Genomic DNA, 142426 nt, shown 5'->3' with positions numbered 1-142426 from the left:
TCTATCGCCGTTGGTTGCAGGAGAAACATCCAGAAAGCACGATGACTGTTTGGGTTTGAACCGGATGCACGCTGCCGAGGTGCCTTCAAAGAGAGCAAATTGGACTTGCTAGCCCATCAATGGGTGCGTGTTCCATGTAGTTGTGTTTTCAGGAAGCAGTAGCCTGTTGTAGCATGTTTGAGGCTTTTTTCCAGTCTTACCTATTTTATATAAGCAACGCACTGTCATGCCATTTATGCTGGATTTTGAACAGAAAATATTTGTTGGCAATCCAGAGACAAATATACTGAGAAGCAGAGCTGGGCGTTCTCTCTATCTGGCGGACCGCTCCGTTTAGCCGTCACTGACCGACGCTCGTTTTGCTGACGGTTGACGGATTTTTTTTTACAAATAGACGGACTAAGCATCCGCGGAAAGCCCTTTATTTAGTCTGCCATCCGGCTGCAGTCCGTCATTAGTCTATTTTTCGCGGCGAGGCTTCGACGAGGAAAATGGTGAGTTGTTGTTGCTTGGTTGGGGGACAGATTTGAGTGAGGCACCAGGCTGTCGAAGCAAGCAGGCAGGCTTTCAAAGCGCAGTGAGTCACTATTTCTGCTCAAATATCGTCCAGCCGGGGAGGCGCGAGCGAAAGTCTAGTTGGACTCGCCGACGGACGCCCCTTTGAAAATAGAGGCGGACCGGCCCATAGGCGGACGACGGAAGGGTACCGACGCTGCAGATGGATGACGAATAACGGACGCTCACTTTGTAGTAAAATGCCCAGCTCTGCTGAGAAGTGCACTGAACTGGTTAAATGCTTTGTATGTTTAGAGATATTTTATATTAGCAATGCACGTGTACCAGACATGCCATGCATTGCTCTTTTGTATTGGACTGCAACTGTCCTCCGGGGGATGTTTTTTAAGCAAATATTTCGCTATTCAAGAATATGAGACTATATTTTATTAAAAGGAGTAATGGGTTTCTTCACCAACATATAGTCTTGGATTTTGTCCGTGTGTGTGTGTGTGTGCGCGTTCAGTTTTTATTACAGGTTAAGAATGTGAAGCATGCCAGGCTCTTGCGTTATAAAGCCAGACAAGATGAAAGCCTGATGAAAAACAGACAGGACTACTTCACCACAATTTCCGGATAGTTAAGTCTCGGCAAATAAATAAACAATGCGATGTATGACAGTTTTAGCAAGGCGATTTATTGAGAAGGCCGCCCACCTCATCACTCTGCTGCCTTCTAGTGGTCAAAAGAAATGTGTCCTAGCACAGCTTGCAACCTTGACCTACTCAAACTGCATCAAACCAGGACAAAAAAAAAAAAGACCAAAATCTAATTATGTTCCCGCTTGATGTAAGATAGCCAAGTTATTTTTTTTCAGTGCATATTTTAAAGAGGCCTCTAGACACTGTACCCTGTGGATTTCCCCTTTAAGCTCAAGGAGCGTTTCACTAATTGGCAGGAAGTAGACCACTCCTATTAGAGGATGGTACACAAGGTTCTGGCCAACTATTTACAAGCCAGATTCTACAGGGAGCCCTGCTAACATGCATGCCACCGGCAGCCCTACATTTGAAAAAAAAAAAAAAACACTACATAAAAAAACATTGGTCACGTGTTTGATCGGCCTCACTTTTCTCTCCCTAGGAAGAACGGTCACAATAGACAAGTGAAGTTAAATACCAGTCAAATCAAATCCAGATTACAATTTGAACAAGCTACTCAACTTGGCTTTATTTGTACAAGCACTTTTACACAAGTCTCGTAAACATAAGAATCCAAATGCAAAACATAATCAAAAAGTTACAAGCTGAATAGGTTAAAACAATGGCAACACAAAATTAAAAAAAAAGAATGTGTCAAATCAATTAGGTCACACACCTCACCATTAGTCTTTTTGTTGTTGAGACCTGAAGCTTGACTCCATCCAGTCGCCACAAAGTGAAAGAACAAGAAGCTCAGCCTTCTCGCCGAAGGGCCACGGTGCAGCGTTCGCAGAAACAAATCACGTTATCACACATTAAAAAGAAACCTTAACTTGTATGACTCATCCCTCAATAATCATAATCGCATAATACAATATGGCCGATAGAGCTCAGAGCGACAAGTGAACTCATTTTAGTGCATTTCTAGTGTTCTTTGAGTGATCCTGACTGTCTTATCTTCTATCGCCTTCAACTTTATTCCAAGAATAGAAAATCAGAGCTCAACATTCCGTGCCAGGGACGGAACGGTCAGTCCGACCGGACTTGGGACGTTAACTCTTTTATAAAGACGGACTAAGCGAGGACGGAGGTACTTTGCGACGACTTTGAAAAATGCTCTTGGAGTGCCTTGAAGCAAGAAAGCTGCTCTAAAAATCAACACAATGGAATGGAACACGTTAAAGTTCCCGCAACAGGTGCTGGAAAAGGCAGAAAGGCAATCCCGAGGGCTTGGAAAGCTTAACATTTGCTCACAGCAATACATTCAAACGATAAATGAAAATGATGCTACCCAGCCGCTTGTGGGACACTACATTGTCAATGGACGACGGAAACAGACACGTGCCCTATACAAGTTTCAAATATTTCAGCTCAGCTTTTAATAAAATATGTTTGAAATGACTAAGCATGTTTTGAACACAATTCATTGGGGAATATGTTGCCTGTCAAAACCCAACTTTGTACACATTACAACGATAACTTTCAATACATGTAGGGCGTTGCAGTACTGAAGAATGCGTTGGATTTTGTAGATTCCATGCATTTGCGTAGAAGTCAACCCAAGGAACAACTCATGCGGCAGTCAATATTTCACGTCGTTATTCGCTACAAGACTGCTTCCAACCTGCTGAAACATGTTACACAAAACACGTCATCGATAGGCTCATTTATTACCATTTTCTAAAACTCCATTTTTTGTATATATATATTTTTTTTCATATAGGCTCGACTTTTAATGGCTTCCCCAAAAAAACATTTTGACTCAAATGAATGGTGAGCGAATGTGTGGCCAACAGCAAGTTGCGCTCTCGAAAATACACCTATGGTCAATACACATGTCAAATATAAAAAAGTTTGAGAAATAATTCATGCATTACAATTATTACTATCACTTACACCAGGGGTATCGTTAAGGGCGTCATGATAACATTACGGCGTGCTGGATGAGAAAGACAAAGAGGTAAGTAACGCCCTTGTGCTTTCTGGCCCCCCAGCGCCATGATGTAGAAAAGGGGAAAAAAACACCAGCAACAAGACATTGGCAATCATATTAGTCCTTGGAGTGTCACAGCACTTTAGCACGTTTGCGCTACTAAGCCTTCCGGATATTCTTTGCTCACATGAGCACATTCTGGCATTATGAGCGAAAAAAGAACTCAGTTGCTTCTCTTTTGTCTATGGGCTGGTCAATTTAACGGTACTTCTGTATATATAGTATACAGCATGCATAATTATGCAGTAATAATGGTATTTGATAGTAGTTCATGCATTTGACTGTAAACTGGATTGCTGTGGAACTGCCAAAGTCCAGGGGCCCTAAAGTTTCCAGGAAAAAACAAATAACTTCAGCTTTGGGAGCCTCTACTGCAGCATGTAACACACAAGTGACATGAAATCAGTGCATATGATGGGCAATTGTCGTTGAGATAGAGCTGGAATCCAAGAGGCTGAAATGTGCACCATCAACAAAGCTGTCTTTGTCATTTACACTCATTCTAATCTTATGTAAGAACATTAAACGGCAGTTCATTTCTTTTAGTATTTGTATGCACGGTCGAATGTAAAACGTTGCTTAATCATCACCTGTACAGTTACTTGTGCTTTTATGATGGCGCCACTTTGACACTTTGAAGTTACAGTCACAGCTTATGTGGAAAAAGAGCACATTGCGTTTGGCTTTTGGAGGCTCCTTTCAAAACGTAACACTGATGTATGTATAGCTCATGAGCCACAAATATCAACCACAAGGTGGCGCAATAGCCAGCGGTTGAGTGCGGCAGGAGCATCCTGTGGACCCCTGGTCAGTAACCAGAGAGAGACAAACAGGACATCAATTCTATCAACTACCAACATGATGCGACATGCCCCCCCCCCCCCCCCCCCCCACACACACACACAAAAAAAAAAACAACAACATGATTTGGCTGGGATAAAAAATAAATACAAAATTTGTCAAATGGCTATTGGCATCAAAAGGGAGAGCAGGCTTGATTAATGCTTGCTCATGCATTTGAACCTGTTTGAGAAGTAAAAGGTTTCATCGTGAATGTCATGTTCGTCATCGTATCGGAATCTTTTATAGGCCTTTTCGGATTTGGATCCACTCCATGGCAGTTTGATCTTTGACGCGTGGCTTATAACGACGTCACTGCACGAGCCAACGTGGAGAGAGCCCAGCCCGTCAATGAAGAATTCTGTGGGCAGCGAAAGAACATTCGGCTGTGGGAAATGTTCTTTCCCACCAGTTTTCAATCCTGAAGCCATTTTGTCATTAACTACCCAACATGTCAACTAACACTCTCACCCAATCACAAATCTTAACAGCATTGCTGGATTGGAAATCGGATCCTCTCCCGCTGACTGAGCGGATAGACGACCAGAGGTGGCGACTCACACCAAACGTGCTGTTTGTTTATTCAAAATAAAGCACAGGAAGTCCTCAAATTACGACGTAAGCGACCTACGACGTTTCCACTTTACGACGCCCGTGCCTCCTCCTCCATTTTGTCCCCGGCACCAGAGTGACGACGTTTACGTGCAGTCAATATTCGGCTTGAAGTCAAACTTCTGAAACATTCTGGATCTCCCGTTTCCACGATTGAGCGCACAGAGTTGCGCCGGCATTTGAATAGGCCGCTGTGTACGGCGGCGTGACTCAAATGGACGTCATTTCCGCGTGTTACTTTCAACTTTCAATAAAACACTTGATATTCACGTCACTCACCACAGGAATGAAGCAGTCGCTTTGCTCCTGGCTCCCTCCAAAAGATGCTTTTGTGCTGCTTCTCGGAGCTCGTTTACCTCTGCTTGTGTATCGGCGACGGGTTTGGCGCCAAACGGCGCACCTCCGCATTCAAGCACTTCCTGTACTACAAAGACCAGCATTCCTTGCGGCTGCGCAATGAGCATGCGCAGAGTGTCTCGATCGTGTCCCTGCACACCGGCAGTATCCTTGCCTTTTTCGCCTTCCTCTCCTCCGTCTCCATCTACTTCTGAGCAGTCATCCTAAGTACAGCATCTTATGCTTTTTATTTGAATGTATTTTCATTTTTTTAGACAAAGTATTTTGACGTAAATTTCGACTTTAACGGTGAAATCCGACATATGCCAACATTCGTGTTACATCGCCAGTGTAGGAACGGAACTCGTTTGTAAAATGAGGACTTCCTGTATAATTATTTTCTTATGAACTCATTCAGTGCCAAAAACGTTTTCATATGTCTTTTCACAGTCCAGCCATTCAACCCCAGCAACTTATTTATATTTTTTTCATTTTTCTCAAAGAGGGTAAAAGAGGCTCTGAAAATGTCTGGCACTGAACGAGTTAAAAGCACATTAGAAAAAGTTTTGTTTTTGTGGGAAGCTCGAACGGATTCGTAGCATTTCCAATCATTTCACTGGGGAAAGGTGATTTGAGATGCAAATGTTTTCAATTACAAATGTGCTCACTGAACGAGTTGCACCCCTATCTCAAGGCAGCGCTGTCTTTGTTGCCGACATTTAGCTGCAGCGCAAGCACTCTTGGGTGCAGGCTCTACTCACCCAGATGGCCACGGCGGGCCAGGCGGGGGTTGAAGCCCACCTGCTGCACCTTGTCAGTTCTCCCCATGAAGAAGTTGATGACACCATCAGCCACCACACAATTGGGAAATCCCTCCACGGCATGATGATAGCCACGCCGAATATGTATACAGTCACCATCTTCTCCCCCCGATTCCACTGAAATGGTGTGACGGAAGGTTGAAGTCCAGCCCGTCGCCTCTCGAACCGCGCCCCCTACCTGGAGCGTGGACGACGGCAAACAATGTGAAGGAACAACGCCCAAAAAAGAGGAGTGAAATTATGAAGTTGACCAAAGGGAACCAGACGCCAATGTCTTTAGCATAATAGCATCATTGCCAAACACATTCAACAAACACGAGTTCAGTTGCCTTTACGGATTACCATGCTCTGGATGACCTAAGATCAACAAAGGGGAAACCCCCCCCACAATTTTTAGCAAGTACATTACTATTTTTTTGGATTGATGTGATAGTGACCAAATAAAGAAGTGCAGCCGATGTTGTAATTAAGTCCAGGTTGCTCATGTACTGGCTGCATCCCATATAGGGGTAATGTATCATCCCAAAAATGTTTTCATGAATATACTTGATACTCTATACCAGGGGTGTCCAAACTCGGTCCTCAAGGGCCGTTGTCCTGTCTCTTTTCCAGCTCTCCTTGCTGCAACGCACCTGATGATGGTTAGCAAGCTCTGAAGAAGCTCTGAAGAAGCTTGCAAACCATCATCAGGTGCGTTGCAGCAAGGAGAGCTGGAAAAGAGGCAGGAAAGCGGCCCTTGAGGACCGGAGCTGGACACCCCTGCTCGATACGGTGAAACTACATTGTGAATTACAGGGAAAACACAACAGCTTGAGGAATTTGGTATCAATAAAAAAACATTTCAACAAACTGCAGTTGCCGTGCCTGCTCCGCAGGGCCACTGCGACATCTGGTGGCATCGGTCACAGCCTGCAGAAAGCCTTCGCTATTAGCACGGCACATGCACCAAGGCCGGCCGGCCGGAGAAAAAAAGACTTCAGTCATTTACCCCCCAAAATGTTTATAATTGCCAACGCGGAACTACACTATGATGCTCAAAAAGTTGAATGTCATCTAGAATTATTCTTAACTCATGACCTTTCAAAATACAGACTTTGAAAGGTAATGAGTTACTGAAAGTACTGTACAGGTTTACCTGCCAACGTAAGGCTCTCTGTCCTTTCCGTAAGATCCCAGGCTGAGGTTAGCTCCTCTTGACATACAAAGCTTGCCCCCAAGTCGAGATGTATCACTCAAACATACTTTTGACCTGTTTTCTGTAGCTGAGCCGTGATTGGTCGGTACCTGGGCAACCGCGATGTTATTTTTAGTTGACATCAAGTGACCAAATGGCCGCCACCTGAGATGGCTAAAATCGGTTGGATTTGACTCTTTAACACGTATTCCTCAAACGCAATATTAATCATATTAGCGTGTGTAGATGAGTGGAGGCGCAGAGAACATCTTCTTGTCAAGGAATGTTTTGGGTCGACTCCCACTTGAAGTCTCTAATGTGCCAAATGGTAGCAAAGTGTGTGAAAACAAGTTGAAATACATCCATCTATGGATTTCTGTATTTGCCCTTGTTCTAGTGATAGTCTCTCGTATCACCGCACTAGCAAAATAAATGGATTCATTTGGCCTTTAGCTTGGATTCCGGTTGATTTTACCGTTGTCACGTTCAAGAGTCTTGCTTGCTTGCAAAAAAAGAAAAGAAGTTTCAAAACTGTGTTTGCCTCGTGCTGTCACTCCTTTTCCCACTCTTATGTCCATGCATCTTACCAGATCCAGACTGGTCCTCTCCAGAATGTCCACCATCTTCTCCAACTTGGTGTCTGCTTTGAAGATGAAATCATCATCCACCCAAAGCACATATTTGGTGGTCACCTGAGACACTGCCAAATTTCGCCCAGCAAACCAACCCTGATGATCAAATAGGCAGCGGTAATTGTCGAGGTTCACTCATCATGACGCGCGATGCGATAGTTGGATCAATATCGACCTTTCCGAATGGCATAATGAATTGCTCAATATGAGGTCCGGTCACTCGCTGAGGGTGCTCGTTGTCATCCGCTATCACGATGGTGATGGTTGGGTAATATTGCCGTATGCTGTCGATGAGATCTTTGAGTTTGTCGTAACGTAGAAAGGTCTTTGTCACGATGGTAACAAGAGCGCTCATGTTGGTCTCTTGCGAGGAAACACAAAAGCACTGGTTAACTTTCTGAAGATGACTTGGAAAAAAAGAATACATAAAACTATGCGGTAGAAAAGGTTCAAAAACCTTTTGGGTAGCCTGAGTTGTAAAGTCTTGGGACGGCGGAATGTCCAATTTTTATGGTGAAAAATGAGCGGTGACCTTTAGTTGCAAACTGAACTGTGGAGAAAAATACAGCTGAAATGTAACCCGCCATCAGATTTTGCTTTCCGCACAATTCCTATTCTTTGAATAGGAAAAAGCTCCCTTGTCCTTCCTCATTGCCACCATGTTGACTGTTTGCAAAGCCACAGTCAATGCGTGTGGGCACGCGGCGCGCCGACGTCCAGAGACGTGTTTGAAGTTGGACCTATTTGCCATCAAATCGCCGGCAAGGCGTAGCAGCAGCCCAGCGTGGGAGTGCAGAAGCCAGTCCACTGACAAGCATCTAACCCTTATTGGGCCAAGGCACATATTGGAAAATCGGAAAAATCTCACGGCACAACACCCCAAAGAAGAAATAGACAGTAGCGGCAAACGTACCGACTGGGTCTAACATCTCTGCCCCATTCGTTGAACCCAAAGCCATTGTTGTGTCGTATGAATTGAATCGGGTGGATTCGCGGGTAATTGTACCTTCTGCTGGCCAGTGGAAGAGCGCTTCGTTGTTGCGCTTGCCACAGTTGTCCCTGGCATACATCCTGGAGATTGGAAACAAAAAGTCTACCAACCCCTATTCAATTGCCATGTTTTGGAGTAGTACAAAAATGTTTTCTTCTCAGTCCCACGGGCTTTACTAGAGCCACCGTAGCTGATTGGGGATATCGAACTTCCCATGGGATTATAATAACTTGGCCCCTATTGAACAATACGCTCAATAGCCTTTGCGTTGTTATTTGTTCAGGTGCTGATGTATATTCCCGCCCGGGTGATAATGTACACTCCCGACATATACGCTCCACGACCAAATTTGGATTTGGATTTTTTCAATATATCTGCCCGGTGGTTGGGGACCACTTCTCCTAAATGCTCGTGACTATCTGATGGCACTATCTTTGCATCCATCCCTCTGTGGTTTTGCGGCCAAGGTTCAACCAGACTTGAAGAGGGCCAAAGTCCTTTTATTGCCTTTCTGATAGGTTCCCATGAGAGCAGGGGTGCTTGCGGTCGCTCGCTGTTGTGTCAGACCGCGTCGTCAGTCCAAAGGCTGATCATTAACTACAGTATATAGCCCCGAGTTGAACAACGCCTCTGAGAGTCACAATGTCCCTTCCCTTCTCTTTCTTCTCTGCCTATCCTCTCTGGGGCAGTGCAAACACCAAAGATGTAAATTTCTGTCAAAACTAATCTGCATAGCAATGTGACCAACGGGCTTGGTTTGGATTTGCTTAGAAAGTCTCTTTCATAGCATTATATGACATTGTTCCCATGTGAGCCAACGGCACCTGTGTCTGATGTCCTGGGATGGAACACTGTGTTTGTATAGGTGATAAACTGCAACTGCCTGTTCAGGGCGGAGAGAAAAGCACTTGAGAGGATCATGTGGGTCTTTCCTTCTCCTTTAACCGAGACCCTCTCCACTGTAGCAGCGACATCAAAAGTCCCCAGTGTGGCGCTCAAATACACCTGCGACATCATTTCAGCAAAGGGGGGGGGGATTCATGGATCATTTTTAAGCTTATTTACACTATGAATCACCAACTTTTGTTGTGCATAAAAGGATGCGGACTGGGGGCGGGGGTGGAGGCTGAACTTACCGTATGGTTTGACGTTGCTTCTTCAATAAGACCCAAACCTAAAGTACAAACAAACTTGGTGTTTACCAGAGGCGGGCGTGTCAGTAAATTTTGCCGGTCCGTCATTCGCCAGCGTCAGTCCATCACTCCTTCATCGTTCTTTTAACCGCCATTCTGTCTCTGCTGAATTACAGTTCATCAGCGCTATTTTAGAACCGTCAGCCAGGCCAACAGTGTCAGTCGTCATCGTTGTTTTAACCACGCCTCCATCATCGCTAAATCACAGTTCTTTTTGTTCGTGTCGGCAACAGCCAATCGGCGTTGAGAACGTACTTACAACATCACACGCTCACGCAGGACAAGCACACACACACACATGCGCACCCCCACACACACACACACCCGCCCACCCCCACACCCGCACACACGCACACACACAGCGTGGTATGATAAAAACTGTGTGGTACAATATCATTGCGGTCTTTCGAACTGAACGGTATACAGCACAGTCAGCTTCCTTGACCGGCCGGGACCGAGACAAAAAAGGAGCGAGCGGACTTGGAGTTGAAGTTGAAGTATCTGGTGAGCAGATTGACTAGTTTACTGCTGTTGAACTGTCAACCATTTTTTTCTTGTCGGAGGAGCCCCTCTTTCTCTCTGATCAAAAAACCCACGCACAAACTCACTCGAGACGCGTGTTTCCATCAGTCTTCAGCAAATCGGAAATCCGTCAGTGACGGACTGGGAAGGTCTGTCGGTACTGACCCGGTTAGTGACGATTCCGGTGACGGATGAAAACCCGCTTCCGTCGGTGCTTAGTCTGTCTCTTTTTTTTTTTTTTTTTTAAGTTTGAAGTTATTCGCCAGCAAAACGAGCGGTCGCCAATGACAGACTTTCCGTCAGTACTGACGGGATGCCCCCCTCTGGTGCTTACAGCAATTATGTCATGCACGATAGATCGTGAGGAAAATGAATCACAATACATGACACGAGTTCTGGAACTGAACTTTTTGCACAGTAAGCATGTAGAATGATAAAAGTAGCAAAGTGTGCATAAAAATATATTTGTCCATATAGACATCAATGTACTTCAAAGTTCACTGGCGGATTTACTCTATTTCAGCTTTGCGTGCATCACTCAGACTCAATTTGCAAAATTCAATATTGAGTGTCAAACTATGCAAAACATCTGAACTTGAAGGTTTATTTGGAACCAAATAGTGAAAAAAGGATGAAACAAACAATGTAAATGTGTATTTATGACCCATTACTGCCAATACGCTTTTAATCCCCCCCCCCCCCCCACACACACACACACACACGCACACCCCACACGCACCCACGCACGCACACACACCCTGTGCCGTGCACCACATTTTGGGAGTCTCAGCGTTACCTGGTATGATGATTGTTTTGAGGGGCCGCACTGCCACACCTTGCGAGGGAAACTGAAGAGGACTGTTAGCCTCATTTACAATCAGCACATCTGCGGGACTGGAGGACCTTCAAACACACAGTAGTGTGTCTTAGTCATTGAAAAAAAGGAACAGATAAAGAAGCATCAGTGGCCAATGAACACGACGACGCGTGTCGGTGCGTGACTTGACCATACGTTTACGGCACGTTTCAAAGTACTAAACAAAAGACAATAAGTGGCCATTCGTAAACTCAAGGAAAGCGGGAACGCTTCAAAGAAACGGCTGCTGTGCCATTTCCTAACAGGGCCCAACACTTGCTGCGGGTGCTGGTTTGCTACAAAAAATCTGACTTTTACGTGCCTGACCACAACATCAAACAAGGGCCCATTATAGAATAACCTATTAACAATAATGGGATAAAAGATATCCGAAAAAGATATCATTCAGTCTGTAGTGCTGTGCTCCCATGTAGATAGTGTTGCCAAGGGCTCAAATATCCTAGGCTTCAACTGAAACGTACACTTTCCATGACAGGTTTTGCCATGAAATTGTGCAAATATTCAGGTGTCTACCGTCCATGAGAATTTATGATCATTAACATATTCACTGCTGTGCAGAGTTAGGGCCAACAGGGCGCTGGCCTTGGGGGGGATCCACAAACCCCTTCTGTTAAATTGAATATAACATGACAAGAATTTGCAAAGGTTTGTATTCATATTTTACACATCATCCCAACCTCACTGGAATTGGAGCTTGTACATCTCACCTGAAATATGACATGTATCCTAATTCGCAGAGGTGGGCATTCCATCCGTGGCGGACTGACGGACACCCGGCACCCGTTTTGCTAACGAAAGACGAGAAACTCCCAAAAGGGAAGCACCAAGCAATGACGGATGTAAGTCTAATCATCGCTAACTGGGCCAAGAACCGAGGGACCTCTCAGTCCATCACTGACAGACGGCCATTTCGCTGACGACTGACCGAAACACACCCCTCCTGTCTCACGTTTGCTCACGGGGGCGAATACAGCGGCCTCGGTTGACTAGACTGCATCGAGTGTATTTGGGAAAAACGATGGTGGCGGTATGCACCAAAGAGCTGTAATCTGCCAAGAAACTAAGAGAGGAAGAAGGAGAAGATGGAGAGGTAAGAAGAAGACGAAGATCGCGTTGGGTCTGACAGATGGTGGATAGATCGGATTGGATTCTAACCTTGGCTACAATACGGTGTGGGATCCCAGTAAGCCATTTGAAACTTGAAATGAATATATTTGGCGTTTTTCGAGTTAAAGCAGCTGCAGGCAGCCACCAGCGTGCTCTCTCGCTTTGTAAAGCTCTTTGGGCACACACCGTATGATGTAGATACGCTGATATGCAGTGCACTCCATTTACCATTCTAATCAAATTGGATCTTTCATCTGTTGGACTATGATGTGTTGCTGTTGTTGTTTTTTTGAAAGACTGACCATTGACGGACTGGCGGACCGCTGAAATCGGCCGACAGAAGCGACGACGGAAACGCTGTTGGGAACCCGCGGTGGACTGACCGTTACGGTTTGGTCGGGCTTGAAATAATGACGGACTGACAATGAAGGACGGGTGCCCGGGCCGCTGACGAATGACGGACCGTCATGATTGAGTAAATTGCCCAACTCTGCTAATTTGAAGTTTGCCACCAAAGAAATGGTCATCTCATGAATGTAGCGTAAGAGGTTACCCAAAGGTAAGCTGCATCATGACAACTCTTTTTCGACAGCCGCCCGATGCGGTGAACTCAACTAGGACATTACCTCATTTGAACACCGCTGTATTCTCGGGCTCGGCGATGCTTCGCACCCTCAGGGTCGGGCTGGGATTGTAAAAATGTCAGGCCCAAGTCGTGGGCCTTTACGCGCGGGAAGAGCAGGTTGGAGAAGGGCAGCTGAAAAGTCTCCTTATCGGCCACACAAACACACGTATTTCTCGCCAATCGACTGTATTGGAAAAGAAATGTGTGTGATGACCAGGATCAAGTATTGCAGAACAACATTGACTTACTCAAACCCACCATGCTACATCCTCTTTGACATGATAGGAAATGTCATTATGGTCATTGAAGAGGTTTTGAATTTGCTCCACGATGGCAGTCTCCATTTCATTGATCCTTCCAGGCCGTAGGTCAACTCCGCCGCGGCTTCCTGGGCTGAGCTGGCCTGTGTTTAACAGCACGACCAGCAGCAAACCACTCGTCACAAGCAGTCCAAGGCCCTTCTTGTAGGAGACGCGCATCTGGAAGGAAGATCACAGCATACCGGAGGTTGTCAAAGTGCATCATATCGAATCCAGAAGAAAATGGTTTCAAAAATGCCGCCTTGCTTGAGTTAGCAAACAACGCGTGGTTTGCGATGGCATTATACCCGAGATACGGCCATCGTACACTGTTGCGTGCTAACATCGACAGAACCCCAGCCCGACGCGCCGGCTTCTCCAACTGCTCATTCGATGTGTTCCCTTGTCATTGGCTAAAATGCAAAGGACACATCACCAGGACGTCGCACGCCGCTCTGTTCGCTAACTCTCAAGCTGCTTCGCACATGCCATCCCAAACATCCAGGCACTTCTCCTCTTTGTCTCTTCACAACGGCTTACTCCCTTTTCTAAAGCTGCAATTCTACCGCCTTGTTAGTTTGTGGCCTGTCTGTATGTTCGTGAATTCACTCATTCGCTCATTCTCTTCTGCTTATTTGAAGTCGGGACGTGGGGGCAGCAACGCGGACCTCCCTCTCCCCGACCACTTCCTCCAGCTCTTCCGGGGGAATGCCGAGGCGTTCCCAAGCCAGCCGGGAGACATTGCCTCTCCGATGTGTCCTTTTCTTTCCGTCAGAGTTTCACCATTATGTTAGTGTTCAGTCTCATTGGGCTCTTTTCAATGTTCTCCAAATAAAATGTACGATTATTATTATTACTATTCATATTAATAGTGAGGACAGGTGGTTTGGATAATGGATGGATGGATTATTACTCTTATTATTAAATGAGACAACTGCCCCAAAAAATAACAGGAGAGCGGCAACAATGTAGCCACTTTAGATGTGCTTGAGGCTGTCACTTATCAACTGTGTTTTATTAGAAAGTCCTTCAAAACACTCTTTTACTCGTTTCATCGCAGGAGCAGTTCATGAATCTATCAGGCAACTTTGAGAGTCAATTTGAGAAGTGATTGTATCATTTCCCCTGCTAACTTCCCCTGTACGATTTATGTTAAAAATTAACAATGCAGCGCCCCCGACGTTAAAAAAAAAAAAAAAAAAAAAAAAGTTAGGGTTAGGGTTAGTGTGGTCTCTGGGTACACTTGCCTTCTCTCGATGAATACACCACTGACAAAGGAAGCGAAACCAGACAACGTGTTCTTGGGTGCGCATGAAGGTCATTCATAAAACAAGTCTTTCATCTGGACCTCAGTGCTGTAATATTAGCAATACATTTAAGACGTGTTTCAAAGGACTAAACAATAGACAATGAGCGGCCATTGGTAAGCTTTCAGCTCCAGAGTCTCCGCACGGGGGGCCTCCGGGTTGAGAGGTGTGGCCGGCCTTCCCACGGGTGGCCGGTGGATGTGGCGTCCTCCCGGCGGCTCCCTTGGCCCGGGGGGCCACCGCACCGCGTGTAGGGGCTACCTCGGTCAATCTGAGCCGGGGGTCTCTGTGACGGCGGCGCCCCCTGCATGTGGCCGCGGGCTGCCTTTCCTCTCAGCGCGGACGAGCGCCCCTTGGGCACCGATACTTTTTCCTCACGTGGTCTCTCTGTGCCTTGCCCTGCCTTCTTGAACGTAGTTTATCAGGTTGTGTGTATGCGTGTGTTTTACGCGAGTGTGAGTGCAAGCGTGCTTGTCGAAGCGTGCCTTTGTGTATGTTAGGAGGGAGGGGACGGGTCTTCTCTTTCAATGCTTTTATTGCACAGCACTTTGAGTCGCATTTTTATGTATGAAAAATGCTACATGAATAAAATGTGATCGATTGAGTGATAGAAAACACCGGATAGTCTAAAGAGCACTGTTCAAATGCCAGGATTTTTTGGTCTCAAGGGTTGGATCAAGATAAATCATTTCAAGCCTTTATCCACCATTAATGCAGTTGCTGTGGCCATTTTATGACGTCACATTATTATTCTGTCATATAGGCTCAGTGTCCAGGATAAGCTGGAGCTTCCCAGTGGCACGTTGTCAGTCCATCGCGCTCTCTTCCAGCCAGAATGTCAGCTTTCTCCTCCCATGTCCTCTGCATGCAGCCCTGCTCTTTGTAGTTGCATTGTATTTTTGTTATTTTGTTGATCAAAGACTTTGACTTTTCAACTTCCGTGTCATGTCTGCTTTTGGGTCCAAATTCCGCTCCTCACCTGACACCCTGATCAACCCCAAATCAAGCTTGGCTTTTCTGACATGCCTTACGAGCAGGGTAGTGAGTCGTGCATGACGCGGCGAAACAAGATAACATCTTGCTAAAGCAAAGGGCAATCGTATGCTTTCTGTTGGAAGAAAGCTTCATGAATATGAGTGTGAGTAGAAGCATTTCTTAAGCAAACATCTACCGTACTTGTTTTCTCACATCAATCAAAATAAGGAAAAACAGTGCATTGAGTTTCTCTCAAAAGATACGATGTCATGCTCTCACAAAACATAGTATTTACTTTGACGTAGGGCGTGCAAATGTACATTTATTTTCCATGCCTCTAGAGGTTTGATAAACTGACTTCTGAACAGATGAATAGTCAGACAAAATGGGCACAGGAGTCAAAAGAAAAACAGCAGCCGGCAATTGGACATTCTGGTTTCTCTTTCTCGCAACAACAAATTCCCTGCACAGATTTGAAAAACATTCTGTACAGCGACGTAATGAAATCAAACACGCCCAGGCCGATTGGCCGCGAAAATAGACGATGAAAAAAATGGGCTTCCGACTACGCTTAGTCCGACTCGTTTTTATGTTGCCCGTCTATCGGTTATGGCCTACAAAATGGGCGTCCATCATAGACGGATAGGCGGACCGGCCCGTCACATAAGCGGTATGCCCAGCTCTGAGAACATTGATTAAGCCATTAAGGCCGGGAGCACATAACCGCGTTTCTAACTCGAGAGCCGGGAGCGCTGTTGTGTCTCTCTACTTTTAAAGGCAGGAGAGAGCGGATATGTCTTTTACCTCTTTTAATCCAATTCTCGGTATCTTAGCCAATGAAATGCATCAGAATATACACATGGGATGGTGTCGTGAGACCGCGGGGGATGTCCCGGAATTTTTTCGGACATTAATGGCGGCGCAGATGATTGCGGGAGCTCTGAAACAAGTGACGGCAGTGAAAAAGGCGACGCGTCAGCAGAACGTGATATATGGTTAAGATGTATGTTTGTAAACAATGACGATAGCAATGTCTTTGTAACAGAATTGAAGATGGTGACGATCACCACTTTTTAAAAATTAAAAATAGTGCTTCTCTTGCACTGAAGACTTTATCTTTACACCTTCGATTGAAATAGTTAATAATCATAAATTCGGGCCTGTATGAAAGCCACATGTCTACGATCTCAAATTCTTTTGGAATTATTTTAATTATGTTATCTGCTACAGGGGCAGAGATATCAATTGTTTGGGAGGTGTTGAATTTCTGGGACAGCCTCAGGTTTGAGATGGTGATTCTAACGTCGCCCTTCGGTTTAGGGGAGATGTTGAGCAAGGAGCTTTAGGCCTTAATGGGTTAATAAATGATTTGGCAAATGGTTGGCAAAATGACTTGCTGACAGACGGTTTGGTTTACAGACTTGACTGTCTACCCTCATGTTAATGATTTCGTTGCAGATGGTATATGCACTTTCTTCTTTCATTATTGGTTTAATTAAGAACAGATCTGAAATCTATTGTGTAGGTAAAATGCTGTTAATCCCAATGGATCGTTCTGTGTGTATTAAGTTAAATTGACTGGCGTTTTGAGTTCAAAGAAAGAAAAATGAAGTTTAAATAAAAGACATTCAAAATACTTCATTTTTCATTATTTTTTATTTGACAAAGAAATCGTAATCGCAATCGTAAAATCGGGTTTGAGAGAAAATATTCGGGATTTTCTTGTTAGGCAAAATCGAACAACCCTACTGTACACACAAGTGGTGCAGTGGACGATTCATCTTTGATTGGTAAGGATCAAGCATCGGTTGGGCAGGATCCGCAGAGTAATTGGTGAAAAAAACAAAAAAGGCTAACGTCAAAATAAAGCTTACCAAATAATGCATTGAGTCAGGAATGCCAATGCAATCGCCTTAGTGAACTTTTACTTTGAAGTTGGCCCGCGTGGTGGCGTAACGGCTAACTTGACTCCCGTTTTTGGCGTATCGGCACTTTTAACGCTTGCTACCAACACCAACACAACGCCGTCTCGAAGTCACATTCGGTCGCTAATTTAGGACACGAACAAACCGCAGGTTGATTACGCTGTCATTGTATGATACAACACAAGTCTCCTGCGTTAGTGGCTAGCAGCTGTTATCGTTAGCTGGTAGCTCAACAGCTGCTCCTTAATGGCTTACTTTGTTTTTTTTAATCTTCTTTTTTTATATTGTGGCCCTAGATGTAATGTGCTGTCCACTTTTTAAGAAATGCGCCTTAAATTGCACTTTGAGTCTTTTTCATTATGAAAATAAATAAGTAAGTAAGTAAGTAAGTAAGTAAGTAAATAAATAAATAAAACTCTGTCTTCATTTAATTTCTAACATGTTTGCCTAATAATTCTAAGAAAACATTCTGCTCAAATGTCAGGCAGGATACTTTGAAATGTATACACTGTACCACTTACAAAATTGCGTGAAATTGTGTTCCTAAATCCTAAATGGCCATATTAGACACTAGGAGTTGATTTTTTGTTTTTTATGGGCAAAAGCGTTTTATAAAATAAATGAAGACAAAGTTCTATTTATCTATTCATTATCTATAATATATCATTTATATACTTTTTTTACCATACAAAAAACGATCCGATCTTACGTGGTCGCAAAGTGCACAGTCAAAGCTGTTGTAAACAAGCTACATAAATAAAGACGAGTTGAGTTATATTTCAACAACTTGTGCTCTGGCTGTCCTTAGTCGAGCCTTTCACGTTTGCGTTGAGCAACATTTGCGCGTCGAGTCGTGTGTCTTACCTTGCGCAGCCGCTGGATCACTTCGTCCGGTCTTGTGGTCCAACTTGAGAGCGCAGAGGCGTGTGCATGGAGCAGCTCCCCCAAAGTGCTCCATGCAAACTTGTCGCTGCTTGTGGGCGGGGCTCGTCGCCGCGGCTTTAAGTTCCACTCGGTCCGCGCTCATCTCGAGGCACTGCGGAAGTCATTTCGTTGGCGCGAGCTTGATGTAGGCAGCTCGGGCGTTTCTTGCTACAACCCGAGCTCTTCATAAACGAAACAAAACAAAAAACACAACCAGGGAGAATCGGCGATATCTCTTGTTAAATATGAGTAATCACTTCATATCCAAGACTAAAAGCAAACTTCACGGACATTGTCTTTAAAAAATCCAAATGGGCAACATTAAAAACGAGGACATTTTGAAAACTATTCAAATTGCTGTGTTCCCCCTCAAAATTGTGATTTGGTTTTTCCAGGTCCTCTTCTTGCTAACTTGCTCGTTGCAAATTCCCTTTGCTTTGAATGGTGAGATGAACAACTTCGTTTTTGAGGGAGTTGTCAACATTTGCGCGCAAGCGAGGCATGCACGCGCCTGCAGGCATGACCCACTCGTGCCTGTAACCAGCGAGAGCTGTTATGTCACCCTGCTGCATGCATGGCCACGCCACTGGAAGATTTCTGGCTACACCTCTGGCTGGATGTAAGACAAACGGAAAGGTCTTATATCAAGTGTTGAAAATCATCGTTACGCGCAGAGCTGGCGCAGTGTTGACTTTGTGGCTGTCTGCTGTGTTTCAGCGTGTCCGCCGTGTGATCGACAAGTGATGTTGTGACATTTTCGGACTGGATGCACACACATCACGTGCTGGCCTGCTTTCCGTTCAAAGCCATTAGATGCTTGTAACAACAATTTCGGGGGAGTAAATGTTGCCAATCTTTTTGACTTGGATTGCGATAGAGACCTTGGGTGGAAGGAAACTTCAAAAAAAAGAAACACCTTGGCTTCACTTCCCTGGAAATCCAAGTAACCTCGGTGTCAGCCGCTGTCGCTGTGCAGCTCGGAGCACAGGAAGAGGAAAGAGTGATACTACTGCCAAGTATCTGCCCGTGACTCAGGTTGCGCCATTTGAATTTGCTTGTGGAATTTCCCTCCTAACTTGACATGCCATGTGGGGAAAAAAACATGCTAGGTTGTGTTCTGGTACGGTAATGATGTGAATAGTGTGAAAAATGCAAGTAATAGACGATGTAAAAACCATGTACCACCTCCTCTCCCCGGACCCCCCCCCGCCCCGACCCCCCCCCCCCCGCCCCGAACCCCCCCCCCCCCCGTCTCATTATCCAAGAAACACAAAACAAGGTGAGTTTTTCATCAAACATCTGAAAGTTAAAGTTCCTCTATCTGTCATGTACAGGCTTGTACATGAAATTGGACCTTTTCTCTGCCCCCTTTTCACTCAGCAACTAACCGCTACAAGATCGGAGGCTGACCACATCCTCGGAGGCGCTGCTATGGAGATTTCGACATTGACGACCATCGGGCCCCTGCTCACTTCGCCGATGTCAACTTCCTGCAGCACTTGATTTGATTGACGTTCACATGATTTGAACAAACGCTGTATAGTGCCATAATGTGTGTTCAATGTTGCCCACTCGGCATCCATTTCAGCCTGATCATCCTAAGGTGCCTGTTGTCTGGCGAGCCATTGTGCCTCCTTCCTTTGAAGAGTCAGCGCAACAGCCTACTGACCCCATCGGCACCCACTCTCCACCGTTAAATCAAGACGACTAATACGACATGGACGTTAGGTCTATCTTAAAATATACTTCACTGTCATTCCACTTTTGGGAGAAATCCTTCTCGGTCGGTCGGTCGGCCATGCCGGGCTGCAGCTGTGGAAGATTCGTTGTGAACTGGTACCTTTTGAAATTTGTGTACATGACTACATTACATCTCATTTCAGTGAATTAATGATGATGATGATGATGGTGATGATGGTGATGATGATGACTCATACAAGCTACGGTAAATGGGCTGTCGCTTGTATAGCGCCCTCTTTTCTATGCGATTGGTTGTTTTTGCAGGCACATGAGAGCAGAGATGGCTAATTCTTCCACAGACTCTTTTCAAATGTAAATGTTCAAGTATTAGTCAACCAAAACCAAATCAAGAGAGCTTAACCATTGACTGTCCACATTTCAGCTGACATGACTCATGTTACCGTTGGGCGTCACCCTGTCGGCGCTTGCCAACCCTTTCATGAATGTTCCTCTGCACTAATAGGAAAGTCATTTATTTGCTTATCAGCAAGGTGGGCCTTTCTAACTGAACTCGTGCTGTAAACTGTACATTAAACGAATTTGCTACAATGGCAATGATGGCAGGTGAAATGAGCACGTAGCTGTCCGATGCATTTCAATTGTGCACCTGACCCGCACCTCACAACTCAGACGTTGAAACAGAGACGAGTTTATTGAAAAGTAGATGATTGCAGCGGACACAAAGCCTTGTCGACAAAGGGATAATTGGTCAGTTTATTGTCGATGCTGCAGCTCAACGCATTTGCAATTCCGATGACACAGATCCATTGCCGATCCTGCCACCCATTGAGTTGCTTGCTTTATTCATCCTGCCAAACCTGAAGAACAGGCCAAAAGACACACATCGTGTTTTTCATGTGGTCGAATTATGAACAATAGGCATACTGTATGCCTATTTGAAATTGTTGTGAAAGACTACTAAATTCACTGCCAGCATTTTGACAGTTTCAAGACCCACGGGATACTGTGGTCAATGTTTATACAAACACCAAACGACCAAATGAAAGAATAGACTCTCGTCCGTTCACCAGGCAAGAAAAACAGTTCCATTGTGCCCTTTCTTTGATAATCATCGAAAGGAAAAAAGGCAGCCCTAAACTGTGCTGATGTCATCTGATCTAAAACGGGGCATCAACGCCATCCACCGGTGTGTGTGCGTCGGTGCAGTTGTTTCTGAATTTGACATTTAGGATTCTGATTTCTAGGTATGTGGATGAAAGACAAGTCTCCGTCCATCTACTCCCTTTATCCTCAAAGGGTCAACCAAAATACTCTTAACTTAATCGACCGGTGGTATATTCATATCAATACGAGTGTCCATCAGTGTGTCGTACAATGCACTGTCGTGCGATGCACGCATTTTAAAATATTTTCTTTGGCACAAGAATAAAAGGAAATGAAATGCTGAAGTAATGTACAACCTAAAACACAAACCTAGCGTATGACACCGCGCCAATCGGTAGCAGGTAGTGGCTAGCTCAAGAAGCTAACGTAGCAGTTTGCCAGTTTACATATTCACGCGGTGATCTACTGCAACAGATGAGCTTCGAGTCACGAAACGTTGACCCGCTGCAGTGGCTGTGATTCCATTCGTCGATATTATGACTTTAAAATCGTATGCTTTAGTGTTTGCCGGCCATTGTGAGAACATGCTGTGTTGGGGGAGTTGGGGTTCAGGGGTGCGTGTGTGTGTGTGTGTGTGTGTGTGCTGCTCTTCCCCGGGAAGCAGAACTCCTGGAAAGCCCGGAGTGCTACGCTACGGTCCCTCCTCCGAGTGTGTCGTCAAGAGGCCCGCTAGCGACGTCATCACGCCGTCACACCATCCGCACAACAGTCACACCTGGACCTCAGCGACTCCGAGAGGTTCCGCCACCGCAACGGCGGCGTGAGCACTAAAGCTGAAAAGGTGACATTTGCGGATGAAGTTTTACAAGTGTCCGCACCCTCGTATGACTGGGGCATGTGGCAATTTTCACAATGAACCGATCTCATTCAAATTCCTGTGAAATGGGATTCGGCACACACAAACTCTTCTTTGTAATCAAGACGTTTTCTGGAGTTTTGCCGAATCCTGTTCGACATCATCGCTTTGAAGGTTGCAATCTTCAGTCAAAGTGGCCAATTGGTGGCACGTGCTATGGCTGGGTGCGCTTGATAGGACGGATGCCACTAAGTCATGGGTGTGATTTCCTGCATTTTAGTGGCACAAGGCATTGAAGCAATCATCTCTCAGAGATCCGATGCGGGCCCAGATCCACAAATGAGTGAAGGATTGCCATCGGATGCCGATTCACGTCATGAGCAATACACGGGACTCCCAAAAAACCGATGTGCCGCATACTGTCAGTTGCAATGAGGTATATGCTTGGAATGTTACTTTCACATTAAAGGTAAAGGCCACCTTGTAAGTATGAGTTTTTCACAACTCATTTCTAAACTGGAAAATGTTTGGATTATGGTGTTTCTCATGAATGTGCCCTAAAATCCACAGCTGGCAAGAAAGGGAAACGCCCATCTCCACTACGTATTTTTCCTTGAGGCACACGGGCTATTTTATGCGAGCGATCACAGTTGGTTATTGAGCATTCATCCTCACAGGAGAAGCATATGTATAAAAGCATGTTTATTTGGAACTTTGAATCAAGAAAGCATGTTCTTTTTCATTGGCCGCTTGGCAGGTTGCGATTCACGTGATTCATGTTCTCCGTCGGGCCACTCCTTCGTTGTGTGGACGTTTGTGCTTTCTGCTCTGTCACAGCCCCTGAAGAAACCTGCAGAAAAACACCCCGGCCGGTTTTAAGATGAGAATTTCTTTTGACTTTGACATTTCACACCAATAGTCACATAAGCGACCGAGCAAGCAGACGCTCTACAAGGTTTTCTCTTTGAGCGGCCCTGGGTGTAGCCCGCATCTAGTAGCCCCCCAAAGTCCGCTGAATTAAGGCTCCAGCTGAACTGCCATCCCGCGAGGACGAGTGCAAAAGAAAAAGCGCGACCGCATGGATGACGAATGGGTTTATTCTTCAGTGAATGATGCTGCACATTCTGTAGGCCCTTTGAAAGAGAAAAGTCCCTCACCTCAGCCTACACTTGTTCACATAAATCCCTCTCCTCTCCGGGTATGCTGTCCTCCAGGGACCGTTGTCTGGATGGAAAGAAAGAAAGAAAGAAAGAAAGAAAGAAAGAAAGAAAGAAAGAAAGTTGCCACACTGGCCACATTAGGCACGCCTGCAAAACTTCAACAATATCTGCCCGTATAACCATGGTGTCTAATTTTCACACTGTCAGAGAGGTTCGTTCATGTTAATTTGTCCTACGCTTCAAATTTGCAGTCAGTGCTGTGTAAATTGAGCAATCCTAACTTTGTAATTGCAGGATTTTGATACATCTTTGGATCCTATTCAAATGAGCAAGTGGAGCCTGTATTGTGTAATTGTTCATTGTCTGATATAATCAGATAAAGTCCGAGGCACACTCACCAGACTCGGAATTTCTTCTTCCCATCAATCCAACAAAGATGTCATGCATTTCCCCTAAAAAGAGCCCAAATGACACATTATCTATCGATACAAACTAAAAATAAAAAATGTTAATCAGCAACAATTACTTACTTTTTTGTGGTTCTTGCACAGCGATTGTATCTAAACAATTATTGTTAGGAAATGTATTGAATTGGAGCAGCAGTTAGACGCACACACACACATATATATATATATACATATAAATATATATATTAAAAAAGACAAAAAAAAAAAAAAAAAAAAAATATATATATATATATATATATATATATATATATATATATATATATATACATATATATATATATATATATATATATATAGACAGTAGTGAATTTTTGTGTTTTTTTTAACTCACCGGCAGCATCTCTTTTGCCCATCAAACCCACAAAACTGTCATAATCCAAATCGCTATACCTCCTCATGAGGTTCCGTTTGGGGTTATTTAAACCCAGACTTCCCTGCTGGAAGGAAAGATCAGTCAATCGACGCAGGGACGTGTCGGGGCAAAAACAAAACAAAACTTACAAGTGAAGTTGGCTTGCGTGACTCGGGATCGTCGCATCTGGACTCACTGCATCGAAGTTTGACGAGGAGGAGCAGAAACACCAATAAAAATCGTCTTCTCATTTTCCCAGCAACACCTGCAAAATAGCACGATCAGATGGCGTTTTTTTTCCGCCATGGAGGTCGATTTACTGCCGATTGATGTTCTTTAATCCCGGAATCAACTGCTCTCGGAGGGCATTTCGTGCGTAAATACGCACGCAATGTTGGCAAACCTCGCCAATGAAGAAAAAATGCTCGGTCTTTTGTAAATATAATGTAACAATTTCACACCATGCCCGCTGTCAATATTCTTACCTGTTGTTTGGAGAGAAGGTGGCCAAGTACCGAGTGCGGTGAGAGCTGCTCCGATAAATGGGGGGGTCTACACTTCGGGGGCAATAAATAACAGCTGGATACCTGCGCAACGCCAATCAGCAAGTGGAACGTAGGTGGAATAGAGGGTCTTATATCACGCTGGGCTGAAGAGCATTGTAGCCTGCTCATTGATGGGTTCTCCCCTCCCCTAGCTGTCACGCGCGCGCGCGCGCGCGCACGCACGCTCGCACACACGTACACAGACGTCATCACAAAGCCCACACACATTTGTGGAAGGATAATTAAGGCACCAGAACATTACAGTCATGAAAAAGTCCATTTTCTTGTCGTCCCTGTCATGTATCCATCTTATTGAGGCGATGCGGGTGTGCTCCCTTTGGTGCCTTTCCACTCCAGCGACCAGTTGACATGGTCACTGTCAAGATCCTAATCTTTTTAGGAAGTCATTACCAAGATAGCAGCTGCCTCTGCATGTCACTATATGCAAGATGGTGATGGATGCGACGAGATGGGCCACACAGCTGCGCGTCGAGCTGACTTGCTGACTTGTGAACTGGAAACCAAATACAGACCCCGATTCCAATGAAGCTGGGACGCAATGAAAACACAACGCAAGCATTTGGCATTCCATTTCAACCTATATTCCATTGAGTACTCAATACGTTTTTTCTTTTCTTTTTGAATTTGCTGCCTGCAACGCATTCCAAAACTGCTGTAACAGGGACATGACAGCACTGTGTTCCATCACCTTTTTTTAACAACACTCAATAAGCCTTTGGGAACACAGGACATTTATGGAGTAAGATCGCTGTCAAATATCCGTGATTAAAGATTCGTATCCGTAATAGTAATCATTTGTGAGTACGAATCGAAATTGCGAGGCTTTGACTTCTTTTCTTGAGAGTATGAATCAAAATTGTGAGGGTTTGAATTTTTTTCGTGAGTACGAATAAAAAGTGTGAGTGCCATTGTTTTGTGAATACAACTCTCGCTTCTACGACTACAATCTTCACTACGCACGGATTGCCGGCTGAGAATACGAATCAGTTTTGCGAAAGCACGAACCTGCACAACATGCAAATTATGATGACGTCACGCAGAACACAGGCAGGTGCCAAGGGGGGCTAATCGATCCGCCATTCCTCTCCCCGCGCATGCGTAGATAAGAAAACAAAGATGGCGAACGCGAGCGGATCGGACGGCGTTTCCGGCGGCTCAGGAGACGCATCTTCACAGCAGGTAAAGTCAGCAACGTGTATATCCAATTTATTCATATGTATTTCATAAAGTCCTTCTGCCTCAAATAATAGCTTCGGACTCAGGCTTACGGCGATAAATATTTTATTGCTGAATGTTAGTGCATTTCAAAAGGGAACCAAAAAAACAATACACTATGCTGAGTTGCACTAATACTATGAAACTACCTATAAATACTAAAGGAAATACCGGATTTGTAAACATATTTCACCCTTCTTCGGCACCAATCATTTTTTCTCCAGCGGGAGATGAGGCATTTTTGGGAAAAATTTGCGCCAAATAATTTCACAGCGGCTATTGTTAACATGGGGCTGCGAATCGATTCTAATTTCTTTCTTTATTTTTTACATCGATGCATATTTTATGCAGTTCAATTTGATTTGAGATGAATCGTTACATACATAGAAAATGTACCAAACAATGTGTAAATTCCTCATGTGTGGTGTCAGAAATCAGATTTCAACTGATTGAAAGTGATGTACATAATACAATTTCACACACAAAAAGTATTGCCTGTTCATAGCGTCCAATGATATTGAATCATGTTATGGCTACAAATAATTTACTCAGTGAAATAATTGATGTCTATTAGACTCTGATGCGTTGCATAATTATGCAATTTAGCACTCATGATTTTCTCAAGTATTTTCATCTCTATCTTGTCATTTTCTCGTGGCTCTGTTTCAATCTCCACATCGTCATTGACATCGTCCCCCAAGTCAGGCGGTCCATCTGAGGGCATGTGTTCATCGTCGATCTAGATTGTCATCAGCGTTTGCCTCCATCGCCAACTCTGCTGTTTTCTCAGCCCACTCCATCTGGATCCCGGCCGTCACCAGTGACTTGCAGTTACACTTCAAGTCAGCATGCAGGGTCAGAGTTGCGACCGTCACCAAAGAGATCGTCCGGGACATGACTGGCTACATTTCTGAAAATATAATTACATAAAAATGTTTATCAGGCAAAGTATACTGTTTGAGATGATGGTAACTTCGATAATATGTCATCAAAATAAATCAAATCAATTATATAATGGGGTGGCATGGCTCAGTGGAAGAATGGTCGTTTCCCAACCCGGCGGTTGCGGGTTCGACCCCCGGCCATGGTGACTATGTCGAAGTATCCTTGAGCGAGATACTGAACCCCCAGTCGCTCCTAATGCTGCGTCATCAGTAGGTAGATGAGATACAGTGTAAAGCGCTTTGAGTACCCAAGGTAGAAAAGCGCTATATATAAGTGACAGCCCATTCAACTAAATGATAACATCGATGAATGTGGCTCTGAATTAAAAATGTATATTGTTGTCGTCGCTGTCATGTGAAAAACACTTATCTCAATTTTTTTCAATTTTCTTATTTTTACGTGAATAGTGTTTCCGCTTTACAGACATTGCATTAACGTGAAAATTTAAAAAAAATTCAAAAATTGGACATAAGTGTTTTTCACGGGACAGAGACGATGTGCTGTATGTTGAAAAGAAAATGAATTAGTGTTACCCTCGTCTTTTTGATCGAATCAATACTGCTGCTGTTCTTCAGGCATGACATGGGCCATCTTGTTGCTACTGCTATAAAAGAAAATAAATTGCATTGAGGCTAATATTTTCAATCAAAATGTGCACAACTTTGTTGGCTCGTGCATGAAACCTTCAAAACAGATATCTTGACAGTCGATAATATTTTAGCAGTACAGCATTGTAAACTGGGATTTTGGGGGAGTGTAACTCAAATTCCATTACATACTTGGTTAATGTGTACTGATATATAATGATTTGCTCTTCTTGTTCATATACAATCAATAATTTGTTCGAATATACAATACAATTTTATGAAATATTTATAAAACCTCACTGCCCTTTCGTGTCACTCCATATCTATTAAAGATAGCTCAAAGACAATCGGACTCAGTGACATGTCTACAAAGTAGAAGCAAATGATGGGACATTTTGCTTAAGTTTTTTTCTTTTACATTAACACACTATAACGTCCTTGTTTTTTGGAGTTCTGTGAGACTACTTAAATTAATCAAATGGAGCGACCGATTTAGCAAGAGTTATTAACAGCATCCGTACAATACATGCATTTTTGTTAACGTGTTGAATTGTGGGTACAAGTGACTAAACTGTGACAGATACGTTGAAAACAGAGCTACATTAGCCAAGTACTAATGCTAACAGTGAAACGCATCATTAGATTGCAATCTATCGCCGTAAGCCTGAGTCCAAAGCTATTATTTGGGACAGAAGGGCTTTATGAAATACATGTGAATAAATTGGGTATACACGTTGCTGACTTTACCTGCTGTGAAGATGCGTCTCCTGAGCCGCCGGAAACGCCGTCCGATCCGCTCGCGTTCGCCATCTTTGTTTTCTTATTTACGCATGCGCGGGGAGAGGAATGGCGGATCGATTGGTTCCCCTTGGCACCTGCCTGTGTTCTGCGTGACGTCATCCTAATTTGCATGTTGTGCAGATTCGTGCTCTCACAAAAGTGATTCATCCTCAGCCGGCAATTCGCGCGCAGTGAAGATTCGTAGTCGTAGAAGCGAGAGTTGTATTCATAAAACAATGGCGCTCACAGTTTTTTTTCGTACTCACAAGAAAAGAAGTCAAACCCTCACAATTTTGATTCGTACTCACGAGAAAAATTCAAACCCTCTCAATTTTGATTCGTACTCTCAAGAAAAGAAGTCAAACCCTCACAATTTTGATTTGTACTCACAAATTACTACTATTACGGATGCGAATGTATAATCACGGATATGCCTTTTACTATTACGGATACGAATCTTTAAATTACGGATATGCCTCTTTGACAGCGATCTTACTCCATAGACATTCACTGTGGAAGATTTGTCAGTGGAATTCTCTCCCATTGTTCCCTGAAATCCAACTTCAGTTGTTCACCAGTCTGGGGTCTGCGTTGTCGCTTCATAATGCGCCACGTGTTTTCAATGGGAGGCAGGTGTGGACTGCTGACAGGCCTGCCTAGTACCCGGAATCTAAGGACGGAAGCGCTTTAAAAGGACCAGGGTGGATGGGGTCGGAGGACGATCATTTTTATGAATAAGGATGGCGGGACGAGGCCACAGACGACAGATGGGAAACTTGAAAAAAATAGTCGAACCAAGTATAGTCGGAAACCCATTTTTCCCGTCGATATAATGGTCTATTTTCGCATCCCCCGCCGCCCGTACGTGGTATGGATGCAAAGCTCCACTTCTCTGCTTTCAGAATCCGCTGGAATTACATTGTTAGCACAAACGGTTCATGAGTTACGGTGATAAGAAAAACATGTCATCTTCGTCACTTTACACTAACGAAACACGGCTTCCCCCCGCCCCGCACATAGAAAATGTCAGCTACCGTAATGTATGTGGTATCGTCAGAAAGCTCCACTTCTCTGCTTTCGGTTGGAATCGCGTTGCTATCTTAAACGGTTCACGAGTTACGGCGATTTCTGGAAGGTGCTAAAAGGAGACAATATTGCCCAGCGATTACATTTTGAATTGTTGTGCTGGCTTACCTTAACTGCATTTTAGCCACGATTATTATTTGTTACGATTACTCACATGGAGACTAAACGGACAGCAGAAGGATACCCCGGCTGTAGGCGGAAGGCAATAAATGGGCCGCAAATTTTTAGTCAAATGCCCAGCTCTGTTAATAAAGGTTAATTGGCTAATGATTTATAATAAACAAAACAATGTACTTTATACATATATACTTATACTCTTACATAGATACATGTGTTTTTCCATGACAATACCAACAACAACAACAACAACAGCAACAACAGCAACAACAACAACAACAACAACAATAATATAGCCAGTGTTGTTACAACTTGTTGTCAAGCCCTTCCTCATCCCTACACTCCTCAAAAATGTTTATTTTGTATTTCTTTTTGAACTGGTGTATGTTTGGACATGGACGTACATCCATGAGTACTTTGTCTTGAAACGATATATTCTCCTCAAACTACAGCCAACCCTCGCTCTCTGAAACCATGTTATATATTGCCCAGCGGTAAATGATGTCTTGCTTTATACTGTACACTCATTGTACAGTTTTAAATTAGACAAGATGAATCAACTTCCACATTTTGCAGTGTAGAAAAAGTGCACTTATGTGGTGAAGGCATCCGACATTATAGTCTGGTTTTACTAGCTCTCGTTTGCAATACAAACAGGAGGTTGTAGTGAATTCTTGTAGGTGTTTCCCCAAACCTCGGAACAATCATTGAAATCTGGTAACCCAAAAACTTTGCATTGATAACAACCCGGACAATCGTGTTCCTCCCTGACCGCCCAACATCCATGATTTCCTAAAAACCGTTGGAAATGTGGACTCATCAGACCACAGCACACGTTTATCTCTGCGGCAGGCCAGCTCAGATGAGATCGTACCCAGAGAAGCCAATGGCATTCCTGGGTGTTGTTATGACATGCTTCATCCACTCATTATGCAAATCCGGTTTCACCATTTCCCCTCTCTGTAGGTGCTTCAAACATTCAGATTTCATGCTAGCACTAAACCCATCGTTTATCTTGCAATTACACAAGCAATTACGCTTCGGTTGTGCCTGTTCAAAATGCAGAACAACATGAATATTTCATCGGACCCAAGTTTGTGATCACAAGTACAAAACAGTGGGCGGGCTCTACAACAGCTGCTTTTGCCCTCTGTATCTGATTATCCTCTGGAAGAGGAGAACAGAAGTGTCGAATCACAAAAGGTTACCTTAGCTACCATTGCCATGTTTTAGTGATGACTTCCACTTGCCACATTTGTCCTGTTGCTGCATGCCGTAGCAAGGGCAAGGCAGCATGGCAGCAGTGCAGGGGTGGGGCTGGAGATCTGACAGAAGCGGGGAAGTCATTAATTGTGCTTTTACATTATTGATGTGTGTTTTTGTCGCCCTTGCTAATCAAAGCGGAATAAGATAAAGCCAGGGGCTGTTTTTCCACAACATGCCAAAGCGGCTTTGCTCGGATGGATCCTGGGCCAAATGGATGTCACAGGCTGTCACATGCAGTACCTTCGGCGATATGACTCGATCCAGTATTTACAGGCAGTTTGTGTGTGGATATTAGCCATCCCTGACACAGCCACTGTATGACCCCTGTAAAAATAACCCCACTGACATTCAACTCCAGCCATGCGGTGGATCTTGGTTTTGTAGTTCTATAGTTTGAGGTGACTCACAAACAAAAGGATACAAGCACAAAGTCTCCTTCTTGTGCTTGGTTTGGTGCTTTTGTAGTCACAGAACATGAACGATCGGTCAACATGCTCGAAAATGGTTGGTTGGCAACCATTGGAGAATTTGGCTTTGAAAAGGGCTGGCAGTAATAATACAATTACCGTATTTTCCAGACTATAAGCCGCTACTTTTTTCCTAGGATTTGAACCATGCGGCTCATACAAAGGTGCAGCTGCTCTGTGGATTGTTCTTTCACCACTAGGGGCGCTCTAACCGGAATTGGAATCAAAACTAAGGGGAAAAAATCAATGCAAAGAATACGCTACTTTTTTTCTTTCGCAGATAGAACACGGACGACAAATTGCAAACAGTTCGTTCTTCTCAAATCCTCACCCCTCCACCATGGAAGTCGGTATGATGCAAGTTTGAAGTCGAAGGCCATCGATGTTGCTATCCAGGAAGGAAAGCACGCAAACTTGGCATCAATGAATCTATGGTGGGACGTTGGAGGTGGCAGCGGGGGGCACCGCATATGGGGGGATCCCATGATTCCTGATGCTTTTCTGCTGCGGGGTGCACAAATCTTCACCCGCTGAGCACGGCGACCCTCATTTGCGTTGCCCCCCCAAAAGGGCATTCCTCGGCCGATTCACAGAGGTTAAAAAAACAAAACAAAACAAAAAAACAGTTGCAAGGGCTCCTTAACGTCCGTAACTTGGGATTTAGAGGGAAAACACCCTTGGAATGTCTGTAAGAATTGGAGCAAAAGTGTCATTTTCATGTGGATGAAAAGTACAAATCCATTTAGGGAAGACAAGGCAAGGCAGCGGTTTTATTTGTATAGCACATTTCCTACACAAGGCAACTCAATGTGTTTCGCACAACAAAAAGCATGAGATCGAAAAAGCATTTTCAGACAAACCGCTGAAGACATTCAAAGGCAAAGCAAGGAAAACAAAGGTAGCTTACTCAGAAATACATGGAAAACATAAATTCAATGCATTTACAAACAAATGACTTAAAGGCCTTTTAAGTAAAGAAACCAAAAGTAGCATTCGCAACTGACTGACTGTGAAATTGATTTGAAATGCTTCAAAGACCTTCATCAAAGGTATGGCTGGGAAAAGAGCAAAGTTTTTCACCTGGATTTAAAAGTATTTACACTTGGGGATGACTTGATTTCTGTTGGCATCTTATTTCACACGGGTGCAGCATAACGGCCAAATGCCACTTCAGCGTGTTTGCTTTGAAAATGGAGTTCCATTAATCGAAATGGAGTCCACAGATCTCAGAGCCCTAACAGTTTGTTTTTTTTATTCCATAAGCATTCATTTCATGTATTCGGGAGCCAAACCATTTAGTGAATTCTAGACCAGTATAGCGTGATTGGAAAGTCTATTCTCCAGCCGAGCGTGAGCCGGTGCGAAAGCCTTTCGGACTGGAATACGGCGGTGATCTCTTTGTTCTATTTCAAAGAAACATGAAGTAGACGCACGTTATTTGCCTTTGAGGGCCAGAAAAAAAAAAAGAAAAAAAAAGATGGGGCGGGCTGGATCCGGCCGCCGTGCCTTTGCGTTTGACACGTGATTTACAGTCTTTCATTATAAGTGACTGTGTCTGTTTGTGGAATGCGCGATGAACCTGGAGTAGCCACTGAAGCACAAGAAGGCCGGAGCTGGGAGTCAGGCCCGTGCGGCAGAGCAGTCAGGCCCACGATGTGCTAAGCATTTGCACACCGTTCTTCTAGATCAGCGCATGATTGATACCTTTTAGTGCACGCCTGAGCTCTTCCCAGAGGTGACTGGATCATTTGTCACGCCATAAAGGCCAGCAGGATGTTCATGCCTGAACCAGAAACAGCGGGAGGGCCCATGGCAGTCGGAACTGAAGAGAACAGAGGGCGGGAGACAAATGTCTCCAACATACTGGGCGCCATGAATATATACTGTAAGCACTTTGAGTGGCATTTTCCTGTATGAAAAGTGCTATATGAATAAAATGCGATCGATTGATATAAATTGCGCAGGAGGACGTGCGAGTCAATGTTTGTGTCTCACTGTCGCTCTTCAAACACACTTTGCTGTCATATTCGGTGGGAAAAAGGCTTTTAAAATGCAATTGCGCCAACATCATTCGGATCTTTCGTTGCCCACTAAGACGACTCGTGCACATTTAATACGCCGCAGAGGACAATGGCTCGTATTCATACAGCGGTGCCTTGAAACGGGAATCATCAAATCATCTTTTTCCGCTGAAATGAATGGAGCCTTCTTTCAGCCTCTTAAAAAACCCAACAAAAAGTTTGTGATGTGCTTTTTAACAGGACAAATAGCACTGTATAATACCGTCCTATGTAAAAGCATACCGTAGTAACGTAAATTCAATGAAATGTAAAGTAATGCAACTGTTTTTGCCACACTTTTTGTGTCAGTGGACATTGGGCTGATCCTTCTGGAGTGTGCACCTTGACCACCAGGGGGCAGATACAAAGCCCCTTAGGACACTGAAAAAAAATGATGGTTGAATTTTTTTTTTTTGTCAAGTGGTTGCACAAAATAAAATCATCTGTATCTAGAGAGATTTTTAGAGTAGACGTATAGTCTGCTCAAAAATCTATAACTGGAATCAACGTCTGCTCTAAAAATCTCTCTAGATACAGATGATTATATTTTGTGCAACCATTTGACGAAATAAAGTGGAGTAAATGATGCACAGCGTTTTTGTTCAGTGTACGTCTGTAATATTAGTATCCATTATTGAAAGGGTTATGACACCTTCTATGAGTGAAGCTAGCTATATGGCGTCGTTTCATGTTTAGTTTGACAGTGAACCTGGAGTGGCAACAAACAGCTGGACGCCTCTTTTTTGAAAAGCCTTGAAATGTCAAAAACGGGCCGAACGACGGCTCGTGTTGCAGAAAAGTGGGGTCACTCATATCTCCAGGCGTCACTGTCCCTCCTGCACGCAAGCGCATCACGTCATGTCGCGTAAGTGGAAGAAAAGCCGGAAAAGGCGAGCAGATGAAACACATGCTGTAGCAGTGGCGGCGGGGTGGCAGTTAGTTCGGGATCAACGTCGACACACGGACGCGCACGCGGCCTTTTGCGCCTTGGACGCTGAGCAGCGGATAAAAGCCGGCGGAGCTTTTCACGCCGTCCGCAGACGGAGCTGCCAATGGTGCGTTTAGTCACGCCGCCGTGGCCCGAGAGGGAGCGTGTCAAGTGAGTTCCAGCCTGGAGTCGACAGACGGGGCAGAGTGACGCCACAGTCGCCATGAAAACCGAGAGAGGCTGCGAAAGCGTGCCGTCTCGCGTGACGTGTGAGTGTGACAAACGGTCCGTTTTCACCGCATTTGTTTGACATTGCACGCACATGTTTGCCGTTGCGATCGAAGTCCAAAGGGGATTTTCCACGTGTGAGGAGGAAAGCAGTTGTTGACACTCCTAGGCCAGGCCAGGCCCGGCCAGGCCATCCCTGCTGTTTGCTCTTGCTTGTGGCGACAAGCAGACTAAAATAAGCAGATTCAAATGATATCAAGCCTCACCAGATCTCAAGATGTACCACCTGTCAATAATTGACTTAATGGGCTGGCATCCTTTCTGGTGGCAAACAACATTGAGCCTCTTCTTGGAGTCATGGCAAAAATAGCGCCGCCGTAGTTTCTGCGCACTTGGCTTTGACTGGCAAGGCCCTCGTGCGTTATTCCCATCTAAATGTTAATTTGAAGGCAGTTTTCTTTTTTTGTCATGTGAAACCGTGAGCCTTGCTGAGCCAAATGACATCTTCTTTTCAGTGTTTTAAAGCAATCCCAAGGGTTGTTCTCTGAACGTCTGCGGGAGAAAATGGGACACTCTGAAACTGCTTGCACTATTGAATCGCTCTCTCTTATATCGCCCTACATTTCCTCGCAAGCGTTTTGGTCTGGCCTGGAGCGGTGCTGCTTACTCTACACCCATCAAGGGACACATTGCCATCAACAGAGGCAATCGCTGACTGTTTCCTCGAAAGGTATCGGTTTGGAAAAATAAAGTTGAGCTGAGTTGCGATGGAGCGAGGTTCAATTCATAATATCTGGGAACGTTTGCCGTTTCCAGCAAACAGATTGTCTGTCGCATATTGTTTTTGAACATACAGTATCATACGAGAAATTGGGCACTAATTGAAAACATTCAAACAAGCAGCAGCTAACCAGTCAGGCGCTGGCTAGCTAGTGGCATCTTTTTCTCGGTGGTCCTTGATCGGCGACCAGTGCAGGTTGTTGTCCAGATAAAATAAGCTCCAGTTCATCTGCAACTCTGAACAGGAAAAAAAAAAAACAGGATATGGATGGATGCCTCCTGCATTTGTTTTGTGCTTTGCTGACATGCCACGGTTCCCCTCACTCCGGATTGATTTCATCCGCTGCCAAATTACCATTCGCGTGCTTTGTGATTGGCGTTCTCTTTGCATATTTTCTGTTAATTGGTGTCTACAGCACCGCCACGGGAGGACTTTCTCATGTCGGGCGCAACGGTTATTTCACAAGGCATCATCAGTAAAGGTGAGGGCTATATTTAATCGAAGAATTATCACAACAATATTGTGAGTGCGGGAGCAAAGCGATGCTTGCTACATAATCAGAGAAACAAATCTAATGTTGAAAGCCCTCGCCGATGAAAGATGGAGCCCGGTTATAGGCCCGGTGAATCGATCACTAAAATAGTAAACAGCACTTGCAGGGATAAACGGAGCCGTTGCAGATACTTTTCATCTTTTCGGGCGAGCAACGTCTCATTAGCGTCATGTGAGGGACAGTGGCAAAGATGGAGGTCCTAACACCCGCATATTACAAACTGACCGAGGCGTGCTCTCGTTGCTGCCGCTCATCATTGCCGCCACCTCGCGTGAGCAAATGGGGTCATCAAATGAGAAGTTCAAGCCGCACCAGGTGTTTTGTTTCACCACTACCGCCATGGTCTGTCTTTTGAGTTAGTTCTTTAACTTGAGTTTCACGTTTTTCCTTTGCGTTTCTTTGTCTGGCTCTCGTTGGGTTATTGAGTCCACCTGTGCTTGGCATCCCGGTCCCCGGTGTTCGCCAATCAGCTCCCTCCTACCCTCTGCGTCTTGCGCAGGCGTTCCTCGTTGTGTCGTCAACTTGTCTGCATTTAGTTGCCGGCTTGCTTTCGGACCTGTTTGGTTTGTTGTCATTTGTCGATGGTCTGTTGTCCAGGTCGAGTCCTAGTGTTTGTTTTCTTGCATTTGCTCCGTGTTGTTTTTGGACTATAGGATTTTTGAACATCCCAGAACCTTGTTTGCCTCTACTTTTAATTAAAAACCTTACATTGCACTTGATTTTTGCCTCCTGCTTTTGAGTCCTCCGCCATGTATTTCACGACAACTAGTGCAGTTTGAAGTACAGTATGCAGTGTGCATTTCCCTCAAAGAGCTTCAGAGTTGGAATCCAGTTGTACTGTCTCCCACTTCTCGTTGGTGAGGATGAGACCCAACAGTCTGCGTCATACAGCACTGGAGACAAAAAACGTTGTGTCCACAGGTTTAACGCCACTGGAGACAAAACCTTGTGTCCACAGGTTTGTCCGTGAAAGGACAATTGACAAAAAAGACGTTACAAATATACTTATTCTCAAGCGCAACAAGGCACATCTCAACAAAGTTGTTCAAATCAATCAAATGTTCTTTTTTGCTTGACTGTACAATGTGTGCTTTGTCTGCTTAACCATGGACTCACACGTCTTCTCAACCTAACAGCATAGCGATTCAATTATGAAATTCTTTCAAAATATTCCTCAATATCCAAGACTAATCACTAACAGTATATCCAAACGATACTTACAGACAATGCTATGTAAAGTGAGGATGTTTGACGAATGAAACGACGTGTGAAAAGAACGATCTCTGCAAGTAAACTTACTTCGGGGTCTTTTTCTAGTCTACCGGGAAATAAAGTCTAGCACTAGATGGCACCAATTTACAAAACATAACAGCAGTCACAATGACAACACAACAGTCATAAATATCCAGGGTGCCTTGAGAGCGCTCTGTGATTGACCTTAAATCCTCCTTCCCCATTGAAATGAATGGGAGTGTCATTATTCCGTTCCAGCCGCCTCCTAAAAGCCCAAATAAAAGTTAGTCATTAGTTTTTAGCGACCAAAAATGGCACTCTCCAACATTGTTAAAACCTACAGGAATGACATAATTGAATAGATTGTAAAGAAACAAATACTTTTGCTCCAATTCAACATACATTGTGCCGCTCCTTCTGGTGAGAGTGCCTTGGCCACCTGGCCAATGCGGTATACGAACAGTATGTACAGTGTACACTGTAGATGGAGACGACTCAGCTCTTCAGTTAGCCACAGGAATGCTAGCCGTTCTTCACAGAGGATGAAGAATATATGCCTGTGGGCATTATATGATCTCTCTGCATTTGTTGGTCCACTGTTGTGTGCTCAATTATCCGTTGCTTAGTGGGTTAGAACAACGTGGCGCCAATGCTATGCATTAGCCCATCAATGGTGTTTCCCATCATGTCTTAGCCTTAGGCTAGTGGACTTTAAGTCATGAAGGTGGAAATACTCCTACTCGGGGTATCGCAAGGCATTACAGTACAGTAGAAAATACCGAATCACCATATTTTACATTTCATACAGTAGTTTAAAAGAAAAAACACAAATCAGTTTGAAGTCTTACTGTAAGGCTTGCTTAAACAAATGTGTTCCAGTGAAGAGGCGGGGAAGTTCAATTAGCAATTTGGGGGCAACAGACTGAAAGGCTTTCACTTTTCGTTTTGGAATGACACAGTTGTCTCCCAGTGGAATGAAATCCTAACCTGGACACACCTTTAATGCCAGAATTTGAAACCAAGTAACAGTTTTGGTTTTCAGGTGTGCAAAGTCAAATATTCACCTGCTAGAAATAACTCACTCCCACAATGATCTGATGTTATTTCCTCAGGGAGCTGCACAAATCGCTTTGTTCAGCAGGTACTAATATGATCAGTAGGTCCAAATGTTAGCTGCATAACAAGGTTTGACGGCATGGTCCGGTACCAATTCCGAAGGAGAATTGGAGGTGAATCTTGCATGAAGGTGAGACAAGACAAATGCTTTGGGGTGACCGCTGGCCTTGCAGCCACGTGTTTGTCTGTGTCCAAAAGAAACCGAGCCAATGAAAGCCATTCTTCATGTTAGCACTCGCCTCGTTTGCCACCTACGTACCTTCAAGTAACGGCTGTTATTGCTTTGCCAGTTTGAAGACTCAGCTCTTGATCGCTTGTGACACCTCCACAGTTCTCCTCTGAACCAAAAGCGGCAGCGGCGGCGGCGGCGGCGGCGGCGGCGGCGGCGGCGGCGGCGGCGGCGGCGGCGGCGGCGGCAGCGGCAGCGGCAGCGGCGGTCGTCTCCCAACCCAGAGGTTGTGGGTTCGATCCCCGGCCGTCGTGACCTTGTCGAAATATCCTTGTGCAAGAAACTGAACCCCCAGTTGCTCCGGATGCAGGGTTATCAGTAGGTCAATGAGGTGCAGCGTGAAGAGATTTGAGTACCCAAGGTTGAAAAGCGCCAGACAAGTGACAGCAGCCCATTTACCACGGAGTACGTGCTCACAACGCTCACGTTAGCAATGTTGCTCTTTGTTTTATTTGCCCAGTCAGGGGCATTGCTGCATAAGGTTGTGACTTTGTATTTATGATGCATGCCTTTGAAATAGTTTTCACTTTGGTTCCATGGATACTACTAGAAAAGTAGTCTGCTCATAATGCAGCTAGCTGCTGACGTTTTCTCCTTTTTTAATTTTTCATATAATTTGATCGATAACGGTAAAGACATACCCCAATGAATTTCGTTTTGAAAATCAATCCACAACTTTCAACTTTATGAAAGGCATTTCTAACCTTTTAAAGAGAAAGACATTGCAAACTTACTTTCAATGTTGCACAGGTACGATGAGATGTGAAATAAATAATAAATTCAGTAAATTGTTATCAAAGTAGGGTACGTTTTTTTTTTTTTTTTTAAGTAATGCTTTTTTTTCGTGGAACTGTTCGGCACAACAGCAAATAAACAAGTAACAAATCAGGTGGGAGCAAAAGCAGCTGTCCGTTAAGGTTTTTAAAGCGCTTAATTGTGGCCAACACACAGGAGCTGCCAAAGTGTGTGACTGCTCCACGGCGGCCATCTTGCCTGTTATCTGTGATTGAGAACATGTTTAAAAATAAGATATTATTATCATTTATTTGTATTTCAAAGACACAAAGTAATTAAAAGGGGGCCTGCTCAATGAATACACCTTTTGTGACGCTGACAGTGTCCTTTGAGAAAACCTCACCAAGTACCTCTGCTGCACCAAGTTTGCACACAGACACAAACACACCGACATGTTCAGATGACCGATGGTCTTGGGCTCCGCTCTGTAAACGACACGTGCCATCCGTAACAGGCCAGCCGGGGCTGGTAAAGTGATTGTGTGCATGGCGTTCGGCGTCGCGGCAAACACAGCTGGCTCCACGTCTGTCACGCTCGACATGAATTGCTTAGTGTGTGTAAAATGATACATTGCGTTTGACCGTTCTTGACATAGACAATACACACACCAACACACACACACACACACACACACACGCGCGCGCGCACACGGACGGGCTTCATCTTTATTTCGCCTCGACTACTGAAGCAACTGTGACCTAGCCGGAGGACGTCAGGGCGGAAAAGGATAATAAAAGCCGATAAGATACCAGGAGGTTCACTAAAGTCTATTGTGAGACATTATAAACTCGTTAGACTTCACTATCTGATCATCACATGCATCATAATTCATTAGAAATCTGCTACGACTTACATCATGAGATCGCTATCTGTCGGCAAGCATTATGTCCTGGTCAGGGTAACGATTTGTTGATCTTGAAGCCGCGTGCCCCGGGCCGATGTGTGTCCAGTAAAATCCTTGCAACTTGATTAGTGTATGAAAATAACAGTTGTGAACAATTTGTCTGAATTGATAGCATGCTGACTTCTGGCAAAACAATTGTTCTGGGACTCAGACAGGTGTTGTAATGTTAATGGTGGAACACTTCCATTCAGTTGGCCTATTACACCTGCAGAATACTTGCGGACTTGTGAGCGGAAAGCTAGCTTAATTGGTATTAGCCACACCGCTTGCTGGGATTTGCTCGCTGTCATTCGAGCACAGGCCTCACAAACGTGGTCAAAGGACACGCGACCTCCAGGACTTTTACACTTCCATATATTTGTTCATTTGCATTCACTTACTTTTAAGTGCTACAAATAGCACTTGGATTGTATTTTTCAGGGAATATCCTGAAAAAAATACTTGAACAAGCAAATGCAATGATGAAACCGGATGAAAAGGAGGTGAGGGTCAAAGGTCATTCAACACAAGGTTGATCATTCTGTCTGCTCGCGGGTAGCCCATTGACAAGTATTTCTTTTACTAATTCGACATGGGGAGAATTTGAGCACATCACAGATGGGACAATAGCCGGGTTTACATGGAGCCATGTGTTCCGATGAGAAAGGATCCGAATGACCAATCGGAATGAAAATGCTCCATGTAAGCACCCCGACCGGAATAAAAAGGCAGAATTTCATTCGGATTCGCAGGGGTGGTATATTCTTTGTGCCGATCCGAACGAGTGTCACGTCAACATTTCAATGGGAACGGCCGAGCTCCATCCGGTCTCTTTCTTGACGTCAATGCGTGCAGTGAGGTCGTCGTATACGCACTTTCAAATGGCAGCGTCTTACCAGAGCTCGTCTGTGACGAGGGAGAACTTGTTTTCAAAGTCATACTAGCTTGTTTTTTAATCAAGGTGCTGCTCTAACCCATTAAGGCCTAAAGCGCCTGGCTCAACATCTCCCCTAAACCTAAGGGCGACTACAGAATCACCCTCTTAAACCTGATGCTGTCTCGGAAATTCAACACCTCCCCAATAACTGATATCTCAGCCCTTGGAGCAGATGCCATCCATCCGGCCATTATCTATAGCGCTTCTCCTCACAAGGGTCGCGGGGCGTGCCGGAGCCTACCCCAGCTGTCTTCGGGCAGTAGGCGGCCGGGGGACACCCTGAATTGGTTGCCAGCCAATCACAGGGCACAAACAACAGACAAACAAACATTCACACCTAGGGGCAATTTAGAGAGTCCAATCATTCTTACCATGCATGTTTTTGGAATGTGGGAGGAAACCGGAGTACCCGCAGAAACGCCACGCAGGCAGGCACGGGGGGAGCATGCAAACTCCGCACAGGGAGGCCGGAGCCGGCATCGAACCCACGACCTCTGAACCGCGAGGCGCACGTGCTAACCAGTCGACCACCGTGCCGCCCCAGCAGATAACGTAATTAACATAATTCCAAAAGAATTTGAGAGCTTAGGCATGTGGCTTTCACACAGGCCCGAGTTTATTCATCTTTACTGTTTCAATCAAAGATGTAAGAATAAAGTGCCAGTGCAAGAGAAGCACGACTTTTGATTCAAAAAAAGAATGGAGTGGCAATTACCATGCTCTTTTCTTTTACACAGATGTCGATATTGTCATTTTCTACAAACATATATCTTAACCATATACTGTATCGCGTCGTCTATATCACTGCCGTTACTCATTTCAGAGCGCCCGCAACCGCAGCGTCCGCCATTGTGGCTCGAAAGATTCCCGGAACATCCTCCGCGGGCTTACGACACCGTCACGTGTATCTTCTGATGCATTTCATTGGTTAAGAGACACAATTACTTCATCAATAGAAAATGACGTATACGCTCTCGCAGCTTTCGGGGTCGAAAGACGCAACGGCGCTCTAGCGGTAGAAAACGCAGTGATGCGCTCACGGCCATAATGGGTTCATAAAAGTGGGAAAACAATTGTGAATACAGTGGTACCTCTACTTAAGAAATGAATTGGTTCTGGAAGAAATTTCTTAAGTAGAACATTTTGTAAGTAGAGACGCATTTTCCATGCAAATGCCTTAATCTGTTCCAAGCCCCCCAATATTCAGACATGAATGTTTTATAAAGCATGAAAATTCATCAAAACATGTAATAAATGCATGTTGCAATTAGATTACTGCACAATAAATGAGAGCTGTGCATCACGTAAAAGAACAAAGAATCGAGTCAAGAAATCAAATGATGGTCGTTTACCTGTCCTCATCGCTTTTTGCCCTCTGTGGTTCATGTTCTCTCTCAGAAGTGTTTTTTGCCTGGCGTTTTGTCGACCAACTGATTTAATGACGTGGCGACTGTCAATACGGTACGGTCACATTCTTTGGCGAGATCAACCAAACGTCTCCCTTTGTCATACTTTTCTATCGTCTCTTGCTTTGTTTGTAGGGACAACAAAAACGGTTTTCTCCTTTTTTTCTTTTCCTCGTTTGTAATTCACGTAAAACTATCGGAACAGCTCATGGCCCGAGGGGCGGATGACGAGGACGCTGCATGGACATATCTATCACATATCTATCTATCCACCTGTCTATCTACACACATCGACACGTAGGGTAGAGGCCCCGCTTAGCCAACGGGATGCCAGGAAGATGCTAGGTAATAGCCAATGGGAGAGCAGCTATGAGTATGTTGCGTTCAGTCAACTCTGGAGCTGCGAGTAGGAGCCCATACTGTATTTTTACCTTTCGTATCCTGAAATTTCTTTTGTAACAAGAGGCAATATTTCCCTGTTGTGGCCTTTCGTAACTTGAAAATTTTGTATAAAGAGACGTTCGTAAGCAGAGGTACCGCCGTACTGTGCGAAATAGATGTATGAGCGCCATCTTGATAGATCACGTCATGTTTACATCGTTCTCCGCGTGTCACGCGGCTGATCCGATTAACGGGGTGAAGCAAGTAAACGGCCGATCGGAATAGATCACATCACATGCAAACAGGTGACCAGAGAGCTGAAATCATTCCGAATGACAAAAAAAGTCCCCATGCAAATTTGGCTAATGTCATATTTATGATTGCAGTTCTCTGATTGATGAATGTGTTGGAGTGAATCTTTTTTTTTCTTTTTTTAAAGTACATTGACCCTTACTGTGTTGTACTGTATAGCCTATGTGTGGTTTTTGTCAAATGAAAAAGCCCAAGACAGCGTCAGCTTTCACAGCACACACATGAGCATGCCATATTTAAATGACAAAAGAAAATACTGAAAGGTGACGATGATGCTTCATTGCAGAGTGTGAAATTGGAAGACAATGTTCAAGAAACGTGGAAACGCTGACGTCAGAGGACAAGTGGCAAGAGGATATCGCTGAATTACATGATTGGTCTCCTTCCATCAGTAACTCGTGATTTAATTAAAGGTGGCAAGCCTTCCTTCGCATTGCATCCATCCAGTGGTTCACCAGCGCCATCATTTCTTGCCAGGCTGCAGGCTTTAAATTGCACTCACTGTGGGGGACTTAAATAGAACCTTCCGGAGAAGACATCTGTGACTCACTCTGCTTTTGGGAAGTCACGTTGAAAGACAACATTGTACAGTACAGACACGACGTCAACTGGGCCAGATTGATATGAACAGTATCCCAACAAGAAGAACCACAAGGTTTACTTTTGTAGCCGGAAGGTGCAATTTTCTAATCTTGGGCTCAATTTATATCTGCAGTAAGGTTGCAATGAGTCAGAAGGGGCATTATTTTTGTGGAGCATAGTGTGTGAAATAGTTTACCATAATTGCACTGTCTGTTGATTTGATAGATTTAGCGCTATTGTGCTAGGGTCGGACCAGCTGAAAACATCGGGTAGCGCTGTGTATCTTGCTTGCTTTTGTTCGCCGTATAATTTACAATCAATCTGGTGATAGTGGTTATTACTGTTCTTACTTGGGCTAATGCTAAATGCTATCACGGTTGACAGTTGAAGAGCTGTAAAGTCAATTCGCTCACCATTATCTAACACTTTTTGGGGCGGCAAGGCTCAGCGCTAGAGTGGTCGTTTCCCAACCCGGAGGTTGTGGGTTAGATCGTGACCATGTCAAAGTATCCCTGAGCAAGATACTGAACCCCCGGTTGCTCCTGATGCTACGTCATCAGTAGGCAGGTGAGGTACAGTGCGAAGCGCTTTGAGTAGCAAAGGTAGAAAAGCGCTGTACAAGTGATTGAACCCCCCATTTTTTTGCTTGGTGTCGGCAGCTATTGGAAGCTGGCTATGTTGTTTCCCTCGTTCTGGTCCGGTCCCGCATTGTGACGTTGGAAATATTTTGCCAGAAAAGCGTTGGGTGTACCGGCCTCCGCAGCGTTGGGCTAGTAGGACTACATTTCCCATTATTCTCACACACAATAGCAGGAAGTAGTTCTAGATCCGGTATGACGAAAACAGATGGCTACGATCAATTGGATGCAATTGAGAATGAGAACGCAAACATGAATGTGAAAGTAAATAGGAAGGAATTGAACTTAACCTGTACTTCTCGGTGCCACGCATCGCAATAATATTATCCCACAATGTAACATTGGAAACACACAGCCAGAAACGCTCACCCGACCGCAGCTTTAGGCTTCCCATGATTCAAAGACACAGAAGCAGGAAGTAGTCCTAGTTCCGACGACGAAAACATAGACGCCTGCTAGCGATTAGATGCGCATGAGAATGACAACGCAATAGGAAGAGATTAAAGACCACGAACTGATAAGCTGACATTCGTCCATACATAGGACGCACCACATCGCAAGGCGCACTGCCAATATTTGAGAAATTTGAAGGATTTTAAGTGCGCCATGTGTGGCTTCACAATTTGAAGCCACACATAGAACATAATTTTATTTCATTTTATCTTATTTCATTCTCCGGCATATCTTCTTTTTTAACTCAAATTAAACATAAATAGGTTCACTGATAGTGTAGTGGTACACACGCCCGAGTTGTGTGCGGGCAGCGTGGGATCGATTCCCGCTCAGTGACGGTGTCTGTGCGTGCCCTGCGACTGGCTGGCGACCAGTTCGGGTGTAGTCTGCCTTCGCCCGTTGACGGCTGGGATAGGCTCCGGCAACTCCCCGCGACGCCTTTACAGGATAAGCGCTTTGGAAGATGACATGATGATGATAAACATAAATATAAATATGTTGCCTTGAAAATCAATCCATAATTTACATTTTCTAAAAACAAACAAATGAAATCACAATAAATAATAAATATGCCTCAGTTAAATATAACTCCTATGACATATACCCCAAATAACTGGAGCTCATTTGAAGACGTCCCCTTTAAACATGCGCTCAAACTTCAATCATCAGGCACAAAACACTTGTCTCCCCGGGGAAACAACTGGTAGCTGACATAGCATTTCATTGACGGGCTTATAAATTACTGAGAGTATTTACTTGTCATCTTAGAAATCAAGTATTAATTATGCTCCCACGTGCCCCGTGCAATGTGCTCGCGTACCGCCGGTTGGGAAACACACGTCTGAACCATGAGCCTTGGGTGTCCTTTTATCTACCGATCGTACAACATTCAATGTGTCTGTGCAATAATCCGCACTACACAGTACTGCTGCTTACACCGCAATTCTATTCATTGTCTCTTTGCATATCCATCCAGCCATTATCTATACAGTACTGCTTCTCCTCACAAGGTTCGCAGGCGTGCTGGAGCCTATCCCAGCCGTCTTCGGGCACTAGGCGGCCGGGGGACACCCTGAACTGGTTGCCAGACAATCGCAGGGCACGCAGAGGCAAACAAACAGCCGCACTCACAATCACACCTAGGAGTGCCCAATTAACCTACCGCGCGTGTTTTTGGAATGTGGGAGGAAAGCGGGGTACCCGGAGAAAACCCACGCGGGCACGGGGGAGAAGACGCAAACCCCGCACAGGAAGGTCGGGGCCGGAATCGGACCCACGACCTCTGAACTGTGAGGCGGACGTGCTAACCAGTCGCCCGTAACCGTGCCGCCCCTCTTGTAAATATGTCTGATTTATTTTATTTTTCATTAATTGACATACACGTTTGCACCGCAAAAGGAGCTACCTTCATTCTCACTGAGCACGTCTCTAGTGATAACAAAGGGCATTCGATTCTAATTCTATTCTATTCTGTACTTCAACTGGGAGAGGCAGCGCGAATCCTCTGTATGCCACCACACAGTGCTCATAAGTGTCTAAAATCGCATTTTTGCTTGCAAGTCAAAGCAAAACAAATGTTCTGAAAAGCAGCCCACTGGTACTTTATATCAAGACTCCACCAACTGTGTGTTATTTGTGCCATACCTAATCCTTTCTGATTGCCCTGCAGCACACCTGATGATCACAACGGTTGCATTGACTCAACTGAAGCAATTTTAGGAGCGACAGTCATGCTAACAGTGTCCAAGCTAATATGATTGTGGCCCACTTGCTGAGCCGGCCTCCGTTCTGGCACTGCCTTCGAAGATTCCTCTCCTGTTGATTACCCCCACACACACCTATCATTTGTTCATGTCAGCATATTTATCAGAGCCCGAAGCAAAGACTCTGTTCAATGTCTCTTGTCGGCCTCAGGGCTTGCGCCTACCTGCTCGGACCGGTGGGATTCGTTCGCTCCATCGGACCGCCATCAATCTGCTGGCTCGCGCGCCATCAGGAGGCCATCGGCTCTGTAAAAAGACACATGTAAATAATCAAATAAATGCCGGCTGAATTCCATTTAGCCGCCAGCGTATTACGCTTGACGCTTCTCGCTCACTCTTATTGGCAACATTAACACAAAGTTGTTTTGTTCGTTATGCCGGGAGGAGTCGCTGGCTATAGGGTGAGGCAATTTGGACTTTTGATGAAAGAGTTCGTATGGCGTTACATTGTGAGGACGACGCAGGTTATCGCAGATACAGGATAGCTCTCGGTTTGTGTCCCCGCCGCTATAGCGGCGCGCTCGCATAGAGGCGAGCGCAGTGCAAACGTGCTGTGCGGGTCGCTGCTACGCCGTCTCGCATCGCCGTGCATGTCACAACGCTATCAGACGGAACCGACCATAGGTCAATACAGCATTGAAAAGCAAATCAAATATCAAGCATGTCCAACTCTGTAAACTATCAATTCAATTCATATCTTGGTGAAAAGCAAAGCATTTCTCCAACTCTCAGTCTATCAAAGGCTTGACACTCGCCTCCCTTGCGCACAGTTAGACCACAGTGAGATCATGGACTGCGCTAGACGTACGCTAAGCACCGATATGGGGGCCCGTAGTCACCCCGGGGTCTCCTGGGGCATCCCCGGGGTGTCCTCGGCTCATGTTGGCCACTTGCATCCGGAGATCTTGGTCTTTTGCTCGTGAGCACGGGGAAGGGTGGGAAGGTAGATTGACAGGTAGAGCGAGAGGATGGCTGAAAAAATAGCAACAAGCATCATCTCAAAATCTCAAGCATTGTTTCCCATGGACATTGTTGTACCGTTTTATCTTCCTAGCGTTGGAAAAGTCTGACTGCAAAGCAGCAAGCAAAAAGTCACAAAAAGTGAGAAAGGAGTTGAAGTTTGTGCTGCCTGTGAGCATGCTGCCAACTCATGCCGTTCATTACAATTGTGAGGCGCGTTGACGATTCGAAGGCGCCTGTGCAGTTGACAGCAGAAAGCGGCACGCCGAGCACATCCCCACCCTGAAGACCTCCAACGTGGCCGTGCGGCAGCCAGGTCAAGGGAAGGTCCGCTTCCGTTTGAAGACAAATGGAATGTGAAGCGCTCGCTGCGCTATAGCACTTCTCTCTAAACGGGCATCTGCGCCTGCATGCGCAAAACAAATGTACTTTGGAGACCCTTGCCAGATTTTTGCGTGTGAGGAGTTTGAGCTTTGTCATGAAAAGCCAAGCGAGAATAAACATGTGCGTTTTAGATCAATGGAGGTGACGGTTGCAGCTCTTCAAACGAGTCCACATACATTTCAATGACAAAAGAACACGCCGTCAACAACCCACATCGAGCAATCGTTATTAGCACACATTGTACAATAGCCCAACGGTTAATCATCTGCGGGCTATTGTTGTAGGTGAGGAACAGGACACCTTGCGATTACAAGCAGAGTGCGGGATGCAAATTCAAGAAAGCAGAGCAAGGAGACCGAGAGGTTGACGTTTTGACGCGGAAAGCGAGTTAACCCTTCACGCCGATCATGAAAACGTGACAACCAAAAGCCGTTCCGTGTTCAGGTCTTGGCGCCAAAGAGCCGACGGCAATCGAATTCCCATTCCACACAGATTGCCGCATCATCAGCACGAAGAGATGTCGGTCTGGGACTCTCGGCTCAAGTTGATTCAGACGTGTGCGCGTGACCTTATGCGGAGCTGTCGTCTGAGAGTCGGGCGAGACAACGCGCGGCGCTACGCTACGCTATTTGCTTTGCCCTTTTGATGCTCATGCGACCGGGAGTGCATTCTCTGACAAGAAGTAGACTGTCGTCATACTTTTAGAGGCACAATCATGTAATGTGCCACAACGGCTCCTTTGCAAAAGGCAGATTTGTACCGTGTATCCCGAAAGCATTGGCAGCATTTCACTTTTGCCACATGCCTTTGCCAGCCTCGTCCCAAACTGGAATACAGCATTTCACTTTTGCCACATGCCTTTGTCAGCCTCGTCCCAAACCGGAATACATGCATTTTCTTAACCCTCAGAATTGTACACGCAACCACCCATAATAAAAATGAATGCACTTTTTTTCTTTTTCCAATTTAAGACAAATCCAAAAAGGTCACAAGCCCTGGCCCAAATACCAAATACTTGTTGATGCGCCGTTGGCTGCAGTAATTAGTAGTGATGATACCTCATGGAGTGTATTGACACAGTACACGAACTGTGTTGACACTGTATTGATACTGCGTTGGTCAGTCAACACTGACCTCTGCCGTGCAGTAAAAATCATTGCAGGTCACATTATGTCAAAAAGGATAAACTTGCATGCCGACCCAACATTAGCTCCTGAAATAATAGGAAATCTTTATTCAATTGCTACTTTTGTACTTAAGATGTGATCTTTGTATATTGTATTTGCTCCATTTGTTTGCTGAGTGAAGTTGTTGATGAGAAGAGTTCAACATCTGCTTGTTTATGTAAAGGCTCAAATGAGCATGTAAAATCTCACAAATTTACCTAATAGAATGTAGAGACAGTTTTGTAACTTGCGTATGGGATTTTGTTAACCAAAGTGTTCAATCTCCATCCAACAAACCCACAACAAGTCGATACAGACAAACACAATTTGACACGGCACAGCCGAACGACACACTTCCTGTATTGGTCACATGATTTTTTTTAATTTTATTTTATTTTTCGGTGAAAGCGATACAAGCACCAATACGGGGTTTCACACTTGAGATCACCAGTTTCACCAGTGTCGCTCGTCCCATCGTTAGTAAGTAGAGCCGCGAGTCTTTTTGACGACGACGCCAGCCCAGCAGCTTGGCACACCCCTCTTTGGGCCGTTTTGCCTTTTCTTCTTAGCGACACCTCTACCGCACCGCACAGCCGCTCTCTCTACCTTGCAGGCCTGATTGGTGGAGTGCCGCAGAGGCGCTTGAACTTCTAGAAGGTTCTCCTGGCTCCACACAGGACCGCTGGCGCTCTGACAGAGTGACCGTCGGCGTCTCGCTTACCTCCCCGACTACGGCCCGTCACCCCCGATTGCTCCGTTTAGACGGGCGGCCCGCTCTAGGAACTCAACTTCTTCCCTTTATGGACCTTGAGACCATTGGAACTTTCAAAGCAGTAGCATTTTTTTTTTTAAATGCGCTTCCCCAGATTTGCGCCTGGGGACAATCTGTCTCGGAGGGCTACAGCTTTGGCTTGTGCACAGACATGCACTATCGCCCGGGGGGCCTTAAATCGGGAGCCGTGTGCCTTTCCAACTCATGTCCAATCAACTGAATTGACCACAGGTGGAGTCCAAGTCAGCTGTATCGAACGCTCAAGGCCGATCGGTGGGAACACGATGCGCCTGAGCTCAAGTTGCAGCTTTGTGAAAAAAAGGCTGCGATTATGTACATTATGACTTCTTAGCTATCAATTCGAAAAAACAAAACAAAAAACATCCACATGTTTCTTTTTCACATTGTCACTATGTGGTGTTATGTGTAAAAGTTTGGGGTTGCTTCCTGGTCTTCCCATGACTAGTATTAAAAGTCTGCAGTCCAAAATGCCGCAGCAAGACTCTTGACAAGGACGAGAAAGTTCGATAATACTACTCCGATATTAGCCCATTTGCATTGGCTCCCAGTCCACTTGAGATGCAATTTCAAGGTTTTGCTACTTACCTACAAACGACTGCACGGCTTAGCACCTTCCTATCTCCACTCGACTTAGTGATACCATACGTTCCGATCCGAAACCTTCGGTCACCAAATTTCTGGCCTTTTAGTGATCCCGAGAGCCAAAAAGAAGTTCGCAGGCTCTAGAGCGTTTTCTATTCGGGCACCGATGCTGTGGAATGCCCTACCCGCGGATGTTAGAGGCGCTACCTCAGTAGAAATGTTTCAAACACGACTTAAGACTTATTTGTATGATTCTGCGTATAGTTGAACTGTTTGTTTTGGCCTCTTTACTGCCGCTTGCATTCTTTTTCTGCCCCCTTTTCCCAGGCTTGGGAATTAAGCGACGACGACCGAATTGGAGGTTGCTTTTTCGATCCAACAGCAACTGACCGCTACAAGAGCGGAGGCTGACCACATCCTCGGAGGCGCTGCTATGGAGATTTCGACATTGACGACCATCGGGCCCCTGCTCACTTCGCCGATGTCATCTTCCTGCAGCACTTGATTTGATTGACTTTCACATGATTTCAACAAACGCTGTATAGTGCCATAATGTGTGTTCAATGTTGCCCACTCTTCATCCATTGCAGCCTGATCATCCTGGAAGGGGGATGGATTCCCCATCAGTGGTCCCTTCTCAAGGTTTCTCACTTTTCCCCAGATGGGGTTTTTGGAGTTTTTCCTTGCCCTCCTGGGGGTCAAGATCAGGGGATGTCGTGTATATGATCTGGTGCGTATGTGAAGCCCTTTGAGACTTTCCCGTGATTAAGGGCTATACAAATACATTTGACTTGACTTTGGTGCCACGCTTCCTGTGTGAGTAAACCGCTTTGTCTCCCGTGCTGGTCGGACGTCAAGGTAAGGTAAGTGTTTGGTGAAGAAGCTTTTCAGTGGGAAGAATCGGAATTGAAATGGTGAGAGGGCAGAAAGACGTAGTGGGCAATCGACAGAATGAAAGGGTTTGCCCTAAAGCGGAGTGCAATTAACAGAAAGAGCAAGCCAGGCGGACTGAGGTCAAATTCAATATTTGAATGACAGACACACGCTTCTCTGCGAAGGCGAGGGTGGCTCTGCCGCCCCCCAATAATATGCCGTCCTCTTTGGGGAAACGAAGTCGCAACCTTGCTCACGACAAACAAGCATCCCACCTGAGCAAATAGCTCCAGTTCCTCCCGGTGATGTCAGCGTAAAGCGTGGGCTTCGTTTAGGTCGTCAACTGTGAGCCAACATGGAGGAAATGTCTGAAATGGCTCCGTCATTTGTGCAGCCGGAGGAGCAGAGGCGGCCGCTTAACTTTTTGGCATGGCGGCAGCCGGAGGCAAGAAGCACAACTGCGGGACGACGGCCGGCAGTGCTGGAGTGGGTGGTCAAGGTTAACACAAGCGGTGACAGCGGGGAACATAATCGACGTTTCCATGCAAGCAGTCAAAGGAATGGCTACGTTCCGATTGCAAATCGCGTTAGAACGGATTGGACCTGCTCCTCTTCCAAAGTCCAGACAAGTCAGAAAGAGGCTTTTCGAATGGTCAACGACGGGAGGCGCGCAGTTCACTTGAAGCGCTGCTGCCACAAATGGAAATGCAACCCATGCTTTTTGCGGTTACAACGCCGTGAAAACATATTTGATCTCTTCTCTTTAGTCGGTCAAATTTCAAGAACTCTATGTGCAAAAGCTCAGCGACGTTTTGAAGACTGAAAACGTACTGATTGGCAGATTTGCGTGGACTCTTGTTGTTAGGCAGTTAGACGTTCAGTAAATTGGTGGGTACATGTGCTCAATTTCCCTGTGACCGTGGAGCCCGTTGGACTCAAGTGAGTCCTCCTCCTCCTCCTCCTCCTCCTCCTCCTCCTCCTCATCATCATCATCACGTACCAGAAAGTAGCTGGAGATGATTTGAACTTGGTAAGAAATGCATTGCATCATCGGCATCCTGATGGAAGTAGCCTCAAGTTCCAGATTGAGCCTTGATTCAGTTGTTGACACCGTCTCAAATGAGGATTCATCAGAGCAAAAAAGATCTTGCAGTGGGTTGAAGCAATTCGACTGAAGTCTCTCTCTCTCTCTCTCTCTCTCTCTCTATATATATATATATATATATATATATATACATATATAGGGTTAGGGTATGAAATAGAACCGACATTAACACTTGTTTGAAACTTCAGGAGATGGTCTCGGCTGTGCCTACAGAGATGAGTATTTTTCATCATAGAATTACTGTAAGACAATAATGCATAATGTAACGTGAGGGATCATCAGATGCGTGGCGGGAAATGATCCCTTTTCACTTCATTGCACTGAAACAAGACTGCTTTGGGTTTTTGTTTACTACAAAAAGGCTCCTCCAGCTATGCCAGTGACGCCGTTCCACTTTCTGAGAGTCTTGTGACTGGGTTTCTTTCTTTCTTTCGTCTTTTTTTGGGGAATAATTCAAAACAATTACGTGACTTGGGTCGACAGACATTATGTAGGTGCAGCAATGAGCCACAGAGTGTGTGGCACAGTCAGTAGAGTATGGCCATCTAATGGCCAGGCCGTGTATTGTTTGCAGGGACCCTGAAAGCTGCACTCAGATGAATGTCAGGAATGCTTGAAGGGAAAGATCGTGAAAGCTTCCCACTCTGGAGAACAAAGCTGCTTCTCATCACAGCGGACAACAGCAAGTCTGTTTCTCAAAGAGGTCACTGAACACTGAAAAGAAAAAAAAATGCTCAAATTTCATTTGCACATGATTAAAATGCGGTCGTTTCTTTTCCTTGAAAATAATCGAATAATATATTTGAGCGGAAGGCACTTTGATTCTGTGCAACCAATGCCCAAGTCCCGATTTACAAGTACAGTTTTTCAGTGTATATCGATAGTCCAAATAAAAATGCGTGTTTCGGGCCACGTATGCATTTTCCCATCGCATGCATGGCCACATGGCTCAGCCATTTCTCGCGCACGCTGCGCCTTTTTAAATCTCGGCAGTGGCGTGTTTCAGGTGAGGGCCATTTCAAACTCAACGAAGAGAGGCCTTTTCCTGCAGAATCAAAGCTAGACGCTTAAATCCCACTCACGTAAACTCTCCCCTCGTTTGAGTAATGATTTATTGACATTTTCTTTCCTCCATCAGGGTTTCTCTTTATAGCAACAGCTTTTTCCATAAAGTGTATTTTTCATGTTTAAATGACATTTATAATGATTTACTCACATACACACATATTATTCAATTTCATCTTATTGCAATAAACAAGAGTAGCCAGAACGAGTCGGATATTGCTACAGTTCGTCATACAAAGTCTTTGTCCATCCCACAATGAAATTCAAAAATAACTTTATTGGCAAGACAAAGTTACATGGTTGCCTCCCTGTCTCTCTTTCTGCCCTTGCGGGAGAGACAGAGGGCAGAATAAGGCTAAGGCTAGTAGCCGAAACACAGCTAACATGAAACGCCTGCTCTGAAAATAAGAATCTAGAAAATAAGAATCTAATCTCTCTCTCTCTCTCTTTTTTTTTTTTTTCTTTCCATTTGTGAACAATGAATAAGAGTCATGACGATTGCTTCAAATGTCTTGTTTACAGGACGCTGGATCAAGTGATGGAACAAATGTGCAGATTTCTTTTTCCACTATTGCGTCAGGCCACTTTCAAACTCCAGTGAGGCGTTCGACGGAAGGAAGCGAGCAGGTGCCGGCGAGCGTGGCGTGACGACACACGCGGTCCAGTCTGCTGCGCACACCGCCAGCAAGGAGAGCGCGGACCCTGGAACGCTTCCTCACTGGCAGAAAGAACTGGGGGGTTTTTGGGGGGTTTTTTTTCCTCGCTTCGGCAACAAAGAGAGCACGACGGTGGAGGTGGACTTCTTGAAGTTGAGCAACGTCAAGCGTTTGACGCTCCGAAAATAACACGACTAAGGACAAAAGCGCTCTGCCAGCGCCGTGAGTCTCGACAGCTTTTGTCTCAAGACCTCTGGTGTTGTACCCTGTCCCCAAAGCGGAGATGACCCGAGCAAAACGACGACGACGACAGCAGCAAAAGGCCCTCGAATATGAGGGTTGACTCCCGAAAGCCAATTCCATCTTTGTTTTTTTGCCCTCTCTCCGTCCGGTTTAGGAAGCCTGGGGAGGGTCCACGATCCCGACGGAAGAACAGGTCTGTCTGCGTGCTCCCACTTTACAAGTATGACTCCAAGCAACGTGTTACGAAGCTAATAGGAAAAAAGGCTCATTGCATTGCGATAGTCATACAAAAAGGTGAGACGTTCCAACTCATTGCTCCCGAATGGAAGGGCAACAGTGTACACTTCCACACATACGGCGACGTTCATTGCGACATTGGGTCGACACTTCAGAACGCCTCCCCACTCTCTTTACAGGGCCTTAAATCTTTCTGGATTGTGTCATGGTGTTGTCTTTCTTCCTTATCGTTGCTCATATTCCTTCATTCCTTCATTCATTCCTTCATTCATTCCTTCATTCATTCCTTCATTCATTCCTTCATTCATTCATTCATTCATTCATTCATGGGATGGGATGAAGTCCAAGCAAACGGTGCAAACTGAGCAAAGTGCTCACCAGTCTTTGCGGAGGAAAGCAAATCGTGGTGCATTTCATGGCTTTCACTTTCTGGAAGGAAACGAGTGACTGGGTCGCATTTGACCTCGCTGTGGTTGCAGCTCAACTGTCACTCCGACTCAAGAGCATTGCGCTCCTCATCTATTTGGCTCTCATCTAGTCTCGCCGACTGTGATTTTCAATATTAAATGCGTCGGCTGTTGTATAGGAAAAGGGAGGTGAGGCTGGGAGAAAGGCGCAGCGTTGTTGGGGGGCAGCGCGGTTCAGATTGACTTTGCAGGAGGGAAGGGTACACAACTCGGTCGCGAGCACCAGGGCCCGAGCTCGCCGCCCACCCTGTGGAGACGTGTCTCGATTAGACGTCTCTCTTCTTGAGAGCACTTTGTGAGCTCTTGGTGAAAATACAGCAGTGACAGTGCAGCAGAACCCCCAAAGTCAAACGTGGCGAAACTAAAGGAGAAAAAGCCTCCAAATGCAAAACATCATTGTGCGCATGACACGCGATGCCAGCCATCTTGCTAAAGAGCCGCCCAGTTTGTGTTTCAATTGTTTGGATGAGCACCAGTGACAGAAGAGTACTCATAGGAACAGAAATGAGACAAATTGCGTCCGGGAACTGTGCGCAATGGAAGCAACGCCATTCATGTTCATAGCAGTTGAAGTGCGCGCACGCATTTTTAATTGGCCAAGCGGGTGCTCACGTAACTGGCGCGTAACTGAAAGTATAATGGCCTCAACAGGCTTGAGCCTGTCTGCAAATGGCACTTTTCCAACGAAGCAGCAGCCCCTGCATGTTGCTTGCAGATTCTCTTCCGCCAGTACTAAAAAGCGCCAGTAGGTGGCAGTATACGGGCGCCTTCCAATTCCCTCTTCATTCCTGGCCGTCGAGCAGAAAACGATTAGGATTTGTACTCTATTCTAGCTTGATTACAATGCGGCTACCTTCTCTTCACACTTGTAGGGCAGTAAGGAATGTTCAATTGCAACTTTAATCACCTGCGCAGTTAATCAAGGTTTTTTTTATCAACACAGACGCCACTCGCCAAACGTTAGTTGTGGTTAGGGTCAAATTTCGGAACGATCCTAGAATGCACACTGTCCTCAGATCACTACCTTTTGTGAGTAGTGAATGTGTGTTTTGGTTTTTTTCTTTCTTTCTTCTTTTTTTTTTTTTTTTAATAATGTGAACAATTTGGAAGTCACCCTATACCGACTCTGTTCCAATTTGGAGGTTCCACTGCGCGTCCCTCCCAAACTGCTCGGGTTTCTTCTTTGTGAGGTCGGCCCTGTGGAAATGTTTTTGTTGGCGCAATCTATTTTGGAAATACAAAGTGTCCAAAGTCAACCTGTTCAACAAGCTGCGCTAAGACCTTTCTCACTTGAGCTTGTCAGTGTATCGCAAGGGAAGGGAGTACCCCTAACCCCCCCCCCCCCCCGCCCCCCCCCCCCCCACCTGCCTGTCAGCAGTCATGACCTTTGATCTCGTTGCTGCTCCAAAAGGAAGACGTGTGCATTGTTACTACGGCCACCCTAACACTCGATGTGGCGCACACAAAAAGGTGGACTAATTCAGCAAAGCTACCAACAAAACAAGATTGTTTTTTTGGAAGTATAGCACAGGATGAGAAGAGCACATTTTGACAGCAGGGACGCAAGGTGGTTCAGCGACACGCACGCGTTTTGGGCGGCGCAGCGGCTGCTGTTTCTTTTGCAGCTTTTCGGGCCGACTGGGCCGCAGCGCAAGGAAGCCAAGGAGGGCGACCGGGATGGACGGACGGACAAGGCAGCTCAATGCAGAATGAACAATGACGCGGCTCCTCTGGGCCCATTCCGTCCGCAGCCCGCGCTCAGAATCTGTCCCAGAAATGGACGAAGGGTTTCAGGTAAAGGGAAATACGAGAGACTGCTCCTCCTCCCTCACGTTTTTCTTTTCTCCGCCGCACATATTTAAATAGGTTCGGATGCGTCGCTGTCTGCGGGTCATGTTGGTGTCTTCACAGTGGCCCATCCCGACCGGGCCCAAGTCGGCGGGTGAGGGGTCAGTAAGGGGAGAAGAGGATGGGCCCGTGGGTGGTGCGGATGGGCCCCGGGGCCGGTCTCAAGATGGCGTGGCTGAGGGGCGGTCCTTGCAGCAGGTGGTGATGCGGGTGCGGCGCCGGAGCCGCCGGGCGCAGAGCCAGCGGGTTGGCGGAAGCGGCCGCCGCCATGGCCGCCGCCACGGCTAAGGGGCTGGGGAGCAGGCCGGCCCCCAAGGCTTTGGCGAGGCCCTTGGAGAACGTCAGAGAGGACTGAAGACCACAAGGGGCCACAGGAAGAGAGAGAAGAAGGATTAGTTCCGGACCGGGAACACGAAAGGCGCCTTTCGGGAGATGAGCCGCGACCTTGCGGACGAAGCGGAGACGAAGCAGACTCGAGCGCTTACCGTCAGATCGGCTCCCCTGTGCTTCTTGTGCCGACTGAGGAGGGGGTTGGGCTTGCCCGCCACGCCGTCCCGGTGCCTTCGACTTGATATGTGCTGAAACAAGTCAACGCGCGCCACAGAAAGACACAAATGACATGACGAAGAAGGAGACGATCAAGCGGCAGGGACTGGTTTGCAATTGCTCTCTCGGGGTTGTCCGGATTGGAGTGAGCCCTGCCTGCACTTTTTTCAAGATTCCAGCCTTCTTCCGGGCCGTTTTTGCTTGAATGAACTATTTGTTGAAGAATTCACTTGAGCAATTCTTGAAAACGAGGCTTCAAGGACACAAACAGTGGTCGAGCAAAACATGTAGACCGGCAATGTGACTCTACTCGCGGGCTTATTTGGCATATTTTCTTTATCCTCTGTGGAAATGTACTCTCACTGCAGTCGGCTGAGCTTTGTTGTTACCGTCTCCATGAACAGTAGACGCCGGCTACTCGTGGGGGACAGGCACCGGACTGCGCAAAATTGACGACCGTTGAAATGTGACTCCATATTGTCGGTGGGGTGACGGTGCGATTTTCATTTAAAAACATGAGCAGCGTGTAGCCTCGTCCACATACCTGTTTGAGTTGCAGTTCCGAATTGACCCGCACGTTGCAGATCTCACAGTGGAAGGTTCTTTCCTGAGTGTTGGGGTCCAGCGGGCCACCTCCCTGCTCCCCACCGGGCTTGGGACCCAGGCGCGGATATGCCTTGATGGGGCCCAGCCCACTCCGAGCCTCCAGGATAGTTTTGTGTTTGGTACCTGCACGCACACGCGTGTCATCAGTGCTACTAGTAAGCGCTTTGAAAATTGTCGCAAGTGGCCCGAATGGAGACCAACTTCTCCATTTCCCGTCTCTTGCTCGTAGTTGCGATCAAGGCAGAGTTGCAGCGAGAAAGCCAGATGCAAGCGTCGCGCTGAAGCTCTTCACTCGAGGACGCTTTTGTCATACAGCCGCATACGGCCCCCAAAGATGAACTGCACTTTATCGTTCATGTGCCATTCTCGTGACCGTTGCTGATTGACGTTTCATCGGGTGGGGTTCGTGCACACCCGGTGCCCCGCGTGTGCCCGCGGACGCGGCACGATTGCATTCCTTTGTCGGCCGAAAGGTCTTACGATTGCATCTCGCTACAGGCTTTGGAGTCTTGCGTTCGGCGCTGTGACGCAAAGCGATTACGGTGCTGCGGTTGGTGCTGTTTAGGAACGTATGCGCCGTAGTAGTGTGACCACAAGGTGTCAATCTAATTGCATAGAAAACCCCGGTCGTACAAAGTCAACTGATCCAGTGACCGCGAGGACGTCAAAAACCATGAGGGGCCTTCAATCCTCTTCCTTGAGGGCTGGCGTTCTCCCCGTTTGCCCTCTCTCCTCGCAGCAACGCACCTGATACAAATGAGCAAATCATCGGCAAGGTGGATGACAATCCTGTCCATTCGCAACAGGGAGCGATGGACGACGGGCAGGACGGCAGCCCTCGAGGGAACGGGACTGAAGTTCCCCGTTATAGACTCCGAGAATTTGTTTCTCAATACGTGATCCCCGTTTGAAGATAATCGTTACCGAGGCACAACTGTGGCATGCGGTTAGCTGGTTGGATAAGCCTTCGCCAGGAAAATGCATCTTCCCTTTGGAGGGTCCCTCGGCACGTTGGCTTTAGGGCGCCTTGTGGTTGACCTCGAGTGCACACGTCACACCGAGAAAGACAGGAGAGCGCGGACCCTGTGTCGAGTCTAGCCGCCCGAGGCCTGAAGCCGATCTCTTTTTGCTGATCGAATATGTCGTTATGTGTACGCATAAGAACGACGCTCCGCCAAGCAGCATCCGCTTTTCCAAGACGCTGATTTGATGGACAGCTGACGGACACGCCCACAGCGCGTGAGGTCAGAGAGAGGTTTCGATGCCTCGTTTGATAGAATTGCCACTTTTATTTCATTTCATTACAATTCAGCAGGGCACTCTTTTCCGCATGACATTTCTTTTCCCCCTTTAACGTTGGTCATGTTTGTGTCAAAGTCCCACATCAATAGCTTGCATCACCCCCCCCCCCCCCCCCAAATGCGATGCCCTCCTACCCTTGAAGGAAAGCCACTGGCTCAGACTCAACTCTCTCAAAGCCCTTTGAAGAGAGTTAAGGTTTCAGAATGATTTTGGGGGGGGGGGTCCGGGGATAGGGTTCTGGGCGCTAAGGGCGAGATGCGCGGAGGCCCCCCCCGAGGAGGACGACGGCTGCTTTCACTCAAGGCCAGGAATGCTCTCTTGGGGGTGTCCCTTCTCGCCTTTCTTCTATTTCGGTCAGAAAATGGATAGCGAAAGCGCATTTGTGGTCTGTGTAAGCTTGCCTCAGATGTGAACAGCAACACATTCAAACGCAGCCACCAGCACATTTGTGTCAATACAAATGTCGGCGATGTGTTTGGCCAAACATTTGACAGGATTGCGCACGTACACTTTCTTTCTTTGCCGTCGCTCGTCCATTCTCTCCTGCGCACTCGCTCTGCGGCGGCGGCGCCGCACGTGTCTTTATTTTTAGACCCTGCAAACATGCAGCGTTTTGTTTTGGGGAATGAGCGCCGGTCATCGATTCCAGAACATTCCAACTCATTTGGAGGGGGCGGGACTTGATGATCTGCTATCGCTTTTTGGAGCAGCGCTCCTTTATGCACTTGGATTCGCACGTGCTGGCAGACACGGGCCATTGGAATCGATTGTTTCATCCCAATGTCTGTATTTGTAGGCCCCAGCGGCAAGTATTTAGTGTGTCACTGGCCTTTTATTTGTTGCGTACGTCGTCATGGGATGAACTTCTAATCCAGGACAAACCAAAACAACTGAGCCACAAATTGCACAGAAGAACTGGAAAGATGAAGAGACCTGCCTCTCCACAACCCGAATGAAATCGAAGCCTGATTAATGCCGAACAAAAGTGGTGGCCCCTTACTTTTACTTACACACACACCGTCAACACGTGTGAACGCGAAGGATAAACACGAGCACGCGAGTGCGCGCGCTGCCTCGTACTAATGGGCAGAGTCGACAGATACAAAGTGTTCCCTCCGAAGGGGGGAAAAAAGGAGAAGGATTCAAACCGGCAGACGCCGAGTGAGAAAGTGAGGTTTTGCTGCAGCGACACAAGCTTTGTGTTTTCCTTCCCTGCACCCAAATCAACACGTTGAGTGCAAGCGTTTGGAGCCGAGGGCCTCGGGCTACGGACGGCGGGCCGCGTGTAGCCGAGGACGAGAGAAAACACGCTTGCTCGCGTTTGGCAATTTTTGGGGACTCAAGGCGCCCATTGAAACAAGAGCTCAAGGCACACCGGCAAATAAAACTGTCACGGAAAGAATACGCAAATATTGATGATCTTGTCCGACTTTATTCACAAATTGACTTAGTCGTTGTGAAATGTTGAACTCAACATGAAGTTGATATATTTGCCGGGAGCCGTGACAGGTGGCGACACGTCGACCGCACTTTGGAAGAGCATTTCGTTGTTGGGCCTTCCAATATATGTCACTAACAAAAAGCAAAAAATATTACTTTTTGAACGAATGATACTGAAAAAAATATATTCGATTTAATTTCGAAAAGGGGTTGCACGAAATGCAATCATCTGGATCCAGACACATCTTTTAAGTTGACTAAACACCTACTTAAAAAGCTGTTTCCATTCGAGCAACCACTTGACGGAATACAATTGAGTCAATCCGAGCGACCTTTTTTCAGCGTAGGTGAAATGAGATCATTTCCGAGAGCCCCCAGACATCCCCCCACTGCGGTGCCACACAAGCCTGGTTGGGACTCTTTGGTCAAGCACGTGTGAAGAGGTAACGTGGGATGTTGGAAGATCCTCAGCTCTTAGTTAGACTGCTCGGCGGCCCTTCTTGGACCAGGTCATCCTCCGGTTCTGACCATTGGCGCAATCGGGTTGAACGCGTGGTCCTGATTGCATTTCGAGACTTTTGCAGGAGTGCTTATTGGATACAAGACCCACCTTTGTTGTGAGCCTCCAGTTGTGACAAGGAATTGACAGCCACCTTGCACAAGGAGCAGTAGAGCAGCTTCTTTGCCTTGTCCTCCTCCGTCTCCGTCTCCGGTCCGCCGGGGGCCGCTGACAACGGGGGCGGCTCTGCGTTGGGGATGCTGCCGCCGCTGCCGCCGCCGCCTGGCGAGGAGGAACAGGTGGAGCTGGTGGCGGGGGCGGGGCGTACGGAGGCTGGGTCTTCGGGTGGGCCGGGTGGGCAGCTCTGAGGGGGAAGAGGTCCCGTGGCGAGCGGGGGCCCGTTTGACACTGGCCGCGTTTCATCTGCAGCGAAAGGAGTCGGGGGGGGGGAGGGCACACGAAATACAGTGGTGAGACTGAGAAAGGACAACATTCAAGTGTTTGACTTTGGGATGAGGGCGTTTAAATGTGGCGAAGTAAAACCACAGCGCAAACCCGACCGAGTCAAGCACTTGCAGGTGCAAGTCAAATGGTTTTCATTTGCGAGCGCGCATGCCAAAAGTGATGAAAAACTCTTTCTGTCCATTGCAATTTGACATGAAAGGGATGAGGGCGCACATTTCCGGCAGTCAGGGGGATGGCTCGAAGATGTTTGCTCGACTCGATTGTTTATTTGGGGCGGGACGCCGACGGTGCGGCTGGTCCACTTTGGTGGTTTCCCACGCAGCTGTTACTTTTGGCCGTGATGACGCTCAGTCATGGCGCACACTTTGTCACCGGCTAAGGCAGGAATTACAAAGAAAGCGTCATGAAATGCGACATCCGTTGAGCCCCCCCCCACTGCACTTCACATTTCTTGTTTGTTTTTTTCTAGGCTTCTTTCCTATTCTTTGGATGTTTGTGAACCTGTTAACACGGATAAGCGCGCACTCACACGTGTTTTGGATCAGCCTACGCTATCCCTGTGGTATTCACCCTGGGTGTTGTCTGAATAAGACGCCCTAAATTTGGGTGGGTTACTCCCCTCCACCCCCAACGAGGAGGGCGCATTAGGCCTGCCTCGAAATTCCCCTGCGTGTGGAGCCAACTTCAGCGCCCCACCAGATGATGGCATTAAAAAGCTATGATGCGATATTTGTGGTAAGAAAGCAAACGCTGCTTTCAAGCACTCAACGGCCTTTTAAAGATTGCCGCATCATGACAGGCCAGAGAGCGCTCGCATATTTCTGTTCCATGAGATCATTTTGGAGTTATGCAAAAGCAAATTACATCCACACTTTGATTACATCACATCTGATGAACATGCCATCGTGAAAGCTTTCCATTCCGGCGCCTTCCGAAATGGCAATCTTCTCTTTTCCGCGCAGGTTTGGAGGTTTCCAGCTGCAGGGTGGCGTCAAACAGATGTTCTTTCTCACTCTGTTTTGGTCGAAATTGAGCCCTCTCACTCGTCCCGTGCTGTGAGCCAATCTTTGACGGTCTTTACATGGCAAGTAGGAGCGGGCCGCTCGCAAAGCTCCGCAGCGGTTGGGACGCGAGTCCATGACGCCGGAGGCTAGGCTGCATTCGAATCTAAATTGAGTTCCGTACGCATTGCGCACGCACACCCCCAAATTCTGAATCCATAACATGCGCTTTGAACCCACGTTGGGAGGACTATCGATAAAGGCTGCACGGACCAGCGATAAAGGCTGCACGGACCAGCGCCATGCCAAAGCTTCACATCTGGTCAAGCTCAAAGCACAGCTGAACGCCTCCTCGCCTCGAAAGCGGGTCATCCGCAGGCCAAACTGCACACACGCACAAGTCCTTTTTGGTCACTCTCATTGGCTTTGCGGTGGATTATCTCAAGACTTGCTAGAATTAGCCCATGTTTGCTTCAAGTGCAAAGTTGAGCGCACGTTCTCCACGCAGCACCGATAGCGCCAAATTCAAGGGTGACCTTCCTTCCTCAACTCCCAAAATATTCACCAAGGGGGGTGAGTGTGGAGTCAACAAAGAGCGTTAACTCAGCCCAGATGCTTTGTAGGAGTCCGCTGTGTCTGCTGACTTAATCCATGTCAGGAAATTACAATGACGTCTCGTATGCTGTTGGTTTGTTGGTCAAGTTGTGGCGTTTTTAAGACAGCCTTTTGGAGGAATGTCTGTTGTCTGCAGAGAGTAAAAAAAACTGAGCCGGATGCCTCAAATGTAACATGATCTGTCACGGCTTCTTGGAAATGCCATAACATTGGGATTATCCAATGACGTTGCGTGCGGAAGGCCCGACCGCCAGCGCAAACACTCGCGTTCGGCACTGAACGCAGAAAGACAAAGTGTAGAAAAACGAAAAGAAATGTTCTGCTTCAGTATGTCGCACTGTAACATGTTCAAGTCAAGGGAAAATAAAGGTCATCTAATTTGATGGCACGGATCAGAACGATGTTAACCTTGCCAAATTTGAAGGAATAGAAAAATCTCTGACAATGAGGCTTCCTAATTCAGGACACATTAAGCCATTCTCCCCGCTTTCAAACACTGTGGGAGTGTGCGACAAGATATCCCAGGGGTTAGTCGCAGGGCTCGCCACGGCGCCACGAGAGCCACTAGCCACCAGCTCGCTTGCAAGCTAACGGCGGGGAGGGAGGGAGGTAGGGGGCGCCGCTCGGAGGGCGATCGAGCGACGCGCTCACCCGCTTCCTTGCACCTAACACAGCGACGGCGAAGGCAACGCTAACCGTTTATTTCAACACGGTGACACGCCGCATGACTTCCTGATAATGATATATCCCAGAATGCTTTGCAGTCCAACATTTGCTGTAGCGCTAACACCTGGGAATTTCCATCAGGACAACGAGCTGTTCTAGAAATTGTGGCCGTTTTTTGGACGGAGGCTTGGTTAGCTCGCCAACTGCACACTTTTGATGTAGAAATGGCTCAAGTTCTTACAACTAAGTGTCTTGCAATTGTGCTGGATAACCGCTGAGGGAATGAAGGCGCTGAGTTCTTGTCTGGTGGGGAGGGGGCGAGGACGCATGCCCGACTCCAAAGCGCATAACATGGTGATGTTTTAGCCCCAGCCCAAACCCCCCCCCCCCCAGGAAAAATGAAATTGTGAAAATATTTAACGTTATATCTCCACAATTCTGCAACACATAGTTCTCAGTCTTTGCACGTCCTTTTAGCGATTTGAAATGTGTTTGCCGTGCAAACGTATTGTCGCGATGAACTCCCCCACAGTCGGTTACTGTGACAAACTCTTTGTAACGTGACACTCCCTTGATGTGTACAAAGGTCGCCATCAGGAGCACATACCTTGTTACCTTATCTGTCTGAGCTCGCTAGCGGCCAGGATATTACAGATCACTTAATTGTTTCTGACGGGTGAGCTCTGAAACTCAATGCTCAACTTGAGAGAGCCGGTCCCCATCCAAAATGCAAGCAGGCGCTCTTCACCCTGTCAGCGCTGCGGGCAAAGTCCGACGCGGTCATGCAAACGCGGGCATTTCATACAACAGGCATATTTGTCATCTTTCCGCAGATTCCTAACAAATTGCGTGTATACAATAAGAAAGAAAAAAAGAAAAAAAGTGTCCTGTGACGGTTTTACCCCAACGACCGCTAGAATGGAAACCGTATCAACCTTGTGGAACTTGATACTCTCCAGCCAGGCCGTAGTCATGCGACCCAAGCTCTCACATGAAAGTCATCTGTTTAATTGACCTTGAGTGTGTGCGCGTGTGCGTCCATGTGTGTGCATGGAGCAAAGGATGCAACAATAACAAGGGCCAACATCAGCGTGGGGGTATTAGAGAGCAGCAGGGGGAAGAAGGTGAAGTTGAGTTTGTCTTTGTTCAAGTTAACAGCTGCCTCTCGTCAGCCACAGAGTCAAATCCTCAGCTCAGCGCACCAAATCCCTCAAAGCAAAGCGTCTTCTCACCACAAGGCCTACTGGCATAGGTCAACTGCGTGCAAAAACCAGCCCATCAATCTCCTCTTTTCTCCCGTAGAAGTGTCTCGTTGCCATCACTGCTGCGTGTACTGTACACATGGAATACAATAGTTGCTGGTTATGACTCCAGTCTATGAGAAATGTATAACAGGACCTCTGGCGTATTCTTTTACTCCGACCACATCGTACTCTGAAACAAATTTGGTGCGTTGAATGTACTCAATTTGATATCGTCAAGCTGCTGCACAAAATACAATCATCCGGATCCAGATACATTTTTTAAATGACTTAGGTAGTCTATAAATCTACTTAAAAAATGCCATCTGGATCCAAATGTTTGGATTTTCTGCCGACGTGACAAAATAACATTGAGAAAATTCAACACAGCATTTTTTTGGGGATGTAGCGAGCAACAGTCTCAGCAATCGGCAGCAAGCGCCCCGACAACAATGAGGCAGTAAATGGCAATGAATAAGCTTTATTGAACTTCCAACAGCCGGTTTGCAACAGACTTGACGTGAATGACACCCCTTCATGAAGAACACGAGTCAACATGAACAACAAGTCCATTACACAAATCAAACAAATGTGGCCTGACTGGGCAGAACCAATTTGAGGTTAGTAACCAAACACATTTTGGAAAGTCACCACAATCCGTCGTCTCTCATGATTTGTCTTTTTGCTGACTTTTATTGGATTCGATTTAGTTTTATTTCATGGTTTGTCTTTTTCTTGGTTTGTCTTGCTCGTTTAAGTTTTGTGTTTCCGCCTGTTTTTGTCCCTTGGGTCTCCCAATCAGCTCCCTCCAGCCACTCGCCTTGTCCAGGTGTTCCCCGTTGTCTCGTCAGTTTGCTTGTATTTCCTTCCCTTCCTTTCACTCTCTGTCAGCTCATTGTTGCTTTCAGTTATCAGGGAACCTTTTGTCATGCTTCTTGTTGTGGTACTTTTGTTTCTTTGGCTTTTTGATTTGTTGATTCTTTGTTGAGTCTGAGTCTCAGAAAAGGTCACAAATGCCAGCAAGTTACTTGATATAACACTACCAAACGTTAAACCAATTGACAAAGACAGTCTGGTGAGAAAGATAAATGAGTTATAACGTTGTGACTATACGCGGCTGATTTTGCACTACCCACAAAGAATTCTCTTTTGTACCGTAATTCAGCAACCGTAGGAATCAACCAGATCTATTTTCACGGCATAAATATGTTGTTATTTGCAGGCATAAGGGAGGTGCTTGACGAAGTAGCATCCATTTTGCAAGGTGGCAAAAGAGGCATTTGATTGACATCCGTCAGCTGAATCTGAATCGTGTTTTTTTTTTTTTTTCATCATTCAAATTTGGCAGGGTGAACAACCTTCTTCTCTGTGGTGTGTCAGACTTAGAGGACATTAAAGCCATCATTTTCACAACACAAGGACTTTACATCCGTTGAAACAAGCTCGTTATCCAGCTGGTCTGGACATACCTAAGCGTGCTTAGTGTATTGTAGTGATGCTCCGATTGATGGTCCACTGATCATCATCCTCCAATTCCGGCGGAAGAGTATGTGCTCGGCGCATGACGATCAATGCCTTTCCGTTTGTGCGTTTTCTGCACCGCCACTGAAATAAGGTCTTGCTTTTGTATAACAGAGAGATGACTATTTGGGAAATTGACGGATGAATCGATGAGCGAGCCTCCTAAATGGAAAACAGTGCATCTAATCCACGCGCTGGGTATCAGAATCGGTATCGGCCGACCTCACTCACGGATGATCCGTATTGGAAACGGCATAAAGCATAAGCATAAAATCCAGATGGGACCACCCCGACCGAGCGTGTTGTGGTGTGTGAGGCCCCTTCTTCAAGTTATGTCTGTCAGTGCCTGATGCATGCACGGACTGTTTGTGCCATACACTATGTCCGATGTCCTGTCATGGAGTGCTAAAACGACTAGAAATACATTCTCGGATTTGTATTTTTATCAGGATATGCAGGAAAGGTGAATGGGTTCTTGCGTAGCACGCCTTCCAGCAATCCACAAACGCCAATGGAAACGGTTTGCTCCAATTGTTAGCTCTTACTTGTTCCTCCAAAACCCATGAAATTAAATGTGGGGTTCCTCAAGGTTCGATTTTAGGCCCCCTACTTTTTAATCTTTATATGCTTCCCCTCGGGGATGTCGTCAGGGGACACGGCATCAGCTTTCACAGCTATGCTGATGACACGCAGCTGTATATTGCCGTGTCTCCTGATGACACAGGACCCATTGATACCCTTTTAAATTGCATTTTAGATATCAAGTCATGGATGGCAGATAATTTCCTACAGCTCAATCAGGACAAGACTGAGGTTTTAGTTATCGGTCCCGAAGGTCAGAGAGAGAAGCTTTTACCAAAACTACACATTTTTAATCCCTCACATTGTGTGAAGAACCTTGGCGTCATTTTTGACTCTGAGCTCAGTTTTATTCCTCATATTAAAAATGTAACCAAGATTGGTTTTTATCACCTTAAGAATATCGCCAGAGTCCGCCCGTTTCTCTCTCAGGCTAACACGGAAGTGCTGATGCATGCCTTTATTTCCTGTCGTTTAGATTACTGTAATGCCCTGCTCTCTGGCCTCCCGAAAAAGAGCATTTCACCACTGCAACTACTGCAGAATTCAGCCGCTCGGGTGCTGACGAGAACCAGAGGGCGGGAGCACATTACGCCAGTTTTGAAATTGCTGCATTGGCTCCCTGTGTGTTTCAGGATCGATTTTAAAGTACTTTTATTAGTTTATAAATGTGTTAATGGTCTTGGGCCATCTTATTTATCTGATTTGCTTTTATCATACCAGCCCTCGCGGATCCTGAGGTCCTCTGGCGCCGGCCTTTTATTTGTTCCAAGGGTGAGGACCAAAATGCATGGCGAGGCTGCATTCAGCCGTTTTGGTCCTCACCTTTGGAATAGCCTGCCAGAGGACGTCAGGTCTGCAGAGACTGTTGATATTTTTAAGAGGAAGCTCAAGACACACCTTTTTAGTCTGGCTTTCAACAACTTTTAAATAATTTATCTTTTCTTTTGGTTGAAGATAATTCTATGTTTTGCTTTGAATGTTTTAAAGCACTTTGAGTTGCATTTTTATGTATGAAAAGTGCTATATAAATAAAATGTGATTGATTGATTGATTGATTGATTACTTTGTATTATTATCTGGAAACAAATTCATCCGGCAAACAATGGTTCATCCATACCGCTCTCCCTTGCATGTTACACAAAATGCAGTGACCACGTTGTTCTTGGCCAGGAGGGATGAACCGAAGTGAGACCTCACACAAATACCATTCACATGCATCAAACAGAAAGGCGCAAGGTTTGGGGTCACAACAAGTCGATTCTTTCACATGTTTCTACTCGGCGACGCCAATAATAGCAAGCTTTCTTTGGCTCAGCATGCTGGAATGCTCTCAAATGGCCATTTCAAATCCCTCTGAGGGGTGCGGAGCAACCCAAAGGGACCTCTCGCTATTCTGGGACTGGTCACTCAAGAATTTTCTCTCGGAAAGTGGTTTTGTGGGTCCAAAAGACGGTTCAAGGCTCACGTCTTTGTACTATGAAAGATTGCGAGATTTTGGCCTCGATTTGGCTGCATAGCCTCCACTCACCAAGATGGAAATGTCTGGTAAACAGTAAGCCACGTGCAGGAACTTTTGTAAATGTCACCAAAAGATGGCAGCTCTGTCGCCTGGTGCTTGATCCAAGGACAAGTGGTGACACTGACAGAATGGAAAATGCAGCGTGGAGAAAGGAACAGAGAGGAGACGCACAGCCTCGAGGTTAGAGCTACAAACACAAAGATGAGCTGAGCTGAGCTGAGCTGAGCTGATGGATGAAGAGATCCCGAGAAAACAAACGCAACTGGACCAGAGGAGCTTGGAACATGGCTCATGTTGCTGTCCAACTGTTGCTAATGTTTGGTCAACGGCACCATCTTAATTGTGCTGGTTACTTTCAAAATGGAATATTAAGTTTTACATAACTGCCATTTGAAAGTAGCTGGTTGTACATCGTGAGTTCAACAAAAAGAAGAGCAGAAGCGTGGCAGTGATCTTTTTAAACAACACATTACACCTGATGATCATCTTAAAAGGCTTGCCTTTCATTAACTTGCACTTTTTCATTGAATTGCATGTTTTTATGGCTTCATAGATTCAAGTAAAAAAAACAAATCCGTTGCCGTACGATTTGTCTTCACAAAGGAATGCGTAAATAGGAACAAACCAAATCTACTCTAAGTAACAGTTTCACGACAGATGCCACACTGCGTGACAGCGGATAATCAGAGGCGATGCTATAAAAGTTGTCCCATGGTGTATCGATAGGGGCCGAAAATGACAGCCCAGTCGGACATATATAGGGAGGCGGGACTCAAACAGAAAGCAGTCGTGGCAAGAGGAGTGCCAAGCGAGGGAATGGTGAGCTGACAATGCTACGAAGGAACACAGCGTGACTGAAATGTTCTTAGTAATGCCTTACCTAACACTGCAGAAAAACAAAAACGTTACTGTAAACGCGCTGTTGTAATAGCATATCTCTCCCAACAACACTACTCAAGGGTCCCAAAACATGAGCGAGTTGGCCGAAACAAACCCGCACGTGCCAAGGGAATGTCCTGCTGCTCGTGTTCCAAACATGTTTACATTTAACAGATGGAGTGCATAGTTGTGGTTGGACTTGATTAAAACAAGATATTATTTCTGGCACACTTGGCATTCGTTTGCTTTGAACACCCTGCTGCACACATTCGCTTGCAAATGGTGGCCAGACGACAACAGAAAGCAAAGGAGGCCCGTGCCGATTTTTGCTGTTGTAGACAATGAGCAAGCAAAACAGAAACTTTGATGCAATGTAATCTAACTGGTGTGAGTGTTGTGATCATTTCCAGCTGTAAATTTGAATGGGAAAATAAACCGCTTTCTTCACTCGATGAGAAATACACAGGAGTCCATTTTTGTACCTCGGGAGCAAATAAATGAACGCACGGGGCTCTATTTTCGTGATTGGTGTCAACCCCGCGAGGTCAGACACGATACTGGTAATGTTGCTGACCAGTTTGGGTGGGCGGATCTGCAAGAGGGAGGGCTGCGCCACTGCGGGAGTTGTCACTCATGGCCAATTAAAGCGTCTCCTTTCATTCCCTTTGAGTGCAACGCACAAGTTGCCCACTCGAGTCTCACCATTGAAGAGGCAGATGTGCAGAGCTGGGTATTTTACTCCAAAATTGCGCGTCCGTTATTCGTCATCCATCTGCAGCGTGGGTAGCCTTCTGTCGTCTTTCATTTGCCTTTTTTTCCAGGGGGAAAAAAAATAGTACCCGTCTATAGGCCGGTCCGTCTCTAATTTTAAACGGCCGTCCCTGTTTGGCAGCCCGCTCCCTCACTCAAATCTGTCCCCCAACCAAGCAACAACAACTCACTATTTTCCTCCCCCTGCTCGCCACGGCTATCGAAGCCTCGCCACGAAAAATGACGGACTGCGGACGAATGACGGACTAAATAAACGGGTCTATGCTTAATCCGTCTATTTTAAAATTTGTCCCGTCATTCGTCAACCGTGAGCAGAACGGGCGTCCGTCAGTGGCGGATAGACGAACCAGTCCGTCACATACAGAGCAGACGGAATGCCCAGCTCTGCATATCCGCGCCGTGGAGTGGCCACTTGCAGGAAAGCATTTTCTGCTCCGTCACCTTGTTTGCTGGTCTCGCTCTCAGAGGCAGTGCCCGGGGCTCCTGGAGGAGATGGAGAGGTGGTGGGGGTCACAGTCTGAGGCCTGTCGCCGTCTTGACAGCGACTCTTTGAGCTCTCGATGCCTTTGACTCTCCTGGCGTGGCGGTTGCCTTTGTAGTGGGCTTCAGCTTGGTTCTGGAACGCAACATGCAACAGTAAACGTGGAAGGTCAACACAAATATATGTGGAAGGGGCTGAGGAAAAGAAAAATCCATTTTCATGACATCGCTTACTTGAGACGTTTTTTTATTGTTGTTGTTTTTTGAAATAAAAGGATGACACACCACAAGCATACATACAGAAGCGTGGAACTGCCAATGAGGAGTAAACATTTTTGACGTATTTGCAAAGTACGTTTGTACGTATTGATAAAATGTAGGCTACATGGTAAAAACAGCACTTTTTTCCCCAAGTAAAATGTCTTTAGCATTTGTCCTACATTATACCAATGCGTTAAAATTAAGTGAGTGAACATTGTCTATTAGTCATTTTTATAGCATGCACAAGTCATCACCCTGTGACATTATGGGAAAAAATGTCTTGTTTTTAGCATTTAGCCTACATTTTATCAGCACGTTTTACAAATACTTTCGAACGGGTACTACCTCTAACCTAACGCGCAAGTAACTGAAAGACTCACTCTGCCCCTCCCTGCCTTCACAAACACACACGGGGTAGGCAACAGGTGAAGCGTAAACATTGCCGTGTCTCCTGATGACACAGGACCCATTGATACCCTTTTAAATTGCATTTTAGATATCAAGTCATGGATGGCAGATAATTTCCTACAGCTCAATGAGGACAAGACTGAGGTCTTAGTTATCGGTCCCGAAGGTCAGAGAGAGAAGCTTTTACCAAAACTACACATTTTTAATCCCTCACACTGTGTGAAGAACCTTGGCGTCATTTTTGACTCTGAGCTCAGTTTTATTCCTCATATTAAAAATGTAACCAAGATTGGTTTTTATCACCTTAAGAATATCGCCAGAGTCCGCCCGTTTCTCTCTCAGGCTAACACGGAAGTGCTGATGCATGCCTTTATTTCCTGTCGTTTAGATTACTGTAATGCCCTGCTCTCTGGCCTCCCGAAAAAGAGCATTTCACCACTGCAACTACTGCAGAATTCAGCCGCTCGGGTGCTGACGAGAACCAGAGGGCGGGAGCACATTACGCCAGTTTTGAAATTGCTGCATTGGCTCCCTGTGTGTTTCAGGATCGATTTTAAAGTACTTTTATTAGTTTATAAATGTGTTAATGGTCTTGGGCCATCTTATTTATCTGATTTGCTTTTATCATACCAGCCCTCGCGGATCCTGAGGTCCTCTGGCGCCGGCCTTTTATTTATTCCAAGGGTGAGGACCAAAATGCATGGCGAGGCTGCATTCAGCCATTTTGGTCCTCACCTTTGGAATAGCCTGCCAGAGGATGTCAGGTCTGCAGAGACTGTTGATATTTTTAAGAGGAAGCTCAAGACACACCTTTTTAGTTTGGCTTTCAACAACTTTTAAATAATTTATCTTTTCTTTTGATTGAAGATAATTCTATGTTTTGCTTTGAATGTTTTAAAGCACTTTGAGTTGCATTTTTATGTATGAAAAGTGCTATATAAATAAAATGTGATTGATTGATTGATTGAAACATGGGGGCGTTTTGCAGAGGTTCCCAATTGAATGTAAATGTCTATGAACACACACACACACACACACACATGCACATTCTTATCAATCATCAGTGCAACGTTCTCAGCAGCTGGGCATTCCGCCTATCCAACGGACCGGTCCATCTATCCGCCTATGATGGATGCCCGTTTTGCTGGCGATAAATGGGAAATTAAAAAAAAAAATTCAAAGAAAAGAAAAGAATTAAGCATAAGCGGAAGTGAATTTTCGCCCCTCTATGTAAACTTTTATAACCTAGTTTGCTGCTTGATTCTCGTATTTGACATCAGGCATGTTTTTGGTCAGCTAATGGGTCCTAATAGCGTGCCGCTTGATGTCAGGGTCACACCATAGACCGTTGACAATAATAGACGCGCGCTGGCAGACGAGTGCTGCTTGTTTTCTGCCATTTTTATCTCCGAAAGAAACATGCCGAATAAACATTGCTGCTATGGAACTTGCAGGAACGACTCCAGACACTACGACCGTCCACATATGAAGGATGTCTTCTTTATTCATTTCCCCAAGCCAAAAACTCAGAGGGATAAATGTGAAGGATGGGTCAACTTGTGCGGACATCCAAGTTTAACGCCAGCAAGGTGAAGCCTTTTGACCTTCATACGTAGTCAACATTTGGTTGCGGGCCAGACGGTCTTACAGATGACAATCCGGCCGATCTATTGCTTTTTGTTTTTATTTTTCGGGCATGTGCATGTGAGGCTTTGTAATGCTCTTTGGGCAGAATGTTGTAGATACACAAAATAACTGCATAATAGTGTACTATCTGTAGGAATATGACACGTTGTTTGTTTTGGTAAATGGATGGACGGACCAAAATTTAGCGGTAGTTGGTCGCAGTTTGTAGCCAAAAACGCTAACGGAAGCCCGTTTAAAATCATAGGCGGACCGGCCCATAGGCGGGTACTATTTTTTCCAGCCGAACAAAATGGCGAATAAACGGACGGTGGAAGGGTACCCCTGCTGTAGACCTACACTGCAAATTCTTAGTAAAATGCCCAGCTCTGGTTCTCAGATACATCGTCTGCAAGTCCAAACTGACAGCTACTGGCTCCAGCTTTCATTATTACCAGACTGATATCAGTGGCAGTTAAAGTGGGACGCTGTTCTACTGGAAGGTTCATAAGCTACTCCCAGCCCCATTCCCAGACAACGCATGTCATTACACAGCATTGAATGAATGGGTTACAGGCTTCGAAGGTTCCAAAAGAGACTAAGACACAACTTCTCATGGGGGAGCACAGAGACGCAAATGTGCTTGTCCTATAAAGAACGCAACAACATTCACACACCAAAAGATCAACGATGTTTTCCAAAAGAAAAAAAAAAATCATCCTGGGCTACAAGCCGTCATGTTTCTGAGATGATTGCAGGAAAGAAACTAATCTCTTTCTGAACTACTGGCCACTAGCTGATGTGTTTGCACAGAGAGTAAACAAGCAAGGTGAAGCATTCATCGGGAGGACGTCAGGGAGGTCTTTGTTTACGTATGTGCAGGGAGGTTTGCGAGGCCGGCACAACATGGCGGATGAGACGCGAGGTTGCTATGTTGATCTGCTGCCAGCAGTCTGAGGGGCATGTTCGCATCTTGAGCTACTGCCCATTCATTTCACCTTTACGTTATTATCCTCACCGTCAAGGTTTAAGTGCCCCAACCATTAAAAACGCAACTAGCGCGCAGTTGAAGGTGCAATATTTCAGAGTAGCGCTTGAATTAGCTGCCAGCTAGCTTCAAAAGGAGGTTGAGTGAGCAGATGTGCACTGTCGCGGGCCCCAGTGGGGTAGCAAAATGGTATCAAGGGGCAACTCATGAAGAGTCAGATGGCCCCCACCCCCACCCCCACCCGGGGTCTTGACGGGCGGCTGACAGCTGCCCCAAGCGCTAAAAGGCTTGGAGAAAGTATCCGACACTTAGGCCATTGGCCATGGGCTAACGGGGACGGATCGAGCGGCTCGGTAAAGGCGGCGATCGTGGCTGACATGGCACCGACATTATGTCCGATTTTCAAATTTATGAGCGGCCTAGCGGCACAAACTGGTCAACAAATTATCTAGGCATTCTTTTCACACACGTCATATTTGGACATAAGTGTTGCATTTGCAGCAGTTCACAGAGAACATTTTCGCCATGATTGCACTACTCAGTGGTGTGCAAAACATACATTTCACATAGGCCAGTCCTTATGAGTGTACTTGTAATGATTTGAGGTTGGATATTGAACAGTATGTTCCATATTCAGTTGTCATTTGTATCACATTTTGGAGGGGGTGGACTGCTGCGCGGTGTACACGAGCGCAATCAGACTTCAAGGTGTCCGCCATCTTGCAGCGGTCATTTGGAAGGACTTTTGCAACACTGCGGAAGAGACCAGTGTGTGGACGGCGGCGCGGAAAGTGGGAGACGTGACCTCTCCCATGAAGGTGGTTATAAGAGCAGGCCTTTGGTGATGCAAGCATGGGGACGCGGCCATCAAGGCTTTCTTAAGCTCTCCTGTTGAGCCAAAGGGATCAACTGCAAGGCAGCTGAGTGTCAGTGGGAGGTCCCGCTCAGAATAAAAGGCATCTATACTGGGACCAATCAAACAAGATGAGAGACACACGGATTGGGACTTCTGGGCCATTTGGACCGTTTGTAAAAGAAACGAGTTCTATTTTAGCCATGACTTAACTGTATCCACTGCCATAGTGTTACCATTCCCATGTAAAAAGTAAAACACGAGACCCGATCGGGTGTGTGTTCATTCTGGGCATGTTAAGTAATGTACTGTATTAGCAAGTGTGTGATTTGAATTCTTCATTGATTGCGTTGCAGAATTGACTTCTACCCCTCACAAACTGTTTGAGTCAAATTTGACATTTTATGTCAATAAAAAATTCCACACTGAAATATAATGACTTTGCTAAAGTGCCCCCAAATACTCGAACGTGACAAAGTTTATGTACACTGACGTTTCGAGTCAAATTTGACCCATGTCTGGATGTTACATTTACTATTGACCGTTCAATGACACAAATAGCAAGAACGGTGTGAGTCTTGCCATACGGTGTGTTTACATTTTCACAAGACAGAGCTAACCAGTGAGTTTGAAACAGTCCAGAAAACCGTTGGCATTCCCATCACATTTGCAGCAGTTCTTGCATCATTTGCTCTTCAAAGGGTAACGGGGGATTCTCTGTATGAACGCATACCAATTTAATCACTCCGTTTTTGTTTCGGTGGTTGTCTCGTGAGTGCACCCTGAGAATGGGATTGATTTAAATAGGACAATGATTTCAAACAAGGATAAAAGCTGGAGCGCCATAGCCACATTATGTATTCATTATGCAAAGGATTCAAACGAAAAAAACTGGGATGTGGCAGAATGGCTGCAGCTGCTGATAAATAAAATAAGAAAAGAAAAAACAGACAGATTATGACAATAAGCAAGCACAATTGAAAGAGGGCAAGGCAACGACAGACGAAGATGACGCTAAACGAGAAAATAAGCAAATAAAATGGATCCTTACTGGCAGAGGTGGGCGGACCGGACTGACGCCCGCTTTGCTGACCAATGACGGGACACCTTTTGAAATAGACGGACTGACGATTACAATTCAGTTCGTCACGAACAATGACAGACTGACGAATGACGGAGGGGTACCCCGGCCGCTGACGGATGACGAATGAGGGGCCAGCAAAATGGGCTAAAATGCCCACCCCTGCTTATCGGACTATTTCTGCCGCGGTAGTTGTGACATTGGTCAATGCTGTGAAAGAGCCTGTGACGTCACGAATCTCAAATTTCTACATCCAGAAATCGGTCGTGACAACGTGAAACAGGTTTGGGTGAATTATTTTTTGCAAATGTATTCATTTTTTTTAAATTTTTTTTTTTAACGCGAAGACATTTCGTGTACATAAATAAGTATATACAGTAATCTCCGTCCAGTTGGACGGGGAGTGCAGGCTGATGTTCGATCGTATTCAAGTCAGGTCCACTCTGGAGCAGGTTTTGATCCAGGGTGTCTCTGTTGATTGCTACGTTCGTCTTTCTCTCAAATCAAGTCAACTTCCTCAATCCCGACTAGTTTCACAGTTCCATGTGCCTTTTACCAAGGACTGGCTTCCGTCTGGCCACTCTACCATACGGGTCTGATTAGTGGAGTGCCGCAGAGACTGTTGTGCCACCAGAAGGTTCTCCTCGCTCCACACAGGACCACCGGCGCTCTGACAGAGTGCCCGCCGGGGGTCTCGGTCACCTCCATGACTACGGACCGTCTCCTCCCGTTGCTTCGTTTTCAACGTGTGGCCCACTCTAGGAAGAGTGCTGCTGGTTCTGAATTTCTGCCATTTATGGACCTCGAGACCACTGTGCTCATTGGAACCTTCACAGCGGTTCCATTTTTTAAATACGCTTCCTCAGATTTGTGCCTCGGAACAATCCGTGCTGACATGCACTGTCACCAGGGGGACCTTAAATAGGGAGCCGTGAGCCTTTCCAAATCATGTCCAATCAACAGAAATGACCACAGCTGGAGTCCAACTCAGCTGTAGGGAACGCTCAAGGCCGATCAGTGGGAACATGATGCACCTGCGCTCAAATTGAAGCTTTTTGGCAAAGGCTGTGATTAAGTTCTGTTTATGTGATGTCTTAGTTGTTGTTGTTTTTGAATAAATTAGCAAACATTTCAAAAAGATTCTTCTCACATCGCCATTACGGGGTGCTGTGTGTAGAATTTGTGTGTCCAAAAATGAATAGATTTCATTTTGGAACGAGGCTGTAACATAACAAATTGTGGGCATAATGAAGCGCTGCGAATACTTCCCGGAGGCACTGCACAAAAGCGTTGCCTATAATACACCCGACGAACCCTTCCCAACATGCACCCGGGCTGTCATGTCCTTGATGAATGTGTCTTACTATATGTACTGGCAGACAATTTGGGGCATTTCCGCACTGGAAATAATGCACTTCAAGAGAGAGAGAGAGAGAGAGAGAGAGAGAGCGAGAGAGAGAGAGAGAGAGAGAGAGAGAGAGAGAGAGCGAGAGAGATGCACTGTGCAAAGTGCCAAGGCATCAAAGGTGAGAGAAAATTGAAATATTATGTCAACAATGAAAATGACGTGGGACAAAATCCGGCCCTTTGAAAACATGAACAGTATTGTAGCATGACGTCCTACGTGCCTCTGTGTGGCTCTTATGATGCCGTCATCGTTGCCGTTTTGCACAGTTATGGAAAATGTGAACAAAACGGTGAGCTCAGTTGGACGTGCAGACGACAGTCGACCGCAGCTTTGACATTGCTGACATTCTGCAGCGAGTGCTCATGCCCAGAGCCGCTGCAGCTCCTCTGATTGCAGGTCTGAGCCTGCCTGCATGTGCGTGAGAGCATCGTTTATCCGCCAAGTAGCCTCGCAGGGATCAAAATGACGTGCAAGGTATTCGTACACAGTATCTTGAGTGACTTGCTGGTGCGATTTGTGCTGGAAATGACATCATACGTGATGTACCTGATGCCATTCACAGCGTTATAAGAATTCATCAAATGGTAAATGGGCTTTCACTAGTCCAGTTAGCTCGTAGAGGGCCGCAGGGCTTCAAACGGGGCTTAAATCCACAACTTAGCGGTCGAGAGACAAGCCCTCCGCTGTCCGAGTCAAGTTGCCATCACTCCATAAATTGATGGATACTTTCTTTCCAAAGAAAGACGTTCTGTCATAGTCTGGCTTTTGAGTTTGGTTTTTGGCTCGAGTTTCATGTTTTTCCTGATGTCCCTTTGCCTGTCTCTCGTTATTGTTATTGAGTCCATCCGTGCTTGTCATCCCTGGTGTTAGCCAATCGGATCCCTCCTAACCTCTGCGTCTTGTCCAGGTGTTGTATCGTCAACTTGTCTGCATTTAGTTCCCCGCTTCCTTACAGTCCTGGTTGGCTCGTTGTCATTTGTCAATTGTCTGTCAGGTCAGTGTCAAGTCCGAGTCCTAGAGATGGGTGGAGGAGGCATCACGAAGTGTGTTGACACAATGACACACTGTGTTGAACTGTCTTGCGACTGTGTCACTTAAAACTGACACCTGCTGGACTTTAATCATCCCTTCAGGCAACCCAGTTCAGACAGACTGAACTGACACTGATTTGATGACCGAGTCGAGTCTATACGACATCGTTCAAGTCTTTGCATTCATATTGTACTATTCCGTATCTTTAAATCGTGTGAACATGCATCATAATGTGAAAATGAGGATGCTTGTGGAATTTTTGTCATTACAAAATTTGTATTCCAAAAAATAAGTTTCTCTAACTTTTTACAATTAAGTCTTTTGCATTTTTTGCTCGCGGTTTCTCCTGCAGTGGAGAACACACGCTCACATGGAATTGACGATGCCGGCGTACACAAGAACTCTTTTGTTTTTTGTTTTTTCGCACCAGGTTTGAGTCGGGTCTAAAAGACGACTCGTTTGTCACGGAAAAGAAGGAGCTTGCGGCTTTCACGAATCAGGAGAGCTGATCGCATTCCGGCGAGATAGCCAGTCCATACATCCATGTTTGCGTGTTTGGTTTTCAGTCCTGTTTAATTAAATAATATAACACACAGTTATAAAAGATCTATCTTCCTTCGCATATCGGTCAATTGTTGCCGTGATCTTATGTGAATCATGCTTTGATTCGTGCCTTTGCAGCGGCATTCTACGTTTCCAAATAGTCTTTCAACCTTTTACCGCATCTTTTAGCACTTCTAAGGAGGTTGGAAATTTTGAAACAGCGGATATTAGCTGATTAGGGTGATACAGAAAGAACGTAGGAACAAACGCAGACACTAATCTTTCACACTTCAAGCCTAGCTTAGCCTCCCGATTACGACCTCCAACATGGCAGACAAACAGCCACCTCACCTGAGTGAAAACCAGAGGTGGGCATTCGTCAGCGCTTTAATCCGTCTGTGAGTCCTCGTCAGCATTTCGGGCCCGCCCGGTCGGTGCGAGTCAGCCAAACGGCGTAGAGAACGGGTCGACTTAGCAGCGCCATTATATTGATGTTATACATTAATGGCTACATTATGCCGCCGTCCATGTGTGACCTCTGTGATCTTTGCTGCTGTAACAATGAAAATTTCCCCACTGTGGGATCAATAAAGGCATTCTTATCTTATCTTATCTTACCACGTCACACGCAGGTGCCGCACTACTGGCACGCAGCCAAATACGCTCAAGATACAACCGTTTTGGATACCTTGCGGTCCCACAGACGCGATGACACGTGCTCCGTGTTTTTCTGATTTCACCGATCACTGCGCAGTGTGCGTGCGTGTCTGTTGTTTTTATTTGATATTGTCCTTTATTTGACGGCGCGTCTGCTTGCGCGGCGCCTGCGTGTGACGTGGTGCCGGTGTTCCCGACGCCGATTGGCTTTCGCCGACGAGGGGCGGACTGGAACCACGTGGGTCGGCCGGAAAGACAGACGGGAACTTAGTGACGGATAGACGATGCCCGCCTCTGGTGAAACACTGGCGACATTGCGGCGTTTGCAACTGAAGGGAAATGACCTGGAAGTTTTAGGAGACTGCTTCTCCTGAAACTTTGTCGTCTGAAACGTTTGGATAGTCACATGTTCGGGGAAAGCCCTGTTCTTGCCCAGTATGACCCAGTGCACCAAGCAAGGTGCCTGCGTGGCTGACTTTGGTGTGTAGGAGCTCGAGTTGCCTTTGATGAAAGTCACTAAATCCTCACAGAAAAACTCTTCCCCATCCTCGCAAAGTCTGCAAGTCATCTTGAAAGTTGTCGAGCGGCTCAATACATACAGCGTGTTCTTTCTCCTTCACTTGTGGGTGTCGCATCCTACTTCATCTTTTTGTCCACGCTGCGTATGTTTTCAGTGCAGCCTGATTCTTGACTAACCAGAGACAAGTATTTGATCACGTAAACATTCCCGGATAAATATCAGGTCAGTATGCGGATCCAAGCAGAGCAGGTTCCAAGATTATAACCTTGTAGCTGCTTCAACCACACGGAAGCCATGATTGCAGACTTAGCGTGTATATTTAGCACTGGTCCACTCCTTTGTGTGGGCTGTGTGCGTCTGACCAAAATGTCTGCACCGCTGTGCTTTGAACTTCACGCCGGGCATCGGGAATGGCTTAGCACTATTCCACACTGAAAGCTTCCGCGTCTACACTCGCTAGTAGAAAATGCAGTTTGTCTAAAGTGAAAATGAAACTAAAGAAGCGTCAGATGAAATAACAACAGGGCAGCGGTTCATACTTGGAAGCACGTTTTCAGGGTTTTAATAAAGCACTGTCGGTGTCGATGCTCCATTGAAAATCTACTTGTAAACAAGCCATTACTCCTCCTTGGCCTCTGTGCCAGATCTTGCAGCTTTGTTCCGCATTCTATATTGCTTCGTTTGATCCTACAGCCCTTGGAAACAAATTAAATTCCAAGCGGGGTCAAAAGTCCCAAAACAAGGCAGAGAACTCGACCGCAGCGTCTGTGTCAATATCCGCTCAGCGGTGAGAAAACACAGCACTGCAGTTCTCTCACTAGAAACGGGGTGTAGAGTACCTCTGAGTTGAAGCGGATCTGACAGACGTTACAGGAAATGACCGGCCGCTTGGTCTTGACCAGCGGAACTCCAAAGGTGTGGTTGATCACGGCCTTCTGGACCGGGTCCATCTGCCATGGAACGACGTGGGAAGTATGGAAAAAGGGAGGAGGGACATGGAAACAAATTGTGAACTTTAGTTTCAGCGGTGAACTTCTTGTCTCGTCTCATGTCAAATGCTCCTTCCGACTCTCCAACGTTAACAACTTGGCACAATCAAATGGGGGACATATACAAGAGATAATGTTAATGTTTGTGTTTGTTTTTTACCGTCAGGTTTCGGGTTGTTTTTTGTAGGCCTGCACGGCTGAAAACTGCTACCACCATAATGAAGCTACGGTGGTGCCTTGAGATACGAGTTCGTTTTGCTCAAGACCGTACCCGTAACTCAAAGCATGTATCTCAAATCATCTCTCAACACTGAAATGAACGGAAATGCCTTTAACCCGTTTAAAGCCAATTACAACATGTAATCCTCTTTTTTTCTGTTTAGTTTGATAGTAAACGTGAACTGGTGTAGCTTGAAGGTTCTTTGTGGAAAAAATGTTAACTATCAGCCAAACTGTTGCTCGTTGTGAATGATCGAAGGAATGACTTCCTGACAGTGTCAGCCAAAATGGAGCATTTTTGGTGTAAAGAATTGTTCAGGTAGCAACTGCTGCCACCGAGACAACCTGGAGGTTGTCGCCTTCCTGGTCGGAGTTTTACATTGTCGCCGCGTGATTTCTCTCCAGCTGCTCCATCCATCAGCACCATGCTGCCAAGCGCCTCATCGACATTTAAAGTGACTCAGGTTCGGTACTTCAACCCCGTCCTGAGTTGGATTCATTCCGCCTTCATCGTAAGTTGACTTTAGCATTAGACTGGAGTTAGTGGTGTGGTTTCAAACAGACTTTGTTTGCAGCAACAGAAGACAATTTTTTTTTTTTTTTTTTTTTTAAAGGTAAAAGGATGCGGCCCTTTTGGGGTACGTAGGAGGAGGAAAAAGCAAATGTCATGGCCTGAAGAGAGAAAAAATTGCAGTTGGTGTTGTGCGTTTGAAAAATCAGAAGACATTGACAGAAAGTTCCAGAGAGCCTTCCAAATGTGATGCAAGCGTGCTGCTCTGGGAAGGTTCGCAGACAAGAAATGACCCAATTTGGCCCGTCTTTGTGTTGAATTTGGCCCATTGCCAAGCTTTCCCTTAAGTCATCTTACGCCCACTGTCACACTCCTCTATTATGAAGATATCCCCAAGAAGAGAATTTCCTCTTACTGCAGCTGTAAACGACGTGAACCTTTAAATGCATGCACAGGAGTCCTCACAAGTTACTCTGGGTGACAGCAAGGCATGGAAATTCCCACGCGCGGATGAAGAGCGGGAGTAGACGAAAACCACGAACTGGGATGTCCGGATCAAATGATAACAAATGGAATAAAGACCCGAGACCATAGAATGCCGCCGCGGCTAGGCATCCGATCTCCCGAAACATAGCAATCAGTCATTCTTATCTCATGCGTCTTTTCCCAGCCAGCATGACTGCGGTTCTGTTCTTCGTTCCCGCACGAGTGGAAATAGATGGAGACGCCGTGCAGCTCCAAAGACGAGAGTCGGACTCGTTTGCGACAGATCGAAGCGCAGCAAGCTATACTGTATGCGCGCACGCTCTATACCACAGCAGCAAGGAGCTGTACCCGAGATCAGTTTGGACAATGTTGTATTATCCTGAAACCGTCCAAAGAAACACCCGCAATGTGAAGTCGGGTCACGCCACATCTCAAGGTACCACAGGACTTGATTTTTAGTAGGGCTCAACAATTTTCAAAAATAGTCTAATTGCGATTGCGTTTTGATATGCAATTTTTTATGCCCCAAAAAAAGGTCAGCTTCCCATGTATTTGGGGGCAAACACGAGCAACGCATTCATCTGCATTACAATGCATGACGTTTTGGTTTCAGAGGGAGTTCGGATGAAGCTCAAATAGAGGCAATGAACCACCAATTAATAAGCAAGACTTTATTTTTCGACTTGAGTCGGAGTTGTTAACTTAGCTAACGCTGACTTGCAGTCTTTTAAGTGTCCACTACAGCAACCTTACAAAATTCGACCAAACCAGTGGGGCGTAAATAAATCCCATTACGACAATACTGCAAATACATTTGTGGCTTCATCACTTCAACTTTTCGTGTTTCTTGAAAAGTATCAAGCCTACTGACCGAATGAAATGAAGCAGATGTTTTTTATTTTCCAAATTTCAGCCTGTGTGATTTGAAAATGGAATTCTTTGCAACGTCAACTTGAATTTGATCAATTCATCCATCCTACTTTTTACAAAGCAAACACGATTTACGATACGGTCGAGTGTTCCGGTCCTGTAGGCAACGTGAACGAGCCCAGTGTTCTACATTGCATGCCGCGTGTTCCGGAAAGACACTGTCGGAAGTTAGTTGACACGTCACGCTGGCGTGCGTTCCGTGCTGCACGAGGGCGTCGGCGCCGTGACCGCCCATTGCCCCTCTGGAGAGCTGAAGTAACTGTGCGCAGGAATTATGGGCTTCAGCCCAGTTCCCCGGGTGGAGGTCAGCTACGATCCATCCAGTCGATTCAGCTGTTAAAAACACCGTGCAGCTGCCAAGAGGCCTTTGTGGCGGGGGCTGCGGTGCGTGTGTGTGTGTGCGTGTGGGGGGTTGTGTGGGTGGGTGCGGGTGTGGGTGTGAGTGTGGGGGTGTACGTGTGGGGGGTTGCGTGTGTGTCGGGGCGGGGGGTCACACAGAAACCAACCCAAACTCCCTCTAAAGCGCAGGCAAATAAACACTGTGTGATCATGTGATCCGGTCCTTGTGAGGATCCAAAAGCTTTGATGTGATCAAAGGCCCGCATGCGTTGCAGTTACTGTAGTGCCTTGAGATACGAGTTGAACTTGTGCAGTGATGCCCGCAAATCAAGACAAATCATCCTTCCCCTTTGAAATGAAGGGGAGTGCCAGTAGCCTTTTCCACTGGCTTAAATGTTTGTCATAGTCATGTTGGCAGAGGAACTCCATTCATACATGGACCACTAATGCTGTTGAATGATTTCTCCACCACTTTATGATTCCATTCTTTGTTCCTCTCCCTTGCACCTTCCCATTTGCGGGGGTGGGAAGCAACAAAGTACAAGTGCTTCCTTACCATACTTAAGTAGATTTTTCAGTATTTTAATTGAAGACAGAATTGATTTTTCTGACGAAACCGTTGATTTGATTGGATCGAATCTGAAAAAAGCACACGTGTGCTACTGTGCGAGTATGGAGTAGTTTTACATGATCAATAGCTCATTTTGCGTTTTCTGCGAGGAGAGATGGGCACTTGACCCTATCTTGCCGGGCGTCCTCCGTCCGCGACCCAGGCACCCTTCCGTCATCGTCCCTCTGTTCTTATGAATAAATAATCGTCCTCCGACCCAGTACGTCGTTGTTCGCAACGGTTTAACTCATTCAGTGCCGGACCCTCTTTCACCCTAATGTTTGAAACATATTTAAAAGTATATCAATACGTTCCTGGGATTGAATGGCGGGACTGTGAAAAGACAAATAAATATCTCCGTGGCAGTTGGCACTGAATGAGATATATCAATATTGGTGGATTAACTCATTCGATCCCAAAGACATATTTATATGTCAAGACATATAAATATGCGCTTGGCCCTGAATGAGTTAAGTGTCGACCAAGATAGCATTTAGCTGCCAACACAACCACCGTCCGTCACTAGACTGACTGGCGATGTGGCAACTTTTTGGGATGGAGGACGAGTGTTCTTCCTCTTGTCTGCTTGAAGCAAAGCGAAGTCACCCCCTCCCGCAAACAAACGCGCACGAGACGAGAAGCTGCGCGTTGTGAAATGTCACATTCGGTCTGAAGTAGTGCATTGGCAGATTACACACGCGAGACAGGCCGGGCGTGTTTCCGTCAGTCGTTTCTGAACTTGGCATCCGTTGGTACTTGACCCGGTATGGGTTAGGGACGGACGAAAACTCACTTCCGTCCTCCCTTAGTCCGTACTTTAAAACAAAAAAACCTGCAAATTCTCGTCCTCGATCCGCAAAATGGGCCATTCCATCGCTGAGACGGAATGGCCCATGTTTGTCTGTTAGTCAGTTGAGAATGTTAGCAAAGTGTCTTTTGTCAGAATATATCTGGTGTGTAACATTGCCGATACATTTGAAGTGGAATTTCCCTTTTCAATGATAGACTATTTGTAAGGAACATCCAATCGTGGAACGAGCGAGTCTACGGAGTGCGCCCAAAATGTGGCGACTCTTCACGGCCATCGCAAAGGCGTTTTTCCGCTGTTGCTGTCGACTCTCCTGTTGACAGACGGAACGGCGGGTGTCTGATTTTAGTTGGACGCTATGGGGGGGGCGGCAGCATTCATCAGTGGAAAAACAAGGCTTGTCATCATTGAAGGCAATCTCATACCTCCGCAACGCCATCCTCCCTGATGGCACGGCTCGCTCACCACGGTGGTGTTTACCGGAGACGGGCAGCGCAACTCGGGAGTCGAAAGAACGGAGCGGCTTGCCAACAGTCCTGACCTGCGGCCAAGGAGTCGGATCCGTTTGGGTGTTGTGTTCATGCTCAGCAAGTGTCACGAGCATCTTGGAGGAGTGGAACGCCATTCCGCACAAGCGCGTGACCGGGCTGACTGCGGCTAACTGCTCATCAAAGCAAATTGCACAGATGGCATTGTGGCCCAAAAGGAATGAAGTACACTGTCCGGTATCTTTTCTTTGACTACTTTCTCCTGCTCCCAAAATGACTTTGGTCATATCTTGCCGTCTTGTTTCCTGTCTCTGTCACGTCTTTTCAGTTCGCTGCCCTGTGCACTGTGTTTGATCGCTCCTCAACAGCAAATTCTTTTCATCGCGTGGAACTTGAGCGGCAAGTAAGGCACCGCTCTGGCATTTGCAGTGTGATCTGGAATCACTGGAGTGGATGTAACACAGTCTTTGAAGCACAAGTCCGGAGGCCCGATTAAGACGAGGCCAAGGGAAATTCCCAAGGAGCTGTGTACTCACCTTCTTCTCCTCAGTGTCTGCGGAAGCTTGGAGCTGCATTTCCCTCGCGCGCGCGTGCTGCCGTCGCAGGTGCGTGTCTTTGGGTCTCGGCGTGCGTGAGACTCAAAGTGCCTGATGCGCTCTCGCGCCACAGAGATGAAGAGCAACTTCCAGGACTTTTGCCTAGCGGCGCATTGCCGCCGGCGGTGTCTCGGCTTGGCCTTTTTGAGATGTCGGGATGCTCTCTGGAAGCTCCGCAAATGTTTCCTCCTCCTCTTCTCTCGGCTTGCTTTCACCATGCCCTAATGCTTGCCACGGTGCTCGCCTCGAGCTCCACTGCAGTGTCTCCTCCCCTTCTCCTTCCCTCCCCTCCTTCTCGTGCATATTTGCTCCCTCTGGATGCGCTTGAAGGATTAGGAGAGCGTTCCACTTACCCCCCCGCTTGCCAAAGCTCAGCCACTCTAACAGAACCAAGCTGAAACATTTACGTTGCCCACCGACTCCAACTAGCAGGACTGTTTGTAGACCGTACGGGCTATTTGGAAAGTCACGGTCTACCTGCATTTGCACCGGTCCAGGCGGTGCATACAGTATGTATGTATTCTGTACGGAAAAATGTGTGTCCATAAAAATGTTGTCCACTCTGACTTTCCAAACACCCTGTGGAAGTCTTCAGCCACTCTCATCTCTAAAACGCAACTCAGTTGTCATTGCACAGAAAAGCCGAGCACGCCAAGAGCTACAAAGGAGTCAACGGGCGGTTCCAAGAGCATTTCTGTCCGGGATGCCCTGCCTGTGAAAATGAGAGCAGCCACCGCCGTAGAAATGTTGAAATCCCCCCTAGTGTGCAACAAGTGTCTTGCGCCGCCTCACCGCCTGACAGCTACATTTTGACCCGTTTTGCTGCTTCTTCTCCTCTCTCTTCCACACCGCCTCTCCTTCCCTAAGAGGGCCTAAGTGGCAATGTTGTTGATTTTGGTGACATTTGGCGAAGCCTTTTGAGACACTTTTGTGATTAAGGGCTACACAAATGAACTTGATTCGACTTGAACCACATCATACAGCGTGATTTTAGTGGATGCGGTCTTCATTTGTCAGACGTAAACCTTTGAGGCCTAGATAGATCCATCCGACGTTGGCCGTGGCCAACTGTGACCGACGCTTACCCCCCGCGGCGTCAGGCCGGTCGTCGCAACGACAGACAGCGACGCTGACCATTAAAGTAGCTTCTGCGCATGCGCGAGATGTAATACCCCTCCATACCGTTGGCGGCGGTAGTCACTATTGCTCATGGTTAGAAAAATCCAAGCGGAAAGCTATTGGCCGGGGGCGGATTATAAAAACGTAAACAATGCATCCAGCTATACTTTTTGCTCAGGATGAACTCCCACGTGAAGCAAACCCTCGCGCTCTTGACACAGTATCGTGAAATACTTACATTGTCAACCCTTGCTCTTGTACGTGGAAGAAGATTAAGAAAGATATAAATATATAAATAAGATGAATCATTTCCTCATATAACGATCATTCGTGAAGAATGGTATGGTAATGATAATGCAATGTGATAATACTACTCATAATATGATGGCTAGCAAATTGTATGTCACTGTGAATATCATAAAGGAAGAAATAAACAAGCATTGTGATGTCATTTGACATTTTCAAGGGGGTAACAACTGAGTCTGTGACAGAACCAATGTTGTTACTCTGCAAAGGTGATCACGTTGACATGAACCTGATAATTCAGCCCTATTGCCATTTGCTGACCTTTGAGCTGCCTCTCAAGAAGCGAGCGCATGGGCTCTATATTGAGACCGCCGCATACTAATAGTGTAAAGCGGCCCCATCACTGTCCAAAAGCCCAATGGCACTGACAGCCAAGTGCACTACAAATCATATTGCAGCACCATTAAAGCTGGACGGTATATATAGAGATGACGGCGGAGAGGCCATTCCTCTGTTGCAGAGGTAATAAGCCTCCGTGGCTAATTATGACGTACAAACTCAGCGAGCTCAATAGTGAAGCGGGACGACAACAACAACAACCAAAAAGGGAGTGACTTGCTGCCAGACAAACGGTCAACGGCATTTCTTCATGTTCGGGCTGCAATCAGAGTGAGTCTCCGGTGAAATAGTCAAGATACACAGAAAGCGCAAAGACGCCGGAGGCTTTGAAGACACTCAAACGGCAATCAGCATTTGCCCTTCGCTCGGACAGTCGCAGGGAGAACGACGCAAGTGCTGCGTTAGTCTTCCGCGCGGATGTAAACATCAGCGAGTCGCGAGCACGTGCTCTCAAACTTGAAGAAGAATCTGGGGCATCGGACTATTTCCAAGGAGTTGGCTTTTTTTCAAATTGTGTCTACTTAAACAGGAAACAGTTTGTAACATGCGTGTGCGCAAGGCACACATTCTGAGATGGTGCATGGCGCCTCTGGGAACTCCCGACTTGAACGTTTTTCTTGAATTGACCCCATTTTGTTTCCCCGTACATCTACCGGTACTTAGAAATGGATCTGGATGCAGATGATTTTATTTCCTGCATCCATCCACTTGACTTAAACTGGAGTAAATACAACACGCCATTATTTTCAGTGTGGCAGCACTCTCGGCTCAGAGTTTCAGTCTCATCTGCGTCCATCCACGCTTGCCTTCTCAATATATCGTGTTGAGTGTCACAGGAAGTCTGAGCCTATCCCGGCTGATGTTGGGCAAAAGGCCAATTACGCCCCGGACGGGTCGCCAGTCATTTATATGGCGCACTGTGAAAAACAACCACTCGCACTGATAGTCACACTATCAGTTGGTGGCAAGTGCACAGACCCTGCCCGGATTGAAGCAAGGCGAGTGAACTACTTAACTGGCACGGCCAGTCTCCTGTCCATTACAGCACTGTGAAATGAGATAGGAAAGATGAACGTGAAGGTTTTTGAGGTTATTTTTGGGGACCAAAGTGCACGGTCCTTGCTGCAAGGTCAGACCTGTTGGCCGGCCTCTCCTGTGGCCCCCTCTCCTGGCCGCAGGCTCACATAACACGGAGCAGGGGGATTTTGGAGATGAAATCGATGGTGGATCACTTGTTTGTATGTCTGTCACAGCTCATTTGAATCTGAATTTAGAGAACTGAATTTGATTTGAGACAAATGAAAGTTGGATTTTCAGTGAGGATCATATACAGTTTCAGAAACTGAAATCAATTTAATCATTTTGCAGTCAGTGTTCCCAAATTCCCAATGCAATGATTCAAATGAAATAATGCAAATTCAATTGAGGTTATTCAAATCCAATTTTTATGCAATTATTCAAACGTTAGTAATTCATATTCAGCATATATTCCACCCCATATTGTGTGTGTGTGTGTGTGTGTGTGTGTTGCGCGTGCGTGTGCGCACATGTGTGTGTGTGCGTATTATATCGGAGAGCGGCTCCTGCTCCTATGGAGTAACATCCAGGCGTTGATGTGATGTGAGGCAGCCATTTGGCACATTAAAAGACACTCACGGGTGATAATAGAAAAGCAGCGGCTATAAAAAAAAGTGTTATGTCAGCAATAACAGTCATAAGAGCACGTCAATTTCAATGCAATTAAGTTTTAACGGTGGATTGAATCCTTCCAGTAATAACGGCTCACTGCGGCAATGACTCGCTGTCATTCAAAGTGGTCCCAGGCAGTCGGCTCTTACCGCGCTGAAGTTGTGGAAGAGGCTCAAGCTGTGTGGAGGAGGAGGAGGAGGGGGGGGAGTCTCCATGGGAAACTGCAGGAAGGGTTTCATGTCCAGGTGGGGCTGGACCACTGTTGGGGTCCGCAAGAATGCGGGCATCGCTGCCCCTGCACGATTGATTCCTCCTGCACACACAAATGACATCCGATTCAAAGCGCTGTGATTCGTTTTTTTTGCCAAGTCAGAGCCTCAAATGTGATGCTTTGCGTTTGTGTGTCCCAGAGTTTGGCACCGAATGTACAGCAATTTCATTCCCGAAGCAACTTATTTGGCAGCGGGCGCGTCGCGAGGTTAGCATGTTTGCTTCAACGTTCTGGGATTCAAAGTTGGAATCTTGGCTCCGGTTCTCCAGTGTGGAGTTTGCAAGCCCCTTTGTCTCTGGAATCAGGGCTGGACTGGCCACACGGAACAGAGCGCACAGGCCTGGTGGGCCGGCGAATTTTGGGGCCAATGCGGCGCTATTTAATGATTGTTTTCCTCCCTTTTCTCCGAAGGAACCGGCCGAGGGAGCGGCCCACGAATGCAATTACAATACAGCAAACTGAGCCGATCACCATTAGTGGCAGTGCTGTGTGGTTGCCAGGGCTGGCAAGGAGTCATGTCCGAATGCAAGTTTTATAATCTGCGCTTCAACTACCGTGTGTGTTTCTTCCGGTCAATTGCAACGACTGCGATTATTTTCACACCATAGCAAGCGAGCAGATGTCATCGTCTTCCGTACCATCCACAGTCACGGTTGTAGGCAATGTAGGCACACCTTCTTCTCCTTTCCGACGGACACTTGCCACACTCAAACTACAGCAGTAGACTGCAGTTTGAGGCCAAAAGCACGATTCAAGCCATTCCCACCGCTGTTCACTTGTCTGATCTTAGGGTGTAAAATGAAGACGTTCAAAGGAGCACATCTATGAGCCCCGTCGGTGTTTAATTCCCCTAAAAGTTCAGGCAAGGCTGGCATAATGAACGACACGTGGCTCCCGGTGCTCGTCATCTCGACTCTTCCCTTCTCGTCTCCTCTTTAACCTCTGTCAGGGATGATAGCGAAAGCAGCAAAACTCAGCCTCGGCGAGCTCTCGGATTAAGCCTTTTAATATCCGACGGCGGATTGTGCTGGCGTTCAAATTCCCTCCGCGACTTAAAGCTTTTGCTGCTCTGCTTTTGGGGATTGCTGGGAGCCACGCTGTATTCTCTGGCTCCGGCTCTTGCGTGTCTTTTCTCCCGCTTGCCCTGGGAAATTGTTCATCCGCCTGCCTCTGCGCTGGCAAGATGTCATTTGAGGCTCTCTCGACACCCCTGCGTTTCTGTCAAGCTTTTAAGTCAGCTGAAAGAGATCAGAGGAAGTAATGCGGCTCCTGGGTGGAGGATGCTAACTGATGGACCCTGCAAAGTTTGGATTAGAGAGAGTGACTTTGTCAGGCCGAGTGTCAAGTGCAGATTGCCTTCGGCTGCGCATCTGTCAGCCTTCAGGTGCACGGCGAGGACTGCATCATTACAGCTCCTTAAGCACTTTGAGCACTCAAAACATGGCCGCGCTGATCACATTTATGCGCAAATCGACACACTCGCGTGCTCTGTTGAACGAATGGACCGGAAATCGAATCGTACCGCCGTTGCAGTGCGTGTCACAGGTCCAGAGCAATGACGTTCATTTCAGGATTTCAGATCGTCCCAAAACATACGAGACAATGACACAGAACGAGAGAACGTGAAGGCTGACGAGTTGCTGAACGGCGCCCCGGTTTTTGGACGGAAAAAAGATAACCGACGGAAAGGGGTGGGGGGGGTGGACTCGCAGACTATGCTCCTAGGGGGGGGACACAGTATGAGTTCTGGAAACTAAAAATCCCAGCACATGGCCACAATAAACGTGTACATTATTAGGTAATGTCTAAATGAAAAAAATTGTAACCTCTCTTTCGGTAAGGAGGACATCTTCATGAATTTAGTGTAAGTGTTACAAACGGTCCCTGATTGGCTCAATATGAGCAAGTAGGCCTGTGTGATTTCTCAGTGAAGGGAGAAAAAGAAAAAATATTTGATCGCATAAAAGTTCAAGGTCGTCATGCGTGACATCTTGTGAAATGCCAGCAAATCTTGTGAGACTTAAGCTCAGTGAGCATGTAGCGCAAAGGTTCGGCAACACTGAAAGGATTCGCTCGGGTTTATTGTGTAATGGGAGGTCTCGGCCATTGATGAAGGCAGCTCGTCCTCGGGGGCAATTTCACAAATATTTGGCTCCTTGACTGAATTTACTACAACACAACAGAGGAGCCTTATTTTTTGTCTTACAAAGCATCCATTCATGTCTGGGGCTCCTTGGGAAATTGTCTGCAAATACAAGTCTAAAGCATCAACAAAGGAAATAGTTCATTTCGCATGACCCGCAGGCAAATTTCCTTCATCCTCGGCAAAGAGCGACCAACATCAGAGCGGCTTGTCTGATTTTATCTCGTACGATGTTATCCGAACACATTACTAAAGCGTTTGCCGTTTTTTTCACGGGGTGCTGGAAGAGTATCAAGTTTTGAACGTGATTTGAGCTAAGAGCATGATCACGGAACAGAAATAAATGTGGATCACCACTGTAGGCGCCAGTGTGGATCAATCATTGCATATTGTTATTTTTGACAATACAGTACGCTATCAATATGCCAAAAAGCCGTATGAAAACTGGGACCAGCCAACATCCGGCAAGTGAAACATTTGAATGTGATGCGATGGGATGTTCGGTGCTGTTTCATCAACACGGCCTATAAAATGAAATGCAAGCAATTCAAAGGCATTGTATTGCTCTTTGTTTGCGCTTTTGGGGGCGGAAGAGCAAAGAGTCATAAGAACATCTCGAAGGGAACCGACTGTTGTCCCCTTGTGCTATCAAACCAACAATGGACAGCCTTGGAAAAGGAATATTAGGTTTTGAATGGATGACTGACAAATTCAAGGTTTACTTTCCATTGCACCACCGTGAAATGATGAATTCTGCAGAATTGGATGTCAAACAAAGACAACGCTGTAAGTGTGTGCGCTTCCGTACGTAAATCAAACCATGGGCCTGCTGTCCTCCAGCTGCGTAAGTCACCTCATTCATTCATTTATTCATTCATTCAAATCTCCCCCCGGGGACCTCGTACAAGTCTAAATGACACACAATGACTCGCCGCATGGTGCTTGCACAAGTTTGCTTGCGTGTCCTATGATGTTTCATCAAAAGAGCGAATAGTTGCCACGTTTTCTTGCAACGAATGAAGACATGAAGACAAGCACCGTTGCATCGTAGACTGTCTGCTTCAAATTTCAAAACAAACGGTGGCGCTCATTTCTTACAGCTGACCGACAGGAAATTCAGATGTAGTTGACAAGAAGTCATGAAAAGTTGCTTCGAGTTTAGGCTGGCCATTTTGTGGTCTTTTTCCGAGGAGGAGGCGGCGGCCGCCGCCGCATGGTCCGCATGGTGCACTGTAGAGAGCGTGCGTCAATGCGGAGGCGAGCTCAAATTCGAGAGGTGGCAGCAGAGTGAGATCGAAGGAAAAAGCAAATGAGATCCCCATTTGGAATCATTTGCCAGCCCGTCTCGATAGACCTTGCTCAAGTCTTCACGTGCGCACTTGAATTGCTTGGATGAAAACAAGTAATGGTGCGCCTGAAACTACAACGCCAGGTTATTGCAGTCTACAATATAAGCAATATTGCGTAATATCACAGATGGGCACTTTTTAGCCGGCCCGTCGTCCGTCCGCCACCCGGCTACCCTTCCGTCCGTCCTCGTCCCTCCGTCCTTATTCATAAAAAGAATCGTCCCCCGCCCGTCCCCGTCCTTTTCAAGCGCTTCCGCCCTTACGTTCCAACACATTTTGCCCAAAAATAATTATTGCAACATTACGCAAGGTTATTTTAGGAGGAAACAAAAGACTTTCGACACTTTCGGGTCGTTTAAGTGTACGTGGTATCGCGGAGGAGAACAGTGGCCTTGCTGTTTAAAAGATCCCAACACAACACGTTCAGTCGTTACTTGAGCGGACAAAAAGAGGGAGGGACCAAGAGCCGCTTCCGTCCTTGCGTAATATGATTGAGCGTATGTCAGTTAGAAAGAGAAGCTCATGCAGAAGAACCTTGGCCAAATCCAACTGGAGGTTGTTTTTTTTTGTGCGACTCCAAATATAGGCCAGGAGAGTCTTTTGCCATCTCCAGATGAGCTAAGAGGCCTTGCGGGTAGCGTCGCACAGCCTGCTCGCTCCCCCGCAGGGTGCCGGGTGCATTCTGGGGAGAACGATGGGCACAAGACAAAGTAGGCACGCAGACGCAGATCTGCTGGCAGGGCCAGCAATAGCGGCGGCGTTAGAGAAAAACAAAGGAGGCGGCGGAAGCGAGCACCTCTCCTCCTCATGGTGCGAGGAGGTGGAAAAGGTGCGCTCAGGTCGACGCGCCATGTTGCTGCCGCCGTGTCGACGACAGAAAGGCCGATGAGATTTGGAAGGACGGCCCCCGCCTCGGATTTGCATGATAAAAGCGCGGCAGATAAATATCATTGCGCTCTTTCTTTGCGCTTCTTTGCCGAGTGGCAGCTTTTGTGAGCAAGCGCGAAGCGTGCATAATTGATGTTAATCTCAACCGGAGATTTCTGCTGGCTTCGCTCGATCCGACGTAAAGCTCGCCTACCCAATGCGTACATGAGTGCGGGAGCCACTTCAAGGAGGATGACATCTTGACCGTAACCGCGCCGTACTTCCGTACCAATTAGCCATAGAGACACCGTGGTGCCCTCGAGTCGTATTTCTGTTGTTCCATGACAACCTTTGGAACTAAGAAAACTCAAATGAGTGCTCCATATTCAAATGATTGGAAACGCCATACCAATCTCCCGCCCAAAAGAACAGCAATTACCAATTGTCATTGATTCTCTTTCCATGATTTGTTTCGAATTATTGATTCATCGGATGAAGAAAACTGGTTCAAACTTCCGTCCTTTCATTCACATTGACTACGCAAACAAAAGTGTATTACGATCCAGTTGCCGGCTTGTTCCGCAACGTGAGGAAAAGCGGCAAAAATGTTGATCGTTGACATTCCAAAGTCCGAAAAGCAAATGTTTTGTTTAAATTCAACACAAAGACAATCAGTCCCCTCTCATGCAGGACTACGGAAATGTATTGGTGAAAAGCTATTCATTTGAATTAAATTAAAAAAACATACATTGAGTCATTGAGTAAGCTTCACACCTCTGAGTTGTTTGATGAAATATCGCTTTATAATATTGCACTTTGCGAAAACAAACAGAAGTAACATAAAACTAATGTAAATAAGCAGTTTATGCATCAAACTTGAATGTGATTGTGTAGCTCCCTCGGGTGTGCACACTTTGGCCACCTGAGGTGTGTACACACCTGTGCCCCGGTCCACCGAAAATTGCCAATTTATTCCACTAGGGTAGTTCTCACGTACGAGAAGGGTTACCCTAACCCTAACCCTAACCCTGGGGGAACGGAATAAATTCAACAAAACCCCCAAAATCAGCGCAGAACTTTTACCTGACCACTCACACACAGTTTTTCTTCCAAAATGGAAACGTAAAAAAAAAAAAACACCACCAACAACAACAAAACATAGGGAACATGAAGGGTGACACACAAAAATGGGAGCTTTTTAACAATCAAACCAAGAGTGAGGGAATAAAAATACTTCATTCATAATGATTGAAACCTTCTAACATGCCGGTTAAGAAACTGATGGAATTTTCTTTTTTTTTTATGACATCCTGTAGATGGCGTCCTCCTGCACAATGCATCCAAAAATTCCTGTTGTTTTTTTTTTTGTGTTTTTTTTTGCTCACCCTGTATTTCATTTTAAGGCGGGTTCAACCTTCAATTTATGAGTTGTGTGTAATGAAAGGGTTGCTGCAATAGTAATGACACCCCGGTGGGATTAATAGGACACTTTCAAGCCCGAAACCTCCCACAAAGATCCCACTTTGATCTCCCCTAAGTCACCGAATCAAGGCACGGAGGGTTTAATTGCCAGTCTGCTACTTTGGCGTCTTTGAGCAACAGACGAAGGGAAGGGAGGGTGGAGCTAAGGAATGATGTCAACCAAAATGGAATGACTGCCTGTGACCTGTCTGACCTCTCAGCAAACCACAAAGTCTAGAACAAACACACGCACACACAAATCACCTGAGCCACAGATGCACACCCCTTAATCCTTCAGATAAATCTCTTGCTGGCTCCTAGGCTGCCAGCAAGTGGACCTTTGGAAGTGCTTGGCTTTTGTACTTGTGGCTTGAGGGATTGTGCGTGCGCGTGCGCGTGCGCGTGCTTTGTGTGTGTGTGTGCCGGGCACCTCCCGTTAACACAGACACACCCTCTTGCACGCTGGCGTTGAGCATGCGCAGCACACAGATCTGCTGGCAAATGCGAGGGAGCTTGTTTTGTCCATAAGCTTCCGTCTGGCCGTCTTTCACGACCCGGCGCTTTGACTTGCTCACGCTGCGCTAACGAGTCGCCCAAGCGCAGCCGAGGTGGATGCAGCGAAGAATGCGTCTCTGGGCTTTTAGGTGAGTCACAACGTGCCACAACACGCGCTCCCTCACTCAGCAAAGGATTGATGTACTTAATGCAAATATGCTTCAATTGGCCGGCTCCCATTGCATTCCTTCAAGATCTTCATCTCCAAGGCGTGATAAAAACGCAACGTGTAATCAAGGCTGAACCGCAGACCTGCCACAAAATCGTTTTGCCGTGCAAAAAAGCTCAGTTGAGGCGTTGCTCAGTTGAGGCGTTGCTCAGTTGAGGCGTTGCTCAGTTGAGGCGTTGCTCAGTTGAGGCGTTGCTCACTTCAGGCGTTGCTCAGTTGAGGCGTTGCTCACTTCAGGCGTGGCGACGTTGCGACGTTGCTGACGGAGAGAGTTTGTTCCCGTTTCAGGTCAGAAATGACGGGCACAAAGCCGCCTGCCGGGCAGGGCTAACGGGAGACGACAGCCGGCATGACGGCGACACGGAATGTCCACTCGAGTCAAGGCATCCGCTGCCCGTGCACACTGTTAACCGCAACAATCATCTCTCCGCGGGAAGGGTAGAACATTCGTGCACTTTTGGCCCTTCTTTGCTTCTCTCTCAGGGCAACCTTTGGCACAAAAACTCTCTGCTCACTTTGTTACATAAAGCAAGGAAGAGCAGAAAAAGACATTTTGCCATTGCCATGGCGGGGAGGCGTTATCGTTCCAAATGCCACCATTAAATTGACTCCAAATGCCATTCGTCAATTGCAGCCCCCACCGCCATTTTTCTTGCTGTGCTTTCTTTTTAAATGAAGAGAAGCAACACCGCATAAACCGCAATGAAACATAGCAGTGAATGTAAAGAAGATAAATGCATCGCATTAAGGGAGGTCCGTATATCACGATATGTGAAAATGGTCCAAAAATTCTTTTTACAGACAGTAACACGCAAAGGAAATATCGAATCAAATGTCGCACACGTCTTTGGAGACAGATGTCGCCCGGGCCGAGGAGAAAGCCGTTACGTTTGGGTGAAAATCGGAATGAAGGGGCGGAGCCGGCAATCCATTTCAACTCTTTGAGTCTCGACGGCAGGGGCGCCCGTTACGTCGATCGCGATCGAGCGGTTGATCGTCAAGGGAGTGACGGTCGACCGCGTGGTGCCGCCTCATTCACAAGCCCTCCCGGTTTGATACGTAAGCAGTATCTGCCTGTCGGGGTCAAAGTGAGCTTTATTATCCCCAAGTGGCAATTTTGGTTTGATTTATTTGCGCAAAGTCATACGATAGCATTCAATGACAATGTGCCATCCTTCCTATTGGTCTCCGTTCTCCTTCCTATTTCCCGTACATTATGTCTGGATACACCTCTCTGTACTGCCCCTAGTGGTGGAAAGAAAACACCACACCAATGTACATGGAAAGAATTTTCACTATTTGGTGACAGAAGGTGAAGCGCGGACTCCTTCCACTGTTGCTTGTTTTCCGCCACATGACTCCCACAGCCACCCCGCCCCCACCAAGAACCCCCCCCCCCCCACACACACACACACACACACACACCCTGCCGAACAATAGGCGGCAACTTTATTCCCAGGAACCTGCGCCCTCAGGTGTGGAATTCTATCAGCTGGACCTGGGCGGACAGTCACAAAGGCACCCGGTTATGTCCTAGATTAGGCCCCCAGCCCTCAGGGGAAGGACGGGACAAGGTTGGGCTGAAGCAATGTGGGCCATGACGGCATTTGAAAGAGCACGCCGGTCGTCTTTGAGGAGCACCAACAACAGCACGCTGATGCCCAGCGTTTGCCAGTCCATTTCGTTGGGGGTGGGGGGGGGTGGGGCACCAGGGCAACATCCTATCAGCCTAATAGAGTCAGGGAGGTATTGCCTACGAATGCAGAATAGCCTAGCGAACAAGCATGTCCCCGAACGCAGCGACCCAAACGGAGCACAATCTTTTTAAGTGGTGGTGGTTGGGGGGGGGGGGGGGTTCATCACTTGTCATTGCAGAGACCGCAAATGACACTTGTGTTCAAATCAGCAACCATCACTATCGTGTGATGAACAGCATGCAGATAAGGAGGAGTGTGAGCTAAAAGAGTGGAGGGGAAGCACGCTAAGCTCAACCGAGCGAATGATCACGATTTCAAATTGTGCGCCAACTTCTGACAATCCAAGAGAAGAATTGAAAGGCTCCTCATAAATATTCATCCCTGTGGTTTCTCAACATATGAAAGGCGCATGCCCCTTGAGCTTTTGTCCAAGTAGCAGGCCAACTCATTTTTCCATTGTCGCGTCTCCTTTACCAAAGCAAAGTTTGGTGAATGTTCACTTGAGATACCTTTGAGCGCTGCGGCTGCTTTCGGGCGCCGCGGCTGCTTTCGGGCGCCGCGGCTGCTTTCGGGCGCCGCGGCTGCTTTCGGGCGCCGCGGCTGCTTTTGGGCGCCGCTGCCTCAGAGCCTCAGTCCCGGTCATGGCCGTTTGTCCGTCGCTCCTTTGGTCATGAGCAGCGCAAAGGCTTGATTGAATCTGGCGTGCCATTAGCGTGTTCAAATGGGCCGACTTCATCTGTGAGCTGCTGACTGACGGGGGCCGTCATCTCTGTAATGGGGCCTGGCGCTGGAGCCAACGCTGGCCCGGACCAGAGCCAGCGAGAGGAGGGACTTGGAAAAAGCTGGACGGGAGATTCAGGGAGGCACCGCGGTGACAATGAGCCACGTTGCGTTGTATTTCTGGGGGCTTTCAAAGCTCATAAATTGTGCGGCCAATCATTGCTTCCAATAGCTTCCAAGCGTATTCCTTTGGCGTACGGTCGAAGGAGCCCGGCGGGTGTCTTCCGATCACTTCTGCCGTTACGTGTACGGCGCAACAAAAAGATTTGCGCTTTTTGAAAAAAAAAAAAAAGAGATAATGATAACCTTTTTTCTTTTTATGCAGCGATGCAGCAACAGGCGTTCAAAAAGCAACCAATGAAGGCCCAGTCAGCGGGGCCAGACCGAGTCAAGGGAAGCTCGGACATTTTCGCTTGCCGTGGATGCTTACGTTAGAGCCGAGAGAAGTCCCGCTGCTGCCTCACGATGGGCCTCATTCACCGACGACTGTGTGGCAATGATCGTACTGTGCGCGCAATCTCAGCGTCTATGCAACATCGCCGTGGCATTCACGACACGTGCATGCCGTCCCATTTTCTTCGCGCCACTCTCCGCAGGTTGAGGAATGGCAATTCTTTCGAAATGACGCCCTGCGATGCGATGGCCGATCCGAAAACGGTCCGGACAGGGGATCTCGAGGACTTTATGGGGATGCTTGGAGCCAAATGGTTCCCGCAAAGTACGCCCAATGTGTATAACGTATACATATATACAACATGTAGGATGAAGAATGAACACTCAGGGTGAACTAGTTGTTCGCCCTCAGAAGTGTGTGTGTGTGTGTGTGTGTGTGTCTCAGTACTTTTGTCCACAGGCGGGTGGTTCTCCTCGTCTTCCTCACCTTCCACCGCAATGTCCTTGCTTACGCTGCTTTTTCTCCCCCCGTCACCCTTTTCGCTCTCTCGCCTGCACTAAATGTTGACCGAGCAAACAAAGCGAATGGCTATCCACACGCGATGTGGGCCAACTCTGCTCCCCCCCTGGCCGGCTCCGTCCGCGGCTCTCTGTTCTCTTTCGGGCTGCGCTGACATGCTTGCAGTCCCGCACCTTTGTCACCTTCACGAAGGACGACAGCCTAGTGCGCGCGATGTGCAGCGCTAGCGCATTTTCCATCTCCAGCCAACCGGGTGACAATGAAAGGTATTTACCGCACGAGCGCAGCTTCCGTGTCCTCAAAACATCCCAAAATATGGCACACACATTCTTCCGACTCACTGCAGCAAGAATAGGGAGCATTTTCACACTCTGGCTCGAACGGCCGTGTTCAACTACAGTCAAAAAGTTATTCTCATTTTTCTTATTCTTCAGTATTGAATTGAACATGAACCGCACATTTCCAAAGAGCTTCTTTTGGACGCGGAGGTAACCACGGTTGTGTCGGTGCTCACTACGCAGACCGCGCGGCTCGCTTGAAGCGACCGAGCGCATTCTCCTCTGCGACCTATGTTTTATTTAAAGGCCCGCTTCATGCCATTGTAAAGTGTCGAGATAAGAGGCCATAAGGGGAGGTCGTTTCCAACCAGAAATCGTCCTGCTCTAACGCAGGCCTCCGATGCACGTCGGGACACGTCCGAGGTTTGAGATGCAAAGAGTGTTGACGCTCACGTAACGCGTCGTGTAAAAGGGCAGACAAATTTGCCACGCGCCCCAAAACGGCAATTTCAGTGTTGCTCGGATGCGGAAGGACAGACAAACAAATGGGAAGTGGGTGTAGCTGTCGAGCAAATAAAAAGTGCCTTGCCTTTTTTACGTGGGGCGAAAGTCCGCAAGCGGGAATACGGACATCGGACAAGCACCGTGTCGAGCAACCGTCTCCAACTGGCAGCGCGCAGGATGCAAGCACAGCAACAAGATTCGTTTTCCTCTCCGGGAGCTTATTGGACTGATATGTGGGAGGGCTGAGGAGGAAAAGGGTTCTGTTTTTTTCAGTCAAAAACAGAATACACGGCGAGAACACGTTTGATGGAAAAGAAGTTTTGACTCAATTTGCCCAAAGAATATTCAACAGCAAAAGACAAGTTACAAGTGACCAAATGTGTTTAGCGACGTTTTGAACCAAACACGCAAGTCAATGAAAAAAAACCCCGCCTCGCTCACTGGGCTACAGGTGCAACACAAACGCGGAGATTGGATTGGAAGTCATCGGCTATTTGTGAACTTGTTAAAAAATATTTGAACGTTGAAATTACAATGCTGGAGGGGCTATAACATGGCGACGCGGAGTTTTGACGGCACTATAGGACTAATGCCCTAATGCCGGTGTAGCTCCTTGCCTGGTAGAAGGAGTTGTTGGTTTTTTTTTGGCAATGATAGGGTGACACAGAGACAATGATATAGAGTTCTATTTTTGTAATTCCCCCAAAATGTTTGTCTGGGGATGGCGGGACAGATGAATGGCATTTCTACTGATTTCACGGGCGAAAGATGATTTGACAGGAACGCTTTGCGTTGCGAAGGCGGCTCCTATGAAATGCGTGCCTCAAGGCGCCCCTGCATTCGGATGTCGCTCAAAGGTCAGATGCCATGACTGGTAGACGACATAAAGCCGTGAAGTTGTGACTCTATTTCTTCAAAGGGCAGGATGATTTCCTTCCTTTCTACGTGTACGATCTGCCTTGGCTCCGCCGCTCCTATGCTGCGATGGAGCACGCAGGATGATGATGAAGGTTTGCACGTGAGGCCCGCCGCCGACATGTGACGGAATGTGACGAAGCGCGCGTTGATGTGGCCGGCCAAGGACCCCGCCCGCGCAGATGTGACAAGACGTGTGCCTGGCGCAGCCTCTCCTCCCTCTCCCCGTGGTCTTCCTTCTCCTTCAACCCTGCCACGATGCCAGCCAGCCTCAGACTGCGGCAGTGCAGGGCAGTGAGACGGAAAATACGGTGATCGGCGCCGACAGAAATAGAGGAGCCGGACGAGTGGGGGGGGGGGAGTCCAAGGATGACAACGCAAGGGCGCGAAGACAATCGAAGGAAGGAAGGAATACGAGGTTGGGGATGTTTGGGGCGGCCACTGGCGGAGAGCAGCGCTCGCGCTGGCGATTTGACGTCAAGAGCGCCACCTTGTTCCGCAGCGCGCGCGCGCACGCAGTAAGCCGGCTGTCCGGCTCCCTCTCAGCACGAGGGCCGACGGGGGCGCGCATCATTCATGAGCGGGGTTCTCCTCGGCTGCATTCGCAATCGGCCTTTTTTCAAGGCGCTACAGCGAGCGTGCCACGGGAGCGAGGGAGGGGAAAAAAACATTCCGAGCTTGAAAACTGAATGACGTCGATGATTGATGTAGCGGCGCTGTATTCTTACCAACTTTCACCTATTGTGATTCATGAAGTGAAATCTGGGGGAAAGAATGTCTTGCCATCGGCGATGAAAACAAAAGATCGGCTGGATGAGGTTTGAGAGACAACACTGCGCCCAAGAATGCGCTGATCAAAAAGGCCTGCCCGCCATCCTTCTGCCTGCCCTCCTGCCATGAAGGTCGCCCTCCCCGCAGCTACGGATTACTCAGGCAAAATACGATACTGCCCTTCAACCGAGCTCTCTGGCTTGCATTGGTAAGGACAAGCCTTCTGGAACTTCTGGACTACAGGCCACTTTGTCCTTATTTTGGCAAAAGTATCAATAGTTGGTCGACCTGACAATTTCACCAGTAAAGTCAGCAGTGCAGGTGACCTAGACCTAGACCTAGACCTAGACCTAGATTTGATCTGGCGTCTTTCTTGTGTGATCCAAAAACAAAAAACCCATCACGGTAACTATTTGGCGGTAAACATTCAAGAAAAATGTGTTTTAAAAACAACCACAACAACCACCTTAGACGGACAACGCAGCGCGACGTGGTGAGCAACGGAAAAGTCCTCTTCAGCCATACGCCGCGCAGACACCACCGCAAACGCAGTAAGCGGATGGCCTGGGCCGCCGCTTTGGCCCCGAGAGCCTTCCGATGCGCACCTGCGGCGTCTCGCGGCCCGGCCCCTCCCTTCCCCGCGGCCTCAGGCGCAGGCCGGGCGCCGCGCGGGGCAGGTCGTGGCAAAGCCCTTCTCCTCCCTCTGGCACCGTCCCTTTGAGGGGCTCGGCCACGAGCTCGCAGAGAGGCAGGTGCCAGACGCCTGCGCCGCACCCTGCAATGACTTCCCTTCTCATCCAAGTGAAAAGTCCCCCGCCGTCCGTGCGCTCGCCGTCGGCGGTCTGGACGACACGGGGGGGGCTACTCCGAAACCTCAAGCCATCTTTTTAGCACCGGGCCATTCCGGCACAGCGCGCGCAAGGCTTAGCAGGCCGTGTCGGCGTGAAGATTCTGCCTATTTTGAGACTGTTGCTGTAACATTCGGGATTAAGAGCGAGACCGTCGCTCAAGGCTTCTTAGAAGCAAAAGAAGCCACGACAGTGTGTGTGTGGGGGTGTGTGTGTGTGTGTGCGTGTGTGCGTGCGTGCGTGCGTGCGTGCGTGCGTGCGTGCGTGCGTGCGTGTGTGCGCGCGCACGCTGATGCCGAGGAAGGAAAAGACAATCGCCTTTGGGAACGCAGGTTGAGGTGACGTCCTTGCGGCGTGAGGACGACATTGGCAGTGCGTGACGGATAAAGAAGGGCCAGAGAAGCTGCGGCCGCGTGGCGAGGAACGCCTTTCTTGCCGTAGGCCGGCTTGAAGCGAACGACAAACGACACCGGGCCCTGTCGCTCATCTTGGGGTTTTTTTGCTGATTTCCTCGCTGCCTTTGCGTCCCTCTCCCGCAAAGGGCCACGCCATCTCGCGCGTCTTCCGCTCCGGACGTGGCAACCGCGATGACCGTTCTGACCTTGACGCGTCTTGAGGACCGTTTCTTTCTCTTTGGGTCTTTGTGCAATTCCCCTTCTCAACAGCACTCTGAGGAATTGCCTCCATGAGCGAATTCCCCTTCACGAAGACACTTTCTAGCAGTCAGCCTTTCTCTCAGGCTCGACCGAATCGTCTTCAGAAACGGAGCGGCCACGAGTAATGCGTCATCTTTGCCCACCAAACGTTCGCTTTGCTCAAGCGTTTTATGCTTGGCCGCCGCTACTTGGGGAATTGTTCCGAGTGCCCCCTCCCACACTCTTCCTGGATTAGTTAATTGATCAACCACTCTGGGCTTTTACTTTTCACGAGCGCGATCGCTACTGACAAAATAGTCCGCTTTTAGCCATCGCACATTGGACGGGAACAACGCAGCAGAAGCGTTTCCCACAATGTCTCGTCGGCTGGATGATTTGAATGGAACGTTGCTTTCAAGTGCAACTACGCTGTTGGGGTACAGTTGATTTTCCAATGTGCCAGTTCCGTTGCACCAGAATTGAGAAGCTGAAGAGTAAGACACAAACACATTCATGTACGTCCACGTCAACGCTACCAGTCGAACGTTTGGACACGGTTTGAGAAACTCTGTCCAAACTCTGAGCCGACCTACTCGACAGAGGGCGCTTTGTCGGATTGGAAAGAGCGCAAAGGCCTCGTTCCAAGTGCCAGCCAAAATCCCATATTTTAGCCCACCCGGATTGAAACCGGATGGCTCCGTTGTGGTCTGAATCCGATTTTTGCGAGACCGATTGAATTTGGACAGGACGCGTCTCAGTCTCGCTTTTGACCGTTGCTGACGTCACTAAGCGCAGCGCCAGACCCAATGCGGCAGGCAGAGCAGAGGACGCCAATCCAAGTGCGGAGTGCTAAAAGTGGAGCCTCCTCTGGCGTTGAGGATGCGGTCCGCCGCGTCTCACATTTGCTGCACCTCCACTCGACTACGTGACGAGGCCAAAACACCCAGGTGAGAAAGCTCCGTTTTTTTTGCTGCCACTGGATGTCACGACGATGTCATCGAAACGGGACGCGGGCCGGACGACGCCTCCGTTACCGCGGCGTTGCTACGACGATAACGCGGCCCAGTGCGAACAGGGCCGGATGCCATTTGGACGCTTGTCGAAAACGGCGTGGACAGTCAGCCCCAAACGTCTCATTTAAGGAGGGGACCGATTGGAATCGGGTACGAAAAGCCATTCCCGAATGCAAATGATCAGCTCATGCCGCCGGTCGTGTCATGTCACGAGTGGCCGCGAATGCTCTTCGGCCGCCGCCTAGCAAACACTGCAGGCTTGCTATTTGAGGAATCATCTGTGCCTATTTCCTCAGTGATCGCAATGCCTGTCGAAGCGTAGCGAGCATTGCTCAGGCCGCAACTCCCAGGTGTCCTCTAGCCCGAGGATGCCTCCGTCTAAAGCGCTCATCTGACACCCTAATTGCACGCAGGTGCGCGTTGACTCGGCGGCGCGGCGGCACTACTCCGGAGGCAGGTGCGCCGGTGTGTGTGTGCGTGTGTGACACTCATTCCCCTCACGTGTTGCCTTTGACGGTAGGGCAGCGCGTGAAACAGAGGACGAATCAAGCTCGCGCGCCTCTGCGGCGTTGAACGCAACATTGCTCGGAGAAGGAGGAGGACGCACTCGGGCACAGGGTGTTTCCTCTCCACCAGTCCAAAACAATAACACGCCTCTCTTCATGAGTCTCTTGCACCGACACGACAGCTTGAACGTACTAGTCGACAGCGCCGGGGCTAACGCCTTACTTACAAAAGTACCGCGCTACAGCAATGGCCATTCATTTGAATGCTTCCTTGGCAGTCAGAGTTGGTTTTGAAACTGGCCGGATGCGCAAATGAGCACAACACAATGACATGAAATTGGTTTGAAGAATTGTGTTCAAGCGAACATTCCCCGATTCCAGCAAAAGCTGCTCATCGTCTAGTTCAGAATTGCCAAGCGGCCATCGCTCTCAAAGCAGTTATGTCTGTTCCATCTCGGATGTGCAAAGAGACCCAATGGGATGAAGTGTGCCTGCACGCGGAGCAAATGTGGGGCTCATTAAGGCGTCATAATTACCGTGTCACTTTGACATCAACGCGGGCGGGGAGCGCAGCGGCTCACGAAATGGCAAAGGAGTGCTGATCATATTTTGCCTCTCACTTTGAGTCGACCTCCCGGGGCCAGTTGAGCGCAGTGCGCTGCCGGGGGCCGGGGGCCGGGGGCCGGGGGCGGGGGGCGGGGGGACATGCGCGGAGGAGTGAATGAAACGATCACTATCCATAAAGACAGGCCAAACGAGAGGTGGGTTTGACGAAGACCGATTCGGCGGCCGATCCGAGGAGTCAGCTGAGGGTGGACCAAACCTCCACACATGGCGTCTCTCCTCCACAAAAGGTCCACAAGAAAGTGCTCATCCCCACAAGATTTCTTGCCGGAACATTTTTAGACTCAAGCACACTATGGCAAAAATATTCTCATCGATCCATTTTCTAAGTTGCTTAAGATCAATAGGGCTGAATTTCGGTAGCCTTCGAGCCACTCCCATTTGACTTTACTGTCAAACTAAACATCAAACTAAGAGAACGACTTAAAAACAATCGCACGACTAGCTTAATGCTACCGCAAAATGTCAAACGCCATAGTTGTTCCCTCCCTTGCGAGTGTTTTTTTGTCTCTCCCGATGTTCCCAGGCCTTTTGTCTGGCCTTTGATTTGTACTTTTGACAGGAGTGATTTTTGTTGTAAATAAATGTTGTTAAATCTCATCTAATTCTCGTCATATCATGTCCAGTTTCCATGAAACCCGACAGGGACAGATAACTGAGGTACACGTGTTGAGAGTTCCATGCGTGGTCAGAGAATAAATTCAAGTCGTATGTCAAGGCGCCGCAGTATTTTTGCTGGCAAAATACTGGCAACTTTCGGCCAGTCTTGGCACGCTCACAGCAGCCTAGAAAAAGTGAGCGAGGCGGCATAGTGGGGAATGGCCGCGGTTGGGAATGTAGCGCTATTGAGATCATCTTATTTTGTGCCGCGTTATGTCCTCCCCGCCATCCGCCGCTTCATTCTTGTGGGAGCGTACAAGCCCTCAGTCAAACGGGACGGATGGCCACAAGAGTGAGGCGCAATCGATTGACTTTATGATCGCGCGGTGCGGCCAAAGAGCGCATCCGCTGACATTGGCGCCATCATCACCACCGCCGGCTTGCCACCTAGGACTTGGAGTACCGTCACTTTCTCCCAAGTTGACTCCCAAGTGCAAAAGCAGCGGGGGGGCACATGGCGTTGGAGCGAAGGGCGTATGCTTCCAGGTCAGTCGCAAACAAACAGCGGGAGCCCGAAAAGCAACGCCGCTGGCGACTGGAGACACGAGCGCTCGCTCTCCTCTACGATCTAACTCCCGTTTGTTCGTGTTCTGTCAGCACTTGTCACATTTGTTTCAGACGCGTGAAGGGAATACGATGATGGAATGGCCGCGTCAGCCTGCCCCAGTCCGGCAAAGGTCATTACAATGACATTGGCCTTTTCCTTTTCAGCCAGAAATGCCAAACGGCTCAGCGCGCCCAGTAAATGTAACGGCATCGCAATGGAAAGCAAATACAGGCAGAAGAACGGGACGCTGCGGGGCCGCTGCGGGGCCGCTGCGGGGCCGCGGCGGGGCCGCGGCGGGGCCGCTGCGGGGCCGCTGCGGGGACGCTGCGGGGACGCTGCGGGGCCGCGGCGGGGACGCGGCGGGGACGCTGCGGGGACGCTGCGGGGACGCTGCGGGGACGCTGCGGGGACACGCAGATCTTGACGGAGAGCTTCGGCGGGGCGACTCGAGGTGAGCTTTTTGGCAAGTGTTCAAGCGGAAGAGTCAGAAGCACGCTGCTCGGCCGTAGATGAACGTTGCGCGGGCGGCAAACTAAAAGTCACCGTCGTCCACGTGAGCGCGAGGCCGGAGTTGAGTGCACCACCTCGCGCTCGCCGCTTTGCTTCTGCGTCTTCGCCAAAAACGTGCGGGCCAGCGAGCAAACTCGGACGATATCGCAAAGGAGGGAAGCCAGTGAAAAGTGGAGCCCACGTGAACTTGCTCTCGTCAAGGTCCGCATGAGAGGCTCTAATCATTGGAGACGCCTGCTTGCAAAACATGTCTGCCCACACAGCAGAAGGGCACAGCCCGAATCAGTCCAGGCATGCGTTGACACAAACAGAGCCGTGCACGTAGCGACGCAATGAACGCGCGCACGCGGGCGGGCGCTACGTCGATGCCTAAGCACGTTCTTCTCGGCCTATACGCACGTCACGCGCCACCGCTCGCGAGGACTTCCAGCAGCCAGCTCGCGAGCTCGCAAGCTCGCAAGCGCGGCCGCTATGAGAGCAGAATACTAAAGAGGAAAGTGCTGGCTGAGTCACAACACAGCACGACCGCAGAACAAGTCCAAGCTCGGCTGCGTGTGCGGCGGCAAGCAGGCGACGCGATCTTTTTGCCCAACGGCGCACCATCACGGCATCGCGGCGCTGAATCGTTGAAAGGAAGCGAGGACTTGAACGCTGTCACTGGCATCGCAACATATTAGAGCCGTGCTGCCAAATCAGGTCAGTCCGAGCGTTCTGATTGGACGCCGCTTAGTGATACTGACATCATGGCCACATCATTTCTTTGCGCTCGACTGACGTGTAGAAAAAGTCCCCACTTCAGACCCTCAAAGAGAAGATGGCCGAGTGGGAATGTTTGGGGGAGGGGGCAAAATCACAACAAAATCGGACTTTCATTCTTCGACAGGACATGCGAGCCGGGTCGTGTGACCAAACATGCCATAATCATACAGTTCAGCACCAAACTACTTGACCTTCCCTGTCATCACTCACACCTGCCGTACTAATGGCACCCGATTACGATAATGACAGGCCCTGGCCGCGATTTCAGAGTTGATCCTGCCGCTCTTCTGTGTTGACAGATGTGGAGTAAACACCGCGCGCTTTATACACGACCACTAATGAAGAGCCGCAAGCTGTGCAAAGGAATGAGTGAGCCGACAAATGATTGACCTTCCGGCGCCACACAAACACAAAATCTGCAAACTCACCCAAAATCATGCTTGTGTGCTGGCCGTGGGTGGCCCGGCGGCCCGTCCCGGGGACAAATAGCTCCAAAGTCCCCCCTTGTGAGTCCCCCCTTTGCACAGGAGGCAAGTCAGAGAGGCTGATGTGAGGACAGACAACTGCTGCTGCTGCTGCTGCTGCTGCGGCGGCTGCTGCTGCTGCTGCTGCTGCTGCACATGCCGCCTGCTATGCCTGCACTCTCCAGGTGAAAAGCTAAGCTAGGTGTGTGACAGAGAGAGAGAGAGAGAGAGAAGGGAATGAGAGAACACCCGCCTGTGTGTGGAGGAGGTGGGGGAGGGGGTCCAGTGTTCCTGCAGCTGTGTGCTCAGGTAAGCTTGAGGACACTATGGAGAGCTTTACTTGCAAATGGGGAGCAAGGCAGAGAGGAGAGTCAGGAGGGGGCGGGAGGACCAAAAGTGAGGTAACCAATCAGAGGGGGGGGGGGGGGACTACAGAGCCAAGATCTTCTTCTTCTTCTTCTTCTTCTTCTCCACAGTAGCCAGGAGGCATTGCAGCGATCTCCAAGAAAGCGATGACAAACAACCTATTCCCGAGTGTCTTTTCATGTCCACGTTTCGGCTGGGAGAAAAGCTTGATTGCATACGCACGCACGAACGCACGCAGGCAGGCGGTCGGGCAGGCGGGAAAGCTCCCTGTGTGAAGCACACTCTGGCTTCTCCAGCTCTGCCTCTCTTTTTGGGGTTGGCTATAAGCTCGAGGCACCTTGCATGCCTTCACTCTGATTGGTGGCCGCCACCGCCAATGGGAGGCGCAGCGCACACTTGTCCTCATGCAGCTTGAAGGAGCTTGAGTGAGGACGCTGTCTCCTCCCACCAGTTTCTCACATTCATTTGCCACAATCTCCCCCTCGCGCGCGCGCGCGCACGCACGCACGCACGTCACCTCCCTGCAGGCTCTTGGATTGTCACATCTGTTGACTGCAATTGTTGTCCACTGGCCCTCTCCTCTCTGTGTCCTTTCGCTTGGTGTGTCTGTGGACTTGCCAAAGGATGAACCTTTTCTCTATTGAAATCTTCGCCTCCAGCCTTTCCCTTACCCTACTCGGGCAAGGTTACCTGTCCAGGCAAGAAGGGGAGGGGGCGGGCCACGCAAAAAGGAACCATGAAATAGAAGGCGACAGAGCAGAGGATGCAGTAAGAAGGGGGGGGGGGCAGATGAGATGAGACTCAATGCGAGGCGACTGAGGCATGAAGAGATGTGGAGTGACAGAAAGAGAGCACGCGAAGCGCACACAGCGCAAGTCAGGGCACAAAATGGAACGTTGAGCAACGCAATGGACTCATGGACTCGTCGGAGGGGAGGCGCTCAGCGGCGACCGTGCACGGCACCGACAACGGGGCGATGCTCAGTCTAGTCTGTCTTCACTTTCGCGACCAAGACGAGCGGCGTGCGGGCCCTCGGCTTTTGAAACGCACGCTGGGCGGCGCAGGGGCACGCGCAACGCCAAACAAAGCTGCCCAAAAATGACTCCCCCCCCCGGGCTTGCGTGCTCGGAGACGCAAAGACACAAACACGTGAGCGACGTGAGCCTCCGGCCGGTCCCGCGTGCTGCCTCCCTCGCTGGCTTTTCCATCTGGGCGTGCTCGCAGGTGCACGGGGGCGAGCTGAGTCACTGGCGGCGGCGGCTGCTGCTCCAGCTGCGCGCGTATCCTTTTTTGCGCTTTATAGGTCCAGGGACCATATTTGGCACCGCGCGAGCCACGCGATTCCTGCCAGCCGATCAGAACCGAGAGGTGGCGTTAGCAATGGAAAGGTCGCAATCGAACAAAGTGAAACCAAAGTGCCATATAGTGAAATGTCGTGACAGTGGCGCCTCGAGTTCATTTTGAACAAAGTTACCTTTTCAAGGCAAATGTGGCAGCACTGCTATTATACTTTATAACAGCATAAGAACTAGAATGTAAACGTTTCAATCATTTCAGACGGTTCTGGCGTGCGCAACTTGGCCACCGGGCGTAACGTCATACAGTCGTGCGGGCACAAACAAAGAACATTTTCACAACTACTGTCATTGAATCAATAAGCTGCAGTTATAACATTTTTACAGAAGGTCAAAATGTATCTCTGTGAGTTTTTTGGTCTGTCTGCCTACATGTGTTGATGCACCATTTGTGTTCAAATATCTGTTGCTTTAGCGCTACCGCTCCGCTGCATTGTGCAGCCTCCCTGTAGTGTTTTTCCATTGCGTTTAGCTCAACAGACTTCAAGCTGTGAATGCGGTTGTTTTCAATAGACACTGGGCGATTGCCTTTGTTTTAGGTTTAGTTTGACAGAAACAGGAACTAAAAGCAGGAGCAGCAATCGACAGCTTAAAGGCTCTTTTTTTGAAGAATTGTCCACTGCCACATCCGCCACACTGCAGCCTGTCGAGAAATGAGTTGAGTTCACTGCCACCGTTCACCACGTGAAAGCAAAACAATCAGATCTGGAAAATGTGGAGGAAAAAAAGTGGGCTCACTCGTATTTCGAGGCACCGCGAGTAAAAGTTGTTGTGATATCCTGTACAGTATACTGTAAAGCAGGGGCGTCCAAACTCGGTCCTCAAGGGCCGGTGTCCTGCCTGTTTTCCATCCATCCCAGCTGCAACGCACCTGTTTCAAAAGAGCGTGATCGTTAATCAAGCTTCTTTTCAGAGCTTGCTGATGAGCTGATCGTTTAAATCAGGTGCGTTGCAGCAAGGAGAGCTGGAAAACGGGCAGCAAAGCCGCCCTTGAGGACCGGAGCTGGACACCCCCGCTGTAAAGTATCAGTTTGGACGAGCTAATATGGGATCAAATTGGTCACCGCAAGAGGAGTCAAATGCAGAAACACTACAACGGCGCAGCTTTGGCCTGAGCGCAAAAACGGCAAATAACAGAGTAAAAAAAGATACAGAATAAACACAAGTTTGCAAATGTTGAACCGCAGGTGCGCGGGGCTTTGCTGAAATATCAACAGGACAATTCAACGATTTCGGCATTCAATGGGCATTCCTTTCTCAATCGTCATCATTTGTTGCGTTTACTTGGCAATTGAGCGAGTCAGAATTTGCACAGGATGCAGAAAGAAATTGCTCCTTCACAAAGGAACGACCCAGTGAAAACAATCCCCGTTTCAAGATCGGAACAAGCAAAAGCGGTGGAAGTGATACGGATACGGTCATGTGCGAAGGTCGCTCCGCCAGCTTGCGTGTCAGCACAAAGGTTGCGCCTGCTAGGGTTTCCTCATTAGTTGTGTCGCTATCAATAATTCAGAGACGCTCCTTGTCTGCGTTCAATGGCCCCGCTGCTAATGTGCTGTCGGGCCAACGGGGGCCCGGCGCCCGGTGCCCCTTTAATGGACGTCATGATGAGAAGGTGAAATCGGAGCACGGGGATCGGGTGTCACTGGCGGACGCGAGCAGTGAGAAGCGGTGGTGGGCTGCGGTTACAGGCCCTCGGGGGTAGGCGGGGGGGCGGTGTGGTCGAGCGGGCGGGCGGACGTTGACCGGGCGCATGGCATCGGGGCACAGGAATCTTGCGGCATGGGAGCGCAGGACAAGGTCGGCCAACCGGCCTGGTTATTTGCTCGTGGCTTGAAAACGATTCCTTCTGGCGATGATGCGCTGATCTCCCTCCGCTGCGGCGAGGGTGACGCACGCAAACAACATTTTCTGCGAATAGCAAATTGGCTTTGTCCGACCCGCGCGGTCTTCGGGGATTGATCTCGCAATAGTGTCGTGATGACGACAAATGACTTTTTCACGGCTGTCAGAAGAATGCAATTGAATCATTTTCACATGCGGTGCTCCGCTAGCTCCCAATCATTCACTCGCACGACAATTACCTGCAGTTACATCCCCCACTAACAAATGTAACTTATCATCGCAATACTCATGTCCAAAGACGTACATGATCAAATTCACTTTCTGTCGGCATAAAAAGCAGGATTACAGCAGATGAGTGCGATCAATCATTTTCAACAAAAACTAGGCTGTGCCGAAATGCAGCGCTTCCCTTTCAAACGAAACCGTCTCAAACTGAACAAGTGTGCGGCTATCTAGTGGTCCACAATGGAATTACACCCCAACGTAAACAATCGGTAGACCAAAATCGAGTTATCCACCAGAGGTGGGCATTTGTCAATGCTTCAGTCCGTCTATGAGTTCCCGTCTGCATTTCAGTTCCGCCCGGTCGGTCCGAGTCATCCGAACTGTGACGAGAACGGACTTACCGGCACCGCGCCGCACGTGGGTGCCGCACGCGGGTGCCGCACGCGGGTGCCGCACGCGGGTGCCGCACTCCTGCCACACTCCTGCCACGCAGCCAACAAATACAGAAAAAAGAAAATAGTGTTGTATACCTTGCGCTTCCGCAGACGCAATGGCATTTTGGTTTGATTCCACCGATCACCAAGCTGTGCGTGTGTGTGTGTGTGTGTGTTTGTTGTGTTTATTGGAGATTTTTTCTTTACTTTGGCGGCGTGTCCGCTTGCGCGGCGCCTGCGTGCGACATGAAAATGACATTCTCGACGTCGATTGGCTGTCGGCGACGAGGGACGGACCGGGACCACGTCGGAAATAATGACGGGAACTTAGTGACGGCTAGACGATGCCCACCTCTGTTCTTAACGGTATGAAAAAAAAACAATCTGAGAAATAGTGGCACTGTGAAAGTAGTGCCTGTGGTGGAGGGGGTTAGCTGCACGTTTTTCTAACAGCCTCTCACAGGCGTGTGCTTGAAGTTGAACTAGGTTGAGGTTTTCCGGAGGCACCTGTGAGGAAGCTACCTAGCTGTTAAAACAGCTCCACTTACTTTCTTCTTTATTTGTACTTTTCCACTTTTTTTTTTTTTTTTTTACTACTTTGTGTTTATTTTGCACCATGCTAAATTATAAATGATAAATGATCATTGTAACCCCACACAACATGTAAACTTTATAAAGAGTGGGATGGAATCTCTGTGTATTTCAATTAGAAAAGGATTTTTTGCTCGTGTATTATGTTTCATCTTCAATCGTATGTACACCATATGGTTACAGCTGCGGTTGTTTATTATTTTTTAAAGTGCTCTATGAATAAAGTCGAGTTGAGGTTTCGTGTACAAGCACAATTCCTCTTTTGTTAAACCTTTTGTAGCAAAGGAAAGGCGCATAGGACACACCCCCTGGGTGGTGATTGATTATGAACGAAGCTTTGCTGCCCTCTAACGGCGGAACAGTTGTCAACATTTCAGTCCAGTCACACACAGGATACGTGTCAGGAACCTGCGGCAGATAACTGAATGCGAGTTGGTCGTCAATCTTCACCTGTGGTTTGTTGTTGATGCAGTGTGAGCGCCGTGGTCATATATCATGACTTGTGGTGTCTCTTGGCACGTTGGTGCTGAATTTGGAGTCTGCCTACGAGGGTCAAAGGTGAGAGGGGCAACAAGCGGCACACTTGGACTTCCCCTCATCATGTGCGAGTATGGCCTGTGTGTGTGTTGGGAGGCGCGTGCGTGTGTGGGGGGGTGTGTGCGTGTGTGTGAGTGTGTGTGGGTGTGAGTGTGCCTGGGTGAGTAACCGCTTTCTGTTTAAAGCCCCGCCTCCCCACCGTACCTGTCTGACTGCTGATACTGGATCTTGAACAAAACACACGTCAGCCATGACACCACAACCACTTGTTGGTCACGAAGCTACTCGGTGTGTCTGTGTGTGTACAGTGCATCAAATAAATGTTATTTGTTTGGTTTTTACTTCAAATGTAACTCAGAAGTACACCAGAAAAATGTTGGTTGAATTTACTTTGTCAAGTGGTTGCACAAAATCAAATCATCTGGGTAGCAGCGTAAGAGTCTACTTAAAACCTGTATTTGGATACGGGTGATCTTCAATCGTAATTTTTGTTTTTCTTTTCTTAAGAGGTTTTTATTTACCTCTACTAGTTTCGAGGTCAACCGCCGTCTTCTTCAGGAGTTTTGAAGTCGTCTCCGTCTTTCATTTTCGTCAGCTGGTAACACCTCCACATACACGATGCGAGAGTTCATACGTAAGAAGACGACATGGGGTCATTAACCTCCAGATGATGGTACGGTACTTCATGCATTCACTTGATGAAATAGAATTCAATCAAACCTTTTTTCACTGTAGTCATTTCAAATAAACGGGAAACTGAAGAAACAGGGCTGGTCTCGGATTTTTTTCCCCCATGGCTTTACACACTGTATATGATAACGTTAGTATTGTTGTTCTTATTATTTCCACACCACCGTGTGGCCACAGAGACGCGGAGTACGGAATGCACGGTTTGAAAAATGTCTGCGTGTGATGTGTCCGCCAGCGGGTGTGTGGTCCGCCCACAGAAGAAGAATGTTGAAGTTGACCGTCACACCCTCACACCTTTGCGCCATTTTTACGCTCACGCCGGGGAACAGGGCGCCTTTCTTTTGCAAGTCCATTCGGATCACATGCGTGGCCCAAGTGCGATTCCGTTTTGTCTGTTCAACTCACGGCGGCGATTGGCATGCCTGACCAGAGCGTAAAAACGGAGAGGTTCCTCACCGCGGCGATGCGGCACACCGACGTCGCGGATCTCGCGTCCTTCATCCCGCAGACATCTCCCGCACGGCACTTGTATGCTTCCACCACGTCAGAACATGACGCTGACTATTTTCTAGTGACAGGCACAAGAATGAAGCGCTCCTCCACGAGAGAAGGTACATAAAGTAGTCAGCAGATGTCCCCTCCGTTTTTCTTTGAAACAAGAGAAAAAGTAAGAGCTCCGTGCGCAACCAAACAGGCCCGCCACGTTGAGGAAGTTGCGAGTACATTCGGACGAGGTCACGCTTGTTCGCAAGCCCGCGCCTATCGCCAACACACCGCAGCATTGTCCTTCCCTTCATCTCGACAACACGACTCAGGAAACACTCGTCCGTGTCCCGACATCGCCATCCGCAATTCATCGACACATCCCAAACGCAGCTTTGCAAGTCAAGGCGGTTGGCCGTGCGCATTTACTTGAGCAGAAAATAGCACCGCGCTCACGTTTCTGCATTCATTCACCGCAGCTAATGTATTCCTTGGCCTACATTCAAGCAAGCCAAAAAAAAAAGACAACGGATGGCTGCATCAGTCACAATTCAAGCAGATTTCGACACTCGCGGGAAAATGCTTTCCTTTCCTACCTGCGGCCCACATGGATCGGCCCTCCGCTGCACTTCCTTGAGTCAGTCAAATCTCCCGCACTGTAGTTGAGTCACACTGCGACGCACCGAACTCCTCCGGGGAAGTGTTTTCTTGCATGAAACTAGTCAACGCGCGCACAACCAACAGAGGCCTTGTTGTCATTCTTTTCGAAATATTTGAAGGCCGGCGCAGGGCGAGTACATCCTCACACCTCCGGCTGCAATGTATGTAAAGGACGCGGTGATGATGGTGGTGCCGGGCAGACGGAGAGCACAAACATTGGCGCCCTCAGCCCCCCTCCCCTCCCTCGCTCACTTTCTTGCAGCACCGTGTGAAAGAATCGACAGCAAGGCAGGCTATCGCGAGTGTTGGATGAAGAAGAAGGGAGCGGGCTGAGTGAGTCTGCAGCGGGGGTGGGGGTCATGGGTGCACTGGCCAGGAGGTCGAGAAAGAGGCAAATGTCAATGAGGTCACGAGGACGAGGAACATTGAAGTCGGAAGGCTGGCAGTTGTGCAGTTGTGCAGTTGTTCAAGTGCCGCAACATGCTGCTGGTAAGCGCCGCATGGCTGCTTCGTGTACAGTAAGTCATTAAGAGCTGGGAACATATTGCATGTTTTATGCTACTGTGTCTCCCGACGGCCTAAGGAGAAAATCAAGGTGCAAAGATGTGATCCAACAATCCTAACAGCTAGTGTAAAACGCACGCAAATTCATAAAATGTAACTTTGAAGCTATGTTCGACTATTGAGTGCATGGCAAACATGAACACACGTGCTGGAAATCTGAAAGCTGGAAAGTCAATTTCAGCACCAAGAGGCCAATGGGCTAATGTGGCAGTTGTACACCACCGGCCACCGCTATTCTTGTTCCTCCCAACAAGAAGAAGAGAAACAGGCTTTCAAGAGTCCAGTACACTACAAACTATATAGAAGTAACTCCTTCTAATCCATTGTGTCTATCCCGTATTAGACATTTTAAATATAGTCATCTGAACACTTTGAGGACAAATATATACAAAAAGTCAACTCACGCGCGACTCGGCTTTTGTTGTCACGCTTGCACAATGCCACAGAATATGGAACTTGCACCATGCACACAGGCGGCTTGACTTCTGTTTTCATTGCCAATAGGGGGCGCTGCGCTCCTTTGCGTCCCCCGCCTACGTGACTTGTACGTGCCTTGGATGGGTTTGATTTGAGTTCCCTGACCACCTTAAGACTTTGTAGCCCAAGACACAACTACTTACTAACCACTGAAACATTTGCCCTTTGGTCCAGAGAGCGACCTCGAAGCTTACCCGAAGACTCTCAAGGTGTGAACAATTCCGAGCGCCGTGATTGACAGGCGACAATCCAGGGTCCCTCAAGCAGATGAAGTGAACAGAAATTCATCGAATGTAGTTTCAAAAGCACAAGAAATGATAGCTGACGGGGATGTCGTCATCACGCCACGAAAGACTTTTGATTTGAAACGGCAAACCACACAAATATACCGGGTATGTTTATGTACAACAGTCAGAGCGTGAATGAAATGACTCGAGTGAAAACCTCACCCTGACCACGCCCACTCAATCGGCGTTAACTGAAAAGTCCTGTGAGGATTGGCAAAGGTCATCTCGGGGAGTTTGCGTGTTTGTCCCCTCGACGTGTACACCCAATTGTGGATCACTCAATTCAACTCTCGTGGCGCACACATGGCCAGCATCGAAGTCATATCCAGTCGCTTTCTCTCATATGACGTCATGTACAGCCGTGATTCGCGGGAGCAAACCTTTACCGACTGGCCCTTTCGAGAAGATTGTAACTGCACACCTGAGAAGGTAAGGTGGCTACTCTCGCCGACTTGTCACTCGAAGTGAAATTGTTCCACAAATGTAGGCTCAAGGAGGTTGTGATCATTTGCATAGCATTCACAATTTAGGAATGCTGCGCGAATGTGGTGTATTCGGTTGATGAGGGGCGTACGTTTGCTTGATTGACATTTTGATACGTTCGTATCGTAGCATTCACCAGTGTACAGTAGTAGAAACGTTCTATGTGGCTGGAACCGCTTGTGATTTGCAGTCAAGCAGCTGACCGATTTGGTTGAATTCCCAAAGGACTCGAGTGCCATGTTCTCGTGATTGATGGCTGGCGACGCCTCTCTGGATTATGCGATGACACCCGCGACTGCACTCAAATCTTCTCTTAGCAATATTACTTAAAAATAAACCACGTGTTCATCCTATGCTTTTGGGCTGCCGCAGTGGGAGCTGAATCCTGGTGGGAAAGCATGCAAGGCAAACTAGCCGATTGTGCAACTTGAGACGACGACGACGACGACCGCCCGCCCGCCCGCCCGCCTCTCCCAGCGTCTTAACAAATGGCGACATCTAGTGGCTGTTTTTCTGCGTTGCATGGCTAACGTCAGCCCAGTTGCGGTTGACTTGGTGTAGAGACGACACTGTAGCTTTTTGTGTGCAGATGGCCAAGGCTGGCTTTGTGCACTGTCCCGGCGACAACGAGCCCGATGTGGTTTGCTGCTTCTTCTGTCTGATTGAGTTGGAGGGCTGGGAGCCTGATGATGACCCCTGGTGCGTCCGACCTCCAATTCTGTGGATACTGGCCGGCCACATTATGAGCACTTGCACACTGCGGTAACGTCGTCAGGATTCGCTGAAAGTCAACACAACCCCATTTTTTTTATTTCCCCCCCAAGGATATGTTCCCAGAAGGCCCACTAGTTGAAACACGGCGTTCTGATTAATATTCCATTTGTGGAATATGAGTTAAGCAGCTAAATGCACCCTTTTTTAGAAATCTCTGGGCATCACGGCCATTTTGTCACTTCTGTCAATGAAAATGTGTTAAATAAAATGCATTCCTAGGAAGTCATTATGACTTGATGAAAAAGAGGGGGGGCGGGGGCGATCATCCACCTCTGGCTCCTTCCTGTGCCTTTAATTGGATATACAAGAAACACTACACCGAAGATAAAACGACTAATTAGAGACGAAAGGCATGAGGTGCCAATTGTTGGGGTGAAACTTTTTGAACCCACTGTAATGGTTTACTCATGCCACATGGCTTGTGGACGCCATTTCCAACATTGCCCTCCATGAGCTTTGGACAGTTTGGAGTTTTTTTTTTTTTCTCAGTGGAGTTCTGGCTTATGGATGTTTGACACCATTTTTTTAGTCTGTAGAGAGTATGTGCACTCTTTGAGTACTCAATGAGAGAACCTCTGGCTCCTAGTAAAATTGTCAAATGTAATGCAATGATGAAAATGTTTTTTTAACAAAAGCCTTTCCGACTCAGTGATTGGCTGTTGTCAAACTGCCACAGTAAAGCGCCAACTGCTGCTGAGGAGGACTTACTCAATGCCAGAATTTTCTTGGCCTTAAGTATCGGTGGCTGGTATCAGCAGCCTCCGCGCGTACCTGATACCTTTTCAAATACGCCTAGGATACTTGCCCATCCCTAATTATTCAAATTTTCAACAAAACGGTTCTTTGCGTGGCTGTTGGCTCTTCCACTCATCCCGGTTTGGCAAATGTGTATATCCAACTCTCGTTTGACTAATTGAGGAAATCCAAATGAATCCAGCGCTCTCATTATGATGCATTGCTGACAGTTCTTCACCCTTTCATAAATACCAAGGTTCCATTTTATTTTTGTAGCCCTTAATGAAACGTTCCTAATTTTAGAATTGGCCTCAATAAAACAGCAATGCTATTTTATGTTCATGGACATATTTTGTACAGCGCTCATGATTATGGTTTTGCAAGTGTTCATGTTGCGGCTGCTCAGTTTTGCATGTTTGATTTTAGGTGGTTTTGAATTGCTGTGCAATTCTTTGCAAGGTCTCTCGCATATGGAAAAAAAAAAAAACTCAACCTTTTTTTTTTTTTTTTTTTTTTTTTCCTTTACGCCCAGGTTCGAACACATAAAACGCTCGCCCAAGTGTGCATTCCTTCACCTGAAGAAAGACTTCACCGAGCTGACGTTGGCTGATATGTTCCACTTGGAGAGCGAGAGGGTCAAGATCTTTGCTGTGAGTGATTGTGACCTTGCTGAAGACTGCGCAGGGTCTCATGACTTTCTCTTTTCTTCCTTCTAGAGAAAAGTTTGCCATAAGAAGATGGCACATATGCGGGACGAGGTGGACGAGGCCCTTCAAGGCTTTCTATCACAATTGTGTACTGTGTGACCATGTTCAGATTGTGATTTTTTTTTTTTTTTTAATGAAATAACTTCATGTGATGAATGATGCATTATGTTTGGAATGTCAATAAACGTTGTTTTTTAAATTTTTTTATGGTTGCAGTGCTGCTTTTAAGTTTACGTATGTCCCAAACTATTGGAGCTCCCTAACTCGGCACATACTCGACAAAAGCAATCCTAAAAGAAAGCACGCATTGAGTTAGATTACAATGTAGTCTATATTCGCTCCTTTCAAACGCGTACTTAGCATATTTGTGAACGTGTAGCCATCTCTAACATCCCTTTTCAAAGCTTGACCCTGGACAGATGGCCCGAAGCCCCTCCCTTCCATTACCAACTGTTGCCTCAGTAACATCTGTTACATATGGAAAGAGAGCGTGCGCTGAGCGGGCCCGTCGCAACGCTCTCCGAGCACTGCCAGGTGCAATGCCGTTTAGGCTGAGATTGGAAACGAGAAGTGTGCTCATGTTAATATGGGCACATTCGTCATTGGAATGAGCCACCGCTCGGTGTGGCGGGTTAGGTGCTCTTACGAGTTTGAAAGTTGCCTTCCAATCGAGCCTGCGGGTCTCATTTTGCCGAGTCGAGCGCACCGCGGGAGGGTTGGCCGGATGGGATTAAAGCCATGCTATAGCTCTTCTCCGACCTGCACTCTTCTGGATTAATGTCTCATGTAACACTCTGGCCGGCCATTCTGCCCAGATTGGTTGCTTGATTCCTTATTTATCCGCTTGCTACTGAACAAAGTCAAAAAGAAAACTTTTTGGGGGGGAGCCAGAATACAATAAAACTGTATTTATATAGCACATTTCGCAACAGCTACAGCTGTAACGAGCCACTTTACATACACCAACAAAATGGCAATGACAAGCGAAAGCAAAATTGAACACAAAACATTATCTACAATAGACACCGGAAAACAGCAGAAAAGTGTCAGCCTCGCGCCGAATCAAAAACCAAAGAATGGAAATGCGTCTTCCAACGGGTTTTCAAAATGGACAGAGGGGGGGGCTTGCCAAACACTCAATGGAAGGTCATTCCAAAGGGAAGGACCAGCGACAGAAAGGGCCGGGCCCGCTTAGTCCCCGGCACCTTGAGCAGCGCCCGGTGCCCGGTCCGCAGACCTGTGGCTCCGGCAAGGCGCGGAGGTACGCCGGGGCCAGGCCATTGCAAGACTTGTCAACAAATAGGAAGGAGCCTCTTCAAACGAACCCTGAAATGCACTGGGAGCCAGTGAAGGGAGGCCAGAGTTGGTGTTACAATTTAAACAACTTGTAAATTTCCTCTACGGTGGCCCTGTCATTCGCAGGTGGCTCGGGACTGGAATGACAATCCGCCTATAATTGGCGATTGATGGATTAGGGGGAACGAAGCCCAACTATTACTGATAAATATAACATGTAATGTTTACATCTCCTTCTCTGGCATTGATTTGGAAAAAAAATGCATGAACATCACCAGTCAATCAGGTGACTGAGGTGGTGTTTGCTGAAACTGCTGGCTAATGCTGCTAAATACTTTTTCTGTCTTGGTTCCACAGCTGTCAACGAGTCCATACGCCAGCTGCGCCAGCTTACCGGCTCCACATTCTGCTCATTTTTGCCTCGTGTTGGAACCTGGCTGTGTTGTACAAGTCCCGGTGCCCACAGACCACGATGATTCCGCCCGACATCGTTTGTCCACTTTTTGCCGGCACGCCACCTTTGAGTCATGGCGTAGTTCACACGTTCTCAAAGTCGTTTGGCTCCGTCGCAGATTCGGCCCCACACCTACGTGAACTTTATTGACTTTATGTCATGGTCTTGCGGGAATAGCTCAACCCGCCTAGTAGCAAACCTTGTGCGCGTCAACAACGGAAGCTATTTCCGTGTTGGTTAAAACAGCACGCCCGCCTGCATCTGTCATTGGCTGAATGTGCGTGGCCAGAAGTTCACGGAGCTTCCGTCTAGTGACGAAGGAAGCTTTTTTGCACTTGATGAAGGCGACATTCCCCATTCGCGGTCTTCGAGATGTTAAAATGAACACCCACACTGTAGCCAAAAATCTCACTTTTTTTGTTCATTTCAGGGGTTTCCGTTTTCTCCAGTACCGACACCTGCTGGTGACTGAAAAGGACGTCACGGTTGCTCAGAGCTCGGCTCGCAAACATCACAGGACCAAACCCGGAAAGCGGGTGAGCCGTGAGTGGTCCTTCCGTGAGCCCTTCGGCGCCCGGATGTCATTTGGAGTTGACAGCAGGTGACAAAACGGCACAGGGGGCTTTTGCTGCTTAACAAATGCAAGATCAGAATGCCATGTTTCGACTCGTGGGGGGCGTATAGGACATATTATTGTCAAGAACATTTTGGACCGGCGCCGTTCTTTTGCCCATAAAAATCGGTACCACGGACGTAGTCGAGTTGAACGAGCGCCAGGCTGTCGTCTGGACGCGGAGGCAGCTCACATTTGTGCAATTCACACGCATGGATCATACAAAGTACAATATGTGTTTCCGATCATTGCGAATGTGACACTAATCCCTCTGCGACAATGTTTTTATTCACGAGGGTGCCCATGGCGTGCGTTGGGCCGGCACAGATGTTGAGCGACGCTTTTATCAGGCCATGGGAACGCTGCTAACGTGTTAAGTCGTTGGGATAATCACTCATCCTCAAGCCCCTGTCGATCCGCCGCTTGGGGTTTGCAATTTGTTTTTTGTTATTTTCTTTTTGAGCGGGGGGGGGGCTATACGCTGTTATTTGTGGGAAAAACTATATTTGCAGTTTTCTGTGACATGGCAAAAGTTTGTGGCAAACTATTGTCTACAGCACCTTTCCTCAAGCCATATGGAGTCTGCGGAGGCACAACATCTTCCTGCACCCCAAGAAAAATGTCTCAAACTACGACTACTTCGTGTCACACAAGGAAGCAGTGAAGGTGTGCAGTGCACACAATGGGCAGTTTTACAATTTGTGGAATAATTGTGTACGTGTCAATGAGAATAATCCAATTTGGGCATGTGCGAGTGTTTTTCTTGATTTGTCTTTTACCTGGACAACATTGGGACCTTTGAACTAATGCATCAGCCTTAATGACAATATTGTAATCGTGCAGTTTCCTTCGCTCTCCTGGCAAGTAAAAAAGACAACATAGTGTCGAGTGTCTTCTCTCGTCATCGCGTGTTATTTATCAACGCCAATGTGAACCTGACAGCCGCCATTATGCAAAAGGAGGGCCGGCTATCTCGAGATAGACCAAACCGACGTTGGAGGTCGCGAAACGTCGTGGCGCCTGAATGCGCCGTCCGACACTGTTGGCCAACATCGGTGAAGATCGGCCTCAACGCTAACAGCGCTCTGTACAATTTGCATGCTTAGTGGCTTACACTCAAAAGACTTTGCAGTCCGCGGTGGAGGCCCAGTTACCCCCGTCCCCCATCTTAATCTCCTTCCCTTCTTTCTGCAACAGCGTGCGCTGTACATTGCAGCACTTGCGTGTCGGGCACAATTCATTAGCAGCCCTGAATGTGATTTAATAATGCTGGCTGTGCACACATTAAACAGGCGGGCGCAGCGTTGAGCTCTTTCAGTTGTAATTGATATGCGCTGACAAAAGGGACTGTCGGAGTGGTGTTTTTCTCATGAATCAGCTCGTGCTAACCAAACGCAAGGTTAATAAGCGCAGCAGATGGACAAACGGCCAGATGTTGCCATCCCAAAGTTTACACCCTGGCCTTCCGTCAGGCCCATCTGTTGCTGCCGAACCTGTTCCCTCCCTCCGCCCTCCTCCACGCAGGGCCTGTGTCTTGCTATTCTCTCATCAGCATCTATCAGCGCAGCCTTCTTCTCCCGAGCGGCCCCGTTTAACCTCCCGCCTGACCTGCTTTCACCCCCTGCCAGACAATTAGCCGCTTATTGTCACTTGTGAGCACAAGCTCAATTATCTTACAATTTGACACGAGCTGCCGTCCAATTCTCTTGATTTGATTCATATGGATTAGAGAAAGCTATATGTTGGCGGACGCTACCTTTGCGCGTGAATCCAAATCAAAGCAATGCTATGAGAACACTTTGAAAAGCATTCTGTTACAGCCTAGGAGTGCAATTCTAAAGGATTGCGAGTGTTTTCAATGTGGCCCTTCAATACCCCGAAGCTAAAAATGCTTTGCCCTCCAAGTGCAACACGTGTTCACAACCCGATAAAAATACAGTGGCATAGTAGGCCTACGTGTTCACTATACTTGGATTGAGACGGAGGTTTAGTTCTAAGTAGTATTGTAAGCCACTGTAACCTTCATTGCAGCCACTTCGTTGCAGTTTCAGCATTAACACGTCACTTAACCCATGAAGGCCTCAAGCGCCTGGCTCAACGGCTCCCCAAAACCGTCGGTTGCCTTTGGAATGACCCTTGAAAAGATGACGTTTTCCCAGAAATTCAACACTTACAAAAGAATTCATATCTCAGCCCCTGTGGCAAACAGAAACTTCATTCCAAAAGAGTTAGAGAGCTTAGACGTGTGGCTTTCACGCAGGCCCCAGTTTATTCATCTTTACTCTTTCAATCCAACATAAAGGTAAAAATAACATGTCAGGGCAAGAGAAGCACTGTTTTAATTGTTTTTTTTTTTAAGCGAGTGGTAATTCCCATCCTCTATTCTGTTACAAAGACATCAATGTGGTCATTGTCTACAAACCATATCATATCACTCTCGACTGGTTCCACTGGTTCAAAGTCCACGAGCGCGTCGTCTCTAGATCACTGCCTGTTACTTCTTTCGGAGCTCCCGGCGATCGGCGGCATCCGCCATTTGCCTACGGCTCGAAAAATTCCGCGACATCCTCCGCGGGCTTACGACGCCGTCACGTGTATATTTGCATGAAATTGGCCAAGAGACAGAGAATGGGATTGAAAAAAAGACACCGACGTATCCGCTCTCCTGGTTTTAAAGGTAGAAAGACGTAACAGCGCTCCGGCTCTAGTGGTAGAAACGCGGTTATGCGCTCCTGTCATGAAAGTGTAACCCAGTAGAGAAAACGTTATATTTTATTTCAATGCACCATTTTACTTTGAAAAACATTTATATTGGTAAAAGGAAGTGTGCATTTTCTGTCTTACTTCATTTCCCTTGTGGAATGTCACTTAGGTGATAATGACTTTCTAATTGGACAAAGTCAAGTTGTCCCGCCTACTCGAGACGCCATCTCGGGTTCACTTTGATTTTTTTCGCTCTTTTCCGCTTGGATGCCCAAGTGGAAAGTTGCGTGACAATTTCCTTTGAGTGTTGATGCTAATATACCGTCTCAGTGAGTGAGAAACATATTGGAGTCGAAGTAAATGTGACCAATATTCAAATGCTAATCGGGAAATGTTTTATTTTAAAAGTGTGAATCCCAGCGGGGACTGAGGGTCCGTGACAGTCCGACCGTGTTCATACTAGAACGTCGTCTTGGTTAGTCGCCATGTGCTACGACGTAAAAACGATCATGCTAGGCTAACGCGAAGCTAACGTTAAGCTAATGCTAATCGCGAGTGGTAACATACTGCTGTAATTTGCTGTAAGAAATATGTTTTTGGAGAATTATATGACATTTGGATGTTAAATGCTCATTTTGATGTAATGTGAGTTTAAAGTGGAAGATTGAATTACTCAACTACCCGTTGGTAATACAATTATTTCTCGATTCAAACGATTGATACATGTTAATCATAAAACATAGGGTTAATAAGGAATTTAAGATAAATAGAGAAATATGTTATTGTTATTGCATTGACTAATTTCATGTGTAACAATGATGTTTTGGAAAACATGCATGTATGTATATGAATAACTGTTTTTGAATGTGATATTCGAATGCAGTGTTTTGAGAAGTTGAGAACTACTGTGAAGCTATAGCGACTGATGAGACTGCAAATTGATAATACTTTTATCAGCTACATACAATAATACAATTATTGTTATGCAGGCTAGGTTTTTTACCTCGCTACAGACATTGTACAAGAAGATTTGAGAAGATTCATTCTCATTCGATGGAGATGGCGAGCCTGTGCCCAGAACCCCAACTGAGATAAGGAAACCTTCTTCACTACCCTTTGAGAAACATCACGTGGCAACAAACCCAGCTACCACTATTACACCACTTCTTCAAGGACTACCTAAGTGTCAGGTTCACACCAAGTGAGACTACAAAAGAGGACACTGACTGACTTAAAGACTGAATATTACTGAGCTCAGTAGGACTCTGGTATTATTTTTTTCAATTGTGAACTATGGTACCACATGTGTATAGATGTCGGCTGTTAAGTTGTAAATAGTTTTTGTTGTTTACACTTAATACATTTATTCTTGTTGCTCAATTCTGTCTCCAGCTATTTCATTTGCACACCTGCCCTTACCACTATTGTAGCCTTCGAGAATCTAGAATCTGGTCCAACTTACTTGATATCAAAATAACACTATCTTTGAGTAGTCGGGGGCTACAAATGGGTTAGACGTAACATGAAAAAGTCCTGAAATAATGATTCCAATCGTGCTGTATTGTGCTCAATAAAAACCCTAAATGAAGAATTAAAAAGAAAAAAAGTTCTGGAAGACACATACAAACAGTGTTTGGTACTAAAAAGTGAAATACGATTGTACCCGGACAGGTATTCTTTTGCGCACCACTCGAGGGAAGTCGCATAGGACATTTAATGTAAGCCACGGCTGACTTCCAACCACATTTTTGCAGTTTTGATCCTTTTGACACCTGGTAGCTTCTAATTTTGTCAAAGGTGTGCAAGTTAAAGCGTCAAAATCGTGATTTTTCCCAGCACAGTGTTGAAATGGAGAGGCTCTCCTGCTCTTATCTTTATATGGCCTGAAGTCAAATTCAGGAGACTTTCTTAAAGCGGAAGTCGAGCCAAACATCTTTTTTTCAAGAATATGTTCCCAGCAGGCCCACTAGTTGAAACACGGCATTCTGCGTTTGTGGAATATAAGTTAAGCAGCAAAATGCACTCGTTTTGAGCCATCTCTGGGGGCGGCCATTTTGTCACTTCTGTCGACTGAAAATGACAACGCGAGGGCTCGCAACGACCAATCGCGGCTGACCTGTTTTCCGGATCTGAGCCGCGATTGGTGGTTGTGAGCAGATGTGAAGTCATTTTCAGTCGACAGAAGTGACAAAATGGCCACCCCCGGGGATGGCTCAAAACGAGTGGCTTAACTCTTTTTCCACAAACGCAATATTTATCGGAGTGCCCTGTTTCAACTAGTGGGCTTGCATAGAACAAATTCTTGAGAAAAAAAAAACATTTGCGTTGATTTCCCCTTTAAAGCCTGATTTCTGAGCAAAAGGCCGCTGAGAAGCACTACTTGTACTTGCAGCAGCTCCATATTCAGCGTATGAGGCCAGCCTTCCTGTTCGGGCGTTCTCCTCCCCCCTCCGTCTTATTCCGAGTCATCCCGCATGGCCTGCACTTGCTCAGCCTCTCAGACACCCTGGCCCTCCTACCTTGCGCCCTCTTCCAAAAGGGACCTCCATCCATCTGTCCCCACACTCTGCCTATTGTGAAGCGCCAAAGGCCGGCTAGTTCCACAATGCAGTGGGCGGGCAAAGAGGGGGGGGTGCGGGGGGCAGGGTAAACACGACAGCATCCAGATCCCATTAGAAGCTCTTTAACTTGCACGCGCTAATGCTGGGAGAGAACTCCGGGTGGAGAAGGCCCGCCCCGCGTCCTCTTGCACACCACAATGTCACCTCTTGCAGCCAGCCGGAGGTCATGAAGAGTCCGCGTGCGAGCTGCTTAACATTATGCGCGAGCTGTCTTTTCAACTCCGGCACATTTCGCAAGCGTCAAAACCTACCACAAAGCGTAGTCAGGCTGTCAAAGCGTGCACAAATAAAAGCGCGCCGCGTCATAATTTGAACGTCGCCACCATCGCCTGCGTCTTTCCTCCACCACCTGCTCCCGAGGCTTCTCCATGTCGGGGTTCTCCACCACCTCAAAACCTGGGCCCGACGTGCGTGCGAGCGCCCCAAGTGGAGGGCGGGGATCAATCACTGCGTTGGGCCCATCTTAAAGGCTGAGGGATTACCGGCACGCTGATTAAAGCCTTCCAAACTCTTCTGGCCCCATTAATACAATCTTAATGACAATGCTTTATCCCTCAATCCAGCTCCTTTTCATTTCGGTGGCCAGCCGCCGTCGTCGGGCTGGTGGATTAAGTGTGCGCGGCGCACACAAACTCGAATAGAAGCGCAGAAGATGGATAGCAAGCTTTGCGCTGAACATTGCAAATAGTTGATCTTGAATGTCGAAAGCTCTGCTTGGCATTTTTCATCAGGCTTAGTTTTTATTTCGCTTCAACTTGTCTAATTTCACTTAGTTTTAAGAGCAGGTTTGTTCATTTGCATTCGTTGTAGTTGTTGTTTTTTCAATACGGAGAATTTGTGAAGTGCTAGATAAAAAGAAAAAAAGGCGACAAAGTATCCTGTAATAAAGTAAGTTCAATTCCAATTCTCAAACACCTGTTTGGCCTTCCTTCTTGTGTACGGACGCACAGCAATAGCGAAATAAATACATTTCAAATGAACCCTGAAAGAAAAGATACTGACTGACTAAGACAAAGACAAAGGACATTTTTTGTTGTATAAACGAAAAATGTACTTTTGGTTAGTTTTGGGGTCTTTTTGTCGTCATGCATTTTACTTTTGATTTGTTTGCTTTCGTTTCCATCGTCGTCAGTCATTGCGTTGGTTCCGGTTACCTACAATAAGATCGATGCCGGGAGCCGGAGCCACGGGTCGCGCTCTGCACTCTGTCGCCAGAGCAGAGAAAGCATTGGAAAGCTGCTTTTGCCTTCCCGTTAGGACACTCGAGTTCAGCCCGTGTTGGGGATTACATGCACTCATGGAATGAATATGCACTAAGGTGGGGATTATTTGGGGTGACTCAATGCATATTATGGAAAATGTACGGCCGGGATACTTATAGTCTGTTGGCTAGCTGCCCACCCACACGCCCGGTGTGAAATGATACAAGCACGTCAATCTTCTGCGAGCTGCCTATTTGAAGAAAAGTGCATTTTACCGAATTGTGCATCAGCAGGCTTTGCAGAAGCCTGATAATGATCCTCAGCGTTTGAATCGGCTGTGTGTTGGCGGAGGGAGACGAAGAAAGAAAAAAACCGAAAGAAAAAAATCTCAAACAGGCTGGATCTGGAGGACTGGACTTGCGCACCCCCGATTGTTCTCTTGAATCACAGCCCGTACCCTAAACAATTGGAGGGGGCCCCTTGGATCCGCGCATTTGCATTTGCACATATAAACACGAGATGACAATGCAACGCTTGCTGAAGGCACATATCTTCCTCCCAAAGTGTTATCCCCATTGGGAAAGGTGATCTTTTTTGACGTGCGCTCTTCCCGGACCGGCCGTCGCACGCTGCATGATGGCATGCGGGGAGCGACAGCGCGCGGCCCGCGCCGCCGGGACAAAGAGGCTGCGTGCGCGCCAACTGACTCCGCCTGCAGTACTTTCTCACAGGCCCAACGCGTGCAGCTATGCCTCTCGGCCAAGGCGGGCGGGCAGGAGAGGAACCCGGAGGACAAAGTTGTGAATGAAGAGCAGGGACCCCGGTCACCTCCGGTGCCCTCGGCCTCCCTTTCCCCTCTGCCTTCTTCCCTCAGCACACTGCTCCCCTTTTCTCTTCGCCGTCCCGCTCGCATGCTCTCACTCTCCTCTTTCTCCCTTCCCAAATTGGCCCAGCTGTCCATCAGCCCCCCCGCAGTCCCCCCAGCTGTCTGCCCTCCCCAAACGAGAGGACCTCACAACAATAGGGGTCACAGGTCAAGAGAAAGAACAGGCTGCACTCACAATAGACCAGTGGCGCCCCGTAAAACAATCGTTCCCTTTTTCTCCCGCGGCCTTTCAGCCCGCTTGCATGAACTGGAAAAGACAAACCTTTGGAGAGCTTTCTGAAGAGGGGCAACATTGTCGTGGACAAGGGCCTCCGAGGCACCTTCGCCGTCAACGCTTGCCCGAAGGACCGCGAGGATCGACGACGCGCTGGTACGCGCCGAGCGAGCGCTGCGCGGCTGCACTCTGCCACCCTCGCCTTTGTTCAGCTCAAGAGCCATCAAGTCCCTCGGCGTGCTCATTAAAGTCAAAACGGAGCCTTTTGACATTAGAGGAGTGATATAAGTGCGCCAGCAACTCAGCCAGATGAGACACGGCCAGTCTGAAAATACTGCTGCTTAGTCGAGCCTCTTATTTGCTCACTTTGGCTGCCGTTATACATCCAACATGTCAAGATGTTTGGAAGATATTTCCCCAGCAACAATCTGGTCGGGGTTTTTTTTTGTTCACTTTGCATGGTGGATGAAAAATGACTTTTTGCCCTCCGGTGTTTTGGCATGAGTTCGATGGGAAACGTGTGGGAGGGACGGCGAAAGGGCCCGCCTGTGTCACATTCACCTGTTCCACGAGGGCTGTTTCCCAGGGCCCGCAACAGGGTCCTGCGTGACCTGCTGCACGCCGCACCACAAGACTGGCAAGCGCATCGCGCACGCACACGCGTCCTGCTCAAAAAAGGAGGGGAAAACGCAGCCGAGGCAAAAGGCAGCTCTTAAAATGCACCAACCCGGATTCCACTTTTGTTAACATGAAAGAAATGGCGCGTGCTTCATTTGTTGGAATCTGAAGCAAAATTGTGGATTGGTGCTAATTTTACTCAGTAGTTTTAGACCAAAATGGTCCAATACTCCATCCAAATGATGTCATGTTGTGCAATAATGTGCGGTCCTTGGGGAAATAAGCTTTTATCGCTCTTCAACATATATCTCCATAAACTTCGATCTAGTAAAGGGGGTTGTGGAGGAATTGAATTTATGATAGTAGGTTTGATACATTTTGGATGGAAGAAAATTGCACAGGGCCAAACAAAATATTACGATAGAAATAGAATTTAATACAGTATAAGAATATTTATTCAATTAAGTGCGAAACAGCAAAATATTTACAATAATGAGCCCCAAAAAGTAGTGAGACCCAATGGACAAGTACCTGAAAGACCTCCAATAAATAAGTTAAATACGGTTCAGCTGCCAGGGACTGTCTGATAACAAACCAAGAAGACAATTAAAACATTTTTTTTCAAAGGGTGCTGAGAAAACAATGGTTGTTTTTTTTAAAACAAGACAGGCTCTAAATAAATATTAAATACAAATATAAATAAATGCATTGCTTTTCTTATGCTGAGGTGGTCGCCAGCCGCAGGCCTCAGCGCACAACTCATCAAGGATGGAAGGTTTCCTTTTGTTTTTGTGTCCTTTGTTCAATTCCGAGTGACGCTTGACTGTAGCCACCCACATCGCTGATCATCCAAAATTCAGCCGCAAATCAGAACGAGACGGAAGAAATAACATGGCAAAGACGGCAGCCGTCAGGTCGACCAATGGGAGGCGCCGAGGAAGATGGCCGCTCTCTCGGGTTGTCTCTATATACTCGGGTTGGCCAACTGGCCACCACACTTTGAGTGACCCCTTGACCCCTTAATTCCGACCCCCCCGCACCCCAAGAAAATGGCATATATGTATATATATATATATATATATATATATACATGCGTGGAGGTTGTCTTGTGCTGAAACACCATTTAGACATCCGCTAACGGCCCTAAAGTAGACCATACCCATCTACTTCAAAAAATGGATCTGGATCCATATGATTTTATTTTGTGCAACCACCTGACGAAATATAATTGAGTAAATTCAACAGACACTTTTTTCAGTGTAGGTGGCCCGCCTGTAGTAGTGATGAAAAATGGTGCCCCCCCCCCCCCCCAGGCATTGAAGTTGCCCACCTCGGTGAAGGGCGCCGCGGCCGGCTTTGGTCTGCTCGGTTTGGCTTTCCCTTCACATGCTCCCCTGCATGTGAGAGGCCAGCAGATGAGAGGAAGTGAAGGAGTCAAAGGCCACATCCAGGGGCAGCTCATAACGGGACGCTTGAAAGAGCGGGTGGCCCTGATGCCCCCCGGGTAGGCCGGCACTCGCCGAGGCCGGGTAATGGTGGGATGATGGCAGGTAATGGGCGTGGCGGGCCGGGTGGCCGCCGTAATTCCTATCGGATTCTCGGGGCGAAGGCTCCTGCTTGAAGGCAAAGTTGCCGCTGACGCTGAGGGGGGGCGTGAGGGGCCCGTCGTACGGCGGCGTGCCGGCGCCGCACTCGTTCGGGGAGGGGTCGTCGAAGGCCCGGCCCACCTTGAATCCCTTGACGTGGAGGAGGTGGGACGCCTCCAGGGAGCCGTAAGGGGGGCTGGGGAGCCCCGGCGACGGGTAGCTGAGGCCACGGCCGGCCTGAGGCCCCGCGGCGCCCGAGCCGGGGCCCGCCGCGCACTCGTCCTCCAGCGTGTTGATGAGCGGCGGCGCGGCTCCCAGCTGCAGGCAGCCGGCCACCAGGTTGCTGGTGGGCTGCGACAGGCCCCGGCACAGCATCTCCATGAAGCCGCGGCTCTCCGGGGACTGGCCCTTCTCCAGCACCTCCGACAGCGCCCAGATGTAGTTGCGGGCCAGCCGCAGCGTTTCGATCTTTGACAGCTTCTGCGTTTTGGAGTAGCAGGGCATCACTCGCCGCAAATTGTCCAGCGCGTCGTTCAGCCCGTGCATGCGTGAGCGCTCCCTGGCGTTGGCCTTCATGCGGCGGGCGCGGAACCTCTCCTGGCGAGCTTTGGTCATCTTCTTCTTCTTGGGGCCCCTCCTTTTGGGAGCCATTTCTCCATTAGGCCCGCTCGCCTCCTCCCCCCCCCTCCTCCTCCTCCCCCTCCTCCTCCCCCTCCTCCTCCTCCTCCTCCTCCTCCTCCTCCTCCTCCATGTCCTCGCTGCCCAGCTCGGAGCAGGAGTGTCTGCCTGCTTCCATGAGGACACGGCGCCCCCTCATCTCGGGGCTTTCCTGGCCATCCCGCGAGCTGCCGTCTTCCTCCAGCCAGGCGAGGGAGCCCACCAGCTCACTCATGTCGCCGCTCTTTCCAAATGGCTTGGTCATCATTTTGCTCTGAGCAAAGACAGGACAGTGCACACAATCAGCGGCTGAACCGTCAACAACTTCGAATCACATTTGGAAAAGAGCCCATTTCAGCACCGCAGTGTGAACAGCTCACTCATCTCGACGAGCTGCCGTCCGGGAATCTGTCCAATTTCTTATTTGAAATCTCTCGCATTGTCGCATATTGAGCTAGCGAGCGTATATTGCGCATGTGCTTTAAAAGCATGAGGAGACGGATGGTCCCCTTCTGTTGTGCTGAGGTCGGCGTAGGGACGCTGTTAATCTGGGACACGGCAGGATTTAGCCAGCAAATAAAAGCCAAAGATTAAACGGGACAACAAGAAAATCAACAAACGTGTACACCACGCCGACCGCTCTTGGAGAAAACTCAATGTTGAAGTGGATGTTATTTTGCCAATTACTTATCCTGTCATCTAGAGTTTCTTTTTTCTCATCACTAGTAAATGCAAACCCTACAGAAAAACAGAGCTCTAGTTTGCTTGTGAAATGTTCCAGATAATTGTGTGCCAATGTGTAAAAATGGGACCGAGATGATCCATTAAATCCAACCTGCAAATATTTACAACGACAAATTTAGTGATTGCCTGTTTTTGAATTTTGTGCAGAAATGATTTGCACCAAAAATATCGATTGCAGTATGCAATGGCTGCCTTTAATATCGACTTTGGAGCTAAAGATGGATCGAATGGAACTCACCTGTTTGGAGTCACGCTGTTCGGCCGGCTCAAAGAAAGAATACGGAGACGTGAAAAAGAAAGTCCAACGTCTGCGCGTTTGTCTCGTATGTGTGTGCCACTGTCCCAAACTCAGCTGGTAGTGGGGGCGCATGAAGACTTCTTCCCAAAATGACTCGAGCCTGTTGAGATTTGTTGCCCTAAACCCCGTAAGCCCCTCCCTCCCACGCCACACCCTCGGCCCATTGAAACACGCGTGGCAGTCTCGTGGCCAGAAGTTTTACAACATTTCTGTGGGGACGAGAGAGAGAGAGAGAGAGAGAGAGAGAGAGAGAGAGAGAGAGAGAGAGAGAGAGAGAGAGAGAGAGAGAAAGAGCGAGAGAGCGAAAGAGCGAGAGAGACTTAATGCCTAATGACTGTTTTATATGCTACATGAACACTACATTCGTGTTCTTGAGGGGAAAACACACACACACACACACATTTGAACTGAAATACTAAACGCATCGACAAAACTGTGATTGTGTTTTGACAAAAAAGAGATTATCATTCCATTCATTCATCACATGCACGCTTACTTCAAACATGCTTTCAAATCCAATTTTAATGTCAGGACGTTGCTCGGATCCTAATTTGTGCATTGCGCGGGGAGGACAAATCGTTTCTATGGCGTGGGACTTGAGTTAAGCATTTTTAATCGATTGTCTACCCCATCATTAGTCGGTTGGATTAGGAATTTTCCACTTCATTAGGCACCCAGTGCACGGCTGCTTGTGGCTGAGCGAGGAGTCGCTCCTCCATGCGCGCGGACCTAAGTGCTTGTGACAGTTAGCTAGCTAGCTAGCTAGCTAGCTAGCTTGTTGCATGCGCTGACAGCAGGTGCATGTGTGCGGCACCGTCGGCTCGGCTCCATCCTTTTCCCGTACTCCACCTGAGTGAGTGAGCGAGTGAGCGAGTGAGCGAGCGAGCGAGCGAGCGAGTCAGTGAGCGAGCGAGCGAGCGAGGCAGCGTCATCTTTGATCCTCATTTCAGACTCGCTTAGCGCGACAATCAAACACACCAGAACCAAACACACCAAAACACACCAGGGATAAAGAGACAAACAAGTCTGTGCGTGTGTGAACAATTGTTTTTGTTTTAAGATTATGAATTGGAAATCTGAAACTTTGGAGGTTGGACTTTTCCTCGTTCGCTGAAAAATGTGTGACATGACACGGGCAACTGGCGTTTTTACACCCTCCACATTGAGGGGTTTTCACAGTTTGTGGTGGCATCATAAAGGTCCGGCGGCCCCGTGCGTGGCGAGCCTCAGCCCAGTGGGGGTCCACATTGTCCTGTCGGGGTCTCGCGCCTCGCACGTGCCCCCACATTGATCCCTTTGTGCACGAGACCAGAGGGGGTGGGAGGTCTCAACTTTGCCAAGTGCACGCTGCGGGGCTCCCGCGCATGCACGCGAGAAGTTTGCATGCACGCACTTGTTGCGCTTGGGCCCTGCAACTTGACGAGGGTCACGTGACTCGTCGGCAGAGGCAGCGGCCGCTCGGCTCGCCCAACGATTTATTGAACGGAGCCTGACAGATGGCTGCATGCGTTTCGGAGGCGTCGGGGTGTGCCCGGCTGGGCTGGGGGCGGGGGAACGTGTTGCTTGGATGCTCACGCCGCGCGTCACTCGCTTGTCCGCGGAGGACGTCTCGTGCTGAAACACCATTTAGACATCCGCTAACGGCCTCAACCGCGCTGGCCAGGGCGCTGCGTGGCCATGAAGGCATGCGGACAAAGGAGGACGCCGTAATTGTGTGCGCGCGTGTGTACGCGTGTGCGTGTGTGCGTGTGTGTGTGTGTGTAGGTGCAATTTAGGTACGAGTGTGCTTTGAGATACAAGTTTTAAAAAAAATGAAATGAATAGCCATTGTGCTATGTTACACCTTTTGTGCTGTTTTTAGTTTTGTTACTCAGCCAGTGTTGATGGGTCTGGTGGACCTGCTATGAGTTTGGGGTTTTCAAAACAACACAATCACATTTTGCTGTTAAAATACTCAACCACATCCCAATTAGTTTCACATATGCCTTGAGTCACTTTTCTATTGATAGAAAGTTGCACCATGCAAGGGTCGGCCACCTGCGTGCGCTAAGAAGGATACGCTGTTCACGGAGACGTCTCAACTCCTCTCTCAGCTCATCAGAATGGCGCCCGACACTAGCCGTTCTATGCAGAGGATAAAGAATAGACTGCATGTCTGTGAGTATTGCCTGACACACTGTAACGTCGATGATATTTAGCAGTAGCGTTGCACTCTCAAACTGGAAGGCAATGTGCTTGTTTTAAATGCACAAGGTGCAATTGTGATTTCTGTTTAGTTTGACACCAATTCCGAATAAACGCACTGAAAAAAATGGTGTGTTGAATCGACTCCAATTTAATTTGTCAAGTGGCCACACGCAATAGAATCATCTGGATTTAGATACATTTGTAAATTAGAGCAAATGTATCTGGATCCAGATGATTCTATTTCGTGCAACAAATTGAGGATCCAGATGATTCTATTTCGTGCAACCGCTTGATGAAATTGAATTGGTTAAATTCAAGACACCATTTTTTCAGTAAAGCTAGGATGCTCTTTTTGGACAATTGAATTGTTCATCAATTGCACCTGCCAAACTGTTAAGACACTGCCACCATGCGGCGCTTGTATCTCAAGTCTACGCTCTCAAGCAAAAGATGGGTCGAACGACGGCTTGTATCTCAGGAAAACGAGTAAGTCGAGTCACTTGTATCCCAAGGCACCGCTGTACGTACTTTAGGGGGTGAGAGCCGATCAGCCAACTGGTTGATCGGTCGACTTGAAAACTTTGCCTCGTCGAATCTGTAATTGCATGTTTTGGGGATCTTATCGTCCTGTTGGATCGGCCTCTTTGATCACATGACAGAGAATGTTCCACTCAGCTCCCTGCCGCGGTTGCCAGACTGTAACGCTCTGCCGAGTAGCAAATTGTCCGCTGACACGGTCTCCATATATCTGCGCGGATCAGAGCGTACCGAAAAAGAGCACATTGCCGATTGCGTTTTTTTCCTGAAATCAGAAAAAGGTGCATAAAGGAGATTTTGTGTTTCCGTCCCAAAATTTCTTATCAGTTGAGGGAGCGGAGCGTTGGCTTCCAGAGGCCACTGTACAGAATTTGCTCATGCCAGTGCTGACCAGTCAGCTCGCAAAGGCTCCTGATGACTGACAACAATGGAAAGTCAGACAGACACACATGTCAATTGCTGCTCCGTATGAAACCTGAAACGTAATATTACGGAGGGAAAAAAAGGAAATCGTCCTTCCTCCGATAGGACACTGGCCCTCTTGCCCCCGGCAGAGAGTAGAGTGACACGGTGCATGTGTCCGGAGGCCCCGACTGTCTCTGCGACGTGCGCAAACGCAGCCCTCGCCCCCTACCTCTCGTATGTCCCACGAGTGAGTGAGCGTGGCCTCCATCGCACCTGCAGCCTACGCAGGGAATTGGAAGCTCGTCATCTCCCACAATCCCCGCTGTTCTCCCAAATGAATGTCAGTCGAACGGAAAGGGAATTGCATCCAGCTCCCATTTGCACTAACACAGAAAGCCAACCTTCTGGAAGAGGTCATGCTGGGTGCACGCATCTGATCTGAAAACACCGCCGTGATTATATTTCACTTCGGGAGGATTATGGAATGGTTTGCAGGACATTGGAACACGGTACGCTGTACCAGTCCTGTGGCGACTCATCAAATGTATGGAAACGCCCTTCATCTGCTCCAGCCTTAAAAAAAACACACACACACACACACAAAAAGAAACTGATGATGTGCTTTTTAATGAGGAAAATATCACCCTATTATATGGTACATTATGAAAAACATAGTAATAGCACAATTGTTTGTGGATGACGATTTATTCATTCTCATTGCGTGTGTGTGTGTGCATGATGCCATTTGTTAGCCCGTCGAAGGAGTTTTCCATTGTTTGTTAGCATTAAGCTAAGCGGACTCTCCTCCTAATGCAAAGCTATGCGGTTGCTTTAAATCCACAACTTGGAATCGTTTACTTTCACAGCAAAATTCAACCGGGAGTGGCATGAATCAGCTCAAAGACGTGTCGAGTTGCTGCCAAACCGACCTGTGCTGGGAAGTGAGTTGAGTTCACTGCCACCATACGGCACTCCCGGCTCACATTTTGGGCTTTCGTGTCAAACGAGTCCAAACCGAATGCCGGCTCGTATCTTGAAAGGTTTGCAAGTCGGGTCACTCATATCTGAAGGCACCGCTCGATTTGCTTTTCATAAATTCTATACATCTGTAAATGTATGATCATTCTGCGCTTGAGTTGTTGTTTTGAAACAGGGGGAGTCTCGTACCAGCTATTTAAGTTCTGTTGTCGCGAATCATGACGATAACCCCCTTCCTTACACCCACCCGCACGCACGCACGCACGCACACACACACACACAAAAAGAAAAGAAAAAAGAAAAGAAAGCATCAGTGCCACAAGTGAGTCGTCTCTCACTCCTGTCCCCAGGGGCTCGGAGCAAAATGGGAGGGATCCTTGCTCTGTGCTGACAGATGGGTCCTTGTTCCTGTCTTTTTCTTCATCTCCCTCTTTTGCTAAAACACAGTCACACTCACACACAGCAAGAGTGCACCAACACAATGGGAATTAAAGCTCTCCACACACATGCACCCTGCACTGCTGCTGAAAGCTGAACCCCTCGTAGACATCTTTAAAGATGGCGTGAGCGGGGTGGGCCGTGCGAAGGGTGGCGTGGGGCTGGGGTGGGGTGGGGGGGGGTGGGGGGATGCACGCACGGCACAGACTGAGGAAGTCTGAGTGGCGCACGCGCATTGTTTTGCAGTCGGACGGAAAGCGTTTTGGCACCCAATTTGTACACATGCTCGAAATCTGTCAGTTGGGAACAGTATCGTATGGTCAGTACGTCGACGCGTCAAGGCGGCCCTGGGTAGACTTTTGTCTACTCGCCGATCATTGAGGCTGAATACGGCCATGAAGGCAAGGCTGCCGTTTTATTGGTGCGGCACATTCCATAAACAAGACAACTCAACGTGCTTGACGCAACTGAAAAGATCAAGGATGTGTGTGGGATTAGTTGAGTCTGAAGTGGATTCAAAAGCATTTACACTACTGTATGGAGATGTTCCCTGTTGATGAGACACACCCACGCCAAAATGTATACACACACAAGCCCAAAAGTCTTTTTGCATGTTTTCCACCACAGCAAGTGTGTCTATTGAACCGTGCAGTAGCAAAGTGCAGCTCACAAAGAGATCCGCTGTATGGAAAACATCTGCGGTCTCCAACTCTAGCGCGTGAATAGTATTCTTCAAAGTGTGTTTTGGGAAGATCCTTCACCATTCGGGGCAATGCGAGCAGATTGTTTGCAGCTTATTGCGTCTTCCTTTGGGCTAATGGATTTGGAAAACATTCCGGTCGCAACAGAATGGGAATCTGGCTGGAGGGCAATTCTCACTAAGTGGGGAGAGGGCCGGTCAACAAAGGTGCCTGTGGTTTCATATTCAGGATACTTTACAACCTTCGTCCCAGGACATCAACAGTGTTTTGGGGCGTGCTGTCGGAGGGGGCAGCAGAGGGGGAGGGGGATCCATCTGCCACGCTACCGCTCCTGAGGGAGCCGGGCATATCCCAGGGGTGTTTTGGAGAGAGAGGGGCTGAAAGGATTACACCCAAGCACTAATCAACGGCGCTAATCTGCGGGCTCCCATACAAAAGCCCATCCAAACAACAATTTGGGACGAAACATCGTAGCCGGCTCAACGCGCGCTGTACGTTCGAGCAGACATGGAGGCATACACTCTATTGTATTACATGCAGATGCCGCTGATCGAGGAGACTCGGTCCACTGCGGAGGTGAGACTGGCGCCGAGCCACAGTGTGAGTGTGTGTGTGCGTGCGCCATCAGGTGCACGTATCCCACAAGTGGCCTGCTCTGATTCCCAGTGTGAGCATTATGCAAATACAGCCTCGCGAAAAGCGCGCGACATCAATTAGGCTAACCGATAAAAGCATTTGACTAATTCATTCACATTGTCTTGTTGCGAACTTCCAAGGGTTTATGCCCACGTCCCATACAGCGCTTGAAAATTGCCGGTGATTGTTTTGGGAGCCGTGCATTTGGTGCCGCACCGCCGGGCCAAAACCTTTTTCACTGACTTTGCCGCGGCAGGAGGCTACTAAGGCCGCATATGCTTGGCTTTTGTCTCGGCGCAAAGCGGGCGACATCGCTTTGCAACTTGTTTCACGCTCCCTCGGCAGGGCGGGCTCCATGTCCGGGCCTGGCGGACGGGCTCCGGGCCTCTTTGGCGGCACCTTTAAAGCCCTACTGCTGGCCTGGGCAAGAAGCGGCTTAATCGCGCCGCCTGTCCTCCGCGGCACAGGGAAGTGGCGCGCCCCGGCCCGCAACCACGCTACCTCCGGCGGCTGTATGCCCATTGGCTAGCCTGCCGCTAAGCTCCCGATCCCATCGCCTCATTGTTTAGCGGGCCCCGCGCTGGCAGTATTAAGCCCGGCTAATGTGATCTGGAGGCAGCTGGAGCAGCCCCGGCGATTATTACCATGACACAGCCAACGGAGGGGTGTAATGTCATTAAAAATAAATCAGGTGGTTTGGAGATTTGCTTGAGCGGGGGGCTGGGGGTGAGGGCGGGTTTTGAATGGCATTAGCTGGGAGAACTGCCATCATTTCATTAGCCGGTGGGAATATCTCCGAGGATCTGTTGAAACATTTCCTCCAAGTTACTGGAATTGAATTTCGCCTTGCGCTCGACACAGAACGAATGAAGAGGGATTTGTGACGGTAGCCCGTCCAAATGAACTGCCAAATAATTGTGATGGAGTGTGGCCACCTTAGATCCATGTGGGCATGCGTGCCTCAAAATATCACAACAGGATTCAAATTCAATTTGCCAATTAAAACCCAGTGGCAATCCATCTGAAAGCAGGCATACTGTAGCGTTATTGATGTTGTTTTTAGCTTCTCGTGTTGGATTATTGAGATGACAGAAAAAACGTGAGACTGCTCCGTTAATCTTCTTAAAGTGCTCGACACTGAGCCGTCTGCTCGGCGGACAATCGGATGGCCAATGAATAGGCGGCGAGCTAATCTACGCCCTGACCAACTTGTGAGAGAGAACGTTGTACTTCATTACTTTAAATCTAGTGCTTCCTTATTTTACTATTCGCGTTTATTTTGCTCAAGCCATGATTGCCAGGTCACAAGTGACGTTGGTCTCGCAGCGTGGCTTTGCTGTGGCCTTTGTTTGGGGTTCAGCACAAATAAATGAGGTGATTTCAAGGCCCGTTGGGTGACGCCCCAACGTGACGCTCACGACAGATAGATAGATAGAGAGATAGAGAGATAGAGAGATAGAGAGATAGATGCCCATGCAGGTGGGAGTTTGCTCCTGCAACACAACAGTGAACTCTAGCGGTAAAGTGTTAAACTACAATGTTTGAGCGCTACACACTACAGCAGTGTTCTCTTTCCTTGATTTGCATGGAACAGATTTTACATTCGAAAAGTCTCAGGCACACCACCAAACAAAAATGTCAAAAAATGTGGAATACACAGATTAATGACGTACCTTCTGCAATCAAGTGGAATAGCATTAAATTGTTCTATGTCACTGGCATAGATAGTTGTGGTAAAAAAAAATCCCAAAAATCAAAAGACTTAAAAAAGACTTTTGCACCTATGAAGTGAAATTGGATAATCTCCCCCCTGGTCACCTGTTGAACGCACACCGTGGCACACATGGTTGGGAGTCGCTGCAGTATGATATGTGCAAATTGCCTTGACAGAACAGGACAGTGCAGTGTTACTTGCAGTTTGGTACTGCGGATTCACCTCCTCACAGATTTTTTTTTCCAAATATTTTGAAATACATTCTTTCTTTTTGTATTCAACTTTTGGGGGGGTGGAGGGGCAGCCCCCGTTTTTTCCTGGAAAACACATTTTGGAGGTTTATCAGCGTTTTGGAAAGAATTTGTTTCGGTTTAGTTTGTTTCTGTTGCATTTGAATGGGCGTCATTGAAATACACCGATTTTTGCTGTTCTATCCACTGTTCGAGGAAATGTTATCAGTCATGTGAACAGAATGCAAGTAGCTCAGCTGCTTTGTTTTTGTGGTGTCATAGCCGTAAAAGGCTCATCCAGGCTATTATCTGAGCAAAACGGGCATGCTGGCAGAAATTCAAAGCCAGGCCTCAGTTGTGCATTGAATCCTTTAGCGAACAGAGCCCCGGGGAGAATGCACTGTGGAACCCCACTACCCATGGGGTATAGGGACTGAGCTCCACCGCGAATGGCCAATTTCCGCAAATAATTGATGCTCCCCTAAACGTGCTCAGAATGACTTATGTTAAACGGTAAATGGAGTGCACTTACAGCGCTTTAGCTACAGCTTCATGTTCACCCACTCGCACACACATTCATACGCCGATCGGCAGCTGCTGCCATGCAAGGCGCTGCGGCCAGGCCCACTGGGAGCAAATTGGGCT

At 47.6% G+C, this 142426-nt stretch overlaps 6 protein-coding genes across 13 annotated transcripts in view; 2 read left to right on the top strand and 4 right to left on the bottom strand.

Annotated features, from left to right (window-relative positions):
- The window catches only part of slc26a10 (solute carrier family 26 member 10), an 11182-nt gene extending 10209 nt beyond the window's left edge, over positions 1 to 973 (top strand). For all 4 annotated transcript variants that reach the window (XM_086042374.1, XM_086042382.1, XM_086042365.1 and 1 more), the window contains one exon: positions 21 to 973. In XM_086042374.1, coding sequence (XP_085898500.1) covers positions 21 to 59 — 39 coding nt within the window. In that variant the 3' untranslated portion in view covers positions 60 to 973. The remainder of the gene's footprint in view (positions 1 to 20) is intronic.
- Positions 974 to 4098: 3125 nt separating this feature from the next.
- On the bottom strand, positions 4099 to 18845 carry b4galnt1a (beta-1,4-N-acetyl-galactosaminyl transferase 1a). 2 transcript variants are annotated; one of them, XR_015088287.1, is made up of 12 exons: positions 18290 to 18845; positions 13178 to 13398; positions 12921 to 13103; positions 11107 to 11213; positions 9732 to 9769; positions 9420 to 9600; positions 8062 to 8154; positions 7780 to 7967; positions 7560 to 7700; positions 5739 to 5976; positions 4921 to 5201; positions 4245 to 4390 (listed from the first exon to the last, which is right to left on the bottom strand). XR_015088287.1 is itself a non-coding variant. In XM_086042349.1 (11 exons), the coding sequence occupies exons 2-11, from the start codon at positions 13396 to 13398 to the stop codon at positions 4188 to 4190; spliced, it is 1593 nt and encodes a 530-aa protein (XP_085898475.1). In that variant the 5' UTR covers positions 18290 to 18841; the 3' UTR covers positions 4099 to 4187. The 2 variants fall into 2 exon arrangements, 1 of the variants encoding a protein (XP_085898475.1); XM_086042349.1 differs by lacking the exon at positions 4921 to 5201 and having other exon boundaries at positions 4099 to 4390; positions 18290 to 18841.
- A 3852-nt stretch (positions 18846 to 22697) lies between these two features.
- tac3a (tachykinin precursor 3a) lies at positions 22698 to 24833 on the bottom strand. Of its 2 annotated transcripts, none has more exons than XM_086045660.1 (7): positions 24475 to 24833; positions 24139 to 24254; positions 23969 to 24071; positions 23701 to 23730; positions 23569 to 23622; positions 23168 to 23234; positions 22698 to 22860 (listed from the first exon to the last, which is right to left on the bottom strand). In XM_086045660.1, exons 2-7 carry the CDS (start codon positions 24238 to 24240, stop codon positions 22842 to 22844), a joined length of 375 nt encoding a protein of 124 aa, XP_085901786.1. In that variant the 5' UTR covers positions 24241 to 24254; positions 24475 to 24833; the 3' UTR covers positions 22698 to 22841. The 2 variants fall into 2 exon arrangements, with proteins under 2 accessions (XP_085901786.1, XP_085901778.1); XM_086045652.1 differs by having other exon boundaries at positions 23969 to 24074; positions 24475 to 24829.
- A 31358-nt stretch (positions 24834 to 56191) lies between these two features.
- Positions 56192 to 109498, bottom strand: znf385a (zinc finger protein 385A). 2 transcript variants are annotated; one of them, XM_086042329.1, is made up of 8 exons: positions 108815 to 109498; positions 89761 to 89924; positions 81022 to 81132; positions 70770 to 70944; positions 61180 to 61491; positions 57766 to 57950; positions 57161 to 57253; positions 56192 to 57026 (listed from the first exon to the last, which is right to left on the bottom strand). In XM_086042329.1, exons 1-8 carry the CDS (start codon positions 108822 to 108824, stop codon positions 56778 to 56780), a joined length of 1299 nt encoding a protein of 432 aa, XP_085898455.1. In that variant the 5' UTR covers positions 108825 to 109498; the 3' UTR covers positions 56192 to 56777. The 2 variants fall into 2 exon arrangements, with proteins under 2 accessions (XP_085898455.1, XP_085898463.1); XM_086042337.1 differs by lacking the exons at positions 89761 to 89924; positions 108815 to 109498 and adding an exon at positions 86099 to 86363.
- Positions 109499 to 117521: 8023 nt separating this feature from the next.
- birc5b (baculoviral IAP repeat containing 5b) lies at positions 117522 to 120265 on the top strand. 2 transcript variants are annotated; one of them, XM_086045628.1, is made up of 4 exons: positions 117522 to 117793; positions 118437 to 118546; positions 119889 to 119991; positions 120073 to 120265. In XM_086045628.1, exons 1-4 carry the CDS (start codon positions 117668 to 117670, stop codon positions 120160 to 120162), a joined length of 429 nt encoding a protein of 142 aa, XP_085901754.1. In that variant the 5' UTR covers positions 117522 to 117667; the 3' UTR covers positions 120163 to 120265. The 2 variants fall into 2 exon arrangements, with proteins under 2 accessions (XP_085901754.1, XP_085901744.1); XM_086045618.1 differs by having other exon boundaries at positions 117530 to 117793; positions 119889 to 120006.
- Positions 120266 to 131085: 10820 nt separating this feature from the next.
- neurod4 (neuronal differentiation 4) lies at positions 131086 to 133187 on the bottom strand. The gene is made up of 2 exons (XM_086045605.1): positions 132976 to 133187; positions 131086 to 132935 (listed from the first exon to the last, which is right to left on the bottom strand). The coding sequence occupies exons 1-2, from the start codon at positions 133179 to 133181 to the stop codon at positions 132053 to 132055; spliced, it is 1089 nt and encodes a 362-aa protein (XP_085901731.1). The 5' UTR covers positions 133182 to 133187; the 3' UTR covers positions 131086 to 132052.
- Positions 133188 to 142426: the final 9239 nt, after the last annotated feature.

Source organism: Filicampus tigris, chromosome 1 (genome assembly GCF_054856515.1).
Source record: "Filicampus tigris isolate MCC_2025a chromosome 1, RoL_Ftig_1.0, whole genome shotgun sequence".
Taxonomy (NCBI): domain Eukaryota; kingdom Metazoa; phylum Chordata; class Actinopteri; order Syngnathiformes; family Syngnathidae; genus Filicampus; species Filicampus tigris.
The sequence above is the reverse complement of the archived record's forward strand: the minus strand, read 5'-3'. Positions and strand labels throughout refer to the sequence as shown.

Coding starts and splice junctions, on each gene's coding strand:
- b4galnt1a (XM_086042349.1), bottom strand. CDS start 13,398: ATGCGCGTCTCCTACAAGAAGGGCCTTGGACTGCTTGTGACGAGTGGT. Junction 9,601..9,731: donor AAGCAACGTCAAACCATACG/GTAAGTTCAGCC, acceptor ATGATGTCGCAG/GTGTATTTGAGCGCCACACT. Junction 7,701..7,779: donor TCATTATGCCATTCGGAAAG/GTCGATATTGAT, acceptor TTTGATCATCAG/GGTTGGTTTGCTGGGCGAAA.
- tac3a (XM_086045652.1), bottom strand. CDS start 24,240: ATGAGAAGACGATTTTTATTGGTGTTTCTGCTCCTCCTCGTCAAACTT. Junction 23,623..23,700: donor TGTGCAAGAACCACAAAAAA/GTAAGTAATTGT, acceptor GGCTCTTTTTAG/GGGAAATGCATGACATCTTT. Junction 23,235..23,568: donor AAGAAGAAATTCCGAGTCTG/GTGAGTGTGCCT, acceptor CTTTCCATCCAG/ACAACGGTCCCTGGAGGACA.
- neurod4 (XM_086045605.1), bottom strand. CDS start 133,181: ATGATGACCAAGCCATTTGGAAAGAGCGGCGACATGAGTGAGCTGGTG. Junction 132,936..132,975: donor GAGGAGGAGGAGGAGGAGGA/GGAGGAGGGGGA, acceptor GAGGAGGGGGGG/GGAGGAGGCGAGCGGGCCTA.
- znf385a (XM_086042329.1), bottom strand. Junction 70,945..81,021: donor AGATCCGCTTCAACTCAGAG/GTACTCTACACC, acceptor GTTGCGTTCCAG/AACCAAGCTGAAGCCCACTA. Junction 57,027..57,160: donor ACAGGGGAGCCGATCTGACG/GTAAGCGCTCGA, acceptor TGTGGTCTTCAG/TCCTCTCTGACGTTCTCCAA.
- birc5b (XM_086045618.1), top strand. CDS start 117,668: ATGGCCAGCATCGAAGTCATATCCAGTCGCTTTCTCTCATATGACGTC. Junction 118,547..119,888: donor GAGCCTGATGATGACCCCTG/GTGCGTCCGACC, acceptor CTTTACGCCCAG/GTTCGAACACATAAAACGCT. Junction 120,007..120,072: donor AGAGGGTCAAGATCTTTGCT/GTGAGTGATTGT, acceptor TCTTCCTTCTAG/AGAAAAGTTTGCCATAAGAA.